Genomic DNA, 144,179 nt, shown 5'->3' on the forward strand with positions numbered 1-144,179 from the left:
TGAAGGCGGCGCTAAACCGCTGAGCCACCTAGGCTGCCCTGACTTCTGTTTTTTAAAATCTTTTCAGATTTGTTTTATTGTCCAGAATATAGTCTACCTTAGCAAAGGTTTCTTCTGCATTTGAAAAGAAAGTGTATTCCTCTGTTGTTGGATAAAATTTTTGATAAATATCAATTTACACTAGCTGTTTGATGATGTTGTTCTGCTCTATTATACCTTTACTGATTTTTTTTGTGCCATAATTTACTACTTATTATATCAATTGCTGATAAGAAGTGGTAAGTGTCCAACAATAACTATATATAAATTCATTTTTTTTCTCTTTAGTTCAATCAGTTTTTGTTTTACATATTTTGAAGCTCTGTTGTTAGGAGCATCAATATTTAGGGCAATATGTCACAGAGAATTTTATGCTTTCTCATTATATATTGTTTCTCCCTATACCTGATAATCTTTCTTGTTCTGAAGTTACCTTTGCCTGAAATTAAAATAGTTACCCAAGTGTCTTTTGGTTAATGTTTGCATAGTGATTGAATACACCTCTTTATTTTTAATGTACCTACTATATCTTTCTATTTAAAGCAGGTTTCTAATAGACAGCAAAGAGTTGGATCTTGCTTTTTCTCCAAAGTAACACTCTCCTTCTGTTAAATTATGTGTTTAAATCAGTTATATTTAATGAGATTCTTGATATGGTTGCATTTAAAGATACCATCTTGCTGTTTTCAATTTATCCACCTGTTCATTGTGTCTTTACCTCATTTCTCTTACACCTTTTGTGTTAACATTTGTGATTTCATTTAATCTCTTTTATTGACTTACTCTTTATTCACTTTTTTTTTTGCATTTTCTAGTGGTTTCCCTAAAGATGTATAATATACATCTTTATTATTCAAAGTCTACCTTCATATGATAGTATTCCACTTTATGTGTAGTATAAAGTTCTCAAAATCACATATTTCTCCTCCCCCCTCCCATCTTTTGTGCTATTTTTCTTATACTTTGTATTTTAATTATACTATAAACACCAACAAATTGCTACTATTTTTCCTTTACACAATTAGGTATGCTTTAGAACAACCAAAATGAGGAAAAGTAAATTTAATTTTAACTGCATTTATTTTATTTTCAGTGCTTTTTTCATTTTCTTGTGTAGACCCATGCTTTCAGCCTCATAATTTTTATCTCCAAATAATATTTCTTTAAAAGTTCTTACAGAAAAATTTTGTTTGTTTTGTTTGTTTTCTAGCAATGAACTGCTTCAGTTCATTAGTCTGTGAGTCTTTCTTGTTTCTTCATTTTTGAAAGAATTTTTCTGGGTATAGAGTTCTGAGTTCACCATTTTTTTAGCACTTTAAATTTGTCAATCTATTGTCTTCTGGTTTCCATGGTCTCTAAAGAGAAGACTATTGTGTTGTTGTTGTTGTTGTTGTTTGTTTGTTTGTTTGTTTTCTGTATGTAATGCTTTCCCCCATTCCTCTACTGGTAGCCTTCAATTTTTTTCTGTTTGTCATTTGTATCCAGCAATTTGAATATGTCACATTGAAAGCTGGTTACATCTTTGAGCTTACCAGATAGGTAGTCTTTGGATTTCATTGATCTGTGGTTTTATGCCTGTCACTTAATTTATAAAATTCTAGGTCATTATTTCTTCATATATTTCTTATCCCTTGTCCCCTCTTTTTTCTTCTTCTGGGATCAATTGCCCATAGACTAGAATACTTGATTTTGTCGCACAGATCATGAATGTGCTATCCTGATGTTCTTTTTTTATCCTTACTCTTTTTTATCTTTATTTTTCAGTTTGAATAATATATATTGATCCATCTTGAAAATCACTGATTCTTAACTTGGCTATTTTGGGATGCTTTGATTATATTTATTGCTTACGGAAGACATTCCACATCTCTGTTACTGTGTTCTTCATATATAGCATTTCTATTGAATTTTGTCTTAGAGTTTTTAATCCCATCTTATTTCTCATATGCCCGACTTTCTCTCAGTTTTTTTAAGTATTTGTCATGGTTTATTTTAAATAAATTTGGTAATATCTTATGACTGATGTAATATGGGAAGGCAAGGAGATGACTATTCAGAAACATAGTATGTAAATTTTAAATATTAAATTTATAAAACTGCCTAAGTAAAGTAGTGTCCATTGGTTTTTAACCTAATTTAAGAATCAATATATGTCCCCCAAATATTACAATCAATAAAAAGAGAGAAGAAATGAAAAGATTAAAATAAGTTATATAATAGAATGGTGTTCAAAAAAGAAAATATGAACATTTACTTGTACTCTAATTTGGCTGGCTGAGTAGTAAATGTAATTAGAGTTTAATCCTGACTATGTCACTAATTCCTTATGGGTTTCTAATGCTTTGAAATATACAATAAATTTCAGAGCTATATGAGGCAGATTGGACACAGCATACTTTATATTCAACCTGTCTAATACTTCATGGAGTGGTTCCAGGCACTGGCAATCCTAAAATTAATTTCCTTATCTCCTACTATTTCCTCAAATATACATTACATTTCCCTCCATATCATTAATTTATTGATAGAGTAGTCTACATTCAGTCCTTCATTGCTATGAAACTTCTTTAACTTTCAAAAGTACCTGTTTAGCACGTAGAATACACACACACACACACACATATTTTCTATACATGTTTGTAGATACTATATTGATGACAAAACAGTGTAATAAAATCAAGATACTATATTGATAACAAAACAGAATCAAATTGTGTCATCATTTCTCATCTGGAAATAGACTAAAACAAATCAACAAAATTTAGGCTATGGATAAGGGTCACAATAGCTGTAGCTAACAAGTATGTATGTCTCTTCCCTCATTATTGAGCTTGACTCAACCCAGTGAGCAAAAACATTTTTTAGTAGGTCATCAAGAATTTCTTTCTAGAAACCCAAATATTCTTAGCTTTTTATTACCCTGAATTCACTATTGCACTCAAAATGCTCAGTGATTTTCATCATCTTTTTCCTTGTATTTATAAGGTTTTTATTTGCATGCTGTGCAGAACTCGTCACTCTATTTTTATTATTCTTTTTTCTCATTTTGTTTCTTTTAGTCATTACATTAATTAATTTTGCTATTGCGTTAATATTGGCAAAGAAGAAAGTTTAGGAGGTATAACTCTTTCACAACTGCTTTAGTGCTAAGAAATGCCTTCAGGGACATATTGTATGGAAAGGCTTTTAAAAACCTTCTTAACCCACAACTATATGGTCAATTAATCTTTGAAAAAGCAGGAATGAATATCCAATGGGAAAAAGAGAGTCCCTTCAACAAATGGTGTTGGAAAAACTAGACAACGATGTGCAAAAGATGAAACTGGACCATTTTCTTACACCAAACACAAAATAAATTCAAAATGGATTAAAGACCTAAATGTGAGACCTGAAACCATAAAAGTCCTAGAGGAGAACACAGGCAGTAACTTCTTTGACATCGGCCTTAGCAACTTCTTTCTAGCTATGTCTCCTGAGGCAAGGAAAATAAAAGCAAAAATAAAGTGTTGGGACTTCATTAAAATAAAAAGCTTCTGCACAGGAAAGAAAACAATGAACAAAACTAAGAGTCAATCTATACAATGGGAGAAGTTATTTGCAAATAACTTATCTGATGAAGGGTTAGCATCCAAAATATATAAAGAACTTAGAAAACTCAACACCTCAAAAATGAATGATCCAAATTAAAAATGGTCAGAAGACAAGAATATACATTTTTCAGAAGAAGACATTCAGATGGCTAAAAGACACATGAAAAGATGTACAACATCACTCATCATTGGGAAACGCAAATCAAACCTACAAGATAACACCTCACACCTGTCAAAATGGTAAAAATCAACAACACAAGAAACAACAGGTGTAAGTGAGGATATGGAGAAAGGGGAACTCCTTTGCACTGTTGGTGGAAATAAAAACTAGGGCAGCCACTGTGGAAAACCGCATGGAGGTTCCTCAAAGATATAGCATAGAACTACCCTATGATCGAGCAGAGCAATTGCACTACTAGGTATTTACCCCAAAAATACAAAACCATAATTTAAACATGCCCCTGAATGTTTATAACAGAATTATCTACAATAGCCAAATCATGGAAACAGCCCAGGTGTCCATCAACTGATGAATGGATAAAGAAGATGTGCAAGTGTGTGTGTGTATGTGTGTATACACACACATATTCACATATATAAAAATATATAATATATACACATATTATATATACATGTTATATATACAAATGTGTGTAATATACACATACATATAAAATTATATAATATGTATATATTATATAATTTTATATAGAATTAATATAATACATAATATATAAGAAAATATTACTCAGCCATAAAGAAATGAAATCTTACCATCTGCCATGGATGGAGCTAGACAATACCATGCTTAGTGAAATAAGTCACTCAGAGAAAAACAAATACCATTTGATTTCACTCATGCGGAATTTAAGAAACAAAACAAACAAATGAACAAAGGAAAAAAAGAGAAGGAGAGAGGCAAACCAAGAACAGATTATTTTTTTTTTAAGATTTTATTTATTTATTCATGAGAGACACACAGCGAGAGGCAGAGACACAGGCAGAGGGAGAAGCAGGCTCCATGCTGGGAGCCCCATGTGGGACTCAGTTCTGGGACTCCAGGATCACGCCCTGGTCCAAGGGAGATGCTCAACCATTGAGACACCCAGGTGCCCCAAGAACAGACTCTTAACTATAAAGAACAAATTGATGGTTACTAGAGTGAGATAGGTGATAGGGATGAGTAAGTGCACTTGTAATGAGCACTGGGTGTTTTATGGAAGGGTTGAATCACCACATTATACACCTGAAACTAGTATTACACTGTATATTAACTAACTGGAGTTTAAATAAAGACTTTAATTTTTTAAATAAAATAAAAATAAAACATACAACCATGAAAAAAATTCCTATACACGAAACACTGTGTTTGTGTATATGTTTAAATGCTGCCCAATAGATCCTTCCTTAGGACTATGTATTAGATCTTTTCAGCACTGAAAGGTGGATCATAGAATTATCATTGTCATTGAACTGAGAGAAAGAAAGACTTGACTTGTGTAAAACAGTGTTTCTCAAAGATTTGTTTTGTCTGCCTGCTTGTTTTTTTGCATTACATTTCCCCTGAAGAGTCCTTCAAAATGTTTTTCCTAATCTCACATCCCATAAAATTTGAACATCACACAATACCTGGATATGTTTATGTAACATGGCCTTTTGGAGTGCTAGAAGCATTGCAATATCTAAAATTTTATGCCCCAAGATCCAATTATTGCCTGCTTAGGGGTGATATTGCCCATGTAGAATGCGTGGTCTCATCATGCATATCATCTCGTCATGGTGAATTTACTATATCTTTTGTCCTATTTCATTTCAAACAAGAAACCTTTGTATACAAATTAAAAAGTGTTTTAAATTCTAAATATCTGTATGCTAAATTTTGTTGTTATATCATTCTCTTTATATTTTCACAATGATCCACTATGATAAGTATTTTTTTAGTTGTATAGTCTCATGTCATAAATTCGTGGCCCTCGAATATAAAAAGAAAACAAAATGTGTATTTCACTTCTTCCCTTACACAGTAGGTTCATTGCAATGGCATGCATAATTTGTGAAGAAATCAGTTAGTTGACATGGAGATAGGTTATGCAAAAAAGGTAAGCTTCCCATGAATGGAGACAGAGGAGGTATTCAGTAAGTTCTTAAAAGTACAAAGAACAAAGGGAACAAGGTAACTTCGAGAATAGTTCTGTCATTGGCACTCACTATAAACTCATTTTGCTGAAATGAATACGGTGCATTTGGGAAAAGGTATATTCTCAATATAATCTTAAAATTGTAATCATATGATCAGTACATCTGGAAAATAACAGTCAAAATTAAACTGAACTTCGTCTGGATACTGCAATTCTTACATGGCTCTGTCAAATGTCAGGCTTCCCTCTCCCTCACCAATTTCAAAAATGTTTCACCATGATTTCAAACAGTGAATCATCCCATCCTGTGCCAACCATCTGTTTTGTCTGCCCCCTCATCGACTCAAATTAGATGATGGAGGGCAGGGCAGGTTCTCAAGAGCAGCCATTAACACTAGAGGAAGGAAGGTTCTGGCAGCAGATTTTCCATTGGAAATTGTGGACCATTAAAACTGGCAAAAAGAAACTTACAGACAGCACTGAAAAGTAAAATAAAACCATGAATAAGAAAAGTGTGGAAAGATATTAAAAGATAAAAAGGCCAGCTAATCAATACAAAAGTAAATTATACAAGAAAATTGAGAAATTGTCAGATAGCAAGAAAAAAAGAGGTAAAAATTGTGTCTGTGAAAATAACAATATTGTGAATCTATGTATGACAGAAAATTATATGTCCTTACAAAAAATATTGCTATCTTCCATATTTAAATGTGTTCTGTTGACTAGGATTCATATTTATGAAAAGAGGAGTAATAAAAATAATTTATCATCAATCCCTTTTGTATTACGTGCATGTTCAAAAAAAGGAGAAAACAATCCCATTGATTTATAGTCATGGGATAATGAATGTGGTTTGGGAAAATTCTTCTAGATACCATGAAAGGACAAAATTTAGCAGATTGTGGTAACATCAATTCATTTTCCTGGTAAAAAATCTACATCCATTTCGTCTGAAGAAATTAATGTTCTTAAATTCGAATAAACAGTGTGAAGCAACTAGAAAAATATAGTGCTCTTTGATTTTTTTCACATGCAATAATTGTTAATTTAGTTTATTAAAGATTTCTCAAAAGTAGACAAATTTAAATAATTTTAGCAATGCATTTCCCAAATAATATAAAATATCTATTTCAAAAGGAAAACATGTTATAGTAAAAAATAACCTATCTCATTGTATAAGCAGAATTTTACCATGAAAAATTAATCAAAACAGTAGAATTGCATTCTTTAACATTTTCATAGGTGATTTGTAAGATCATTTTATATTTATTTAATGTGTTACTACTTTGTTAATTTAGAAGAATCAGAACATAGCAGAATTTCAACGTTGCTGCCTTCTACTACCTTTAAAGAATCCTGGTAGAGATACTTGAAGGCCCTATAATCAATGTGTTGTCATGTTATGCAGTTTCCTTCTAAAAATGAATCCGGAATCCGACCACTTCTTAACCACCGCCATGATCATCCAAATCCTCATCAACAACCCTGGCCTGCTCAGCTGTCCCCTTAACTGATCCTCCCTCCATCCTCTCTTACTCCTCATAAGCTATTCATAACACGGATGCCAGTGTTATCTTTTAAAATTGTAAATTAATTCATGGTTCTCCAAGGATCACGACTCTCCAATGACCTCCCACCAAACTTATAAGAAAATCTAAAGCCTTTCCCAGGTCCTATAGGTCTATAGGATCTCTGTCTCCTTTCTACTGCTCCGGAACCTTCACTTCACTATAACCACACTGTCTTTCTGCCTTTCCTACCTCAAGAACGTTGTTTTTCTTCTTCCTTCTGCTTAGAAATATTTCCCGTGGATTTTTGCAGAACAAGCTCTATCACTTTTGTCAGACCCTGCCCACATGTTCTTTTTCAAATAAATAAATAAATAAATAAATAAATAAATAAATAAATACTTTCTTTGCATGTCAAAGATAAGCCAGTTCCTTTCCAACAAATTTCTTTCACAAAATTCATTAATACTGGAAACTACATTACATGCCTATTTTGCTGGATTAATTTTAGGTTCCCTTGACAGAATGCAAGTGCCTTAAAGTTGGGGACATTCCCTGTCTTGTTTATTATTGTATCCCCACATTTGAAATGGAGTAATTATTAAAAAATAAAAACAAACAACAACTTGTGAGATAAATGAATGAACAAAAATTCGGCTATTAGCCTAAATTCTCTAAGTTCATTTGCTCTAAACACAAATCTTCAAAATGTGTAGGTTATACTACTCTCATCTACCATTTCATCTTTTAAAACATTTTAATAACTTTTGCCTATGACCCCCTAATTTTATCCTCTTTGACTACCCTTTTCTCATGGGCTTGCTAAAGTATACATTTATTTAGCAAACTTCATTTATTAAATTCATAGCCCTCTTTTGAAAGCCTTTGGTAAGAGACAAGAGGGAACAAATAATGTTATAAAAAATGAACATTATTCTCCTTAAGAAGCTTGTAATCTAGCAGAATGACATATTATATAATTGTGAAAATATAACCACTTCTTAAAACAAGTATGTGATATTAGAGAAGTGAAGGTAGTTTCCAAATGTGATAATCCAGGACATTTTCTTTAGAAGGTAGCATTTGATATACACCTTAAAGAATTCTTTGGTTCAGGGTTAGGGGCAAGAGGACTGGGGTATTTCAAAAGAAAACACTGTGAGCAAAGCCATCAAGACTCAGGATGTTACTAGTGGATGGTAAGCACTTTAATATGGATCGGGCCAAGATTCATAAAAAGGATAAAGCTTGAGAGAGAGTGAACATCTATGTTTTGGAAGATGCTTTACACTGTGGTAAGGAATGTGAATTCTTCAATGATGAAAGATTGAAGCAGGAAAACAATATCAACACAGCACATTGGATTTTTATTCCTTAGAGCACTATGCAAAATAGATTAGAACCAGATGAGGCTACACTCAGGGAGATCTTTCAAGATAATTTTTTTTTTCAATGTAATACAGTGTAATGATAACCCAGGTGGTGATAACAGGAAAGATATGCAAGCCAGAGTTGTGATGTTTATGTTTTCATGTGCTCTAGGAAGGCTGACCCTGGACTTTGCCATTTTTACAGCTCCTTCTTCAAAACCATCCAAACAGCTCACTGTTAAGGGGGCCGCCTTAAGCACCCATGTGATGTAGAGGTAACCATGCTCTCTCCGACCAGAGCTGATTGGGCCCGGTAAGCATGTCACACAAGCAGACTCTCTCTAGATTTGGCAGTGATTGTGTGTGAGGTGTGGGGTGGCGTGACATGAAGGATCCGTACAAATAAGGGTGATGGTCATTAATTGGACTAATTACATTTTCTCTCAAGGAAATTTGAATCTAAGTTACATGTGAAAAGAACATGAAAGGATACAAAGGCCACAAGAGATCATGACCATTTAGAAAGTCAAAGCTATGAGTAAACAGACATAATGGGTAAGCAGAAGCTAAGGCAATAAGAAAAAAAACAAAACAAAACAGATAATTGGTGGTGGTAGAAGCAGAAGTGGAGACACATTGGTGATTTAAATTAATGGCAGAGAATCCAAATGCTCAAGGGAAATGAACTAATCCAATTCACATCCAAACCAATTTCTAGAAAACCATAAAAACTGCTCTGTAATTTTTATTCTCCTCATTAGACCCCTTCAGCATATTTTTTTAGGTTGTCCTGAGAACTGGTACATGATGAAATGAGTACTGGGAGTTATACTATATGTTGGCAAATTGAATTAAAATAAAATTTTTTGGGGGGAACTCCTGAGTGGGTCAACAGTGGGGCATCTGCCTTTGGCTCAAGGCATGATCCTGGAGTCACGGGATTGAGTCCCACATCGGGCTCCCTGCATGGAACCTGCTTCTCCTCTGCCTATGTCTCTGCCTCTCTCTGTGTGTCTCTCATGAATGAATGAATGAATATTTATTGTTTTAAAAAGAGAGAACTAGCTATATAAGTGAGATTCCTGTCTTTTTCTCCCTCCCTCCTACCCTTCCTTTTTTCTTCCTTCCTTTCCTTCTTTCAATGCCTTTTTCTCTTTTGTTCTGCTCTTTATTTCTTATACTTCCTTATGATAAATTATTTTTTAATATGTGGTAATATAATCAAAAGAACATAAAGCAACACATCAAAGTTTAAGATGTTTAAATACATATATATGTACATCTATATACATACACACATATATACATATATTACATATGTGCACACACTTATATATGAATATATATATGCACGCGCACATGTGCATGTTTATAAAGCACATAAATAACAAATAAATGCATAACACTAATACACTATAAATATTGATTGACTCTAATTGTGCTTTTAAGTTGTGTATGAGTCTGTACCTTGTGATTTATAAAGTGATATTCCCTCAATAAATATTTGTAAAACATTTAATGAGACCCTGGTAACTTGAAAAGTATCTTCTCAAGGTGATAAAATGGATGATATTTCTGGTATCGTTCCAGTTATCTATGCTATGTAATAAGCCTAGTAATGAAAGGAACAGTTCTCATTTACTGTTTCTATTTCTCACATTATTAGAAGTTAGCCATGCTCAGGTAGGCAGTTCTTGCTGAGACGTTGCATGTTTTCAGTCAGTGGTAGCTGAGCCAAAGTTATCTCAGAGGTTTGTAGGCTCCCTTGACCGGCACCTGGACTGAGGAGACCCAAAGACTTTGAAATGGAATAGATGGAATCTTAAGGCACCTCTATTTCTATGTAGCCTCTTCAGAATGGAAGCTTCAGGAGAGCCAGAGTTTTTACATGGTGTCTCGGGATTCCAAAGGCATGTGTCCCAAGACATAAAGTCAGGTAGAAGGGAAATGAATCGCCTCTTCTTTTCTAACCTCAGCATTCACGTAGCAAGGCACAATGCCAGACCATGTTCAAAAGAAGGGAGCTCAGACTCTGCCTCCTGATAGGAGAGATATCAAAGCATTTATAGGCATTTTTAAGATAATCACATTTTCAGGATCAAATTACATAATAGGCATCAAGCTTAGCATGGGTGACCAACCAGCTCAGGGTGCGGAGACCTCAGTATTTTTCTGGGATGAAGGGCTTTTCAGTACCAAAGCTGGTAAAGTCCCAGAGGAACTCAGAAGAGTTCATCCTCCACAAGTCTTTTACAGCACAGAAAATAGAAAAGTGAGGTACAGAACTATTAAATAAAATCTTCACTATGCAAAGTCCACATAAGATCTACCAAAGTACATCTTGTGGAAAAGTACAAAGAATAAAAGCTTTATGTAAGAGTGATTCCTGGTAAAAAAAAATATTGACCATCTTTAATACTTTCCCCTGCTTAGATAGAAACTTAGATCATTTATCCCAGCATCACACAAATATCTTGGATCACCAAATATTTCTTTTTCACATAAAATTTGTTAAATGGGTCACAATTGAAAACTGATGAACTAAATACATGCAGAGCGTGCCATAAAAATATCTGCTTTGCATAGATGCAAAGATACTAATATGGAGACATCAGTAAGGATCAGAAAATGTTGAGGTGAAGGAGCACAGTAATCTGTTCATTGAAAATGCATGCTTTGTGTGTGCCCTATCTTACTAACTTGTTCTTAGGTGTATGAAAATTACATTAGTCCAGGTAAAGATTGAAGTATATGGTTAAGTCATGGATTTCCAGAAACACAGCCAATTTTGTTTTAAATAAAATAAAGTAACAGACACCCAAGCTGAAATTATCTGGCTAAATGTCTGTGTGGGGAAATTCACACATCCTCCTCACTTTCTGCTTCACTCTAATCAGAACCATTAGTCTTCTCATTCTTTTGAATATCAAATTCACCTGCAGTGGAAAAATACAGGCACATTCAAGTCTGTATTGTAAAAACACAGAATAGGGTTTGAAAAGTTCATATTACAGCTATCTTCAAAGTCATTTTATTCATCAAATAAACACAAACAAAATCAGGTTTAATAATTCTCTAGACACATTTTTTGAAGCTAATTACATTTGCAAATGACTTTTTAAATCAAAATACGATACCAAATTTTGAGGGGAAGTGGCTAAACAAGTCTTCTGATTTTTCCTTTCCTTTTCAACGTGTGGGGTGGGAAGAGGGAAGCTCAGACTTAAGGTCCTTAAATGAACCAAAACATAGAAGGCTTTAGCCATTCTGAAATTGAACTGCAATAAGTTATCCTAAAAATCATTCAAGGGTGGAGAGTGAGACACCGGATTCTTAGGTCTAGTTCTACAGCAACTGTGCTATGTGACAAGAGGAAACATAAGTCTCTCACAACCTCAGATTTCTTATCTACAAGATAAAGGATGATTCCTTTCATGCCAACTGTTGAAGTTGCTGCATGGATAAAGTGAGATGGTATGTGTGAAAGAATATTTGAAAAAGAAAGTCTGATGTATGTTAGTGCAATGATCAGAGATCTATTTGTATTAAGAGAGAGTACCATTCCTCGAATAATAACTGTTACCAGGTATGAAGTACTTTCTCACTGGGAGGCATCCCTTTATTTAATTCCAAAAGCAATTCTTGGGAGGGATATGATTTTCATTTTACAGATGAGGAAACTGGGAATCAGAGGAAAAAGTCATTTCCCAAGATTAGGCATCTAAGTGGGGCAGAAGCAAATGAGCCTGTTCTCTTTCCAGTGTGTCACGTAGTGCCCCAGGCATCCTGGTAATCTGATTTTGCCCTTAGTCTTAAAAAGTTCTGGAAGTTCTAGTGTAATGGGATATAAAGATATCCTTATGTAATACTGGTAGCTATTTATATTAAATGATATGATATTTACTAAGAAAGGTTTTAAGATCTATTCATCAGACCTCATGTTGAACACTTTCAAACATAATTGCATTTGTTTCACTCAATAGTTCAGCCAAGGAAATACTCTCGTTTTATACATGAGGAGACTGAGATTCAGATTGGTTAAAAAAATTGCCTAAAGAGGTGGTAGGAATTTCATAACAGAACTAGAGATTAAACTTAGAATCGTCCACCTTCTAAACCTATGTTCTTGATTGTAAGAAGCACTACCTTCTACTTTCTACACAACATTTGAAGTACACATTTCAAATGAGTTATTGAAATTCTAAATAAAAGTGCTTTAAGTGCACTGAGCTAAAAAAAAAAAAAAAAGAAGAAGAAAAGAAATCATGGAATGAGCAAATACTGTGAATATAAAACCTTGGAAAACCACACATTCCTGTAGTGCTTTCTTAGCACTTCATGACAGGTTCATCAGATGCTATCAATCAATGAAGACCAATAAAATCAATAGAGATTAAAAAAAAAAAAAAAAGAGTCCATCCCCCATCCAAAAGAGCTATTTTAAATTTCTGCACCTAAACTTTATACTAGGATTCACTTTGTCTAATGATTGCTATTTTGCAACTTCTCTGTTGTCTTCTCTCAACATCAGTTCTACTAGGAGCAGAGAATCCCCTTAGTAACATGGATGAGGTACTAAGTTTTGTACGGCAGTATATCAGATTTCCCATTTTATTAGCCTTCAGAAAAGCCAATAAAATGGGGAAACCTCACTTTTCCTCCTTTACATTGCTCTTTTGGTACAGGTTGCTGGACTCATACATTTTACATAAAGATATGAATGAAATGAACTGAAAGGCTATTGATTAACCCATTTGCAGACTTTTTTTTTTTTTTTTTTTGAAAGTATAGGTTTGGTTACTATTAAAGTGAGTCAAAACTGGGAAAGATGTTCTCCAAAAGAAAAACAATAAGAAGAAAGAAAAGAAAGAAAGAAAAAAAAAAAAACTTGCCAATGAGAAACTCAATTCTGATGCCTTCAGTGATGCCCATTGTAATCATAACGTGACACCACTAATGAGTGTGCCTACTATCCCATTGTATCCCAGAAGGAAAACTATACAGCTTGCTTTGCATAACCAGAGGAGAGCCTTCAAATATATAACCCATGGAAGATAAGAAAGAAAGATCCACCAAAAGGAAATATAGTAGGAAGTAGCATGGAATTGAAGGTTACCTTCTTCTAGTTCATGATTATTTTATTTTATTTTATTTATTTTATTTTATTTTATTTTATTTTATTTTATTTTATTTTATTTTATATTTTAATTTTATTTCGAGTATAGTTAACATACAGTGTTATACTGGTTTCAAGTGTACAATATTGGGATTCAACAGTTCGATACATCACCCAGTGCTTATTGCAAGTTCCCTCCTTAATTCCCATCACCTATTTCACTCATCCCTCCACCCACCTCCCCTTTGGTAACCATCAGTTTGTACTTTATAGTTAAGAGTCTGTTTCTTGGCTTTTCTCTCTCCCTCTCTCTCAATCTATCCCTCTCTCTCTCTCATTTTCTTTGTTTCTTAAATTCTATATATGAGTGAAATCATACGGTATTTATCCTTGTTTGACAGACTGGTTCATACATTTTTGTTTCATTTTTTTCCTCCTACTCTAAAAATGGTAAGAAAGATAAGAAAAAATACAACTGTCCGTCAAAACCCTACTATATTCCAGGGAATTTTCTTTCTCAGTTAGTTTAATTACAGCAATTCTGTGAATTGGGCATTTTTATTTAATTGTACAAATTTTACTAAAGAAAATTTAAAGTTCAGAAAAATTAAGGAATCTTGCCAAGGTCCCAAACATCTCATAATATTAGTTCTGAGACTTGCAATTTTAACTGGAATTGATTTTTCTAATAAACCTTTCAAAAGGGAGTCAAACACTGTAAATTAAATTAACAACTGCTCTTAGAATGCCCTAACTGCATATATATGTGCAAATAGGAAATGTGTCTCTGTATGTATTTGGGGCATGTGTGTGTATATTTCCCATTAATTTTTTTTTGTATATATTAAGGACCAGAAGTATCCTGTGTTTTTCTTCTTGACATGATGGTTTCACAAAAGTGGTGAAGTATGTGCTGCACTTCACTGCCAAGCTTTTGGGAGACTTTGTAGATATGAAAATGGGCCCTGAATGAGGGTAATAAGCTTCTTGCTATTTTCTTATACTTATTAGAATTTCCAACAATTTGAACATGGATATCAATAAAATAATTCAAAAGATCAAATTTATATTACAAGCCCAGTTACTGAGAGATATCTGCATCTGTTCCTTGGTCAAAAGAAATTTAATAAAATGGTAAATTTCTGGAAATAATTGTCATATAGTACCAAAATAGAACCCATCCTATATCAGTGCCAATTGAGGCACACAGTTCCAGTTGATAGCAGAGCCCAAAGTATCCCTGCATATCCATTCTTGAAACTCTCTTGATTATAATCCCCACTGCCATTACCAAATGTAATCAATAAGTGTAAAGCACATGATTTCTGATACAATCAAGACATAACTATTGTTCATTTTGATTTCCCATTAGTCCTTTAAATATATACTTTGCCATCTTGCCATTCCTCTAGTTAAAAACTATATAGAGCATCATGTCATCTGTTAATGGTGAAAGTTGGACTTCTTCCTTGTCAATTAGGATGCCTTTGATTTCTTTTTTGTTGTCTAATTGCCAAGGCTAGGACTTCCAGTACTATGTGGAATAACTGATGAGAATGGACATCCCTGTCTTGGTCCTAACTATAGAGGAAAAGCTCAGTTTTTCCCATTGGGGATGATACTAGTTGTGGGTTTTTCATATATGGCCTTGTGATATTGAGGTATGTTCCCTCTAAACCTACTTTGCTGAGAGTTTTTATCATGAATGGATATTGTACTTTGTCAAATGCTTTTTCTGCATCTATTGAAATGCTCATATGGTTCCTATCCTTTCTTTTATTAATGTGGTATATCACATTGATTGATTTGTGAATATTGAACCCACCCTTGCAGCCCAGTAATAAATCCCAATTGATCTAAAACAGGTCCATTTTCTTGTTTTGGCTTGTTTTGTTATGTTCTCCATGACTGTCATCTAATAACATTCTTAAGTTCTCCTGAAATGAAACTATCATTAAACTTGATCTAGTTGAGCATGGAGGTGGGTGATGATTGGCTTTTTCTCTCCCTTCTTGCTTACTTCCTTCTGATTTCTAGCTGTTATTTTAGACACTGGAGTCTAAGCAGTTACCAGGAATAGAAATAAAAGGATAAACCAGGGAAAATTCTTATTTGGTTGATGATGGATACTATTGAAAACTAGCTTTATTATGTCAGAGTATAGAGAATCCGAGAGTGGATCCCTTTCCCTGATGAGTATATTCATGGCTTCTTCGAGATTGTCCTACTTCCCAGGCAAGAACTCTGTTCATCACTCCCATGATGCTTATTTCTCACAGGCTTTTTGCACTTGTAGTCCCATGACATTCTTTGGCTGAGCTTAAAATGACTGCAGCCAAGCAATCTCTTTGCATGGCACACCAGAAATACAAATACATCTCTTGCCCCAGTAAACTCTGGGATCCAAGCAAATCCCAAAGTACTCAAGTCTCTTCTGTTACACAAGGTTGCTTTTGCTATTTTAGGTCTAAGCCAGTACTCTTTGTCATCCTAAACCAAAGGGAACATTCCCAAGCTTCTGGGGGTTCCTACAAAGCTCCCTTCCCTAGGTTTGGAATAAGGTAAGATTCAACTACCCCTTTGGGAAAGAGTATAGAAACTCACAGAATGGCGAAGCCTCTCTGAAAAAAATGGTTTCTCATTTACATGCTCCTGTATGTTCTTCTTCAACAGAAGGGTACACTAATTCTGGACTCTGATTCTGTTTTTCTTTTTTTTCCTTTACAAATTTATACACCTTCACTTTTGTATTAATGTTAGTATATACATTGTGGGCACCATCCTTGAACCTAAGATTGCAATCATTCAATTTTATAATTTGCTACACAAGAAAATACTTCTCAGTGATCAATACAACTTTTAAAGTGTTTATGAAAATTTAGTTCACTTGAATTTTTCAAATAGATTCAAGTCAACTTGAATCTCATAGGCTTAATAGGTAAACTTTACAACTGTAAGATACCAACGTCATTCCCCAAACAATTTCATTTCCTAAAATATTAACACTGTTCATTTCTAAATCTATTTTTATAGATGAAAAACTCACCGGTTGAGAAATAAAAAGATTCATTTCCTGTCTATGAGCCAAATTAAAATATTCTGACATAGCATAGTAGTATGATTTCATATACTGGTCAGGAGTAGAGTCCTGGGTTCTAAACCTAAGTCTGCCATTTGCTGGAGCAGAGGACTAACATTGAAGATTTTCTATTGCCTTCTTTCATCCTCAATAAATTGCCCATTCACTATCCTTCTTCCACCACCAAGCATCTCCATACAACTTGGCCTTCTTACTTCATAGAGACGAAGACACAAGAATACAGGGAAATCTGTCAAATTCTTATTTTAAATTCTTTTGCAGACATCTGTTAATTTGTAACACAGGGAATAAAACCAATGCAAAATCACTTCAGCTTGCAAGAACTAAGATAAAGATGGGGGGGGTATTTTGAATTATAAAATTTTAGTTTTGCATTGAAAATTGGGAAATAGAGTTTAAACTACAAACTATGGAGGACAAGGAGAATACAAGAAGATATAAGAGAATATTTCTGGAGGCTGTGGAAGGAGATTAAAAAATCTGACCAGATGGCAGAGGGTATGCTGCTGGAGAGGGTATGAATAGGAATAAACAGAGACTGAGTATCTGAGAAGATGTGCGACTCTCATACTCTGGACCAAATCCCAAGGAGACATCCCAGGAACCCTGGGAGGTTTGGAAGATACTAGAGAAGTACAAGAGTTTGAACTGGCTTCCAGGTTAAATCTTAGGAAGCTTGGTGCCCCACAGAGGTGCAATGATCTCAGGGAGACCCCTGAGATTAGCCAGGCAAGATCCCATGTATAGCAAGCAATGTGGTGTGATGAAGCACAGCCTCTGGATTCCTGGGGAGTCAGGGAGGAGACCCAGAGCCCGATAGAATTTCTGCAATAATGCTCACAGTTCGGTCACAGAGGACTTGAAGGGACCTGCGAGGGTAGTGCTGACCCCTGAAGGGTACAGAGGAACCTCTGTGGACTCACCCACTGCAGCCAGGACAAGAGCTTATGCTGAGAGACTACAGGCCAGCCAGAGCATCAGTGGGGACTTTTCCTAGTGCCAGAGTGCCACCTCGGTCTTCCTGGAACTTAGATCACTCTGAGTAGAAAGGAAGAAACAACAGATGGGAAATAAGGGGAATCCTCAACTGAGTGGGCATTATTCAATTTTAAACTGGAAATGACTCAGTTCCAAGATGTAGTTTGTTGTTACTACTAGTTCTGAAGAATTAAGCTGACTGCCATATAGAATAATAAATAAATAAATGCAAGTGATTTACACCTGAATTTTGTAGACTGCTAAAAATAGGAAATAATTGTGCCATTGCACTGGCTATGACCATGTCTGCAAACTCTGGTATTTAGATGAGGATATAATTAGGTGACCGTAGGTGCCCACGTGATCATTTGTAACTTTGCCCTTCAATCTCCAAGGTGCCCTAGTTATGAGCATCTTCTAACAATAATAAAGCAACTCATGGAATTGTCTTGACCTATGACAATGCAGGTAAGCTCTTAGTACCATATCTGATGACTCCTAAACACTCAATACCTTATTATTGTTGTTTTAAGCAGCACCTTAAGCTAAATAAAAAGGTTTTTAAAATGTGTAGAATTTCCTCAACTATGGCAAAATCTTGATTCCTTCGATAAAATCTGAGCAGTATCGTTTCCCTCCTAAAAATGGTTCTGAACAAATTAGGGGTACATTTCTGCACTAACCTAAGACAATGTCAAATAACTAACACAAGACTCTAAATATCCCAACTTCAGTATTTGAGGACATTTTTCTATAGCTGAGTCATGACAGAAGAAATAAATTTATTCTTTACCAATCAATAAGATGAAATACAATAATTAATAGGTCCTTTAAGCTCAAAATATATTTGAATGGATTTGAGGTGTCATGTTAAAGACGCATCTCGGTTACATAGTAAGGAGTAAGGGGAAAACACCTCTATGATATTAGACCAGCTTCCACATCTGGATGCCCTTCCTAGTAGTAGAGCTTGTTCTTTACTGATAGATGACAATGGCTACAGAACAAAGACTCTTTCAATGAAATGTAAGCCCTTATGAATCAGGAAGCTATAGAAAGGAACTAATACTAACTGCCTAGTAGCCTATATCATTTTAAGAAACAATTATAGATTTTCTCCTCTCATACGGTTAGGTGGTGTAGGGATACTAGGCACATAGGTATCTAAGTGACTATTGAGGAGCACCTGTGCCAGAGCACCAGCCACACATAAAACCGAGGCTCAGTGTCCACCTCTATCCACTGCACAGAACAGAAAGGACTCTGTTGCATAGTCGGCACCGGCCTATATGTGAGGATTTCATCCTTGAAGTCCCTTCTTTATTCTAGCCCTTGGCAATCTCATCCAGTCCCCACTTCAATTATCACCTCTGTGGGAATGACTCCTGCTGCTACCCAATCATTGTTGCTTTGTATTTACTTAAAATCTTGAGTCGTTTTGAAGATGACCCCCTCCGGGCATGCCACTGTCTCCATCTTTTTGTCCTTGTCATCTACAGGCCTTCTGGTTCTCTTTGAGGACATTCTTAGGTCACAGTTTCTCTCTCTAGCCTGACTCCATATGATTCCATCTCTATGTGATCATCTGATGTGTCTTCATTGCTCAGGGTCACACCCTTTAATAACCTTCATTCAAAAGAATCCCACCATTTAAAATAATTCCAAATCCTTTTCTCAAACTATTACATTTGACATTATTGGAAGCAGTATCTATGTCTAAACCTGCAGAAGATTTACTGGAACTTTTTTTTTTTTTTAAGATTTTATATATTCATGAGAGACACAGAAAGAGAGAGAGACACAGACAGAGGGAAAAGCAGGCTCCATGCAGGGAGCCCAACGTGGGACTCGATCCCGGGTCTCCAGGATCATGCCCTGGGCTGAAGGCGGTGCTAAATCGCTGAGCCACCCGGGCTGTCCAGATTTACTGGAACTTAAGTTTACAATGAAAAACACCTCTTTCACCGTTAAACAGCACATTTTTTCTTTATATTTACCTTATGCATATTTTAATGCCCCTTTTTCTTATCTCTTGCCCTGGTGTCTTTCAAACTGATTTCTCAAATGTTCTACTCCATGCTTCTCATTAAAATCTCTGCTTCTATTTCACTTAAGTCTTACTTGTAGGACATTTATCAAATCTATACCCTTCGGTGTAGTTGTTTCTATATTATAAGAATTATAGAAAGATTCACCATTGCCACACACAGCTATATCAGAAAGGAATGTGACACCTGGTAAAAGCCCACTCTGCCCAGCACTGCTCTGTGCACATCCATTATGCCATTTAGTCCTTATAAAAATTTGCCTAGATTGATATTACCCTAATTTTAAAGAAGTGGAAACTGAAAAGGTAAGTGTTTTACCCATAAATACAGAATTAGTAAGTAGTAGAATTAGAATTTGAGTCATGCTGCCCTAAACAATTCTGCCCCCGAAGGCAAAGTGATGATATGGTGCCCTTCTGTGGAAACACAGCCTAGATATAAGCCCACCCAGTTATAATGGGTGCCTTCCATCCCTCTTAGGACACCATTTTTAGGGAATTGTAAATATACCTATTTCACATGTTAGGATACTAAGGCACAGAGAGATTTAGTAACCTGACCAAACCATGCAGGCAAATGTGTGCTTTGTACTCATTTATTCAAGTTAAGTCACTTAAATGAAACAGGTTAAATTGCATAACTGAGTAAAAAACGGCATGCAAAGGTGTGATTTTTGCTTCCTTGCACTTTTCCAAATATAATCTCACAGGTATACCAACCAGGCTTCTATGGACAATTGCCTATGGAGAGTGATTTATTCACTGACATTTCCCAATGGACTCACACAAAAACTCCAGGCTTCACGATGCCTCGGATTCACTTTAATATTATTTATTTAAGACATTCAGTGTTTTCTTTTCTCTTAGAGAGATCTGGTTTCAGATTGTAACACATGCATGGTCCTCCCTCTAGGCAGAGTTGGGAAATCTGTGCGATACTCTGTAAGGCACCGTGCACAGGGCACAAGATTTTAAGTGACCAGATCATCATCCAGTGGGCTTACCAAAGAAAACATCATAATCATCATAATTTCTTCAAAATTCTGCCCCAGGATAAATACCGTTGTTTCACCTATAAGTCAATTTTCAAAAGTAAAGTTACCTGAATAAGGTATGAAATCTAGATTATATTTGTGGTGTACAGTTTAAGAAAGTTGACAACACACAGGGATGATGTCTGCTTTAAATCAGATAGAGAATGAGGAGGCACAGAAGGGCTAATAGTACCAAAGATAGCATTTGCTCACTAGACAGTTTTTCTGAAAATAGGTCCAATTCCCAGATACTGAAAATAATCTTAGTCAATGACCTTTCCATCTAAATGGACTTAGATTGACACCCACTTGTTAAGGCCTAACAAACACTATGCAGAAAAATGCATAAATTATCCAATTATCCTTTAGGTCTTTACTATTAGCTTTCACTCCACCATGTTTATAAGGGGGTGTGTGTGTGTGTGTGTGTCCACGCGCCACGCCCGTGTGATGGGAGTAAGCTCACATAACATAGGATTCTGCTTTGAAGAACTTACTTTGACAACAGACAGGGAATTGAATGAAGGGCAGGCTTCAGAAGAGATATAAAATCATTGATAAAAGTAGAAAGACCCAATGCAATGTTTTGTGTCCTGATGACTCAAAGAAATCACAAACACATTTTTAAAAATCATTCTGAGTGTCGGGATGCCTGGATGGCTCAGTGGTTGAGCATCTGTCTTCTACTCGGGTCATGACCCCAAAGTCCCGGGATCGAGTCCCACATCGGCTCCCTGCATAGAGCCTGCTTCTCCCTCTGCCTGTGTCTCTGCCTCTCTCTGTGTGTCTCTCATGAATGGACAAATAAAATATTTTGAAAAAATGATTCTGAGTCTCTTACTGATAACAACGAATGAATGAGAAAGTAAGAAAAACACTGTACGTGCCTAGTAAAATACGAATTCCTAGTTGATTCCAGAAAACTTTCAAAACCGAACATATTCTCCACTTTGTTTAAACAGGAGGAAAAGGCTTGAGTATGTTTTACAACACCAAACACTTCAGGGAAATGGAAAATACCATACCGGGCAGGGGGGCACAGGTAATTGTTTCCTCGGGTGAGCTGTAGCCCTTGAAAGCTCGTTTATGTTATCACTAAGGTGAAACCGAGGTTTTAGAGAATTGTAAATATCTATGTATATATAACACACATCCAATCAGAAAAAAGACCCAGGCCATGTGTGTGAGATGAATTATACTGATGTCTGTTATAAATCCCTAACATAGCTCATGAGATCAATTAAGATGTTCAAGCAGCTACAAAAAGGATGATTGAGGCAAATGGTAACATCAGGATGACCATATGGTAAGGGGAAACTAGAACTGTTTGGACATAAAATGAGAGCCATCGGAATTCCAGTTACAATCATACACTACACAGCGAGGAGATAGCAGAATGAGGCAGCCAAGAAAAATACTAGATGAAGAACAGTTTGGGCAGTGATAAAGACAAACAAGCTTGGGCTTCCAAGTCAATAAACAGGTGGTAGGAATAGAGGGTGACATCATCTGTGTCTGCTCTTTTTCCCTTCCCTAGACCAGCAGCCTCCTGGTTTGCTGTAGGGTCAGGTATTTGTCAGAGAAGTAGCTCTTGGATTTTATAAGTGGTGAAAGACGCTTTTGGGGGGAGTGTTTAGCCAAGGGGAAAACTATTTCTTAAATGAGACCATCAAAGGTTGTCTTCCCCCCGCTTTTCCCTGGAATAAGCATGTTAATTATATTGCTCTACACATGATCTAAGACAATTTCTCTCAAGGCTGCCCGGTGGGCCGTTTAACTCCAAGCAGTCATCACCACAGGACACAATGGCCTTTGGAAAACTTAGCACACCTAGAAATGCATTATCAGGTGACGACAGCCTTGCCAGTTCATGTCACCCCCGTAGTAATGTCTGAAAGGCTTTCATTTTTCAGATTTTCCTCAAACTGCTAAACTGTGATAGGCTAACTTTTCTCAGCAGTCCTAAATCTATATTTACTAATGATTCCATCATGTGTTGAAAGGAAAATCTTCATCAATTAATGATATTGAAACATCAGAGCTTAACCCAGCCCTCTAGATGGAATATATCTTTTGGAAAATCCACTAATCTTTTTATTCACAAATAATGAAGCAACTCTGAATATATTTGAGCTGTCTGAAGTGAAATGGAAATCTCAGACTGCAGAACACTTCACGATCAACTAAGAAAAAGCAATCTTCAAAGCACACACAAGAAAACATTGTATTTAAAAATATGAGTTTTGAAGGAAGATCTGGAACTTACTCTATATGTGACATTAGGCAAATAACTTAACCTCTCCATACCTGGATTCCCACATCTTTTAAATAGATGTAATAATTGCATCTATCTCATAGGCAGATTGTGAGGAATGAATGGTATTAAACACATAATGTGCTTAATACGATATTTGGATACATGAAAGGTTCACTAAAGATTAGTTATTATTGACATTATTATGGAAATGATGTAAGTGGGAAGAAAAAGGAGAGTCTTGCTTAAGTCAAGTGGAAAAAAAAAAAAAGTAAGTGGTTCTCAAGTATTAGTATGCGTAAGGATCACCTAAGGAGATTATCAAGAATACTGATTTCTGGCCCTCAACTCCAGAGACTTTAAGTTGTTATTTTTTATATAACACCGTCTGGCAATTCTGATACAGATGGCCCACCAAGTAGAGTTTGAAAAACGCTGGTAAGACATGCCCTGTCAGATTGCTAACAAATCTAAATAACTATAATCGTGAATGCCTAGATGGGGGGATACCTGGAACTAGCTGATAGCACATAACACTTTTTTTTTCTGATGCTGGTAAATATAAGCAGCAGCCTAAGGTGACATCTGAGGTTGTAATTTTCTCCAGAGAAAAATCTGTGTGCAGTAGAAATTGCTTTATATCTCTTCTTAAAACTATTTTCTACAATGGTTCTATTCAATTATTTTGCATCATTTACCAAGCACTTCCTGCAGACACTGCCCTGGTCTCTGTGGTTACCCCGATGAAGGCATATTGTCCCTGTCCATAAGGAGCTCATAGTATAGTTAGAGAATTAATGAATAAATAGGAGAATTTAAATATAGTATTATAAGGACTACAACAATGTAAGCAAAGGAATGTGTAAAAAGAAATAGAGACACATGTAATCAAGGATCTCTATGGAGATGAAAAAGCTTGTAGAAAGTGAAGAAAACTGAAAATAGGGGACATAGCAAGCAGTTTGTGAAGGTTCACATTTTAATTGAACAAGCATTTGTTCAGTTCCTTTTTTTTCCTCCAAATTATTTTGCTAAGCAATAAGGGAAGTTAAAGAAGCTATGACTCAGTCCCTGTTCTAAATGTGCCTATATTTTAGTAAAAGACTTAAATGTGTCACACATAATTAAAGAAGACTATAACAAGTGTTATATAGTAAATGAATGTTTCTAAATCTCAGTACTATTGACATTTGATTGTGAGTAGCTGACCCACATTTAGCAGCATCCCAGACCTCTACTTACCAGTTGCCAGACATTCCTCCACTTCCCCCTGAGTCATGACAATTGAAAATGTCTCCAGACATTAACAGATTTCCTGTGGGGAGCAAAATCATCCCTGGCTTGAATTAATATATTACAGATGAAAAGTTAAACATGAAATTGGGGCAACATCAGCTTCAGTCAAGGTGTTTCACGAACAAGAAGAAGTTGAGCTGGGCATTTGAAAGGCTACAGGTGAAAGAAGATACTTCAAAGAGAAAAGCCAACCAGTGGAAATTGGTTGCATGAGAGAGATGCAGAAGTCGAGATGAAACATTTGGGATCGTGGGAATTCTTACATGCCAAGATGAGAATGTTAAACATCATTCTGAGGACATGATGAACCCTTGAATGTGTTGCAGCAAGAGTAATATGCTCTAACCTTAAAAGGTAACTCTGAGGGTAGGGTGAAGAGCGCATTGGGAGAGACAGTAATAGAAGCTAGAAAAACCAGTTTGGAGGTTGTTGTGGTAATACAGCTAAATTTGGATATTCATAACAGAAATGAATGAGAAAAGATGGATCAAAGAAACACTAGGGCAGACCCGGCAACTGTGATGAGAAACGAACAGAGGGATCTGTTTCTGGCTTGAAAGACTTGGTAAAAGGTGATGTGATTGTTGGTTCACAAACTTCTTGGGAGCTCCCCTGATCTAAGTCAAAGCCAGCCCCTTCCCTCCCACAATGGAACACATAGGGCAGGGAGAGATTGCAGAAAAGAAGGGCCACTCCAAGGTTGGTGGGTGGCAGTTTTAATAGGCAAGGGAACCCTTCATATGAGACAGCAAGACTAATAGATCACCACACTTGCCAGCCAAATCTTAAAAGTTTGTATACAGTCCTTAATTAGCTTCAGTCACGTATGCCATGTTGGTGTCCTCAGCACCACATCGCTATCCCAAACTATGTCCTTGGAGCAGCCTTCGGGAAGAGGAAAGGCAAGTGGAACACACATTCCAAAGACAAGGGAGGGGGTAAGGGGCCTCCAATCATCTGGGTCAAGCTGACTGTCAGCTGGCAGCCACGTCTTTTTGATGACATTCCCCAACAGCAATAAATGCAACATGAGATGCTCAAGGGAGAAGTGTTGTCAGTTTCATTTGGAAAGCTTCAAAACTCTTAGCATAGGGGCTGTTTACCCCAGTGCAAAGCCTTCTTCAAATTGGACTATAGGGATTCCAGTCTAAAAGCCGCTTATGGCTCACTCAACTCCAAGCAAAGCAAAGCCTGAGAATGATACTCCATTCCAGACATACTTCCCATGCATGAAAGATAATTAGCACGTAACTGATCTACTTTCAAAATAGCAGCCCCCCTCGAAAAAGAAAAGAAAATAGCACAGGAAACTCCCATGAACTACCCACCCCATTAATCTTAAATACAAACGCACAGCCAAAAATTTCCAGGTATACAGAAATATCCAGCAAAATGGAAAAGAATACCAAGATAAATAAGCAGAAAAACTGAATTTTTAAGAATAATAGTTAATTCTGGAAACAGAAAGAAGTCAAGAGGTTAAAAAAAAAAAAACTTCTATGACTATATTAAGAGGTTTTAAGAGTTTTGCCTAATATCCATTGGCAAAAAGAGCACTATAGGAGAAATACCCATTGAATAGAAGGAGCTTTTTCCAAGAGGTAAGGACACGTGTCCAGTTTGGAAAGGTGCACAACATGCCCACTAAAATGTAAAAGAAAATGTCCATACTTAGACTTCTTCTCTTATTGAAAAGAGAAACCTGTAACTTTTAGTAAAAAAATCAGAAAAACCAACTTTTTTTATCACATCTTTGGATTCTAAGAGATTATGAAGCAAATTCTATAAAATTATAAAGGAAAATGAACTTGAGCATAGTATTTGACCCAGAAGGACTACCATATTTTTGTAGGAGAGCAATCAGGACATGTAAAGGTTTTCCGTCTAAGCGATTTCAAAAGTTTGTGGAAGGAGTATTTTGCCGAAAAGGGAGATTATATGAAGATATAGGAAGATATGTGATCTAAGAAACAGTGGATTCCTACCATGTCAAGTGTGTAGACCTAGAGAAAAAAAAAATAGTACAGATTGAAACAAGTTGAAAAACTATTAGAAAATATTACAGATTAATAGCAAGTACACAAAATATAGAATAATTGAGAAGTTGGAAATTCACTAAAATAACATAACATTTAAGAACAAACATTACAATAAAAGTTATTATTGTTATCCCACTGGGGAAAATGGAAATTATAAAGGAAAAATATATTTAAATATAAATAGATTGTGGTTCAAATATAAAGCAAAATAATATATGGTATGATTTTGAGCCATCAATAATGTGTTAGGAAAAGGAATTCATTTGACTCAGTAATCCTTATACCATGTACATTCTCCTTGGAAGGGAAATGGATCTACAGAAATGGAAATATGTTTTTTGTTACTTTATTCAACAAGGAACAGCATAGATGGAGTAAACATAATCTAAGTACTATGTGGTGGTTTCAACTTTTTGATCAAACTTCACACAAAGCACACATGGTTATGTTCTGTGTATCTGAACTTAAATGCTAAAATCACAAAAGATGTGTCCAGTTGACCAAGAAAGTGACATACATGAAATATCTGGTCTAATCTTACTGAATATTTGGAAGCTTTGAAATAATTTATTATAATAGAAATAAAACTCTCATAGGAACAATACGTTCTTCTTTATATCAAAAGAAAAGTAAGCTAAATAAAATTATAAGTAAATAATGCTGGCTTCTAGATGTCTCAAAGGTATAAAGATCCAAAAAGTAGTTAATAAAAACAGTAAATGAAGCTTGGGAGCCTATTTGTTAACATGGTTATTGATAAATATCTATGCAAAGCTCGCATGTACTACTGTAGTAGATTCATAAGGATTGCATATCCTATAATGTATATATTAAAATGGTGGTGTTTAGATTTTTGTTTTTATCAGCACCCTTGCCACATTTTAATTTCCAATCTATCTATGTTACAATGCTGGGATAGAACCTATTTCACCTGTGAAAATATATGCTTTTCTATATATACACATGTAATTAAATTAATACACATTAAATATATATACATATTATATCTTACATATTTTATATGCTGTAGAGGAAAGCATGGGATGTAGCATAACTCATACAGGTTTGGGATGAGATAAAAACTCAGTTTGAATCCTATTTACTCTGCTATCTAGCTCTATGGATATAAGTAACTTACTTAGCTTTTTTCAGCTTTAATTTCATCATTTGTAAAATAAGAATAATAGTCCTAACTTGAAAAGTCAGTATAAGAATTAAAGAGAATGTACGCAAACTGTCTAACATGGAATAGTTGTTCTCTAAATGGTGTCTATGGTTACTTTTATTATGAACAATGCATATTTATGGTTTCTTTTTTTTTTAAGATTTTATTTCTTTTTCATGAGAGACAGAGAAAGAGAGAGAGAGAGAGAGAGGCAGAGACACAGGCAGAGGGAGGAGCAGGCTCCATGCAGGGAGCCTGACGTGGGACTTGATCCTGGGTCTCCAGGATCACGCCCTGGGCTGAAGGCGGCACTGGGTGAACCACTCAGGCCGCTCAAATTTACATATTCTATTGGCATCGTGAAAATATGGTGAAACGGATGATGTTCATGGTTTTATTTATTTTTTTATAAGTGATGATAATAAACTAATGTTACCTCCAGCTAACAACAAAATTTGGGGTCAAGTGAAACCCACAAATTGTTGTCAACACTAAACGATAGTTTCCTACAAGTATATTTTTATTGAAAGGTCAGACACCCTAAAGATGATCACGTTGATTTCTACTACTTCCTTACCCTAATTTCCCCAAATAAACAAACAAACAAAAACAAAATACCCCTTCAAATGCATTCTAATTTACAATACAAAGTGAGAAAAATGTAAATGAGTTATTGCTACCCAATTTTTTTATTAAAAAATTTCCAGGCACAGGATATTGGCAGAGTTAAATGGCCCCTACTTATCCAACAACATGAAGCTCCATTTTCCCACACCCTATTAGGGAAGACAACCTATGAATCACGCAAGTGGCAGTATCACTGGAGGCTCTCATGATAGGTAGATCTGAAAACTGTGAGTCATTAACGTTGTTGTAAATGTCAGTTGTCAGACTCTCAGTGTCATCTGAGGCTCTATTCCTGCTTTTTGCAAGATCTGCCATTGCCACAGGGGTTGTAAGCATTGCATTGTTTAAGTATTTATCATAGAGGTTGCAATTCTTTGATGGTACTGGAAAGAGAACATGCCCAAAGTATCTCAGTGCAGGCCGCTTGGTATGTAAACTGGGTGGTGCTGCAGGAACCAAATAGTCCAGGTATGTCGCACTGACTGGATAAAAATATAGCAATAACGCAATTTTTATATCCATTTGTTCTGCTTCATTTGACAGCTACCTTAATTATAGACATTGCTATTAAAATACATAGTCTATACATTAATATCATGTGCCAGAGATTGGAAAGAAATTGATTTTGTAGAAGCACCCACCTCTTCAGATGGGAAGTACTTTAGAACCCATCTTATAAACTACCTTCATTCATTCCTCTTCTTACTGGAAAGAATACTGGACTTTCACCAAAGAATACATGATAGATCTTAAGTAAATGATACTGAATGAATAACTAAGCTCCAAATATCTATGTATTTTTTAAGATTTTATTTATTCATGAGAAAGAGAGAGAATGACAGGCAGAGACACAGGCAGAGGGAGAAGCAGGCTCCATGCAGGGAGCCCGACGTGGGACTTGATTCTGGGTCTCCAGGAACACACCCTGGGCTGAAGGCAGGTTCTAAACCACTGAGCCACCCAGGGATCTCCCAAATATCTATTTATAGGCAATAGAAAACGTTTTATGTGTAAGACAATCACTATAGCTCTTAAGCCTTATTCATTATAATTTTGATCATGTTTAAGGTGGCACCCATTAAAACATTTGGACATAGACATAGAAGTGAATTTTGGAGGAATCATTGTCATCTATGCAGATGTATGTATATATGAGTCTATCTATCTCTCTCAGATTGTATATTTATATGTAATATATTATACATAACATATAACATACATTATGTAATTGTGTGTCAGGTAGTTATTTCAAAGTTTTACTGTGTGATGTCAATCTCAAAATACAGGGGATAGCAGTAATAGCAAAAATGTCTTAATTTTAGATAACTGAATGGAAATGTATAAACCCATAGAAACTTGAATATAAAAAAATCTGGTTGTTGAGTCATTTTCCCATTTCAATCTATCCTGCTTAACATAGTATTGGAATGATACTATGGAAATATACTAGTATTGGAAAATTCCAATATACTAGTATTGGAAAAACCAAGGTGGCTAAAGGAAGATGCAGACTGGAAGTTATCCAAATCCAAAAGGAAGCGGAGCTCATCATTCTAATGCATCTCTTTTTTCTGATGGCACTGTCACTCCTTCAGGTGATATCATGGAGAATGAATTTTCCTACTTTATATTCAGCTTTGCCCAATCCTGAAATTTTGGTTTGGATAAAAAATATAATAGGAACACTGAGACACAATTATATGCAAAAACGATGTTTTCTAATTCTAGACAATCTAGTGAAAGATCTCATTTCTTTCAGCACTGTAAACTGACCCATTTTTGAGTTGGTTTAAACAAAATAATTTTTAATATTCTCTGCCTTAAGCCTTGGTCAGTCTATTTCATAGGGTGAAATATCTGTCTCCCCCAGTAATTTCATACATGTAGACAGTCACCTTTCCCAGAACACATTCCTTGGTGACGTTCCTTTTGCACAATGAATCAGCAGATAAACTTTGGAGTCAGGACACCTAGCTCTGCTCTACTGAGGGAGGAGTAATCACAAACACTCCCTGAGACTCTATTTAGGGTTCTATGAAGTTATAAAGTAGTAAGGAGGTTTTAAGATATTTAAGATAAATGCCAAAAACTCAATGAATGGTAGCATGATAGCCCTAGTGGAGTGCTATCTATATTCCAGAGACATGGCAAGAATTTTGTCTCCCCAATAAACCCATGAGGTAGCAGGATTATACTAATTGTACAGATAAGAAGAGGGTCAAAAGTGTCGTACAATTGTCCCTAACTGGTTCCTTGTCGAGCCTGAGTTTAAAACACTACTTTTCTGATTTTATCTCTCCACTAAACTACTACTACCTCTAACCTATTCTAGAATTCATTCCCTAACCAAACTTCATATCAAAACACAGAATTGTGTTACCCTGTGACTTAATCTTTCTCTTTGGTATATAGTATTTGTCTATACATAATTAGTGTCTCAAAAACAACAAACAACATTAGAGAATGACTTTTCATTTGTTTAGCTATTCTGAAATCTAGCACTTACAGGTGGTTGAAAAAGAAACTCACTTATTGATTCCGGGCATCATTTAAATAATTTACTTTAACCCAAATATTACTCAGTTGGTATTCTGATAATTGTTAATATTCAATCAAACTTGAAGCCTAATAATCCAGTATTTCACCAAACGTTACTTTTTAAAATATAGTATGCTGTTGAGGCATAAGCACAGTAAGTTGCATATACACAGAGGGCACCACTTGATGAATTCTGACATCCAACCACAAAACCGTCACAACAATCAAAACAATGAGTATTTCTATCATTCCCAAACGCTTCCTCAAGCCCCTTAGCAATCCAGCTCTTCCTCCAACTCTGACCTGCTTTCTGTCACTATAGATTAACTTTCATGCTCTAAGACTCTACATAGATGGAAATACACCTTTGATAGCTTTTTTTCCTAGGGCGCCTGGGTGGCTCAGTGGTTGAGCATCTGCCTTTGGCTCAGGTCATGACCCTGGGGTTCTGGGATCGAGTCTCACATCAGGCTCCCTGCAGGGAGCCTTTAAACAGCCTCTCTGCCTTTAAACATTTTTTTTAAAGATTTTTTTTTCCCAATATGGCTTCTTAAGATGTAACAGTTATTTTGAAGGGGTGATGTGTATCAATAGATTGTGTTCTTTTTATTGCAAAGTAGTATTCCACTGGACAGATGCACCATAATTTCTTTATCCATTAACCAACTACAAGGTTGTTTCCAGCTTTGGGCTATTAGAAATAAGTTGCTATCGGGCAGGCCAGGTGGCTCAGTGGTTTAGCACTACCTTCAGCCCAGGGCCTGATCCTGGAGTCCCGGGATCGAGTCCATGTCAGGCTCCCTGCATGGAGCCTGCTTCTCCCTCTGCCTGTGTCTCTGCCTCTCTCTCTCTCTCTCTCTCTGTGTGTCTCTCATGAATAAATAAATAAAATCTTAGAAAAAAGAAAGCTGCTATGAACATCGAGGTACAAAATTTTGTGTGGACATATGTTCTTATCTTTGGTTCTCTGAGGCAATTACTGAGAAGCAGAAAGGCTGTGTGACATGGTAGATGTATGGTAAACTTTTCATGAAATTGCCAAAATGTTTTCCAAAGGTATTGTAACATGTTATACTCCCACCAGCAGTGTACAAAAATTCTGTTTGCCTCCTATCCTCACCAGTAATTAGCATAGTGAGAATATTTAACTTTAGCTATCTAGTATTTAGGGATAGTATCTTTGTAATTAATTTTTGCATTTCCTTGATGATTATTGATGCAGAACATCTTTTCATGTGCTTACTGCTTATTGATAAATTATTTTTCTTCAGAATTTAATTGTTGTTCTCATTTCCTCTTTCAATTGCTTGTTTTCTTAAAATTAGGTTGTAAGTATTCTTTATTCATATAGACACAGGCCCTTTCTTTGATAAAATGTGTTGCAAATATTTTCTGAGTCTATAACTTGTCCTTTTATTTTCTTAATAGGGTTTTTATAGGAGAAATTTTTAATTTTGATGAAATCAATGGCAAAAAATAAGAAAGATATAGTTGGGGCAGCCCGGGTGGCTCAGCGGTTTAGCGCTGCCTTAGGCCCAGGGCGTGATCCTGGAGTCCCAGGATGGAGTCCTGCGTCAGGCTCTCTGAGTGGAGCCTGCTTCTGTCTCTGCCTCTCTCTCTCTGTGTCTCTCATGAATAAATAAATATTTTTTTTTAAAAAAAGAAAGATATAGTTGGAACAAATTACCTGATTTTGGGCCTTTTAGTTTGTAGTTACTGAAATATGAGTTATAATGGCCACCCACAGATGTAGATAGACCACATCATCACTTTCCAACCAAAATTTGGTTTGGATGTGAAGACTGATGACACTGCACACACACTAAAAGGGTATAATTGGTTTAATAATTACATTCCTGAGGTCTCTTAAGGAGTCAGGATAGGTGTCCTCAACAAATCCAAGATGTTTTGAGAGACCAACAAAAGGAGAGTGGTTCTGTCTCTTGTGGACAGCATAGAGTCCTACAATTTCCTACAACCTGCTCATCTTTGTTTTACAATTGAAATATTTACACCATAACATTGAATATAATTAAGAAGATGTTTGAAATATGTTTACAATATATTTATGTTTTTTCCATCTGTTTTTGTTCCTCTGTCCTCTTCTTTTTTTTCTTTTGAATTATTTGAATTTTTAAAAAAATTGTTTAATTTAAACACTGAATTTTTGGTTGTGTCTCCTTATGGTGTATGTGAGTGTATATTTGTGCATGTGTGTGTGTGTGTGAGAGAGAGAGAGACAGAGACAGAAATAGACTGCTTCAAGGATTAAAATATGCATGTATACAACCGTTCATTGTTTTATAAAGTCAGTATTATAAAAACTCACATAAATTGTAGAAACTCTGAAATCTGGGAACCTCTACCTCCCTTCCCATTGATCTTCGTATTATTATTACCAAACATGTCATATATAAACAAACTGAAAATCTCACCAAGAAATGTTCTTATTTTTTATTTAAATAGTCATACATATGTTATAATTTTTCCTTTAAATAGTCCTGCGTGTATTAAAAGAACTTAGGAGGTTAAAAATTAGTATTTTATATTTAGCCAATCTCCTTATCATTTCTGTTGTTCCTCTTGATTCTTGAGATTCAAGTTTTCATCTAGTATCATGTCCCCTTAATTCAAGGACATCCTTTGGGATCTCTTACTGAATAGGTCTAATGGCCACTTGTTTTTAATTTTCCAGTACCACAGAATGTTTTCATTTTGCTTTCATTCCTGAAGTATATTCTTAGTTGGAACGAATTATGGATTGACAATCCTTGTATTTACAATTTAAAGATTTTTTTCCTCCTGTCAATTTACCTCCATACTTTCTGATGGTAAATACAAGATTATTTAAATCATTGTTCTCCACTATGTAATATGCCTTTTTTTTCTAGTTTTTTTTTAAATATTTTTCCAAAAAAAAAAAGTAAACATTTTTCCATTGTCTTTAATTTTCAGTAGCTTGATTACATGCATGTAGTCATGGTTTTCTTTGATTTTATCTTGTTGGGAATTTTTTGAGATTTTTTCAATTTGTAAATTTATGCCTTTCACAAAATTCAGGACATTTTTATCCATTGTCTCCATATTTTCTTCCTTCTCAGTCTCCTTCAGGGACTCCACAATTATATGTGTTAGATATTTTGATATTGCCCCACAGGTGCTTGAGTCTAGGTTCTGTTTAAAATTTTCTTTCTCTGCTTTTCAGATAGGATCATTTTTACCAGTCTACCTTCAGCTTCCACATTTCCTTGTTATTCTGTATTGAGTACATCCTGTGAGTTTTTTATCTCTGATATTCTATTTTTCAGTTCCAAAATTTCCATTTGACTTATTTTTATAGTTTTTATTTTGGTTCTAAATATGCCTATCTTTTCACTCACTTTAAGGGTGTTTTTCCTTTACCTCATGAAGTATACTTATTTTAGCTACTGTAAAATCTCTATCTGATAATTCTAGCTTTTGAGTCATCTTTAGGTTTCTTTTTTTTCCTTTGGCATTTGGACACATTTTTTTTTTCTTGTTCTTTGCATGCCAGGTAGTATAGGAATGCATTCTGGACATTGCAAGACTCTTAAGTCTTGTTTTAATCCTCCGGATGTTGTAGATATTTTATTTTAGCCACTAATCAATCTATGTTCAGACTGTAATTTCTGTCCCTTCTCCTCTAAACTTTATCAATTCAAATCTCAATTCCATCCTCTAAGTCTTCACTATGCCAATTTGGACCTGTCCATGCACTCCTAGTTCAGGGTCATTCTGAGTCCTTCAGATCACAATTCCTTTTTCACATTTTTATGACACAGGCTTAGGACTGCCCCACACATGCATAGTTCATGGGTTAAGTTGTGTGCTTATTTCGGATTTAGCATATCCCCTTCTCTGGATCTCAGACCTCAGGGATTCTTCTCTACTTTCTGGTTCACAGGGTTCTGAGTCGCCTTTCCTTCTTTTGTCTAAAAAGACATGATTTCTTTGGAGTTTTCATCACGGGTGAAAGGAAAAATAGAAGGAAACTCAACCTCACGCTGGTTGCTCCTCCAAATTTTGTCTTCTATTCAAAAGCCTCATGTTTTTTGTTTAGTTGTTGCTATCCTCAGGTAATTGTTTGTTTTTTAAACAGTTTGCCTAGAGATTTCTGTTATTGATGGAATGGGTTGTGTGGACTTACTCCATCAAGCCAAAAATGGGTCTTTCTTATGTTACTTTTCATATAAATAATTAGTAGCTATAATATTTGCCCCTGATTATACATGCTATTTTGTGATTTTGAAATATGTATCTTTGTAAATATTAGAGAATAAAAGAATTATATTCATCATCTCATTTAGCTGATCTTCAAAACATCCATTCTATCCAAGTTGTTTCTTCTGAATGGTTATCTTGTTTCATTTTAGTTTTCTCTTTTAATAACAAAAGGGCCATTCTAGGCAAAAGGAAATGAGGAAGGTCTCAAAGTGTCAAACTTTCACTGTAAATTAGTAACAGTGAGTTTATTCTATATATTTATTTCAGTGAGTGCATATTCTTGTAAAAGTCTAAACGTGACCTTCTTTCTTACTTTCACTTAGAGATAGGCTCTACCTAGATACACCAAATGGCAATTCAATCCTAAATGTCCAGGTTTACAGAGACATTCAGTTGAAACACAGCAAAACAAAACATACACATGGGATGGCTATTCTGAGATACCAATAGAGTAATGATTCTGACTAACCTTAAATAGATATCAAATTTCTTTCATTTAAAAAAAATGTTTGTTTTACATATGTGCACATAACTAACTGTGATGCTTGAGGCCATCAAAATCTCAGCTTCTTGTTTGAAGGTTAATTTTAATAAGGCCCTGTGGGTACCTGGCCCCATGTCAATTTGCATGGCTGACTAAATCTTCCTATACACATCTCTTGATAAATAATTTCAAGGTTTCTCAGCCTGTACAGCCACAATAATTAACCTAAATTTTTTGTTGTCACATAACTCCATATTAGCTAAGGGGACAGGGAAACATCTGGACCCCATCATCTATAAAATAACTCTTCATATGATGGAATTTCTATTGTTTTCCCTAAACCATTTCTTCTTCAAATTAAGAAATGCCAGTTTCTTTCTTCATGCTCCCAATTTTGCCAATACTTTTCTCATGTTCATTTTTTCCACCACTGAATCCCTCTTATTGATTGTTGAAGCACCCTATTATTCTGGAGTTGTGTAATTCTGACGCAAATTTAATCCTTTAAATCGGCCCTGGCTGATGCTTCACATATTCTGAACTTTGCATCTCTCTAGTTTTCATAGGCTATGTTCTTGTTTATATATCTACTAAAATGTTCCCTCCCCTCTTCTTTTTCTCAACAGAACTACACTGCTATTTAAAATATTATTATGGCATCCAAATCAACGTGCGGCCACTAAAGAAAGAGAGGAAGGGAATAGTCATAATAGAAAATAATGACCCACAGTAATTTGGTTAAATGTATGCCAAGCTGACTGAAATGCATGACTTAAGAATCTATGCTTGGAATTTCCTTCTCTCTCTGCTAAGGAAACTCTTGAATTTAGCAAGAGTTCTTTACATAGAGATCTACTACTATAGAGAAATGAGCTGTTTATAAATAGTTATTGAATAGATGCAGCTTCAGAACAGCTATTCACAGTAAATAGGAAAAAAAAAAAAAAACCCACGATCTGAAGCCTACCCATTCTGGCTTGTGGCAGTGCAGAAACATAAGCAGGGTGAGGCGGAAAGGAGTCTGTTAGCTCTACAATGTAGGCCAAAAGAATACTTTATGCCAGAGACATATACATAATTGTGGAAAAGAGTTTCATACAAATATCTGGCTTATGATTCTCTTCTACTTTAATTCGAGGGCGCAGCCTGAAATGAGAATCAGTGTCAACGGGGTTATTATATCCATGGAAGTTCAATATTAATATTTGAATCATTACAGCCTCCAGGATGCCATAATCAGGAAAATATAAATGCTTCAACAAACTAAGATTCTTTAAACCTACAAAAATCTGAGCTGACACTGCCATCTTAATTGACCTCCTCCAAGAATTGAGAGAGAAAGAAAACAGCCTAAGTATGAGTCAAGTCAGAATGTCAGCCCAGACTTAGTTTTAACCGTAAATTGTTAATTTTAATTATACAGAGACAATTTCATTACTTCATCTTGTCCATGTTATTTTCCCTCACAATTATATTTTGTATCTTCATTGACCAAATCAATGCAATGTGATACACGATGAAAAAAATCTGTTCCAAATGATAGTAACTTGAGAATAGTGCCACAATTGGAAAAGTTTTGTGTTTCTTGTTTTCAGAAATAGAAACTGCTGGAGATGATTTTATAGGTTTTCAATTTATTAATTTATCACAACAATGACTTGAGGCTATTAATTATTCAACTACGATAATTTTATATTATTATTTAGATTCAAAATTTGAAATAAGCATGTGTAAAAAATAACTGAGTCCTTATTGATTAGAATCAGTCAGTGAGATCTTTGAGGGCAAGGGCTATACTTTTTTCACTTCTGCATTTCCAGTATTCACTATGTGCCTGGGACAATGTACAAGAGGCCACCTAAGTGACTACTAAGTAAATGTGTAATGATGACATTTTCTTCTGTAAAAAGTAATGACACCTTGACTTTAGTTAGATCTAAAAGCAGTACCTATGCATAGAAAAAAAAAACTATGTATATATTCAAAGCCCCTTACAAAATAATTTCTTAGTGTAATGCCTAGTTATTTTTATAGTCCAGGTTGAACTCTGCCTGATGACTGTAGCTCTCATTGTTTTAACCCATTGTAATTAATTTCTAACGTAGCATAACTCTGACATAAATGTACTGAGGATAAATGACAGTAAGGACCCAAAGAATCCAACTGAATGGAGAAGTTATTCCCATGAGACGCACTTTCTTTCAGTTCCTCTTCATTTCCTTCCTCACTCCTGACTCTGTACTTCCTTAGAGGCTACCTTTAATGTATTTGACAAACTCAAACTGTTCAGGCAAAAAATCATTTGCTCCAACTATTTTGCCTCTCAAGAAGCACCATAAAAAGCCCACTAGAAAAGACTTCTGCACTAGTTGTACTGGGCAATGGACAGAGTAAGGGAAATCGTAGGCAGTAAGGAGTTACAAAATTGAAAACTAACATTCTTCTTTCTTTAGGAGAATTCATACTTACAGGAGAACATCAGTGACACCTTCACACAGTAGGCTCCTGGTGCAACAGAAGACACTGGGAAATGCAAAAATCTTCTAGTTGGTGTTTATGTTCCATTATTAATGTGAAACACAAAAATCAGTTTTCATTAGGTCTCTTTCCTGATGGAGAGAACCAAAGATTTGTTGATAGTTATAAAATATAGGTACCACTCTGACTGGTCATGTGCTGGAGACAGAGGATTGTACAGAGATTGTTCCTGAATACACAGAGATTTAGCTTCAAGGAAGCTCATGGAGGGAAAAGAGAAGCAAGAATTGTTGTGAGTCTAGTACTCTTTAGAGACAGGAAAGAAAAGACGATGTGTCAACCAAGAAGAGTCAGCCTAACATGAGTCTCTCTCACAGCTCTCTCCTCTGCTATCTTAAGATTTCTGCTTTACTAACCTGAGAACTAACCTCAGAGTCATGTCGGTTATTGACAGGATAATGTGAGGATTTTCACATTACGGAAGAGATATAATAAAGCTTCCTATGAGCCTACCTTTCCCTGTCACTTATTTGGAAAGTCTCTTCATTGCTGAGTTAGTCAATATTTACTTTTTCTTCTAAGCTATTTCTGTAGTTGTGATGAAGTTCTCTTCAATTATACTTTACTGTGTATACTATTGATAAAATAATTGATAACTCTTTAATCTGGCTGAGAATTCCAAATATCATTTTTGGAGACTCAGCCATGTCTTTAGCTGGTGCCTTCTTCCAAAAAGAGAATCAGATGAAACTCCAGAGTATTATTTGTCTACATCCAAGCTTAACCATAGATTTCTAATTTCCCCCAAGAACATGAATAAATGATGGTGGCATGAGATGGTTTGAATCAGACTTTCTAGCCGGGGATCAGGATTTTAGGAAGGCATGCCTCCTTACCATATAACTTCTCTCCCTATCCAGCAAGTCATGCAACCTGGAAGTCTACAAGTAATGTTCTAAAACTACCGTGAGTTGACACTATGGAATGTTTGCTATATTCCAGACTCTTTGCTAAAAACGTTATATGAACATTCTCATTTAATCACAGTGAACACTTACTGCAGTTTAACAAAGTATACATTAGCATTATCCTCATTTTACTCATGAAGACACTGAGGCTGAGAGAGGGTAATTGATATTATTTGTGATCACAGGCCTGGTATTTATCAGAGCCTGTCTCAAACACAGGCCTGTATGATTCCAGAGCACAAATTTCCAGATACTGCACCTACTGTCTTCCTCTTCTCCCTTCACCTCTCAATTTCTTTTTTTTTTTTAAAAGATTTTATTTAATTATTCAAGACAGACACAGAAAGAGAGAGAGGCAGAGACACAGGTAGAGGGAGAAGCAGGCTCCATGCAGGGAGCCCGACGTGGGACTCCATCCTGGGTCTCCAGGATCATAACCCGGCTGAAGGCGGCACCAAACCGCTGGGCCATCGGGGCTACCCACCTCACAATTTCATTCAGACCTCTGAACTTCATTTTTTCTTAATTGTTGCAATTGTCTCTCAAACTTATTGCTCTTTTCTCATTATATTTACTCCTTTATAGACCCGAACCATCCTCCCTATTGCATGATCTTCCTAAAACACAAGCACAGTCAATTCACTCTCTTTTTTAAAATCTCTTTATGAATCCTCATCACCCATAGAATAAATCTCAAATCCTTAGCTTCTAATTCATTCAGTCATTTCCTGAATCCATCATTGGCCAGTATTTCTGAGAAATCTTGTTGCTTATGGTCCCTGAACCATGGACTCTCACAATTGTGCTTTGTGTAATAAACACCGTTATCTACTGACAGGCCCACGTCTTGAGCAGTAGCTGGCCCAAGATCTCTGCTCAGTCTTGGGTCTGTTGCTCCTCCATCAAGGAGGCACTTGAGGTTGCAAACAGAGTCCTAACTAATCCCAGTTCCTTTTTGTCTCCTGATGAGCTTTAACAAGAGAGGGATATTGACAAGTGAGCAGCATCAAAGCCCAAAAACCTATAGAGAAGGAATTTAGAAGAAGCCAAGATATGCAGGAGTATACCACGAATAAAGGGAAGCTAGAGGCAGGAAGGAGAATACAGTCAAAAGTTGCTTGCTACGAGGCAAATGAGAAGGTGAATCCTAAGATATTAGTGGTTATTAAAGTTCACTCTCATATCTTGAATGTTGCTGACTTCTAGTGAGTCCTGGTGTGCATCTAATAGAGATGGTTTCCCACACTCTGTGACTTCCTTTTGTGTCCATTTTTATTCCTTAATGTATACTTAACCCCAATTGCCTAATACTTTCGTTTTGATATTCTCGTTTATTCTTACAAATTGAACCTATGCCTACCTGTCCAGACACAACTAATGCTGCTACTCTTCTCAGTCATCAAGCTCCACTCATACCTTGAGAATTCTCCTGGACACAGTGGACTCTCCTTTGATGTCACTTTTGTTGGGCTGCCCATTTTATCACCTCTCTTCAAACATTCCCTTCTCCTCTTGTCATCTCCTGATACACTCAGGTGTTCTTGGTATTGTGCTTCAGAGATACTCTTGACATTACCTTTAGATTGTGAACACTTTGAATCCCAGAAGCATGTCTTCTTCATATGCATGTTTTTTAAAAAATCAACACAATCCTTATACAATAGACGTTTAATCAATATTGAAGGAAGGAAGGAAAGGAGAAAGGAAATGCTACAGTTACTCATTCAAAATTTTTGAAAAACAAAGATGTCTGCATCTTGGTTTTCCTCTCCCTTTTTTATAGAGCTGAAGTGAATGAAGTAGAGCCTTGAATATGCTCGACTCTATGAAAATAAATTGAGTGTGTCATAAAAGTCAAGTAAACTACTCAAAGAAAAGAGAAATTGATAGAATTAGAAGTCAGGTGAATGTCATTACATGATCTGAGTCTGCTGATTCCAGTGATTTAAGTTTAATCTCTGGGCTCCTACACAAAAATTTCGGTCAAGTATCCTCTTACACTTTTCTTAGGTCAGAGGATATAGACTTGAAGTAAAGATGCTTTTTACTTAAACAGACATATTTTATTAGGTCAGACCAGGCTCACATAAACAAATTTTGTAGCATTTTTAGGCATGGCTGAAAAAGTCACCCTGCTGGTTTTAAGCTTTGTCCACTGATTTTTAGGGCTAACCCTGTCTCTTTCCTGGAATCCTAGAAGATGTGTGATGTCCACACTATAATATGTGCAAGGGAATCATAGGTATTGCTCACAACTGGCTAAAGAAATAAACAGTTCTCATTCCTTTTGATTTTACTACAGGTCAGAAGGCAAATCATAGACTCCCTTTTGGTGCTGAGAATGTAGAAGTAGCCATTTTCTCATGTGCAGACAATATGGTGATACTGTGATCTTCCAACAAACTAGGAGTGTTCTGGTCAAATTAGAACATTGATTGCGATTTGTCTTCAAACACAAGAGCTGCGATTGACCATTCTAAAATTAAAACTATATTTTTGTAAACGTCCAGTGATGAGCAGGATTTTGGCCCAGTGACCATCGCCCCCTGGTGTTTCACCTGTGGATATGTTACATTAAAAGGCAAAATAAACTATGCACACGGAATTAAATTTATAGAAATTAAGGTAAGGAGATTTGCCTGTATTAGCTGGGTGAGAATCCCATAAACATTTAAAAGCAGAGAGCAGTTTATTCAATACACTTCTCTCTCCTTAAAAAAATAAAATAAAATAAAAATAAAGCAGAAAAAAATGTTCCCCATTGAGCTAAAAAGAGGCAAAAAAAGATGTTAGAGAAGAGATAGGAGAGATTTGAAGCACCTTAAGAGATTCAAGTGATCCCTGCTGACTTTAAAATTACTGAGGATACAGCCCAAGGAATCTAGATGGACTATAGAAACTGGGAAGAAACCCTGGATGCCCAGCAGGGAAACAGGGACCTACCTTAGACATACAACAGCATACAAATGAGTTCTGCTGATAACCTGAAAGAGCCTCGAGAACCTCCAGAAAGGAACGAAATATTGCTGACACCTTGATTTTGGATTTTTGAGACTGGAAGCAGAGTCTAGAAGAGTTGAATGAAGTTCCAAAAATAATTAAGTTCTGTTTTAATGTATTAAGTTTATAGTAATTTCATACAGCTTCAATAGAAAATGCATACATGACCATACGTATCCTGGTGACTTATAGTCAATGATCCTTTACCACGAGTGAACTACCAAATGCCTGGGTGCATCTCTTCCAATCACTGTAACTTGGTGGTTAAATGGTTTATGTGCATTTGCGGAAGTTTTGCCTTTAAAATTTTGTTACTGTTGTGTGTTGTTAGATGTCTACGGCAGGCATTTGGTTATGTGTGTTTTAAAATTTTCCAAGTTAAAATCACGACACTCACTCTCTGTGACTTGAAGTTTAGTGACATAAAAGCTCATTCTAGTCTTTTTACTTCTTTGAAAGAGGATCCTATCCCTGTGCTCCAAACTTCCTTGGCACATCTCCAAGTAGAAATCACGGAGTCTTCCATTAAGGCATATGTCATCCTTAGGTTCCTCACATTCCCACACTGATGCCACATCAGCTTCTAGTACGGATTGTTGATGAAGCACATGGATCTGTCCTTGATATGTAGCTTAATGTAAAATCTACGCTACAAGTAATTCTTCAGGGACTATGACCTGGCGATCCATAGTTATTAAAAAAAAAAAATAGAGAAACACTATCCATCAAAGGATATGCAAACCATCCATTCTTCTAGAAAATCAAAAAATCTATTTCTTGTTTTATTCACTAATTTACCGAAATTTATTTTCTATTGAGAATATACAAATGAGACCAAACACTGCTCTAGGCATTAAGATCTGTCAGTGAATAAAACACACAAAAACTGACTCCATAGAGCATACAACCTAGAAAATAAACAAATATGCTAAAAAGCCATATCAGTTCATGCTAAGCCTTCTGAAAAACAATAAAGCAGAGTAAGAGAAGAGAGTGTGGTAGCAAAAAGAATTGAGTTCTCAAGCAAGGCCTGTCTGAAAATGTAGCTTTTAATTAGAGACCTGATTGAAGGCCATAGAGGTTACCAGGTGAAGAACGAAGAACATATCAAGTAGAACAGCAAGTGCAAAGGTCCTGAGGCGGGACAGTGCTTGGCCAGTTCAAGAAACATAAAGGTGTCAGTAGGGCTGAGGTGAAGTGAGCCTGGGGACATGGTTAAGGAGAGTAACAGAAATTTTGTCACGTAGGGCTATAGTCCCCAGGAAGAAACCTGAGTTCTATTTAAAACTTGAAGAAAACCGGGGCACTTGGGTGGCTCGGTCTGTTGAGCATCTGGCTCTTGATTAAGTGGTTCAATTCAAGACATCACCTAGGAAGGTATAATAAAAATCTTCAGCGTGCCATATGAAAGGAAGAGAGGAATAAGGGATAACTCTGAGATTCTTGGCCTTAACAACTGAAATAATGGAGTCCTTTTCCCTGAGTAGGTGATCTTAGAGAAGAACAGATATTGGGGGTAAAACCTTTATTTTTTTTTTCTTTATCGGCATGTTAAATTTGAGATGTTTAATGAGCATGAGACGTTGAGTCAGGAGCTCAAGACAGAAACCTGTGATAGATACCTTCTAGGATAGTCCTTATACAGATGATATTTGAAGCCATCAGGTCAGATGAGATCACCAAAAGAGTGACACCAGACAGAGAAAAGGAAAGTGTTAGGCAACAAGTCCTTTGAGGAGGATCTAACAAAGCAGTCAGACGAAGAGTGGCTACATCGGAAGGGTGTCGATGTTATGTGGTGGCCTCTCTGTGAGTTGAGCTATTGAATTATGTTATCAGTGGCCCTGGGTTGAATTTCCTGTGCTCTCTATAAGGCCCCGCAGAAGAAAGTTCTTTCTGGTCCTAGAATCATGCATAGTTGTGTTTCTCCTCAGAAACTCTCTCTCAAAGAAAAAAAAAAAAAAAAAGGAAAAGGAAAGAAAAGAAACTCTCTCAACGTATTATGGACACCACACTATAAAAGAGTTTGAAACTCCCCTTTGACATTTGCTTCCAAAAAGTTGCCTTTAGTAGGCACCCCCAGCAATTGCAAAGCACCTTAACACGTTTTGCGTACCAACCTCACTTCTGACTTTATCTCATCTTTCCTTCTGTTCTTTTACCTCTGTTCCTTTCCCTAAACCCTATACACTTCATTTTAATTTTATAGCATTGCAGCTTTACACATTTACATAAGTCACATTACTTCCTTTCTGGAATGAATAAAAACAATGATAGAGTCATGGATAGTAGAGGCTAGGTAGGTGGTGATGGGTAGATACATTTAAACACGGAGAGGGCCCCGTATTCCGGTGACATTTTGCAGCAGCTCTGCTATCGGACACTGCCTTGCAAGAGGATGCCAACAGGTCTGGATCTGTGACTGATGGAGAAACTCCTCTCAGGCCGGTAGGTCCCTTGTATGCATCGTAGCAAGACGAATGCAAGTAACAGGCCCTCTTTCCAGGACGATTATCCACTTGCCTCTGTTTTCTCTACACATACTGAAATCTGGAATCTAGGCTGAAGTAAACATCAGGGAAGTTTCTATAGTGAGTTTAGCTTCCCCTGAGCCATGTGCAAATGAGCTTATTTTACACACATATATTTATATAAAATCCGCTGTCATAATAGACATTGGTCAAAATGCTTTTGTCTGTGTCAAAAAAAAAAAAATCATATGTGCGCTCCACCAAAAAGTTCTAACAGCTATTTTTCACCGTATGTTCAAACAAACAAAGGAGACAAAAAGAGAAACTAAAGATTATTTTTAATGATAACAGGCCAAAACCTCACCTCAGAAGTATGCGTGCACACTGAATTGTGTACATACAATCCTACGTCTGGCCTCTTCTATATTACGGTGAAGTAGGGCTGGGGAGTTAAGATCTTTACAAATCTATCTTTGGTTTCCACTAAGTTTCTTGCCTCACCCACTCCAATAATGCCTCAACCACGCATCACCCTTAAACCTGGCCAATAAGAAGGCCCACACTTCTCCCAAAGGGTAAGATGGGAGAAGGGGCGGGCGTAAGGATGTATCCGACTCCTCCCTGTGGGCCAGCTCCCGAATGCCACTGAACCATGAGCATTCAAATGTACCTACTGATGGAATCAGGTCCCCCCCACACGGAGAAGAACTCAGAGTGTCATAAACCTAAGAGTAATCTTCTCAGAACAAATTGAGGATGAGCATTTTTAATTTCTTGACCAGGTAGTTCGGGTCATCATTATATTAGGATGATTTAGGCCGCGTCCCTCTTTCGACAGAAGTAGTTTATCCTTGAAAGCATCTGCCACCCTGCACAAGTCCTTGCTGTAAACAAGCAGCCTGGGGGAAGTTATTTCCTGAGGTCTGACATGGACGAGGCACCCCTTTGATGATACATTTTTTTTGGCAGAGAGAACCAGCCCCAACAAACCAACTTCTTGCCAAGAGTACTGAGCACACACCTACCACCTCGAGCCTCATTTCCACGCCCGATGATGATGATAATAATTTTAAGAACTGGGAATTATAAAGCTTGCTTGGCAGCCTTCGCATATTGTGAGTGATAAATCAAACTCGGGGTGCTTGCCAGCAAAAAGTTCTTTCTTATCTGAGTAAATATACGAGGGTGGATATGACACAGGCAAAGCAATTTGGTTCGAATGTCGTGATGGGTGCAATGGGCGGGCTTTTGTATTGCTTTATTGCCTTCCTCCTTTGGGGATTTTGGCTCTCGGTGGTCTGTCCACAAATAGCATCAGTTGGCTTCTCCCTTTTGTAGCAGATCTCCTTACTTCTATTGATTTATTATTTTTTTTCTTCTCTTCTGCTAACCCCTGACCAATAAAAGTAAGATAAGCATTTTCTAAGCGTTATCTCCCATCAGCCATTCCTCTGGACCCCGTAGAGGCTCACGGACACGAAGCAGTGTTTTTCAGGCCTGTTTCACAAGTAGGAAAATCCCCGCATCTCTTCCCCTTTACATCGAGCTCTCATTTGGGTGTCCATAGTTTGCATTCTTAAATGCCACCTGTTGAAAATAAAAGTCTCATGACTTTTGCAAATTTTGGTTCACCCTGGTTTAGTCTTACACAGCAGTCTCGTTTCATGGGTGCTTAGCAATTACTTTTATTACTTGCTCCACCCAGCAGCCCTGCGGCGTCGGGAACTGCATCTTCTTCCTCTGTCTTGATCTGTCCCTCTCATCCTTTTTCTTTCTCTTGCTCTCTGGTTTTAACCCACGGAACCACGCAGGCACCCATCCGTTACCACGTGGATGAATTCAGTGAGCCTCTATATGTGCCCCACAGTGTTCCACTCGGAATAACAAGGATTTGAAAAGACCAATTCTCTGGGCCGATGGGAGCAGCTAAGGCACAGAGCAAGCAACCTCTTGCCCCAACGAGAGAGATTTATTGTTTGAGCATCGAAAGTCAGGATGCGCACAGTCCTAGCTGGGGGGCTGTGAGCAGCAACTAGTTTCTCTGCCAGCCTCAGTTCCCTCTTGGTTGAAATGAGGCACGTGGATGAGTTCCACGGGGTTTCCCATGCAGGTGGTTGCATACTTATGGTTTCTAGAGGCCCACGGGAGGTGAGTGAGGGGTTTGTTTGGGGACTCGACTGGCCAGTCCTCAGACACCCTGTGCGTCTTGTAGATCACAGGCCCTCTGACAGCAGAGAGTGGGGGGCGTGGGGAGGAGAAGGACAGGTCTGGATGCTTCCCCGAAACCTGCTTTGCGTACCTAAGACACATAGTGTACTGGAAAGTTAACTTGGTCAAAAAAAAAATTTAGGTTCTTGAAGACTGATTTTTTTTTTCCCCTGTTATTGCTGAAGATCTGCTTTCTGCGGTCATTTGGTAAATAAATAGCTTTTCAAAGGGAAACAAACAGCAGCTTTTTTGTTGCTCTGCTGCAGAAATCTCCGTGTTCGATTTCAGCCCCATCCCTAAGACCAAAGGCTTAGTGCTTCGAAGGGTGCTGGGGCCCCCAGAATTCTGGAAAGGGGCAGGGCAGGATGTCCTTGGCTGTGGCTCCCTGAGTCACAGGAGGCAGATGCCTCTGCAGGAGTTCGGTGGTTGTGATTTCAGTCAAGTTCCCGTGGCTCCCCGCCACTTCTGCAAACCCCAGGGAAGAAGCAGCCACGGGGCCTGTGTGACTTAGGAGGCAATGCGTGCAGATCATGTGCCCAGGGTGGCATTCGCCGTGAACTCAGGAGCTCCCCGGGGTCGCTGGAACCATCTACGGGGCACAGCAGGCCCTAAGAGCCGGCACAGAGGCCCCCAAACCCACACACCCCCTGTCCCAGCCCAGGTCTCAGCAGAACGTGCTTGGATTTCACTAGGATCTTCCTCCTGTGAGCACCCCTGGCCCCCCCCGGACGGGGGGCACCTCTGCATCTTTGGAGACGCAGGCCTTCCAGGGAGCCCGCTCCCTTCCCCATCCCCAGCGCTGGGACGGGACCCTGTTCCAGTTCCAAAGGGTTAATCCCAGAGTGAATTCTTCGCATGTGTAATTTAATACTTCATAACTGCTGAAAATTGGAGTCCACATAATTTATTTTCTTTGGTCGGGCACATTTGCCTCATGCTTGGCCGGGGCTGACTTCAGAGAGACACACCTAAAGCTCTCAAGTGTCCCGAGTGGCCCATGTCAGTTGTGCAGAAGGATTGTGGTCCTTGGCCAGAGCCCAAGGATTAGGTGTTCCTGAGAAGGTTTTTTTGGCTCTACAAAGCCCTGGGATGTCATGGGAATAGGCCGCACTCCTTTCTCCCCCTTGAAGGCCACATATCAACCGGGTATCTGACCCCTCGGAGACAGGCTTTCCACAAAGGTATACATTAAAATAAATAGAACATGCGACCAGAAAGAGCCGAAGGAGAGGGGAGGAATTGCTAAGTGGAGACAGGAAACAATTGCTTCATTGTGGAGGCCGAGCTCCTCGAACTGCAGAGTGCAGCTCCACCTACAGGCCTGTGCGCAGCTCGCTGCGGCCTGGGCTGCACCCAGCTCCCCCAAATCCTACTGTTCACCGAAAACTAATTGTCCCCCTCTGATGAGAGGCCTTGGAGAGCGCCGCAGAGGTAGCAAGCAAGAGGGGAAAAGCCGTTCAAGGGGGCTTTCATCTGGCTCCTCTCTCTTCCTCGGGCAGTAAATATTCTTCTCATCCTTGCAATACTCATTTCATCGCTTTCTTTCCTTTTCAACAACTTCCTCTCATTTGGCTTCCTCTCATTATTCCTCGGGTGGGGGGGGGGGGCTGTGGATTTCCCCCATTCAGACCAAACAGAAGGCCGTGTTTGTTTGAACACCATTCTTGTACTTCCTGGCAAAGCTTTTCACTTTAAAGAAGGCTCAGGTTTTGAGGTTGAAAGTTGCTGAGCAACTTCAGAGTGATAATTAAAGCCAACTCTGTATGTGCACATTCCCCTCTTTGTGTCCCCTCCTCTGTTTCAAAACCTCTGCCTGCCAAGGCGGTGGCCGCCGTCGGATGCTATTTCCACAGGAGACCTGGGTTTCAGGACAAGATCCAGGCCATAGGGGAGACTTGATGGCTCGGGGAATTAGTAATGGGATTTGGAGCCCTTCATTTCTAGGTCACTGGTTTGAACAGAGCCCAGGTCGGTAATGACTGTAAGCTGCCCCCCAGCCAACCCCCCCCCACGCCTGCCCGGCCCGCGCTGGTCTAGATTGCCTGCCGCCCCGGCCCCGAGTGCCTGTGGCACGTCTGTGCTAATGGCATTCGTTGACAACTCGGCTGTTAGACGTTAGGCCTAGATGTGAGCAGAAACAGGGTCCACACTAGGGCTGGGCCGCCCCTTCAGGGGACGGTACAGAGGGGGTGGGTGGGGGGACAGTTAGCTGTCTGGCTTTCTGTGGTTCTGGGACCTGGCTCCTCTCTCCCTGCGCACCCCAGTCTCCTAGGCCTTGCACTCTCATCCACTCAAAGGTCAAGTCCACAGAGAGGGGCTAACAGGCCACTGAGGCCCAAGTAGTTAAATACTCCAAATGTGTGTGTTCTTTAAAAAGAGCTGACCAGGGAGTTGCTTTTTTTTTTTTTTTTTTTTTTTTTGCTTTTTTCTTTCCTTCTTTCTTCAATTTCTAGTGCCACAGAATCACGGCCCTTTTATAAGAACGCTCGCAGGATCCCAAATCTGTGCTTACTGAAGTCTAGGGAAAAGGGGAGTATTTGCTGGGCTTATATTAGTAGAGGGTGTGAAAAAGTAATTACGGCCTTATTTCTTTTCTGTTTTATAAGAGGAGAAGGGCTTGCTGCAAGAGAATCGAGAGAGGAGTGGAGATTAGAAGTCCAGGGACGGGGGAGGCCGGTTGGCGGTCAGGGCCCGTCGGGCACGGCCCCTCTCCACGTTGGGGGGGATTTGCGGGTGCAGCCCCCGCGGTGGGAGAGAGGGCAGGAGGTGGCCTGCCTGAGGGCCGGGGCTGCGGTGCAGAGAACTGCCTCCCCCAGCCTGTGTCCACCCCGGGCCTCGACCCAGGCCCGGATGCAGCGCACTCGGACGCCCTCTCCATCTGTCCCAGGCCCCGGCTTCCCTGCCCTAGGGTCAAGCGAGGCCCAGCCCCAGGAACGAGTCCCATATTTCTGACCGATGCAAACATTCCCATTGCATCACCATCCATTTCTATAAGGTTTCTCATTAGGTTTCCTTTCCAGACAGGCAGGTTTTAATCGCGACGATTTTTACCAATAAACCCATTACAGGTGCTTACCACGTTGCAAAGACACCGGATGAGAGGTTCTAACCCAAAGAGTTCTGAAAACACAGGATGCTGTTCCCATTCCTTTCTGATTTACTACTTCCCTCTCTGCTTTTATTCCTCCCGGACAGCAATTGGGTTTTGTTTGCTTGCTTTTCATTTTTATGTGTTTGTTTTTCATTTCGCTTCCAAGACTCAATGCCTGCTTTTACTCTTTCATTTTTGTTTTCCTTAGGAAACATGGTCTTTTTTTACATTTTTGCTGGGAAGACGGAAGAGCCCTGTGGCCCATGTAAGGACTTTATTTTAGTTATGTATTCTTCTAACCATGATCCTTCAGGCCACCGAGCTCCACTCCTGCTTTGGGGGCAGCCGGGCAGTATCAGTGATTTCCCAAAGGGTCCCCATCCTTGGCATGGTCCCTACCCCTCACATCACCTGCAGGACGTGACCCCGTAGTTTTTTGTGTGCTGCGCATTTTTCTGCCTTTCCTTTGAGGAATCCCAGTAGTAACTGATTCTGCTACTCCGAGAATCACAGCACCCTGGAGTTGGATGGAAACCATAAAGGTCAGCCTCTTCACCAATTTCTCTCAAGATGGAGGTGTGAGTTCTGCTTGAACAGCCCTTGACCTAGATCGCCTCCTCTTCCAGGCAGCCTCTTCCTTATTTATTGAACATCACACTCGAGTCAGGAAAACAGGGTTTCATCAGTGAACAAAATTGCCTTGATAGAGTTTGGAATCAAGTGAGGAGTGAATGAAGACGCAGCCCCAAAGTATGGCACTCATAGGCCCTTGAAAAGCAAATCCAGGGAGAGGCTGCCTCTGAACTTCCCTCTCTGCTAAAGACAACTCCTCCCAAGGAATTCAGTTGTCCTAAGTACCCCCCCCCCCCCATGAGTTTCCACCACCGGGGAAGACTGGCATTGTCACAGGAGAGGAGACTAGACGTCCACACCACCCTCTGATGGGCTTCCTTACAAACTATCATATCTTTCATCTGTTCCTCTCGGGTCCATTCATTTTTCCTAAAAATCATTTGTTTCATCTAAGAGTCCTATATCTCCCCTTCCTTTTCCCTGTTAAATTGGAATTTAAGCCTGAGTTCTAAACTACTTTCCCTAGGTGTCCCCCATGTATACAGGAGGTATACATGTTAATAAACTTGTGTGTTTTTCTCTTGTAGATCTGTCTCTTTTTTTTAAGATTTTATTTATTTATTCATAAAAGACACAGAGAGAGAGAGAGAGGCAGAGACCCAGGCAGAGGGAGAAGCAGGCTCCATGCACCGGGAGCCCGATGTGGGATTCGATCCTGGGTCTCCAGGATCGCGCCCTGGGCCAAAGGCAGGTGCCAAGCCGCTGAGCCACCCAGGGATCCCCCGATCTGTCTCTTCTTAAAGGGGTCTGAGCCAAGAACTAAGGGTAGAGGGAAAGTTTTCATTCTTCCCCAACACAACGAAAGAAGAATCAACAAATAATTGCAAAGGTGCCAAATGTTGATCAGCTTTGACCGTTACCGTCGAAGTCTGCATGTCATTAGTACCCACTCCTGTCCTCAGCCGACTGCTGAAATTTCACCTACTATTCTGTTTTTACATGATGGCTCTTGGGGACACTCAGTGATTTATTGCACACTCCAGGGATCCTACTTCTCTAACTTTTATGGTCCTGAGACCTTGTTGGCTTCTCCACAAATGCCTGGATCCATCAGGAATGTCCATTTCATTCACGGTGGCGGGCCCGTGGAAAACACGGAGTACCTGAAGTTGCAGTGAGTACTGGCACCCACAGGATCACCCCCACGGTCTGAAGAGTAAAAGAGTTCAACTTTGCAAGATTTCAAGGAAGAAAAAATGGTAAGGGATACCTGTAGCTATGGCTCAGATTTCCTCTGCCCATGTTTCTTTTCCTCTGTATGTTTAAAATGGTGTGAAATCCCTGATTTTGTAATTTTTCCTTATGGAAAAATTTGGTAAGAAACTTGGGAATTTAAAAATTGTAATGGCTACGGTGAAACAGTTTTACATAATAATTTTAGTAATACTGGAAAGGTACAATAACCTCATAAAAGTGATCAGGGGATGATCTATAGGGGACGGAGGAGCCATGGATGGAAAAAAGGACTTCTTAATGTGTACATTTTATGCTCATTTGATCTGAACCATGGGATGTATTAACTATTCAGAAATGACATTACCTTTAAAAATGATTTTAAGACATTACCACCATTTTAATAATGATAAAAACTTAAAAAATAACAAGGTAAAAGTATTTTTCCCCTCAGCCTTGAGTTTTAAAAGGGTATAATGATATCCTCTGAAGAGTTTCGCCAAAGTTTCAAATCTTGCTTATTGTATTCAACCCAAACTGTTCCCTGGGCAAATAAAATGAGTTATACAATTTATTATACAGTTTTAAGTCAAAACCGTGAAGAAAAGAAATAATAATGGGAAAAAAAATAATACAACTTCTGATCTGCAAGGTGGGATTCCAAGCTCCTGCATACTCAGACCGACTTTCTTTTTTTTTTTTTTTTTTCAGACCAACTTTCTTAAACTTAGGATGTAGTCCTGAAGGAAGAACAAGTTCAAGGAGAAAAACGTCCTTGTACCTACCTTCCCACTCATGCTCTCTTTTGACTTGCTATGAGATTGAAGATATAGAATTATAATTCTGCAAACCTTTCATGAGATGTTTTCATAATGTTATAATGTATTCATAATGTCAAATGTTGAGGGGTGAGTGAGAAATGAAATTTTCATTTATATTGTATAAATGTTGTATATTTTTATTTATTTATTATTTATTTTTTATATTTAACATATATCGCATTATATCGTATATATATTTTAGCGGCTAATGACATGACGCTGGTGTCACACTGTCCTGAGTTCTACTCCTGCTTTGTCACTTACAAAGCAAGTTGCTTAAAATCGTAAAGCCTTACTTTTTTCGTTTATAAAATGAAGTTGATGATAGTATCCATACGTCAGGGTTGTTAAGTAAATGAAATGATATATTCCAGGCTCTTGACAAAATGGTTGTCACAAACTAATTGCTCTATAAATGGTAGCTATTATTTTTATGTTACTGCTCAGAATTATAATAATAATAGTTATTATTATCATATTATCATATATTATTATAATAGTTTTACCGTCTCAAGTTATAATTCTCCTGTGAAGCCCTAAACAGCCGGCTGTGTTCTATTGCCTGCCCACCTCCATCCTCTGGCTTTAGAGAGTAGCATTACCACTCAACCATTCTCCAGCTCTGTGTTTCTGTGGCGCTGATCCCAACACCCAGCTCCAGACGTGCACTCAGAATCAGCACTGGCTCATCTGTATAGTCCAATCTTTTGTCAACAATGATCGAATCAAGTATGAATGAGCACGAGACCCAGTGTCACCAAAAGGATTCAATTCTGGGGTGTTTTAAGATTTCTGGTTTTTTTCATTATCTTTTCCCTGGACTTTATATTCAACAGTTGTAAGTCTGAAGTCGGTGGGTGCCACTAGGTCCTATTCATACATGTGGGCGACTGGGGCTCCCAAGCAGAGGCCGCTGCTCTTGCTCTCCTGTTGTGGCCTTCCTGGAAAAGCCAAGAGGTGTGCCTCCGAAGCCTACCTCTTGCCTTCTACAATATGCTTTTGGCACCAAAACCTTGGAATTTTCTGCCAAGTAGCATTCTGTCAACATCCGGGGCCTCTAATGAACTCTTCTCCAGGTTCTATCTTTGGGGAAAGAGGAAAGGACTTCAGGCAAGAGGCCCCCATTTTACATGTATATGCAGACCCTGCAAGTGTTTAGGGACAGTATTTGTGAAGGTGTTTTTTTTTTTTTTTTTTAACGATTTTATTTACTTATTCATGAGAGACACAGAGAGAGAGGTAGAGACCTAGGTGGAGGGAGAAGCAGGCTTCTTGGGGGGAGCCTGATGAAGGTGTTCTTGACAGTGAAACCAAAGCTGAGTCAGGGAACAAAGAGTTCTGATGAGCTACTTTAGGTCCTGGATTCAGTTGTATGTGAAACAAAACTGACCCTCGGACTTTTATGTTTCCAAATCAATAAGTTAATTTGGCTGTACTTTCTGTAACTCAGATAGTTCCTTCCCGAGCCACTATTCCATCCTTTGTTGACATTCCTTTATCTGCAATCATATATCACTTATGATATTCAGAACTTTATTATATTCTCTATTACTGAATGTAGGGGAGTTTGTCTTCCTCAACTTAGTTTCTAAGAACATTAGCAAGCCACAAGAAAAGGATGGACTCTGGGTTCACTTTGATATAATTTAACTGACTGTGTGACCATGGAAAAGGCAATTAACCTCTCTGATTTGCTTCTTCCATTGTGAAATAGAAAAAAAAAAAGGTGATTTTAAGTGTTAGGATCACAAAAGAGATTACGTAAGACTAGGCAGTCAATAAATTCCTTTATCATTTTTTTAAAGATTTTATTTATTTATTCATGAGAGACATAGAGAGAGAGAGAGAGAGAGAGAGGCAGAGACACAGGCAGAGGGAGAAGCAGGCTCCCTGTGGGGAGCCCAATGCAGGACTCGATCCCGGGACTCTGGAATCACAACCTGAGCTGAAGGCAGACGCTCAACCACTGAGCTACCCAGGCATCCCTCCTTTATCATTTATTTGAGCAGAGTGGACATAGGAGTTAAGACCTAACTACTGTTAACAAACTAACAGAAATGCAATTTACCTAATTTAAACAGTACAGTTTCTTTATAGTTTTAGGAGCTTTGGAGTCTCTGGTGGAGAGGGATATAGTAGGACTGGGTAGGCTGGTTGTGGGGACTCACAAACCTCCTCTCTATACTTTGCTGGTCTCTACTCCTTATGTGACTCTTTCTTCTTGCTGCAGCCTGGCCGTTTTTTTTTTTTTTTTTTTTTCCTAGGTTCCTTTGTTTGTTTGTTTTAGTAATCTGTATACCCAACATGGGGGTCAAACCTAGGACCCCAAGATCAAGAGTTGCATGCTACTCTCACTGAGTCAGCCAGATACCTGAGGCTTTTTCTCATCCTCAAGTCTCCAGTGAGGTATAAGGCCATCAATAGGCCCAACGTCTGCATTTTTCTGTTCAAGATAGCATCCAACACTGAGCTGGGATTTCATATTTTTATCTCAAATTCCTAGGAAACATTATGATTTCTTTAAGTTGGACCAATCAAATGTGGCTAAGCAAGAGGTAAAAAATTATATTATAATTATTATATATAATTATATTATATTAATTATATTATTATATTATAAAATTATATTAACTTGGTACCTTGCACAGTAGCACAAGGTTGAAATGAGGGGAAGGAGAACTCTCAAAAGATAAGGGAGCAGAATTCCATTGAAGAAGATAGCAAAGCAAGTAACATTAAGCTACAGGGATAGATTTTTTTGCTTTGTTTTGTTATTTTTCTGTTTTGTTTTCTTTCTTTATTTATTTGAAAGAGAGAGAGAGAGAGAGCACAAGTGGAAGGATAGAAGGAAGACGTGGAGAGAATCTCAAGCAGACTCTGTGATGAGCAAGGAGCCCAACTCAGGGCTCCATCTCAAGGCTGCGAGATCATGACCTGAGCCTCAGTCACTTAACCAGCTGTGCCACCCAGCACCCTGTTACAGAGATAGTTTTTTAAAAGCTATTCTGAATTTTCTCCCTTTGAACAAAATATTGAATGCATGTTAGTATTCCTACCACAAAATGTACCACCAATTATTTCCTCTGCTGACTTCTGGGGTGGAACTATAAACAGAGGGGTTGAGTGGTTTTCTATTATTACACAGCAGAGTTAAAAAAAAAAAATCAATGATAAGACATGACCTCTTAGCTACTTCACATGATCCCAAGAATCTTTAACTCAAATATTTATCAAGGCTACTTCTTTAAAAATGACCATGTCGATATTTAGTATATGGCTGTTATAATGTTGATATGGACACATTATGTATGAAAAATGGTTAGCTCAACATTTGCTGTGTCTGATTTTCACGCATTAATAATCTGACCATTTAATTAAAATATAATGCCAGAGGGTCCCAATCCACAACAGAGAATGACCTAGAGGATGTCCTGTCATTGAGAGGAAGGGAGGGAATGAGGAAGAGATAGCTCAGGGACAGGTCAGTTCCTTTTATATCTGTGTGTGCCTTAATATAACTAAAAACGAAGTGTATCCAAACCCAGGGCTCCCACCTGGTGGGATTTTCTAGCTTTGCATATGGTGTTTATTTTGTATGTGTTCCTTTGAATTCCGCAGGCTGTGAGTATGGTGCAATGGGTTAGAAATGTGCAAACTTCAGGTGGAAGTAATTGGCACTTCTTCACCTCCTGAAAACACACTATCATCATAATGCCCCAGACAGACCCGCACTCTGAAGGCTGATTTCTAGGCCAGTGAAACCCAGAGATTCTTCTTCACAGGAGGGACATGCCAGCTCAGAAACTTAAAATGAAAAGTTTTCATGTTCAGCTCCCTTCTTACTTTGCAGAGACCCTTATCACAAAAGCATTCTAAATTGGAATTAGCGAGTGACCCAGGTCTCTAAAGCCCAGGGACCGGAAGAGAAGATTTCCTAATTACACCAGCAGGGCCTTGGTTTCTATTCTTAGTGCAGCTGGGTAATGTGGTTATGTTTGAAATGTGTCCTGTTTCTGCATCAGCAGGGCCAGGCTTCCATTTACTGTGGGATAGAGGTGGCAAGCGGAGGATCCCTCAAACTTAGTCCTCCTAAATGAATTAATGCAGCCTTTTCATAAACAACATACCTGGGTAAATCTGAATTGTGCTATGGTGTAGGCCGGTCTGACTGAAGTATATTTAAAACATGGAATTATTAAAAGAAAGGATAACTTGAGAGTAATTTGAATTTCTCTTTATTTCCTAGTCATTGAGTCTTATTAGGAACCCTTCGTTGAAAGTAATTCAGGTTGGAGCTTTCAGACTACCCTGGGGAAGAAGCCAGAGTCACTTGTCAGAATGTCCATACTGCAGAGAAGGTTTCTGGCCACAGTCCATCTCTGAAAATGGGAAATCTCAACGTGCTCCCCTTTGGCAATGTGAGCACCAACCATGCAGTTATTTTTCAGAGAGGAAGGGCTAAGTGGCAAGAGGCCACTCTTTCTCTGCCTAAAGTTGAGTTACTTGTTCTGAACTACTGTAAATTCTTTTTTTTTCTGTAAATTCTTATATAAGCCCACGTCTTTGTGATATTGCTTGATTTATGGCGACCTCCGATGTTTTAAAAAGTACAACAAAACATGGTTTAGTGAGAAAATACAGATTTCCTTTTAATAGAAATCGTTGGTGAGTTAAAAAAAAAAAAAAGTACCCAAGTCCTTTAACATATTGAACATTCAGTTTAAAAGTATTGACATGACCTACAATGGGGCAAAAATAACTTAGCATCACAAAGTTGATGAACACCATTCAAAAAAATTGGTTTTAATCCCAAACCTTTTATTTCCAATCATTAAAATATCTAACTCATGTGGCAATATTCTGTAGAAAAAAAGAAAAAAAAAAAACCCATCTAGATTCTTACCCACTTTCTGATCATCCTACTAAGGAAGAAGAAGCCATAAATCCTGTAACACAGAAAAAATAAAATAAAACAAAACAAAATCTTGTCTTTTGGGTAATCCTGATGAATTTTGTCAAAGGGAGATTAAGGCAAGAAGCTTGTTTCTTGGCAAGAGAATTCTGGAAGGAAAGGGAGGCTGAAACTTTGCATCGTTGTATTCATATCTGGTCAAGCTGCCTTATCACAATTCAAACTTTCATGCTGGGAAACTGCTCTTTCTTTGGTACCTTTTCTGCCAGAATTCAACTCTAACAACAAAAGTTTATAAACAATGAAAATTCCAGCTGGTTGACATCAGCGTCACAAAGCTTTCTCTTCACACTGATACAAATATTTACCCTGAGCTCTGGCAAAGCTTTCCTTGCCCATGTCACCCTTAATCATACATTTTTCCTTGATTGAGTTATGCTTTCCAGTACGTGATTTGCTCTGGTTTACTTTTTAACACATCCCAGAGGCTTCATCAAAATCAACTCTGGGCAGGCCATGTCATTTGGTAGCTGCCAAACATGTTATTGAGAAGGAACTTGGCAAATATCAAAACGGTCTTTTCTAACTGCTCTAATAAATGTGTTTGTTCTTTTTGACCACCATTTACTTTTTAGGTCCCTCATATCCATAAAGAGATGAGCCAAGAAAGTAAGCAGGGATGCACTTCATCCCCTTTAATCCATTCCCTGGAGATAACGTGCGGCTGTCTCTTCCAGGCACCTTATTGCAAAGAAGTTGAAAACTTAAAAGGTTTCATCAATGACTCTTTATTTCCTTCGAGAAGACACAGGGTTATTTTCTAAAGGTTAAAACAACAGATTGATGTACTCTGTAACTGTAGTAAAGTCTGCTTGAACAAATATTTGCCACACCAAAGTGACTTGTGGAGGGATTAGCACAAAATATTGCAAATATTTCTATAAAGCTTCCCTTGCCAGAATAAAATGTTTGGGTTCTCTGCACTGAATGCTTGCAAAATCCTCGTAAAGTGCGTTAACAGGGAAGAATTCAGAAGCATTTTTTCTCAAAACAGGTGATGCTGTTACCTGAAAGAAACATAAATGATTATTTTGATTGCATCAGTTTACACTTACACCGCATACGGGTTTCAGAAAAATCTGGTCATTATACAAAAGCTTTATATGTGCCGGTGGGTACCACACTACTTCCTTTGGAAATAACACGAAGTAAGCTGTGCAGGCTAAGCACTCCTTTCTGGGCCCAGTTGAAAAAAAAAAAAAAATCTCAAAAAATGAGATGGAATTCCCACCTAGGGGCAATCGCAGTCATTATTTCTGTTATTGTTGCTTTTCCGGTACACCTCAGGGGATATGCTTGCAGACACACACACACACACACACACACATTCACTTAAACACACAATGGTCTATGCTTTACCTAGAGAGCTCTACCCTGGCCCTTTGCCAGCCTTCAGGCTCACCTGACTCGCTGGAGGTGCGCATTTGCTTGAATATATTGAAAATGCAGTGATTTGTAACAAAAAAATCTACCCCCTGTGATCATCAGTACATAAGCATAGTTCAAGACCATGGTAATTAGTTATTATACACTAAGGTGTGACCATCATATTTGGGAACTTGGAATTTAATAAGATGTTCTCCTCGGTTCCATGGTAAAAGTCGTAGCAATTCCTTGCTCGCAGAAGCCCACCATTAATTTTTTGTGCCACAAGGAGTCCACTCTGTGTAGAGAAATGAGTAGGCCCGAAGGAGTTAGAGCCATTTCCCAAATTGCTACCCTGACCTGTGCACCAAAATGCAGGAAGAGCAACAGTGTGGATCAGTCCCATCGCTAAAGACCAATCTCTAGCAGAGTGGAGGGTAGAAATTACCCCCACTTCACAGGCCGAGATCAGAAGACGGCTGGAAGTTCTACTCACTTGCTCAAGGTCATTTAACTAGCAAATGGAGATTAAAGGTTCAAACCCAGTTGGGTTTGACAAAGAGGCCGTGTTGTTTGTTTACCTCAGCTCCTGCACTCCACCACAGTGACCACAGATTCAGCCACATGTGCACTGCTCTGTAACTGGCCTAAGCCACTGGGGAGATGTAACTCGGGTAACCAGTTAGGGATTAGCCTCACGTATCTACTGGAATCCATTATGATCAGTGTGTTCCCTTTTACTTAATTTAAAAGTTAAATTCTAGCAAATAAATGCATTTTAAATTTATAAATTTAATTAATAATGAATACATACATGCATACATTTATTAAATAAATTTAGAATAAATTTTTAAATGTTTTTGCTTTCCACCTGTGCTCTGTGGAACTCCAGGTTACTGAGGAGGCTGTTAGGAGCTCCTAGTGTAGACGATAATGCAATTGCTGAAGAGGGGACTCTGGAGCCCTACACCTGCCCTTCCCCAAACTCTTCCAATCTTTTTGGATATCTTAGGCATTTGCATAAGATTTTGTGTAAGCAAAGGTTTATTTTATTAAAGAATCATATTTTAAACCCAAGAATTCTTAGGAGTTAGATCTTTGAGCATGTGATTCTTTTTGATTGAGACTGACTTTCAGAAAGTTGTAGTTTCTGCATGTCATGTAGGGGTTCTTAGAGTCTAGTTAGTGGTAAAATTAGGACTCCATATAAACCCGGTGTATGTTTAACTTTCCAAATAGTAAGAAAGTATAAATTACTGATTATGTTTATATCTATATCTCTATCTATCTATCTATCAAGTATGCTTTGGTTAACACAATACATGTATCCCCAAAATAATGTGTAAAAATTTGTTTTCACATACACCAGTGACATTACCTGTTTAAGGGGCCATATTAATAATTTGAAGGATAGTTTTCTATATCTTTGTATTTTTTACAGATTTTATGCAGATATAGCCAGCAAGACAGTGGTTCTTCCTTCCTTCCTACCTAACAAAGCCTATTGTGGAGAAGGAAATACTATTTTCCTTTTCAAAACTGTTCAGGGCAATGTTTACATCATGAGGATATATCTGGTGAGACCTATTGAACCAGAACTTCCAGGAGCGGGGAGCAGACATCTGTACTGTAAAATCATGCCCAGGAGGTCTTGAGTAATCAATCAGATTTAAAATCACTGATTTGGCCAATTACCTTTTCAGACGTGAAATGCTGGCCCCCTCCCAAGGAGTCTATTTCATCTTTGCATAAAGCTTTCTAATTCTTTTAGACACACCTTATGCCAACTGAGTCAAACCCTTTTTTGCAGGCACAAAAAGACGTAGTGGGCTGGGAAGAGGAAAGCAGTATGGTCATACTGTTGCCATTTCCGTAATAATCTAGATGAGTGTCACATCAGGCATGGAGTCTTCCCTTACTCATCTCTGGGTGCAGATGTCTCAGTCGCCTTCAGGTCCTGAGCCCTCTTATCTGGCACATTTCAGGTGCTCAGCATTTGTGTTGCTTTCAAAAAATAATAAGGGTGTGATCCAAGTTCAGTGGTAAGGAACTCTCATGAGCCATCCAGTTTTTGTCTTCTTCTTATATTTAACCCAACTGCGTCTCAATTTTTAGACATTGATTTATCTCCTTTTTCTTTAGGTTCCTTGGTAGCATTTTGCTTTCTTCTCCTAACTCTACTTTAGATCTCTCTCCACGGTCCCCATTTCTTAACGATTCCCTTCTTGATCTTCCTTCACAGGCACAGCCAATCGATCCTTCATCCTCTCCTCAACTTCCCAGAAGACTGCAAGTCCTTAGAGTATAGAAGCTCTCCTGATGCTGCTCCCAGACCGTGACCCATGCTGGCAAAGCTTCTGCTCCCATGTGGCCGCATGTTTCACGAGGAGAGCTACTAAAATGCAGGCAAGCACAAAGTCTTAATTGCTTGCTAGTGGGCATTCAGCCAACATGCTGTTAGCAGAATGAAACCCAATCTTAAAGAAAAAGTGCTGAACCCCTGCTCTGGATCACCCAGCCCCATATGGAATGCACGTGTTTTTTGAGGAGATTTAGGCATGAAGATCTTTTTTTCCACTCTTTTGCATGGGGATGTCAATCTATGGTTTGCTAAAACATTTTATTCTTACTGTAATAATCCTGTCTGCAGACAACTTTAAGAGACAACTCTATACTTCCTCTCCCAACTTATGACATGGACAATTAATATATTCTCAATTTCTTGTTCCACTCTGAGAACATTACTTTCAGTCTTCTTTGCAACAGTTTTTCCTTTTAAGAATTTCCACATTGACATTTTAAGACTGTCACAGCCTGGTTCTGAGGGTTTGCTAAACATTTAGTCTTTGCTAATTAATTTCCGTAAAACTCAGTTTACTTATCTTTATAATGGGAAAAATAATAACACCTTCCCGATATGGTGGCTGGGAGGGGAGATTAAAATTCTTGCCATGAAATTAAGACTCTCGCCAGTGTCTGGCACGAAGAAAATGTCCGATAAATGTTGGCTGTTAATACTGTTGGTAAAACTAATAGCCTAATAGTTTTCTCATTGTAAAAGCATCTCAATATATAATATAAAATATTAACACGTGCATTTTGGTGTTTGGGGGTTTCAGCCTTTTTTAAAAAATCTCTCATGTCCAGGATTACATTTTGATACATTTCTACCGCATCCTTTTTTCTAAAGAGATTAAAAACCTTTCTTCCATTACAAGTAACAAAAAACAGACAAGCAAGATAAAGAGAAATAATGGTCCCTAGACTTTTCCTTTAAATTTTAATATCACAGTGCTATTGTCCAAAACTTTAGCTCTGCTTTCCTCTCTGAATCCTAGAATACTGCAAACTTCCCATCACTGTTAAATGGTTAAGATAAGCTGAGTAGGAACTTTATTAGGTCCTGCAATACTTCAGAGAATGGGACATTCAAATTAGTCACTAAAGTTTAGAGTGTAAAGGTAAGTTTGCATTTTACTTTGAATAACATCCCATCCCTAAAGCTTGTAATAATTGTTTTGTCACACATGGATCTGGAAAGGACTGTTCCCAATGACCCAGAGCTGTACTACCAGGATCAAAATCCTCATTTGCATCTTTCCTAGTTTTTTATTTTATTTTATTTTATTTTATTTTATTTTATTTTATTTTATTTTATTTATTTTATTTATTTTATATTTCATGAGAGACATGGAGAGAAGGCAGTGACATAGACAGAGGGAGAAGCAGACTGCCTGCAGGGAGCCCCGTGTGGGACTGGATCCCAGGACCCCAGGATCATGACCTGAGCCAAAGGCAGAGGCTCAATTGCTGAGCCACCCAGGCCTCCCTCCTAGGAGGGCATTTTAGAATGCCTTAATGCAAAGAGGATACCTGGTGGCCCACCTTTATATGTGTCCCAGAATTCCCCTAGTAGCATTAAGATTATACTCTTCCTAGGATATGTTTTCCATTTGCTGTAAAAATAAATTAAAACTCCAGAGAAGCAATGCCAGTGGTTTCTGTTGTCAGTTTCTTTAATATGAATCTATTTATTGATTAATCAGTTTTAGCACAGAAAGACCTCATCCCAGAACTCTCATTAATATCAGCAATTTATACATATAAGTACTACATCCAACATTAAAAATTACCTTTGTCATTTTCGTGGTAAACATTAAGAGCCAGATTTGATGAGAAAGACATCATCCGTATGGTAATTTGATATCTTTGAAAATCAGGGTAGGCCATTTAAATTGCTAAGTTCAATAAAATGCCATTAAAGATATCTTATTCCCTTTCTCCCCAACCAATTCTGAACCCAGGAAAGGGTTACCAAGAAACCTTGAATAGTGTCTTGTTTAACTTTGAATCAGATATGGCTCCATTTATTTCTTCAAAAATGGTAAGAATTAATTAATGTTAATCTATAATCACATTGATGGAAAAATTAATGGAAATTTTAATAAAAATATAACCTTAACAGGATTTGAAGTTGTCCTTTAGAATATAAAGCCAATACATTATCCACTAAGCAACTGGTCCTCTGCTACCAGCTGATGAAATTGTAAAAATTAACTACAGAATGCTTCATATTTTTTTCTCTATGCGTAAAAGAAATGTTTTTGAGAACCACAAAGCAAACAGCATTAAAAATTAAAGTAAATATAGAAATTGACCAAGCTTATTTGATATAGAATATATATTTATTCAGGGAATTAAGGTGCTTGCTCATCCAAACAGATCTTATTCTCTCTCCTAACCTATCAAGGGTTTGCTTTATATTTTTTACACTTTAGCTTCTGAGAAGACTTGATAATCCTGAATAAGTAGGTCAAATTATTTTGGATTACTGAAGTCTGGAGAAATATAAAATGACAGGTCAGTATTTGGCACATTAAATAATTTTGTTTAAGGAAAAATTGCATGTATCCTGAAAATTAATGCAATATTAAAGCTATAATGTTAAACATATATTTCCTGAAATATAATCACATTAATTTTCTCTATTGAAAATTATGCTTTCTTATTGTGCTTTATTAATGAGCAAACTAGCCCAGACATAGTGATCACTTACTAGGAACTTGTGATTATGAGTGAAACTTTTATCTTTTTCACTATTTATTGAATTTTTATAACATTAGATACCGTGCATTAAAAATAATACAATGGTATGTATAATATAGACTATTATTTTTTGCCATTGTATTTATTTAGCGCTTACCAATATTTCAATGCCAATACTGAGTGTTAAGAGCTATTTTTTTTTCTGGCATTATATCATGCAGAGATATATATCAGAAGGCACGTCTTCATAGCTACAGAATAATGACTTAGCTTTATAGTGATAACCCTAAAGCAAACAAAATATCCTGAAAGCCTTTTTAAATTATCAAAGAAAAAACTAATATGAGAAAAATGTAGTAATAAGTACACTCTTATTATGTTCTAGTAATTTTAAAATTGATAATTCGTGAATATATGGTTACTCGCTGCAAAGCACAACTCTTGATTAACTAAAACAATGAATCCCTGACTACGCCTAATGACAGAATTGACAGTTCCAGCATGATAATTAGACCCACTGGTGGACATTCAAAATGAAGCAGAAGCAAAGAGTCTGACTTCTTTTCTTTATTTTTACAATTCTAGTCATGTTTATAATCAGTGATGTGGTAAATAATCTTGTCTCATTCTTCTTTCCAACTACCCGAGTTCTGGGAAACAGTGTCTTTATTCCAAAAGCATAAGGAGATGAGAAATGTAACTGAAAATTCCACTGATTTTATGAGGGAGCCACTTTTGTCATGAAGTATTCCTTAGTTTAAGTATTTTTCTTAACACTGGGCAAGAATTAGCCTAGAGCTGCAGGTCTCCTGGAGCCTGTGACCCAACGGGGACTTGTAGGAGCCAATTCTCCTCCTCAATAAACACTGAGGCCTTTCTCTTAAATATGTCCCCATGTATTATTTGACTCGGTATTTTCCATTTTATTTTCTTGCTGTCAATATAAAATGTGTGAAATAATATTGCAGATGCAAAATGCTTATATACTCTAACCATGACTGAAGGGAAAACAAATGAATACACATGAATGAAGTATACTTTGAGAAAAAAACGTACATCTTACATCTAGAGACTTATAAAACTCTGATATTGACAAAGCCAACCCTTGTAATTTAATATGTTCAAAGAGTATGTGTATGTTCAAGAGTTCATTCTTCGCAAAGAGACACTGTTGGTTGTCACAACTCCCTGGGGTTTGGTTACTGGCTTCTAGTCAATAGAGGTCAACGATACTGTTAAACATCCTACAATGCACAGCACAGTTCCCACAAAAGGATGACCCAACACAAAAGGATCAATACTACTGAGGTTGGAAACTTGCCTTTTACCCAGTGAAATTTGGCTAAATCCCATATACTGTAAGCCATCTTCAATTTTCCATGTCATTTTTTTCCTCTACTAGATTCAAAAGAAGAAAGGAATATATTATACAATATATTTCTTCAAAATGAAAGAACTGATGCACTGCTTATTTTAAATGTAATATTGCTGTGCCTAAGAGTACACAAAAATACCAGAAAGAGTTGTTCAGCGTTCGCCACTGTCAGCACTCCACCACACATACCCCATCTGGTGCAGTCTGATATGGATAATAATGGTGGAGTGTTCTTGCTGTCTTGACTGTAGTCATTACTGTGATGTTATTTTAGGACTAAGTAGTGTTTGCCCATTGGACCATAAAAGTGTGTCATGTAAATACAGGTTTTAGAACACACAATAGTCTGTCCATGTGTAGAAATATGCAGGGAAAAAACCTCATAAAATGCTTTTTAATAGTATTTGTTGGGCATGTGAAGTAATTCCTTTTCAAAGTTAAATCACTTGGAAAAAAGGGGGCTTCTCTTTTCAAAGACCCCGTAAGTAATTATGCTGCATTATACATCATTCATATGTCAATGCAAATTTTGTTTTTAAATGGAAGGAGTTTTGAATGACACGGTACCAAGCAAATGTCCAACATTAACCAAACCTTTTATTTATTTATTTACTCTCACCTGAATTGCTCTTTGAAATTGAATTGGGGGTAGGGGGTTAGTATTTATGTAGCCAGCAACCTCATATTTGACACTTCATCCTAGAATTAAATTCTGAACACTGAAATATCTCATAGAAAAGAAATTACAAATGACAATAACCTTCAAAAAATCCTTAACAACAGTTGAGACCCTTTTCTCAGTAGATACTAAATTTATATTGACAGCAAAAAATAAAATGGGAAATATAAAAGACCAAAATAGTATTTAGAAATTTTATACTTTGAATCACACGTAGAATTGTATACTTAGAAGTGTGTGATTATACTGTTGGAAGCTTGAAATATATGCTGTGTTGAGCTTTTTTCCCCCATCCCTTAACAATGATGAACATTTTCTTATTGAGATCAATTTATAATAATGACAGTTAGAGAGCAAAATTTATAGTTATATAAAATGAAACTGTCCAGATTGGACACAGTGACTTGATGATACACAGAACAATCAGAGTTATTAAAATGGTGGGTGGCCTTAAGACCCTCAGATGCTTCTCAAAACCAATCATCTTGACAGGAAGAAAATCTTACAAAATGAAGTTTATATGCCTTCTGCTCTTTACAGACATTTTAAACTTGAGAAACAACTCTAGAGAATTACTGGAATTTTATTCTTCAAAAATATTTGCAAGTATTCATTACAATCAGACTTCATTTAATTTCAGTATTTTAAGAAATGTGTGTGGAAGATATATAGACATGATAGATATTTATATAGATAGATAGATGATGATAGATAGATAGATAGATGATAGATAGATAATTTTTCTTTCTTCCTCTGCCAAATTTCCCATCATTTAGAAGACAGTTAGACCTATTCTAGCAAGTCAGTTTTACATCTGCTTAGATCAAACTAGCAACTGCTTCAAATTCATTTCTCAGTTCTATCATATAGGTGTTTAAATTGAAAAACAAAAGTGATAAAAATATCCCTTTATCTCTGCAGTGACATATTCCTGGTTATAAGAACTACTGACCAGTTTTGCCCATTTCTTTTTTTTTTTTTAATTTTTATTTATTTATGATAGTCACAGAGAGAGAGAGAGAGGCAGAGACACAGGCAGAGGGAGAAGCAGGCTCCATGCACTGGGAGCCCGACGTGGGATTCGATCCCAGGTCTCCAGGATCGCGCCCTGGGCCAAAGGCAGGCGCCAAACCACTGCGCCACCCAGGGATCCCTGCCCATTTCTATAAGATGCAAAAGTTTCCAATTCTTTGACATTGCCACCCAAGAAAATATCACTGATAACAATTTGACCTGAGACCTACTCAATAATATGATAGTTTACTTGCCCCTAAATGGATCTTCTTCCATTAAGGGAAAATACCAATCAGTGAGAGCTGAGAAGGCAAATTCTAAAGCAAGACCGTTGCACTTGCTTTGGCAGCACATAGTCTAAAATTGAAATGATACAGAGAAGATTAGCATGGCGCCTGCATAAGAATGACACGCTAAAGCAAGACCATCACATTGATTTCCAGGCTACAGTGTGCTGCCTGGGCATCCTTAGACAGGTTAAGTAACTACTTATGTTTGAGTTGCCTCATCTCTAAACCCTGATAATAAGAGTCCCTGCGTCAGGATTTTTACAAGGAGTAAATGACTTAATATATATGAAGATTTTAAGACAGTGCCTAGCATATAGTAGCACTGAATAAGAATGAGCTCTTTTTGAAAATAGTTTTTCTTCATTTGAAGAATAAATGTATTATCCTTGAATAGAGCTATAATTTGTTCATTGTGTGTTTGTTATGGGTACCACAGTAAGTAACCACAGGCAACCTGAGGTTCAGATATGAACATCTTCCATTAAACTAGCAAAAGCACTAGCTTTTGCAAAAAGACTAGGATAACTGAATTTAGTGTTAAAGTCCTAGTGAAAATGTCCAGTATAAGCTTTAAATAATATTTAGGGTTTTACTTCTCAGTATTTCTATATAATAGGTTTGTTTTTCATATGTAGTAAGTCATAAAGAGTAAGGGTACCTAAAGGGAAAACCAAAAATAATTTGCAATTAAAAATAAAAAACAAAAAAATAATTTGCAATTGATGAAGCTCTAGTTAAAGAATAAAGACATACAGAAATATTAGACCCATACATTTTTGTTTTCCACGTGATTTGTCAAATATACTCTCTCTTTTCCATCAATGCCCTTATCAAGTAGTGTTTTACTACAAAAATAGATGAGTCAATTTGTACAATTGTAAAATAATTTGAAAAATGTTGAGTATCCCAATTTTATCTGATGTGCATGGGACAAGATCTCAGAGTGGAGTTTGTATGACAATGGTGGGCATTTTAAGATTTGCATTAAAGTTGCTTTAGGACTAGGTGGAAAATAGCATCCCAGTAGTCTGGACCTAACAGTCATGACCTAATTAATAATCTGGTTTTCTGTCAACCTCAGCAACCTAACCTCATGCAATGTCTTCCTTTGCTCACTCATCTTCAGCCACACTGGCCAATTTTTACTTTCTCAAATGAACTAATGTCTTTATTCCACAGAGATTTAAGATAAATACTGTTTCAATTGCCTGGAATAGTCTTCCTCCATTTTTTCACCGGTTCAACATGTATCTATTGGGATATAATATGAGCTGTCACTTCTCTCAACCTCTAAAATGCATTGTCTTCTCATTATATTATACTTTCTTGTACTTTTATTGTGTAGGATTAATTTAACATTGTAGTTTATTGTTTTTTTCATAACTTCTTCCCCAGTAGACCAAAAACTTCTTGAGGATTTGAACTTTGTTATATGTTGTTCATTTTTGTTCTCTGTTGAAATGACATTGATGCCTTCACCTCAACAAAATGTATACAGATTTATATCCTGCTCTTCTGAATTTTGACTAATTTAAAAATGGTCTGCTTGAGAGTTCCACTCAATATGGTCCAGACAGGGGCACCTGGGTGGCTTAGTTGGCTAAGCGACTGCCTTCAGCTCAGGTCATGATCTCAGGGTCCTGGGATTGAGCCCTGCATCAGGCTCCTAGATCAGCAGGGAGTCTGCTGTCCCTCTCCTTGCTCATGTTCTCTCTCTCTCTCTCTCTCTCTGTTTCTGTCTCTCTCTCTCTCTCTCTCAAATACATAAATAGAATCTTCAAAAAGTTTTGGTTCAGGCAGAAGCCTTGACCTGCTGCCATTCCCCTTAAATTCTCCACTAAAGATGAGAATCTTCATCTCTTATAAAGAGTATTTCCATTTACCCACTGGTCAAGCCAGCAACCTGAAAGTCATCCCTGATATCTCCCTTTTACACACCACCCCATTTCTAAATCACCACTAAATCCTGTCTTCCGTATTTCTCAAATGTATGTAAATATGTCTATGTCTTCTCCACAATTGCCAAATGTAACATTCAGGGTCCTTTCCTAAAACAGTAACCCACTTAAAATGGGTAATATGAAGGAAATGTTTAATGTAAATATGTTTAAAAGATAGGGTAAGTAATATTTGTGGAAATCAACCAGAAATACTTTAAGACCCCACAGCTCGGCACAAGCAACAAGACGCTGTTGATAACGAAGGCTGAAAGGACAAAGGGAAGGAAGAGTTACTGGAAACCAGAAAGGCTAGGTCCGTGGTGAGAGATGTCTGAGATAAACCGTGTCCTCTGACAGAAGAGCAGAAGTCAAAGCACAGAAGGAGCTGGGGAATCAAAATCAAACTTCATTCTGTTGCCAACCTCAAGTCTCAGGCTGGTATTTCCCGTTAGCTAAACCATTAAAGTGGAATTTAAAAGACTAAGAAACCCCTTGATGTCACTCATAATCATTAATATTTGGGGGGCCACAGGCCTGGATAGAACAAACAAAGTATCCTGAACACCATTTTTCTCCTAGCCTTTGTCATTTCTTACCGGAACTATTGCAATGATCCGCTAACTGGTTTACCTGCTTTCTCTGTCACAAACACCTATACTCAATCCATCCTCTTACAGCAGTAAGAATTCTGTCCTTGGAATGAAACCTATGACAAGTTTTTCTGCTCAAAATATTTCTATCAGTGTTTATCTTTTACTCTCAAACTCCTTGTTTTAAAATCGTATGACTTTTATTATAAAGATTAATTTTCTTAATTTTTTCCCCACCTATCCTAGACTGAGTTCTGTGAAGGCAAGCATTACGTATTTTCATCTTTGCGTCCTCCATCACTGTGACTAGAACACATTAAGTGCTAAATAAATATTGGATGAATTAATAAATTTTAGAAGACAGATTTGTATTTTTAAAAGCTACCCAGGAGGGGCACCTGGATGGCTCAGTCCGTTAAGTGTCTGTCTGCCTTGGACTCAGGTCCTGATCTCAGGGTTCTGGGATGGAGCTCGCCTTCAGGCTTCCTGCTCAGCAGGGAGTGTGCTTCTCCCTTTCCCTCTGCCTATCCCCGCCCCACCCCCACTTATGCACACACTCTCTCTCTCTCTCTCTCCCTCTCTCAAATAAATAAATAAATAAATAAATAAATAAATAAATAAATAAATCTATAAAAGCTTCCCAGGTGATTCTAGATTTTAAAAATGACTATTGGAATAACTAATCTTCTAATGCTCTAGATTGTAAAAAGAATAATTAGTAAAATTAATCCTTACCCATTTGATTCAGTTATTATATGTTAATAGAAACTCACAATGTGTTCCTGAAATGTGTTTCTTTGCTCAGGCTTAGCTAAGTTTTTTTTTTTTTTTTCTGGATCTTTTTTTCCTTTCAGATATCACATTTAACCTTGATTAGGAAAACCAAGTATTTCTCCCTTTTAAGAGCTCATACATGAGCACTCTCACAGTGAACCAGTTCACATTTAATCTTGCATTTGAAAACAGGAAATACTTCCCAAGGAAGTGCTTTAATGCCTTCTCATTTATCAGATGGTATAGAAGAAACAATTCTTTTCTACAATTTAACCATTTAACATTTATATTTAAGAACTACTGTAGGACTGAGGTCATTTCATTGAGTATTTTAATGTTATTATTTTTTTTTTTTTCTTTTCCTTTGGATCAGAGGCCCTGGAGGTTTTACATACCTGGCTCTGACCTCTTGCCGTTTCATTTCTGATAAACTTTTTAAGTAAATTGTTTCCATTTCATTTGATATAAGGCCAATATCTTCTTATCTGTGTCCAGATGTTTATATACTTTTGATATGCATCTCCTTGCTGTAGTATCGAAGCAATTCCATCTCTGTGACACAGTCTTTAATACCACCTTTGCCAAAGAACATTCATATTTCAAAATCTACTATTTTGTTAGATAAATATATAATAATAAATTAGATAACTACTACAGCATATGGGACCTGAATAGCTTGTGTGATCTCTTAAGTATTTTTAATAAAACTATTTCAATAAACTTATGTAGAGATAAGGAATGTGTGTGTATACATATATCTATGCTATGTATGTATACACATACATTCATACAGATACACACATTACTTATTTATGTATGCAAGTAAAAATACTTATGTTTAAGCATAGAGATGAATAATGGCTATATATTTTATCTCATTCCTCCACTTAAAAATGAAATGTAAGTAGAATCCCTAATTTAGTGAAAATAATTGTGTAAACAGCAATTTATTAGAGAAATTCTCTTATCTTATGCATTTAATTTTGAAAAGGGCACTAGCTCTAACACCTAATCTTCAGCATTTCCATTAGCAAACTGCCCTCCTCTGTGTCTGTATGTATTAACATCCATCCTAGGTTGTAATCAAATGTTTGTGTAATTATTCTTGGCAAAGTTAGAGGTTGCAAAGCACAAGATACATATAAAACTGTAGTGGCATGTTTTCATTAGTGAATTTATAAAACCTGGGGTATTTCTTTATTAGAGTCCCCAATAGGTGAGTTCTATGCTTAAGTTAATACCACTAAGATTTGCAGAAAAATTATTAGCCCAAATTTTGATTCCAAATTATTCATTTCTACCTCCTCATAAATGAAGTTATTACTGATGTTGCTGTTTCTGTTCCTGTTTATTCTAGTACACATTTAAGAGTTAGATCATTTGGTTTATTCCACAGTTTCCTAGTTGAAATGAAGCATATCCATCTAATCTTTCCAATATGATTGTATTTTCCACAAAGACAAGGCGATGTCTTACCTCCCTTGCATCTCTCATGATTTCTAGCACAGTTCTGGATATGAATAAACATTCAATGATTATATATTATTCACTCTATATATTTATGCAATTCTAACCAATTGTTAAGACACATTATACCATTTATTTAACAATGGCGGAGGTGATCAAGTAAAATCAAATGTCTGGCATTTACTTAAGGAAAAAGGAATCATTTACTTACAGAATCTGTTTTGTCAGGTATTTACTTGGTGTTGGACGTGATCAATATATCCTGACTGCTAATGGCACTAATAAGATTACTATCATTATCAAACCCAAGGCTTCAAAAATGAAAGGAAGTAGTCTTGAAGCAGGTGCTGAAGGTCACGGAGGTAGAGGGAGTAGGAGACAGGCCCTCCCTCTTGCCCTGTTCACCTGTGTAGCACAGGTAATCATGAGAAGGGCAGCAGCCTCCAGACAAAACATCGCAACTCCAAAATGTGAGGGCTGGGACTTTTATTTTTACTTGTGTTATCCTAGACTTGATTATAATTTTAAAATAATAAATAAATATTTATTGAGTATTGTTAAATTAATACACTGTGTTCAAATCTTACGGGGTATTATATTATTTTTCTCCATTTTAGATCTTTTGACCCTCTAGATACTTGATGGAGCAAAAGCTTTTAATCCTTAACCTGTACTGGATAATGACTGAGTAGTAAAAATTGATGTTCTAAAGACATATCTACCTACATTAACTTTTATTACAAAATCTACATTCCAGGCTTAGGTAATCTGCTCTGTTTTAAAATGAATCTAAATATTAGGTCCTGGGGAAGAACAACATTTAGGGGGAAAAATGCTAAAATATAGCAGCTGATATTAATACTTACTAATACTTGCTTATCTACAAGTATTAAAAGGGAAAGGTTTTCCAACCATTATAACATGTTACAGTGTTAATCTACATTTCAATAAGATATTTAAAGGCAATTCTAGAACTGTCAAGGACCTGCTCTTAAGCTTGAGAAAAACCTACAAAGGAAAGCTGACAGTTTCATTTTTGTGACATGAAAGCATTATTTTATCAAGAAAATGTTAGTTCCTCAGACATTTGAGCACTTTAACACTGCAGATTCTCAGAAAGTTCCAGAGATACTCTATGGGGCATGGTGCTAAAATATTACCTACGTAAAATATCCTGAGATATAAAATTAAAGGAGTGGTCTGAATAAGCAAGGGTTCCCCAGTTTCACTTGGTCCTATCTCAGGATTATAGCAAACTCAGAAGCTTTGAATAAAGCACTCATGTTTGAAAATCCCAAACTTTGAAGGAGAGATTTAAAAGTATGTGCTAAATTATGTTTAAATGTTTGTTAAAGACTTACAAACCAAGAGAATCACATCGTAAGCAAGCAATCTTTGGATTTTACAATATAGGATTGATAGAAGCACCACATTTCTGATTCTGATATGATCCTAAAAATAAGAAAAAAAGCATTTTGTTTTGTTTCCTGGGACAGCAAAGAGTTCTTGACCCAGATAGCTCAGAGTTCTACAGATTTGGGCACAAATGATAACCTCTAACTTCAAATTATTTTGCATCCTTTCTCTTTTCCTATTCTATCCCTTGTTACACTGCTTCTCAAAGTATAGCAAGCTTATCACTGATGGTTGACAGGATTAATTGAAGCAATGCATGAACAGATTTATTGTTTAAAAATTGAGATAGCTGCACATTTACTTTAACATGCATTATATAAAGGATAATGAATACATTAAAAATACCTTAGGTATTATTGTTTGGGAATATAGGCAATATTTAGGTGATACAAATATTCAAGTTTTTGAAAAGAAGTTGATTTAAAGAAAGATATTAAATAAGTACTAGTGTAGGTGGCACATAGCTATGGCAAAAAAGTGAAGGTGGGGGCAGAAAGGTCTAATCTAGAAGAGATACTGTCCATGGTACTCCTAGTTCTCATTCTTCTAAAGACATGTTATCTCATTCTGAATCCAAGCAAGCCTTTTATCCTTTGCAAAGGTTCTCACACTTCCATAAAGATATCTTCAGCCATCTCCAATGACACCGTATTCTAAAGCAAGCCTTTTACTAAATTATTAAGTCCGATGTCAACAGCTATGTGATAATAGAAAATAACACCAGTAAAATATTTTGTCTTTCATCTTTTCCATCATTGAAAAGCCATTAATTTTCCTGTCTAAGGCATGTTCCTCTACATATGCTGTGTAACTTTTCCTTTCCACGTTGGTCTTGCAATTTTATATTTAATCATTAACTAATCAAAAGTACAAAGAAGAGGGATTTTATTTATTTATTAAGCGAACTTGCATCCCTGACTCATTTACATATCCTTCCATAACTTTCCATGATGTATTCTGACTCATATCAATGGCTTCCATACAGATTAACCTTTTAAAAACACTCTTAACTGAAGCTTATGAAATATTTTAACTGATTAGTGGACACTACTTGCTGTATCCCAGGCTCTAAGTTAAATACACAGACTATCTCATTTATGTCTTCTCCTTATACCACGTCTGCTAAATACAGATGAGAACAACGAGACATTAAAACATCAAAAGTCTTGTGGTCACTCTGGGAATCACACTGAATTCAGTACCCTTAACTTTTTGCCACTGTATTACATTATTTTGATATCAAAATTTACAGTGACTCTTCTTTCAAATTTCTCTTCAGCATATGGCCTCAATCACTCTTTCAATTTTGAATGCCTGTTTTGCTTGATCTTGTGATACTCACCCTTATTGATTTCCTTTTCACTTTTCTTGAGAAGTTCATTCTCATAGAGAGAACTAAGATCATTCTTTCAATGGCAGTGGTGTTACTGGTAGTCCAGGTGCTACTCAGGCCAAATGGCACTTCCATATGTGCTACCGAAATTAAGATTTAAATTAATATTAATATTAGTTTATGCCCAAAAGTTCAGATATTCTTACATAAATATAAACACTAAGCAAACACTCAAGGCTTTCTGCCTCACTTAATATGAACAACCATATTCTGCTTTTGAGCTCAGGTAACCACTCTGGATCTCAACTTCTCATGTGACTATTTCTTCTCTATTGATTTAATGTGCTTTCAAGGACAGCAGAATGTAATGAAGAATGTTATAATTGATGAATAAAGAAGTTTAAGGAGCATTGGTTCTCAAAAAGAACTGGCTTAGGGTTTTTGCATTGCCTCTTAAGAGGCTCAGGGACCACTATACAAATATAACAACTTACTTCTAAATAACACAGAGGATTGGTAGAGGCAAGCCATACTCCTCTGAGGTAATGGGATCCATCCAAATATTGAGGAAAGAATCAAAGAATATCTATTTCACTATGCTGGACTGTATTTGCTTAGTATCTCTTGACATTGTCTCTTGAAGATAAAAAATAGTCTCTTTTTACTGGGTAGCCTATTAGAATTTGTACATTAAGTAAGAAGTGCTTGTATAAGTAGAGGAAAAGATGTTATTTCAACTTCTTGCCCCAGAGATTTTTCTCTAGTGAAATAACAAACTTTGATTAGGAAACACTTCATTTGGAAAAAAAAAAAAGTAAACACTTCATAGATTATCACTATCATGAACCAGGCAAAGAAGTAATAGATAAAATGCTTAGTTTGAGAAGTTACAATGAATCAGAGGATGAAGGAGGAGAGAGTAAATGAAGAGAGAGCTTTTGAAAGAGGACAAGCCATGGAACTTTTTGGAAGACTAGGGTATGGAACTTGCTGGAAGACTAGGGTCTGTGGGGGAAATATTGCTCAAAGTTGAAAGTTTCTAGTCATAGAAGGATCTGAGTACTTTTAAGAAATGAGATGTCTAGGGGTGGCTGGGTGGCTCCGTTGGTTAAGTGTCTGGCTTTTGGTTTTGTTTCAGGTCATGATATTGAGCACTGAGTTCTGTGTCAGGATTTGCACTCAGTGGGGAATCTGCTTGAGATTCTTTCCTCTCTCTGCCCCTCCCTCCTTCCCTCTCTAAAATAAATAAATAAATAAATAAATAAATAAATAATATTTTTAAAAGACTCTTCCTCTATCTCTGCCATGCTTTCCCCCTCCCTCAAATAAATAACTAAATCTTGAAAGAAAGAAAAAAATAAAGGAAGGAAGGCAGGAAGGAAGGAAGGAAGAAAAGAAAGAAAGAAAGAAAGATTTATTAAAGTCTCCTAACCCAGCATCTTGTGCCAGGAAAATTTGGAGAAATGACTTAATTTTGATTCCCCCCAAAAGCAAAGCCTACATGGACAAATACTTGTGTCCAAGTAATTTATGGTTTAAAGGAGAACAAGTGAATAAGGAGAATGAGAAAAGGAAGGAGAAAAACATAGAGTAGTAGCACATCATCAAGATCCTTATTATAGGTCTTCATTCCTTCATGGTCTGGGAGAAATGTGCAGGTTATCTCTGAAACATAGGAGTCTGGAGTCCTCTGATCACTGGTTCCTGTTTCCCATTGGTTGTCATCTCCAGAAGTGTTAACTCTCCATTCATGGATTACACTTGTGTCTGGGTTAGTGAGCCCCAAATCATCAAAGATACTCTTGCCACAGAAAGCAGAAAAACCCACAGAAAAGTGGATGCCTTGGATAGGAAAATGGCAGCTTCTAGGAAGGTAGGTAGAACGGTCCACCTTTCAGTGGCTGTACTCTGTCTTGGGCTATAGAGGTAAGCTAGAATGAGTAAAGTTACTGTGTGATATGACATGGAGTAAGAGACTAAACATCAGGACATGAAAGGAATTAATTCAGTAAAAGCAAAAATTCAGAACCTGATGTGTCTAGAGGAAATGTCAAGGTCACTATTATCTTCAAAGGTCTACAGAGAATTTATTGAAGTCCCTGCGTCTTCCCACCTCATCCAGCATGGTGGGCCATCATGAGCAGCTCCACTAGATGACATTCAAGGTATTATGTTGAGTTCAGAGGTAGTCTCTTTCTTCAGACAAATCTTTAGAACAGTAATCCTCTCTATCCAAAATAGATGAAGGAGTGATTTGGGGCAATGATGCTCCTAAATTTGTTACATATTTAAAGTATTGTATTATGAACATAATTATAATTATTATATATTACTAATAAATATATGTCCTAAGAATTTTTTTGTCCCCTTATAGAATTACCTCTTCATTTCTCACCAAGGCACAGTATAACCATTTTTTTAACTAACAGTTATTGTTTTTCTGATATAATAATAGCAATTATTGAGCAGTTCTTAAGCATTGCCAAATTTAATTCTCCCAACGATCCTCTGAGGTAGATGCTATTATTATCCCCATGCTTCGGATATGAAAATTAAGGCACGATGACATTAGGTAATATGTGTGGCTTTTTTTTTTTTTTAAGGAAAGAATGGCTTTACTTTTTTTTTTTAAAGGTTTTATTTATTTATTCATGAAAGAGAGGGAGAGAGAGAGACAGAGACAGAGAGAGAGAGAGAGACACAGGCAGAGGGAGAAGCAGGCTCCATGCAGGGAGCACAATGTGGGACTCGATCCCTTGACCCCGGGTCGCACCTTGAGCCAAAGGCAGACGCTCAACCATTGAGCCACCCAGGTGCCCTGAGATAAAGTAATTTGAATAAATTCATCAACTAATAAGTGATAAAACTGAAATTTAGGCCTGAGAGTCAGAGTGCAATCCAACCTTTAAAGCACTGAATATTATGCCTTTTGGGACAAAACACAAAGTTCTTAGAAATGAAGATCCAAAGTTCTGTCTATGGTATAAGTTGATTATATCCAAACATTTTTTTAAAAGGTACCTACATAATTTTTATTCATAATCATAGTATTAACTTTTAAAATGATCTGATATGTCTCATCAGATATACATGCAAAACACTCTTTTCTTTAGATTGTATTCATTTTTTAAAAAATTTAACAATACAAAATAGGTCAAGCACCTTTGTTAATTAACTCTATTTCATTAAAACTATGACCTCTAGTTTAAAATGCCTTCACTCTTGTGTGTTAAATTTATGTGGATGATCCATAAACAGTCCCTAATTAGTCACATGTGTATTCAGATGTGGGGTTGTGTGTTATAAACTAACACTGAAGTGTATAAGGAGCTGTCAGTCAGATCAAAAGTCAACTGAAAATCATCCCGTTTGCAAAGCTGAGAGCCTGTCACAGTTAGTTAGTCATAAATGTTTAAAACAGCAACCAAACTTTTATTCTAATTGAGCATGAGTTGAAAGGCTACCCACTTTGATGTCTTTGCTTTTATCATTTGTATATAGCTAAAAAACTACTATTATGCTTTTTTTTTTAATCCCCCCTTGGAGTGGTAGACATTACTTAGTTCTGAAAATATACAGGTAGATCAATCCATAATTGCAAGGCCTTTGTACAGTTTCCAGTTATGCCTGTAATCTTCCACGTGCAAAAGTTCAAAAGTAAAATTCTTCCCTCTTTTTTCTCTATTTGATCTCTTTCTCCACGTATTTGTGATTCAAGACATAAGGAACACATCTTTGGAATAATATTTAGAGAGCCATCAGTTAAAGTGTGATAGTCCTCTTATCCCATTTTTCAGCCTTCAGTAGACACAAATCAAATAATATAATTTTTTATTAATATCACACATTTTATCAGTAAAATTTAGTGGCATTAATGGCCTCATTCTAGAGATTTACACATTGAGACTCAGAGGTGGAATGACTATCAAAGTCCTAGAGCAATCCATCTGGCAGTATGACAAAAATTTCAAAATCCCAGGCCTACACCCATTTTTATTCTTTTTTTTTAGAATTTGAACACAAGTCCTGCACTCAGGGTGATTATCCTATAATTTTATAGCCAACAACATTATCAGTTAAATAGCCAATGCTGGAAACACTCTAGATGACCCAGAGGACCGTAACTGTTGCCATGTATTTCACATTTTATGCTCTAAGCTCCTCAATACATTATTATTTTTGTTCAAATGGTCAAATACCCCTTAGAAATATTTAAACATAAGAAAAATATGTATAGTTACACATGTAATTGCCATTCTCTATTCTCTTTATTCTTTTATGTAAATCTTGATTTTTATCCACCATCATTTTCCTTCTGTCTAAAAGACTTACAGTATCTTGTAGATCAAGTCTGCTGGTTGTGAATTTCCTCAGGTTTTATATGTCTGAAAATGTCTTCATTTTGCCTTCAATTTTGGAATATATATATATATATATATATATATATATATATATATATATGCCAACTATGAAATTTTAAATTGGCAATATTTGGTTTTCAGTACTGTAAAGATGTGGTTCCATGGTCTTCTCACTTGCTGTGTCCAGACCAAAAAAAAAAAAAAAAAAAAAAAAAAAATCAAATGTCATTTTAAAAATTTTCGTTCTTCTGTATCTAACATGTCTTTTTTCCTTGTATATTTTTAAGAATTTCTCTTCATACAGATTTTGAAGAATTGCATTATGCTAAGCCTCATATAGTTGTGTTTTTTTTTTTTTTCCATATTTCTCATGTTTGGAGTTCTTTGAGCTTCTTGGATTTGTGAATTTATAGTTTTCATCAAGTTTGGAAAATTTGGGGCCATTATCTCTTTCAATATATTTTCTTTCTCTTCTCTCTTTCTCCTCCTTCTAGGACAACAATTATCTCTATATTAGGCCACTTGAAGTTGTTTCATTGCTCACTAACAACCTCTTCATTTCTTTAGGTCCTTTTTCTCCCTTTGTTTTACTGTGAATACTTTTTATTGCTATTATTTTCTCCTGCAATTTCCAAGCTGTAGTTAATCTCACTCAGTGTATTTTTTTATCTCAGACATTATAGTTTTTACAATTGAGATTTAATTCTGAATTTTTTTTGTATTTACCATGTCTCAACATAACTCTTTAAAGATATGAAATAGAGTAATAACAACTGCTTGTTTTATGATAACTGTTGTAATATTGTTTTTATTAATGATTGGTATCTATATTCATTGTGTGTCATTTCAATTGACTGATTATTTTCCTCATTATGGGTCATATTTTCTTGCTTCATTTTGCCTGTTGATCTTTGATTAACTGCCCAACATTGTGAATTTTACCTTGTTGGATATCGGATTTTTTTCATTCCTAAAAATCTTCTTGTGTTTTGTTCTGGGATTCAATTTAGTTACTTGGAACAGTTCTGATTTGTTCAATTATTACTTCTATGATTTGTTATTCAGATCCAGAGGAGTGTTCAGATGGGAATAATTATTCCATAATAGTGAGGCATGTCCATCGTGAGTATTCTCTCTAATGCTCTGTGAAGTTTTTCAGCCCATTTTGTGGAAACAAGCACTGCCCCTGGCCCTGTGTGCATGCTGGGCACTGTTCCCTCCAATCCTTTTAGATGATCATTCTTCAGTGTTGGGTGGTTTTCTCACCTGCATGTAGTGCTCAACACTGCTCATCCTGAAGGAGAACCCTCTGCACATGCCCAGGGGGCTTCTTTATTCCATTTTCTTCTTCAAATACTTTGCCCTGTGAACTCCAACCACCTCGGTTTCCCTGGATTTTCAGGTACCTTTTCTCAGCTGACCAATTCCTCTGGGCCCTGCCTCAGTTTCCCATTCCTCTGCTGTGGCCGGGAAATTACTAAGACAGTAAACTGGGGCAAACTTCGGTATCCTTGAATGGTTTCCATCTCTCAGGATTTCCTAATTTTCATCATCTGATAGCCAGCTTCTTAAAAATAATGTTTTGTTTATTTTGTGTGACTTTGTTGTTGTATGATTCAGATGGAAGGGTAATTCCAGTCCCTGTTACTCCATCTTAGCCAGAATGATTACTGTTTGAGGATGAAAAACATAAGAACTTAATAAGCCATAGACACTAATCTAAATGTTTTACATATACTAACTCATTGAATTCATATGGTAACCCAGGAGGTAAGCATTATTATTATCTCCCAGTGATAGATATTGTTGGTTGCTGTACAATATTATAATACTTTCTTTTATATTGATAACAGAGGTCCAGATTATTTCGCAGGACATCATTCTGTCTCTGATGTATAAATCCACCAGAAATTATCATCTACTTTTGATGAAATGTGTACCTTTTCTCATCTCCTAAATTCATTCAGTAGTTCATTTATTTATTTATTCATTCATTCTATTTCAGAATCTTGGTAAAGGGAGCAGGATTCTTCTTAAGACTTTTTTTTTTTAAGATAGAATACATTTCTCAGGAGGTAAAGTCCAGGAACCAGAATGATTGATAAAGTGCAGTACTCAAAAGCCATTTTAATTATATTTCCTAATTATATGTGGATGACACATGCAAATCCCTTCCCTATTTCCTGATGCACATTTTCAGCTATTACCTTGTTTTCTTTTTCATTTTAAGAAAATTTTAACAAAATAACACTTTTTATCAAAAAATTATAGTGAGGAATTATAAAATATTCAAAGGGATAAGTAAGCTCCAAGGATGTCCTACTTTAATAATATAAAATCTATTCTCAGCTAATCCCACACTCAGTTAATATATAACACATAACTATATAAACTCTAAAAGAATAGAAAGTTATATATTGAAACTTGCACTATCCTGATACCTATTAAATAACAAAGTACAGAAATGGAGGCAGAAAATATGAAAAAATACATCTGTTAATGGTTGAGGGTATTTTTCTGATTTTTCCTTCTAGAAAACATCCATGAAGAGGAAATACAGGATAGATGCAGAATATCTCAAGAGAAAAAAATTACTGTGAACCAGTAAAAGAATAATTTGCCATGACAAACATATGGACAAAGATTCAACAAAAAACATAAGGTTGAAAATGTTAAATAATAATTTAGAAACATTGCCCACCAAGGTTTTCGTGTGATGGAAGACCCTAGCATGAAATTATTTGTTGAAAGCTTTCATATTAAGCCTATATAGGTTGTATTTAAGTAAAGCACAAAGAAAAAAATGATATATGATTCCTGAAACAAACTGGTAGCTGCAGTTAAAATGGTGCCCAAACTGTACTTTTAGGAATTAAACAGTAAGCAGATACAACCATCTTGTATTTGGAATTAAACTGAGAAGAATATTAAACTGTGGAGTTTTAAAAGCAAAAATGAGAAAAACAGAGATAAAATTAATATGAAATTCGTTATTATAAGGCTATGATATTTATAAATGTCAACCTTTGGTCGGTCCTCTAATCTAGGAAATTGATACACCATGACCTTAGGTTGGGTGGAAGTGATCATATTACCCCTTTCTGGCAACTATTAAAGGTGGTTGCATAACCTAAGCCAGATATATCAATTCCTTTCCTAGAATGTTCAATTTTAATGAAACTGGTGGGAAAAAGTTCTCTTCCATCTTTTATCACTAAAATAAGGATATATGTAGAAATACTAGTATGTTTTTCTGCACAAGTTGGTAAAAAAAGGATGAAGAAATGAAGTGACAAAAATGAAGAAAACAGGAACATAGATTAAGAAAGAGAAAAATATTGGGTCACCTGGGAGGGTCAATCGGTTAAGCAGCCTACTCTTGACCTCTGCTCAGGTGTTGATATCAGGATTGTGAGTTCAAGTCCCATGTTGGGCTTCACACAGGGCATGTAGCCTACTTAGAGGGAAGTATTAAGAAAAAAGTAATTTTAGGGGTACCTGGGTGGTTCAGTCAGTTAAGTGTCCAACTCTTGGTTTCGGCTTAAGTTATGATCTCACAGTCCTGGAATGGAGCCCTGCATCAGGCTCCACGTTCAGTGGGGAACCTGCTAAAGGATTCTCTCTCTCTTCCCCTCTGTCCCTCCTCCTGATTGCTCTCTAAATAAACAAACAAGCAAACAAATAAATAAAGCTTTTAAAAAAGGTAGTTTTAGCAGTATTGAATCTCTGGTTCCTGTTTCTGAGGTTCTTGTGGTATTCTCTGGTTCTCCCAGCTTTTCATTTGATCAAGTGAGCTGCCCCTATATTACCACAAGAAACCTCTATTCATCTTAAAAGGCTTTAGTAAGAGTTAAACCTCTGTTGCTTAAACTGAAAGAATTTGGGACCAAGAGAAAAAATGAGCTAAGCTGATCATTTTGTGACTAAACAGCATGAAACTTCCTAGTAGTTTACATTCAGGGGTTAGAGTTTAACAGTAAACTCTGCATGGAATTACATGATAGACCAAGCCAATTCCAAGTGCCTAAATTCTAGTCTACTGATTTTAGTTCACTTATTCCACTGAAATCTACATATTTAGTAAAATGTAAAATATTTGAAAAATTGTAGACTAGAAATATCAACTAGAAACACAATTTGAGGTGTCCTTATATTCCTAACTTTATTAAAGTGTTTACTCACATACCATATAAATAGAAGTATAACCTTTAAAATGAAGTGATTTTATAGTAAACAATTATTCAAAAGTGTTATGTTCTATGAGTAGTTAATCTAGAGATTGAATATAATGGTTAAGACAAAACTAAGGGCATGTTTTAGGTTTTACTTTTTTCTTCTTTTTTTTTTTCTTTCTTTATTTCTAGATTTTATTTATTTATTCATGAGAGACACACAGAGAGAGAGGCAGAGACATAGGCAGAGGGAGAAGCAGGCTCCCTGTGGGGATCCCAATGCAAGACTTGATCCCAGGACATGGGGATCACACCTTATGCCAAAGGCAGATGCTCAGCCCCTAAGCCACCCAGGTGTCCCTTTATTTTCTTTCTCTATGTTTAATTTTCTTATATATAAGAGGGGTTCTATAAAAATTAGATATGGTAACATATGACTATTGATGCATCATAATATCCCATTGAATGTTATTTCCTCATTTTTATAATACTTGATATGAGAATAGTCCCTATTGGAATATGGTAGTTGGTAGTGAGCCAGAAGAGGTTGATGAAGTAGAGAAGATATTTTCGAAATCGGATTCTAAAGGTTTTATAAACTGAAATTTTTTTCATGGTAATTTGTTAATTAAAAAGTATTCCACTACTAAAATTATGTTTGAGAATCTGTGGTTCCTCCCCAACTGGGCTTCATCTTTGAGACTCCAGTTTCACTTAAACTATCAGTCATGACAGAGAGATTCTCTTAATCTCCCACTAGAGCCACATTCTTCCCATCAACTAAAGTGCAGTTTAGATCTCAACCGTAAGTGCCCTTCCTTGATCTTTCAACTGGCATATATAATATAGAGGGGAAAAAAATAACTCTCAAGAGGCACCCAAGTGTGTTCAAAAAACAATGGATCAGTGTTAGAGGAGAGGGGAAATTTTGAATCCTGTATGGATTTGGGTATTGGTCACTCAGATTGTCCTCTGGCTCTGTTGGCCTCCTGCCTGGCTCCCAGGGAAAGGGGGGAAGTTTGCAAAGATTGACAAAAAAGCTGAAAGAACTCTTTCATTAGAATCTCTGAAAGATTTTGGAAGCCCAAGGCAATAATACTTTGCAACCTCTGTCCTAGTGGGATCAAAGGGGGTAGGGGTGAGTAGAAGAGTGTGGGGTGCTTTTCCATATTCAAGGTTTCTATTGAGCATGAAAATGTCACAGCATCTGAGCAGTAGATCAGCTGACAACTGGAATGCAGCAGAATTGAAATGGTATTTCACTGTGATGGGTCTTGGAGTTTTTGTTGCAGCGTTGATAATTTGGGATAAGATCAAGAGCATAGTAGGCAGTTGGAATCAGTAGGATGTTTACGGTGGCCTTGATATCACTGAGAGAACTAGAGCAGAAGAGAATGGTAGAAGAATGCAGTTACTGAGTTACTGAGGACTGCTTCTCCTGCGCAGTAAGGCAATCTGGGACGTATTTTGGAACGTTATATTGTAAAGGGTCTGAGATCCACTAAAATTCACAACAAGTTGAATTACATGCTGTAAGAAAAAGAATGAGATATCATGAATATTCAAAATCAAAAGATTTAGTAGGAATTTTCAGAGATCAGAGTTGGAGGAATTCTGGATCCTTGGTAACTGGAAAGACCTCACTTCAAGTATCTTCACTGAAAAGCCTCTCAATATGAGTAATTGTCTATGTTCTGAAGACTTTCTTATTTCTAACCAACCACCAAGTAGTTTCCTCTGATATAGAATGTTATAATGGGGCAAGAGCTCAGTCTTCTCATTAAACACATTAGGGTTTGAATCCTATGTCTCTCACATGCTTTTGACCTTGGGCTAATCACTTCATTTCTGTGAGTTTCTACTTCTTTATCTCTATAGATGGAATAATAATTTTACCTACTTCATAAGATTTTGTGAGGATTAAATAAGGCAAAGTACATAGTAAGTACTCAATAAATATCAATGAAGAGTAATTTTTATCCTACTTATAACTATAACCATGGTTAGCATGTGCTTTACTGGATTCTTTCTTACCTTTTCGATCTCATGATATTTCAATGTCTCTTTCACTAATAAATGTCATTATGCTGTCATGTTTTAGAGCCTTAAAAGAGGCTGTAATTGTCCTGAGTCATCTCTTCAAGATTCATAAGTAACTTATTTCTGAATCAATTGGGTCAGTTTCTTAAATCCATGTAATTACATAGAGTGCGAAATCATGTCTAACCTTGGTGGTCAGAAAGCCAGCCAGGTAACACATTTATTAAGTACCTACTTTTTATCAAGCAGAGTATCAAGTTCAAGGAATATAGCTTTGAGCATAAAATGCAGGATTTCATCCTCCTGGACCCCCAGAACTTTTTGGAAAAAAATTTCACATGGACTAAAGCTCCAAAGGTCAAGTGGGGATATGTGTTTGAAAGTACACTTAACTATGTTTTTTTGGCTCTTATAACCCTGTAGGCACTCTTGGCCTGAGGAAACATGGATTTCACCTTTCTGGTTGAGGGGATAGAAAATTCAGAAGAAAGAAAGCCTTGTGTTTGGAAGATCAAAGTGGGAACACAGAAGAACCTGGTTATACCTTTTGCACTGAATGTACCAAATGAAGCATGTGACTTCTGACTTTAGAGAACAAGTGATGAAATTGAGGATTGTGATGGATGAAACTACAGAATATTGTTGATGCTTGAGTGCGTCTCTAAAACAGTGTAATGTCTAAGGACAAGGAAAAAGCATGTATTTTATTATTATTTATTATAAAACTATTATTAAAATAAAAATATATTAACCTAGTTATTTTTTGGAATATACTAGATTGAAAAACCGCTTCACCCAATTGATTAGATGCATGAATTTTGCATAAAAATACTAAGCTAAGTTCTGTTAGGATCATAATTTTCAAAAGATAAAAAGATTAAAAAACATCTTAGTAACTTTAATAGTATTATAAGAATGATGACTAGAATTTCTTGTGGTGAAGTTAGGGAAAAAATAAGTATATCAAGAAATCAAAGAACTTAAAAAACTCTAGATATAATATACTTAAATTTGAGGATCTGGTTTATTTTATTCTATGAAATGTATATCTGTCATGCATAAGAAAATTTAATTTAAAAATTGAAAAGTGACTAAAAGCACAAAACCAACAAAATATCAGGATAACTTAAATGCCAAACATTTGATATCGTCTGGAGCAGTGCTTCTCAAAAATTTATGTGCACATCGATTGCCAAAAGATTTTATAAATATGCAATTTCTGATTCAGTAGATTTGGGATATGGCCTGAGATTCTGCATTACAAGCATACTATCTGCTGATGCTGATTTTGCTGGCCCGTTAATCATAATTTCATTTTATTAAAGTTTTGAATTTTAGATTCATACGCAGCTATAAGAAATAGTACAAAGAAACTCCATGTACCATTAATTCAAGCTGTCCCAATGGTAATATCTTGCAACTTTGCAAAAAATCAGTTGGGGATATTACTGTGGGTCTATTTCTGGGTTCTCTATTATTTTCCATTAATCTGTGCATCTATCCCTTCACCAGTACCACATAGTCTTGCTTGCTATAGCTATGTATTAAATCTTCAAATGGGGCTGATTTCTCCTTATTTTATCTTGTTTTTCAAAATTTTCTTAGACTATTTTATTTTCTTTGCCTTTCTATGTACATTTTAGTATGTGGCATCCAGTCTGTGGAAGTAGGGAGAAGACGTAGGAAACTTGCTTTGTAAAAGCCTTGGCCAGGAAACGTCATGCATGACTTCTAAACATATTCCTTCCGCTGATACTCGGTTACTTGATCATATATATCTACAGAGGAAACTAAGAAATATTTTTAACTGTGTGTCCAAGAGGAGGCAGACAGATTTTGGTAAGAAGTATTTGGTAAGATGTCTTTGCCATGAAAAAATAAAGTCATACAACTGTCTGGAAAATGTACATTTATAAAACACTAAAGAGTTACTGTTTTAGCACATATATTACCTTCCTGTCACTGCTGTAACAAATCACCACAGACATGGTGGCTTAGGAAAACACAAATTTATTACCTTACAGTTCTGGTGTTTAGATGTTAAAGATGGATCTCACTGGGCTCAAATCAAGGAATCGGCAGAGCTTTATTATTATTATTTTTTGGAGGCCCTGGAGAGAATGTTTCCTTACTTTTCCCCTTGTAGAGGCCACCCACATTCTTTGGCTCATAGCCTCCTTCCATCCTCAAATCCAGCAACAGTTGGTCAAGTCTTTCTCATGATATTATCTCTGTGGTTCTGATTTTTCTGCCTTTCTCTTACATATTAAATGACTCATGTGATTATGTCAAGCCCATTAAGATAATCTAGAATAGTATCCTTATTTTAAGATGAAATCACTAATAACCTTAATTCCATCTAAAACTTCACCCCCCCTTGCCATGTAGCATATAGTATAGTCATAGGCACTGGGGATAAGGACATGGGGTAGAAGGGGATCATTATTCTAATACTATAGTAGTAGCAGTTTGTAGACAAAAATGAAGGATAGCATCATTTTATTATCTCTCCTATTATATTAAGAAATTCAGCCATGTGCAAAAAAGAGTTAAGTAGCTCTGTATTCAAATTTCAGCCCTGTCACTGAGTAACTGTGTGAGCTTATAAGTTCAGTATAACTACATAACATCTGTAGGTCTATTTTCTAACATGTAAAAATGGAAGTAAATAATGTCTTTACCATAGTACCTGTTGTTGGGCTTTAAAAAGACATGATATGGTATGTTTAAAATATTCTTTGAAACACTGTTCATTAAAAATAAGCTGGTTGAAGGATAGTCTCTTCAGCAAATGGTGTCGGGAAAACTAGACAGCTACATGCAAAAGAAGAAACTGGACCGCTTTCTTACACCATACAAAAAAATGAACTCTAAAAGTATTGGAGACCTAAATATGAGATTTGAAACCATAACGCTCTTAAAAGAAAATAAAAGCATAGATCTCTTAGGCATCAACCTTAGGAACATATTTATGGGTATGTTTTCTAAAGCGGGGTTAACAAAAGCAAAAATAAACTATTGAGACTACCTCTGAGATAAAAAGCTTTTGCACTGCAAAGGAAACCATCAAAAATCCAAAAAGACCACCTATTGAATGGAAGAAGACATTTGCAAATAATATATCTGATAAGGGGTTAATATTCAGAATATATAAGGAACTTATATAACACAACAGCAAAAAACCAAAACATTCTGATTGAAAAATGGGCAGAAGATCTGAATAGACTTTTTTTTTCCCAAAGAAGACATACAGAAGGCCAACAAACATATGAAAAGATGCTCAACATCACTAATCATCGGGGAAATGCCAAAGCCACAATGAGATATCACCTCATAGCAGTCAGAATGGCTAGTATCAAAAAGAAAATAAATAACTAGTATTGGTGAGGATGTGGAGATAAGGGAAACCCTGGGCACTATTGGGGGGAATGTAATTTGGAGCAGGCACTATGGAAAACAGTATGGAGGTTCTTCAAAAAATTAAAAGTAGAAATACCACTACCATATGATCCAGTAATTCCAGTACTAGCTATTTACCTAAAGGAAAATACTAATTTGAAAAGATATTTGCATACTTCTGTTTATTGCAGCATTATTTACAATGGTCAAGATACAGAAGTAACCCAAGTGTCCCTCCACAGTTGAATGGATAAAGAAAATGGACTGTGCACGTGCATGTGTGTGTGTGTGTGTGTGTGTGTGTGTGTGTGTGTGTGATGGAATATTACCCTGCCATAAAAAAGAATGAGATCTTGCCATTTGTGACAACATGGATGCACCTAGAGGGTATTATGTTAAATGAAATAGATGTAGAAAGAAAAACACCATATGATTTCATTCATATGGTGTTTGGAATCTAAAAAACAAGCAAACAAAATACAAATAAACACACAAATTATTAAAAAAAAAAAAGACTCTTAGATGCAGAGAAAAAACTGATGGTTGCCAGAAGGGAGATGAGTGTGTGTGTGTGGGGGGGGGGCGGAGAATGGGGAAAATGGATAAAAGGGATTAAGAGATACAAACTTCCAGTTTGAAAAATAAATAAGTCATAGAAATGAAAAGTACAACATAGAGAATATAGTCAATAACATTGTATTAGTGTATGTTGATAGATGGTGACTACATGCATCATGGTGAATATTAAGCAATGTATAGAATTGCTGAATGACTATGCTGTACACCTAAAACTAATATAGCATTGTATGTCAGCTGTAATTCAATAATAAAAAGAAAAAGAATAAATAACTTGGCTTATTTCAATGCACTTATTTTATCTGCAGGGTTGGAGAAGATCGGTATGGCCTTGGATAAAGGCACTGGTTTTTCAACCTTGAGTATCAAAGCTGGCTGTTTTTGAATCTGTAGTTAAATGATGATTGTAAAAGTCAGTATTTGTCAGGAGAGGGGAAAGCATCTGAATTCCAAAAATACCTTTTACCTCTTAAAAGCATGGGGTCCTAAATGCAGACTTTGAGAAACTCAGAAAGGAAAGTTCTGCCTAATGGGAAGGGAGTTACAGTATGGTTAGAGCCCAGGGTGGGGTAGGGAAAGTGTGTCCTATGGGAAGAAAGGTTTGGATTAGTAGAGAGTCAGGTGGTAATGCTACAGGTAATAATGCTACTGGAACCCTTCAGAAATTGGCCTCAATAGAAAAAAACTAAACAAACAAAAAAAGAAAAAGGAACGTTCTAGGAGAAGTAGGAAAGAGTTCTCTACTGAATCCATTTGGAACTCTGACACGGAATCTGGGAGGACATTCTTATATGTGTACAGGTGCAAAGAGGAAGAATAACAGTGAAATGAGTTATGAAAAATAATATCCTGATTCTCCTTCCTTCTTGGATGTAGACACTGAGCAACTCTTGGGTACCCCTAAAAGGGGCATTGGAGATAATTTTGAGATTCACCAGTGTTCCATGATGAGGAATAAATAAACAGACTAATGCCAAGGAATAGCTGGAAGACTCATTACTACTGAGAGTGAGGGAGGAAGCAGCAAGGTGGGGCTCAGCTTTCCAATCGTGCTAAGAAAACAGAACTCTAGTCAGTGCATCAGTGAAAATTTAAGCAACGAATGCAACAAGAACAAGGCCAACACCAGAGGCCAGGGAAGTGCAGTCACATCTAAAGCAGAGGTCGTGGAAGCCATCAGAGAATGACTTGTTAGCGTTGAAATCATTGTCCTTATACAAAGATAAAATGCACACATGTCAAATGTTTTCTTTAATTAGTTGCAAATGTTTAAAAGAAGAAATCAAAGAGCGCTTACTTACTGATATAATCAGAATGCTGAAATAAATGTCTAATAAATGCCAAACTCTAATATCAGGGTAATACTCAGTTGCATCCCACCAGACAAAATTCACTCACAGGTCTATGGAGAAGAACCATTCACATTGCTAATAACTTTTCTACAATTTCCATAGCTGTCAATGCAAAAGCAATGGGTCGATGGGTAGGTAGAGGAGTTACAGAATCCTGGAAGCCAGAGGGTGTGCTAGATGGGACACACAGTATTTTTGCCCATTTCAAAGTCTTTACTTTCACAGTCTTGCCTATTCACCCACAAGCAAGCTACTGTCATATTTGGTCAGGTTTTTTTTCAGCACCTATGTGTGTTCCTCATCTTAAAAACGAACATGAAAGTAAGGAATCCAAGTCTGAACAAACCAAGTTTCCCATGATGGTACTCTTCTAGATTAAAAAAAAATATATAGCATTCACTCACTAATGAGTGAATGTAAAGTTTTTGTTTCCATCACTGAAAATTTAGTCCAGTTATAGAGAAATAATGGAATTTATAGATTTCCCACATTTGGATGGAGACATCTTTAGACCTGATAAATATGCCAAAGGATTAGTTTCCATAACAAAATAAAGTCCTTAATCAAGAGTATGAATTATATGCATTCAGGAAAGGCTGGCTTTGCTCTTTTATGGTAAGTATGTAGAATAGAATGAGTAGCACTCTGCTTGAAAAAGTAATGAAAGCTATTTTATTTTCTTAAAGAATCAGATCTCTTCTTACCAAGTCAAAGTCATGGTACTTTATATCATAATGCAGCATAATTAAATTTTCTCTACTGTCCATCAGGAAGTGGGGCCACGATTCTTAACAATCTAGGAGAAGCCATGATTAGGTGAAATTTGAAAGCGCTTGAAGGATTTTTCTTCTCCTTCTTTGATATCCTCTTTTCTTCTCTGGCTACAGCCTTTCCTGCCTCGGGTATTAACTACCTATACAGCTTTTGGATTGCCAGATTTAGCCAGTGGTATTAATCATCCAGATCTGCCAGTTACTCATGCTTTTAATTTCTCTCCTCCTCCACTTCCCTCTACAGTATGACCCACAACAGGGCACACTAATTACCTTTCAGTTTGCAAATAATGTGTAAAATTAATCCATTAAAAATGATGAATAACCAAGTTTAAAGGATTGTTCTAAACTGGGACTAGATTTAGGGAGAAGAAAATACTTTATTCCAAAGAAATGGAGTCTTGATGGTGTATGTTTCAGAGGACAGAGGATGGGATAGTGTTTGAGAGATATCTGTAGTGTTACACAGACTCTACAGGTGGCACTTGAATCACAAGTAGGTCCCACTCATTCTCCAGTGTGTGAGAATGATTCTTGATCCATGTATTTATTTAAGTATCACACAATACACAGGAAGATCACCCATTCATTGGACCATGCATCCTATGTGGGGAAGCTACAGCTACACTCCCCTAAAGAACAAAATTCAGGAGCAAAGTTTGTATGTACTCTAAAAGTATTTGCCAGATAATTAGAAAGTGTTCCACTGCTTCAAAGACCTCCCATATAATACACAGTTAAATGATTATTTTAGAGCTTATTTTGGAGTATTATTACCTTTGAGAAAGCATTGTTATTGGGCACTTTTTTCTAGGAGACATTAATGCGTATAATTAAAAACATACAATTCAACCTCACTGCAGGACATCTATGAAACCATTTATGGCTTGTTTTTTCTTGTCCTTCTAGGTGTCGCTGACTGTGGGTTCAAAGTAATGAGAAGAAAGTTATTTTTAGTTTGGCATAAGTGTTTCAGTTGCTCTAAACTAAAAAGCCTTATTTAGAGTTTGCATACACTACTACGGTACATTGTGTTTTATACAAAGCTAATTGCTTTCCTTAGTTCTGCCATTATCCATTTTTTTTTTCTAATAAGCCTTTTCCCACTAAAGAAATGAAAATGGAGTAGATTTGTATTGCTGGATGGGAAAAAAATAAAATGTACAAAGTAAAACAATATATTAAAAACTTTCCCCTGCCACTACTACCCCAGTTTAGAAAAAGTTCACTTTTCATCTATTTCGAAAATAAAATACAAGGGAAAATACATGGTTCCCTATGTGCTCATATGACTGGATGACACAACATTATCATTTTCTCCCCTTGTATTTGCAACAATCATGGGTGAGGGAAATTTTTGTGTAACTCTTCTGCTCACAGATATCCCAATGTTTATAATCATCATTGTATACTTTTATAAGCACTTACTTTTGCCCTCATCTTTGTCGCTTGCAGAACAAGGCAATGTAATTCCTCATGGACCTTGAACTTAAGAGCCTACTATCGAAAAGAGTAAAATGAGAGACCATTGCTTAAATAGTTGCTTAAAGTCTCACCATTGAGTTTTAAGCCCAATTTATTCTGACAGATGAATACTATGTTGGATATAAAATCCAAACCACTGTCACCAGATCATTGAACATTTGATAATATGTGGAGATATGGTTCTAAATAGATAACTCAAGATGTGATTGCACTAGCCACTCAAATATGAAAATGATTGTGATTCATTTGAACATGAAGTTTTCCTATGCCCAGCCATAGGCAGAAGAGAACTATGTCAGCCAGAAGACGGACATGTAAATTTTTACCAGACTGAGTCTGAGCACTTGCGGGTGGGTCAAGGACCCAAGTGCAGACAAAAGAATGCGCCTCAGTGGCTTAAAATGGAGAACACAACATGACAAGGAATGGAAGTGACCTTTACAAGTGAGAGAAGTTCCTGACTGGCAGCCAGTCAGGAGACAAGGACCCAGCTTCTAACCATGATAAACCAAGCTCTACTGATAAGCACATCTCCACGCCCCCAACTCAATGGCCTCCAGACAAAGGCCCAGGCCAGCTAACACCTCCTCTTCAGCCTTGTGAACCCAAAGCAGAGGAATCAATCAAGCCTATCCAGACTTCTGATCTACAGAACCATGAGAAAATAAATCTATATTAAGTTCCGAAATTTGTGTTATTTGCTATGTCATTGATAGGAGAGTAATGATACACAAGGAACAAATCATCTTCTCCAGAAAATACCACACACACACACACACACACACACACACACACACAATGATGACTGTGGAGGTTATACCAATCTGCTGTTTAAATTTTATTGGCAAAGTAGGCACAACAAGATAGAATAGGGGAAAGCCCTTACAAACTCATCTCACCTCTAATTTAAGTAGAGAGCATAATGGTAGAAAAAATTCTCATCATTAAAATGGGGTGATAAATTTACTTTTAAGCATTTTTTGAGAATTAAATGTGACTACAAAAATAAAGTACGTAGCACATCCCTTAGCACACTTTCAGTACTTTATACATGATACTCTCCCTTTCTCCTCCTCCTCCTGTCCAAATGAGGCTGTCATTTTAGTATTATAGTACCTATAACCAGAGTTTCATACCTTGAAAATATGCCAATGCCACAAAATGAACTGGGCACTGCCAAACCCAGCAATGCATTGGTATCTCTGCAATGCTTGTCAGCTATGGATTCCCATGGCCCAAACGTGACTTACCTACTATGAGTCTCCAGAGCGGGGCTGTTGGGAATGTGAATTTCCGACATGTTCCCAATGTGGAACCTATGCAGTTGCAGGGCATACACTCAAGAATCCTGCAGCTTGGGTATTGTCAGACATGATTAGAACAGAGTATCGACCGCTGAGCTATGGGAATATGCCAGATAAGTGATGTGGTCCCACAACAGGGCCAATGGCCGAATCATTGCTTCCTCTGGCAGTGAAGTGGTCTGCTCCATCTGCTCCTCACAGATTTTATAAGTCAGCTAAGGAAAGACAAAGAAGCTATGTTCTTCCTACCTCTTAATTGCAGAAGGTTAGGTGGGGGAGGAGGGCACTGCAATAGAAGAAGAAGGAAGAAGAAGAAGACGGAAACGGAGACGGGGACGGAGAAGGAGAAGAAGGAGAAGGAGAAAGAAAGAAAAGAAAAGAAAGAAAAAAAAAGAAAAGAAAGGAAAAGAAAAGAAAAGAAAAGAAAAGAAAAGAAAAGAAAAGAAAAGAAAGGAAAAGAAAAGAAAAAAGAAAGAAAAGAAAAGAAAAGAAAAGAAAAGAAAAGAAAAGACAAAAAAAAAAAAAAGCCATAATGTGACTACATATAATCATACTCAGAGCGCTGAGGCTGTAGCTGCCCTGTAAGTCAGCTATGGTTGAAGTTAGAAAACCTGCCAGGTTTGTGGGAACTGGTCTCTAGTAGCAACTGCGAACGTTATTTTTCTCTTTCACGGTGTTTCCTTTTAAACTATGTTTGCAATCTTTGTTGTCGGCATATACCCTGGGGCACCAGCCTAGTGTGTGGAGACTTCAATGAGATACAGCACATAAAAAGACGGAGTATAAGTGTGACGAATCACAATGACAAGGCTGAGTTGGAGGTAACCTGTGCATGGTAAAGTGAATTGAAGACTCCCTTCCTGTGACAGTGCCAAAGGGAGATGAGGGACAACCTGAAGAGATGGACTGCAATCTTCTCCCCAGAAAGTGTGTCCACACATGCTCTGTACCACTCGGCCCTGATCACACATCCAAGGACTGCTCTCACTGCGTCCAAAATAAATATCATCTGCCATCAAGTGCACACATTATTAGCAACAGGCCACATGAGTTAATCATTCATGAAGGTGGGGAATTTGGCATTGATCCAAAGTTAAGCGATGTGTGAGCAAGATGAAAGAGCCTTGCTAGGTATTCGGAAGAAAGACCAATGCAAACACAGCCATGCCATCAACAAAGCATTGCAGTTATTAAAGCCCTCCTGTGGTGAATAAATAAAAACTCACCAATAAGAGCTCAAAAAAAAAAAAAAAAAAAAGCAAAAAACAACTTTCCCCTGTAGTGCCCTCTTTATACCCCTTCCTTTTTTTGGCTTAAGAAGCAAACTTTAAGTTTATAAAAATTAAAGGATAAAATCATATCATGTGACAAAAATTTAGCAAAACTAATTCACATAATACATTGAGTTTCACTTTGCTTATGCTTAATATTAAGAAATGATCATGGCTGGGGTTTTTTGCATCTTCCCAACTGGACTCGCTGACAGGACTTGCCAGGATGCTGTTGGGTAGGAAAAGAGTTACAAAATGAAGGGAATTTGGAGAAAAAGAATTACAACTGCAGTGCAAATAGATTGAAATTTTCTAAGATGTGCTTTGTGGCCACTCAGCTGCGTCACTTGTCTGGAGCATCTCCTGAGATCAGACGAGATCGGGCGCGTTCAGGGTGGTATGGCCGTAGACTGTCTGGAGCATCTCTTATGAGTCAGGTACCAAGAATATGGAGTAACTGTATAAATGATATGGTGAGTTCTTTTGTTTTATAGTTGGGAATACATCTTTACATTCCTGTCCTTATCGTGTACAAAATTAACTTGATTAGCAACTTTCTGTTGCACAGATGAAAAGGGAAATGCCCTTCTAGACTTGTAATATAATATTTTTGAATTATGCAAAAAAATAAGATGTTAATATATGAAATTCTGTTAGAAGCACAATGCTCATTGCACAGCAAGGAGCAGCGCAATGTCCCATGATGCTCTGAGAACAACAGTGAACAAAGCCCTGAATCTCACATAGCCATGAGAGCCTATGTGGGAATCCTCCAGACAATGGAAGTTTCCAGCCATCTTTCACTGTTATCCCTACTACATGGTGCTCTCCAGTTTCCACCACTTTCTCAGTTGGGTTCCTTGGACATCTTCTCAATAGCTAATGGGGTTTCTGTTTGTTTTTAGTCAAGCAAGGTATTTCAGACTATTTCTGACTACCTGCTCAGGAAGTATCTCTGATACTTCTGCACCAGGCCATTCCTTCTGTTTTGTTTTGTTTTTGTTTTTGTTTTTGTTTTTGTTTTTGTTTTTGTTTTTTTAGGTCTAGTACTATTAGAATTCAGAAAAAAATTTCTCACCAAATGTGTTGATCCTTTCTGTTTCTATTTCCATTTCTGATATTGGCATCTATATTAATATCAGTCAGAATTTTCCAGAGAAACAAGGATATATATATATATATATATATATAATATATTATATTACTATGTGTACTATTGTTACTATATAATATATATATATATTATATTTTAGTCAAGTTGACACATAAAACTAACCATTACAGTCCCCATTTAAGGAGAAAACAGCTATTCTCCACAGCATTTTGAAGAAATCTGTTTGTATTCTTAAAAAAATCTACTTTCCAATCTCTCAGAAATATGGCTACAACTTTGAAAGAATTTCTCTGTTTAGCTGTCTTCTTGAGAATCAAGAGAAGATTCTTGATTGAGAGCAGTGACTTTTTAACTTCATTTTTTTCATGGCTCCTCCTTTGAGAATTGTTGAAATCTTTGGGCACTCCCCTTTTGGAAAAAATGAAGTCCACACGTACAGTTATCATATTTCACAAAACCCTCAGATGTTTCCTTTAATGGACTTTATGCTGCAGTTTGTAAACCTTTGCTCTAGATAAAGACTTGAGAAATGGGGCATTCTCCAGTTTATTTTCGGGAAGTTTTCTGTTTTTAGCACGTGAGTTAAATAGGAATTGATTTAAAAATAGACAAGGTTGGTTGAAGCAACAAGCAAGGCTTATTCTGTATCACTAGATAATTTAAGATGAAAAGTCAATTAATTTCAGAGAAAACACATCCTCAAAAAGTTGTTTTTACTTTTAGAGCCCAAAGAAAACTTTCCATAATCATTGTCACCTCTACAAAGGAGAAGCTTATTTAATGTATTGTTAGGCACACATGATTTTTAAAAGGGCTCCTTTTAAAATCTAGAATCTCAACTATACCTGAACTATGAAATCACAAGGTATTTCAATTGACTGCCAAGCTCTAGCTTAAGAGGGTAGACATATGCTTTCAGCTGGATTATTGCTAATTGTTTGCATCAATGTTATTATTACTGCACAGATAAAATGAGTCTTCGTGTGATAACTAATATGTTATCTATTTATAATCAACTAAATATTTAATCTTAAATATTTATCAGAGAATTTTCCAAAAAAGTGATTCTATGCCAAATATTGTTTCAATAATTTTAGTATCATTCAGTATAAGAAGTTTTATGAAAAAAAATGTGTTTTTAAAAAGTCAGGTTTGTTGGGACGCATGGGTGACTCAGTCAGTGGTTGAGCGTCTGCCTTTGGCTCAGGGCATGACCCTGGAGTCCTGGGATAGAGTCCTGCATTCAGCTTCCTGCATGGAGCCTGCTTCTCCCTCTGCCTGTGTCTCTGCGTCTCTCATGAATAAATAAATAAAATCTTAAAAAAAATTTTTAAGACAAAATAAAAAGTCAGATTTGTATAGATACTATCTAAATAAAATATTGTACTTAATAGCTATACTCTTATATAAGAAACACAGGGAATTTAAATGAGAGGTCCATAGGGCGCCTCGGTAGCTTAGACAGTTAAGAGTCCGACTCTTGGTTTCAAGCTCAAGTCAAGTTCTCACAGTTATGATCCTGAGTTCTTGAGGTTGAGCCCCATGTGGGCTCCCCACTAAATGGGGAGTCTACTTTCCCTCTCCCTCTTCCTCTGCCTCTCCCCTAGCTTGCTCTCTCCCGTCTCTTTCTCTTTCCAATAAGTAAGTCTTGATCAATCAATCAATCAATCAATAAGACCTCCGTAATGGTCTGTATTTTTTAGTATTCAGTTTGAGGTACTAAGGTTAAGAAAGTCACTGACAAAGAAACAAATGCCTAAAGACGGCAATTGAGGCAATGAGAAATATGAATAGATAGATGATATATAGAGAACCATAGATAGATATGCAACATAGATAGATAGATATTAGAGAAACTGAGAGTATTTGTTGCTTAGAAAAGTAAGTATGCCAATAAAACAGGAACCTTGAAATATTGAAATAAGTTTCATGTTAAATTCTAGACTCAGGAGAGTATACACATGCTGCAACTTGTGTCAAACAAGAATATGTGCATGGGGATTCCCTTTGTATGTACACAGACTATCTTTAATGGGTTACACACACACACAAACATGGTAATAGCATTTGTTCACGGAAAACTTTATTTTTCACTGATTAGTTTTATAGAGTATGAATTTTTAACCAGTGTATATATTACCTAATCAAAAAATTATAATTAAAAGAAAATTGCTCTAATTTGGGTGAGGAATACCAATTACAGATATTGGTTGTAGGATTTACTCCCACAGGAGTAATGAGGAGGAAATAAACATGTATTAATTATGTTCTATGTGTCAGAAATTTAATGCATTATCTCATATGTTCTTGGAACATAGGATCTCCTATTCTCCTTTAAAATAGTTATGTTGAGACCCAGCAAACTTAAGAACCTGTTCAATGTCACTCTTATAATGTAAAATGGAGGTAGAAATTGATTTCAGGTCTGTTTGACTTTGAGCCTCCTTCTTAAAGCTCCCATCTGGTGGAAAGTTTTAGCAGATGATCCCTAGGGTCTATTCCAGTCCTATTGCACCATGACTTCTGAAAGACGAGCTGAGAAACGAGTGCTTTCCAGTCTTTTTAGTTATTATTATAAAGTCAAAAAGACCATCTGGTAAATAAGCAAGTAGTTCCTTGCTTTTGAAATTTGAATGTTGAAATGTTAAGGTCAATAGGAGGGGAGTCAGAAAGGGGCTCAATAAAGGGGTTATAAAGAATAGTACAGGCATCCTAGGATCTTTTGGCAAATAGCCTATATTGGCATTTAGAGTAAAGACAAAAGTATAGAGTTACTTGAAAGACAGAGGGCCAGTGAAGATACTCAGAGAACAGGATGAAATCATTACAGCTGGGAAATAGAGAGATGACCTCAGGCTCTTGTTTTGGACATCAGAAAAGAAGGGGAGCTGAGAAAAGCAACAATTTCTGTGGCTCACATGACCAGTCCCCACGCTCTTCCCAAGCCTTTCCCCATTTCATTCACATTCTCACGATTTCTTCCAACCACTTGGCTGATTTCAGAAGAAATGACACATATTTCATTGAACTCCCAGAACACTCTTATTAAAGATATTCCCTCAACAAGAACTGCCTTAGTTTTTGTTGGAAAAATTACAGCTACACAAGCTAGCCAATTACTCTATCTGATAATAGACATGACCGAAAAGTGGGTAACATGCTGAACCACAACAGAATTAACATTTTGCCTCATATTTCTTTGTTGTACAAATTGTAACATGGTTTGCAAGTCTTTGTTTAGACTAAGAGTTACTAATAAGAGTTGGGTGATAGAGGCCTAAAAACGTTGTAAACTCATCTGAACCTCTGATTAATACAATGTTTATTAGGTTTGCACAATAAAATTTATTAACTTAGACCATATCAATTTGGAGTTTGAGATAAATCACCCAGAGTCTGGGCTAAGTGGGCTTTGCATGTATTAGGAAGAAGTACATTTGCGGAGTCAATTAATAAAGTAAACCTTATATGCAGGAGCATTAAAATATTTAATGTGAAAGGAAAGTTATTTCCAAGCATGTTCTAAACCAATGGTTCTCAATCAGGAATGATTTTGTACCCCAGAAAACATTTGGCAATGCTGGAGGCAGTGTTGGTGTTTACAATGAGTCTGGGGGATGCTACTGGTATCTAGTGACTAGAGGCTAGGGATGCTGCTGACCATCCTAGAGTGTTTATCATGCACAGGACAGACAGTCTGCCACAACAAAGAATTATCCAGCCCTAAATGTCAATAGTGGTGAGGTTCAGAAACCTCTAAAAGCCTCCATTTATATCTCATGTCAGTATGCTCACTGCAAACCACGCTTATCCAACCAGCCCAAGTAGGCCCCCTAAAACTTCCACTAGGAAATCTTTTGTTGGTCCAGGTTAGTTAAAAAAACATTTAATGTGTCAGTTACTCACTTCATGGATTAGAACTCTAATGGGGAAAAAAAAAAAAAAAGAACTCTAATGGGAGACTCTGGTGTGAGCTTATGGTAGTGTCTAGTAGCTGTTACTATAATATCAGTTTTAATATGACACCAAAGACACTAGAAGATGTTCAAAGTGAATCCCTTTGCAGAAATCTGTATTGTGACACAACTCACAAATGTAGACCTGTCTTTCCCTCCCTAGACTACATATAATCCAAGAGAAAACTCAATTCAGCTTTTATATCTTTATATAAATATTTTGTCTTGAATTTGAATCAGTGGATTTATTTAAGAAAACAATGCTTAATGAAAATGACTATTCTACTAGTTGGGTTGAAACTAACTATATATTGTCCTGAATGATAGAACCACAGCTATTGTGATTATTTTTTACTATTATTATTTATTATTTAGTAACCTGACTTACATTGTCTAAACTAATTGTGCGCATTTGTGTACAAACACAAAATGTACTTTGTGTTAAGTTACAAAATTAAAATTGAAGAAAGAAATCAACGTGCTTAGACAAAGGAGAAAAGAGTCTCTTAAGTAGTTTTGCTGGGGCCTCCACAAGCTACTAGACCCTGGGGCAGCTTTGTATTAATTAATATAGCTTTGCTTTAATGATATACATTTGTAATTATGCACCCTTAAGTATCGAAAGAACTTAATGTGTTTTAGATGAAAAAATATTCAAACCTAACAAAACCCTTTATAAAGTGAAATTCAATTCATTTGTTATAAGGAAATGAGAAAAATAAGCAAAGGTACCAGATAGAGAAACTTTTCCTCTGTTTTCCAAAATTCTTTTGAATTTCTCCTAGAAAGAAATAATTATTTGTAACTACTCAAGCATGTTAAGAAAAAAATAATAATAATAAAAATCCCTATAGAGTAGACCCAGGGACCAGAAGGCACAATAGAACCACAGCTAGGTTATCTAATCACAAAATCAACAGGCATGAGGCAGAGGACTCCAAAAATCTCCTCCTCCCTCAATCCTGGAGTATTCAGAAAGTTTTGTTTTGCTTGGTTCTTTTGGTAAAATAAATTTAAATAAAAGACTTGAGATTGTGAACTAGTTCTAAAAAGCATAAAAACACCTAGACATTAATCAATCTATTTGTGGTCTACAAAGACACTGGAGAAGGGGCAGGATGACGTAAAGGTAAACAAAACAATACAAATGATCAGTTTAAGACCTCGTCCTTAACCCTTGAAACTTTTTCTTCTAGGTACTCTTGCTTCAGTAATAATAATAAAACCTTGGACTTTTGACCCAATTCTGCTACTGGCTTTCTGAGTAAATGTAGAAGATCACTTAAGTACTTTTTGCCAGTTTCCTGTGTGCAGTGATAGCATCTGTATCGTACGTCTTCTTTCTTCAAAGTGGAACATTATTCATCAGCCAAAGAAAGACTAAGCAAACAGTGCGCCCCATGGTCGCCTAGTGTGTGATACTGCATGTGATTTTCTTTGAGCACCGGTCTGCATTCCCTGTAGTTCTGACGAGCATAGTTATTTTCTACTGTAGTCAGAATGATCCTCTCATGCAATGCCAGGCAGGTTTTGTAGCACAAGCAATTTGTTGATTTTTATGAAGCATGTTTTAGGGGTAAATACACATATAAAATGGATGTCTCACTCAAGAATTTTTCAAATTGTAGCTTTTCAAATAAATTTAATAGCAGAGCTCCTGCAATTCTTTGAACTCGACATCCTCCTTATAAAAACGCAATCCGCAGCTCTTTTGGTTTGTGACAATTCTACACAGGTACCTATCTTCTCACAGCACAGAACCTTACCAGCTTGCAGGGCATGAACAATACAAACTGGAGGACTGTGAGTGATCTCTCACTGGAAATCAGGATGTGCTCAGGAAGATGACTAGAAGTATGAATAATAGTAAAGGCCTCAGGTTGCTAATCAGAGTGGCATGACTAACATCCTTGGCTTTATGTCCATATTCAGAGATGATATTTGGTTTGGCAAGCCTCCTCTTATTATGCCACTGTTCAAACAAAGAAGGAAGTACCCTGAAAAATGAACAACTTCCATCTCTTAAGTATTATCTGGTTTGCCTGAGTCTCCCCACAAAGTGATGACAAATGTGATCCAATATCTGTCTAAATCCGATGGCTCTGGCTTCCGTGCTCCTTGAATACTAGGAGACAGTCCCACCAAACATCTCCACCCACATCTAAGAGAGATGTGCTGTATAACAAAGGATTTCACTTTTGCTATGGGTTCCTGCCATGGAACTTGTAGAATTCTTGGGATTTCCTGAGTGATAGAAATGTCTGTTACTCAAGAGCTTTGTTGTTCAGGTTCATATTTGAGTTTATGCTAGTAAGACGAGTTTTGGTTATATAGACCCAAAGGTAGCTTCAGACCAGGGTTTGCTCGTGAGAAAGACCAATCACTAATCACAGGGTTGGGATTTTGAACCAGCCCAAACTTTGGGAAGAAGAGAGGGGCCGGAGATTGAATTCAATCATTTGACCATTGATTCCATCAATCTTGCCTATGTAATCAAACCCCAATAAAAACTTTGGATGCTGGCATTCAGTGTAGTTTCCTGATTGGTGAACACATTGATATGCTGGGAGGATGGTATGCCCAAGGAGAAAGCATGGAAGTTCTAAGATCAGGACCTTCCCAGACCTCATCCTCTGTGCTTTCATTTGGCTATTCCTGAATTGCATCCTTTATAATAGAACTGTCATGATAAGTATAGTACCCTGCTGAGTTCCCTGAGTTATTCCAGTGAATCATCCAACTTGAGGGTGTTATGGGAACTCCTGAACTTATAGGAAGTTGATCAGAAGTATGAGTGGCATGGGGACACCCTGAAATTGTGCAGACATTTTCAGTGGAGTAAGTCTTGTGGAGGATTGAGCCCCTAACTGGTGGGGTTGATGCTAAGTCTATTTGGTTGATTCCGGGCTTGAACTGCAGGATACTGCAATGGGGGTTAAAACAGAATCAGCAATCCTGTGGCTGTCATGTGAACACTGGGAATAAATTAATGTTGTGGCACATCTCCTTTACTTCCTCACCCTTTCCCTGATTCTTGGCTAAATCTTCCAGAGAAAACTTTCTCCTGGGAGATGCTGAATTATACTACCTGTCTAGGTTTAAGAGATGACCCCTTATTCTCCCCTTAGTCAGTTCCAAGTATGGAAGTCATCTTCTTTAACAAGGTAGACTTTTCTAAATGCCTAAAACAAATGGAAAGAAGTGCAACACAGGTACTTTAGATTAATCCTATTTCCTAGCCCATCAATCTAATTGCAAGGTCAATGGAAATGCCCTTAAATAGGTTTGTTCTTCCCGCTGATCAAGCCCTAACCCTATGAGGTTCCAGAAAGAGGAAAAGTACCTCATAACTCCAGTCTGAGGTCTGCCTCTCCTTCTTTCTTATCCTTAGGTAGACTTTTTGCAAAAATGACTGGAAATGTGACTATTCAGTTGTTTGATGCAGAATGGTAAGGTTACACAGCCCCAGAAATATTTTAAAACTTAGCAGAGCTAAGTTCATCAATCTTGAACTCCACACACAGAGCACCCAGAGCCCAGCCAGTGCCAAACTGGATGGATCTTATCCCAGATCTTTCTCTCCCAAACCCTTCTTTCAGTTTGTGGTAAAGTTCAAACCCTCAGGTTTTGAGTAAGGATGCAACAAAATCAAGCAATACCATCGAGGCTTAGGAAAATCTCAATCCATACAGGGTACAGAGACATTTTTCTTAAAGTTACAAAGCCTCCAGAACTCTCTTAAACCTATACCCAATTTTCGTTACCAAATAGAACAGTTAGCTTCTCCAGTTGAACATCTGCATTCAGTTCAGTGGTCACAACAAAGTTTTCCTCAAGAACACAATGTGCCCATGCTTTCTTTATAGATGTTGCTAAAGAACCTACTCAAGTGCCTTTCTCAGAACAAAGTAATTCTGTCCCAAACCGAACTAAAATCTTCACCTTTTAGGAAGCTACAACTGCTTTCAATATTTTTTTTTATTTATTTTTTAAAGATTTATTTATTTATTTATTTATTTATTTATTTATTTATTTATTATTTATTTATTTATGAGAAAGAAAGAGAGAGAGAGAGAAAGAAAGAGCTTGAGCAGCAGGAGGGGCAGAGGGAGAAGGAGAGAGAGAGAGAGACTTCCCAAAGAGATTTCCCATGAACACAGAGACAGGCATGGAGCTCCATCCCACGACCTTGAGAACATGATCTAAGGCAAAACCAAGAATCGGCTGCTTAATGCACTGAGCCACCCCCAGGCACTCCTGCTTTCAATATTTTTAAATGATTTTTTGGCTTATTATGTATATATATAAAATATATATTTATATAAATTTATATTATTATTATTAATATATATAAATACTAGACATATATATGTATAAGAGATAGACAAATATATGTAAAATCTCACATACTGTGGTCTAAGAAACATAAGAGTCATCAACCTAATTATTGAGTATGTCATCAGAAGACACTGTGATCACATTTTATAAACCTGGTTTATTTTACCCAATTTAGAAGGGTCATGGCAAACTATGAGGACCACTTGCTTCTTAGATATTCTGAACTCCATGCAGAAAAGTCATTCTCATGCTCTGGGCTGAAAAAGAATACCACCATCTGGATTTAAGACCATTAGTGCAGAAATGAGCATTTGTTTTAAAATTCATCTTGTTTCATAATTTTGAAGGGAATAAGCCTCAGAATATGCTCAATTACTCTTTATCTGTAGGTAATGATGGACAACATCTTTACCTTTTCAACTTTCATATGTTTTCATTAGTTGTTTATTTAACAAAGTGCAGCAGCACTTCAATAACTTGCATCTAAAATTTTACTGTTCATTTGCTTGCAACTGCAGCCCCTGGAGGTTTCACATACCTGGCCCTGATCTTTTTCCACTCCATTTCTGATAAATAATTCTTGCCTATCTTTGCCTCCATCTCATTTGAAGCAAGGCCAATATTTTCTTATCTGCTTGTAGATGTTTGTGTACGTTTGATACACATCTGCCTGTCCCAAGCATTAAAGCAATCAAATCTCTCCAGCATATCCTTTGCTTGACAATAATCTCATCAAATAACATTAATACACACATTCTGATGTGCAGATACTACTAATAAAAAAAAATAACTGGATAGTTCCTTAGTTCTTATTTGGTTAGGAAACCATGACATTTCCTGTGCCGTAAGCCACATGTACGTTTAATGACTCTAATTTCAAAAAAAATATGGCTTTATTCCTTAATAATAATAATAATAATAATAATAATGATAATAAATAGCAGCAATGCCCTTTCCTATCTGAGAGGGAGCTAGAAACATAGTCTTCAAGATCTGATGGAAAAAATCTTGCTTCCTTTCCACCCACTTCCAAGTCCTCTTGTTCTCATGGCCAGTGAGCCTGGCTCTCAATCTAAGGGTGGTGACATGGCTGACAGGAAAGGAATAGTTTTGTGATTCAGCAATGGCTTAAACAATGCTGCTTCTGTGGTAGCACTCGGATCCCGGAGGGAATAGAATGACTGCTCAGACTGGGCCAGCTCTGCCCCAGGACCCCTTAGCTGCCCCTCCCTTCAGGGAAAGTCTCCCCTTGGGTGAGCTTCAGAGGTGCTGCCCTTGGACACAACACGAGAGTCTTTCCCACTGCTCTGAGCCAACCAGGGAGGGCAAACAGATGATGCTGCCACATGGCAAAAGCCTGCTGTCCCTTAGGCCACCCTGCCTGCTTTTTGTCCCCAATATAGGGAGCCCACCAGGCTAACTGCTCATCCCTTACTGAAAATACCTACAGAGCCAAATGGAGATGGACCCCTTTTTATCATTTGTCTTCTTGCTTGTTTGTTAAACATGTTCTGTTAGTTACTGTCTTTTGGTCTTCCTGGTAGACACCAGAAAAGGGAAAAAAAAAAAAAAAAAGATGTTACAAAAGAACATAGACTGTTTTTTGCCCTTGTTATTTAAGCAAAATTGTAAAAATCTCTAAGTTCCTCAAGAAAAACATTTCTCTCCTCTAAGAGATTCAACTGTTTCAAAAAGAATCTGCACTCACGTTACTTTCTGAACAAAATAGTTCGTTCTGTTGAATTCTATCAATTTATATATCTACGAAAGTATGTGTGTATTTATATGTCCTTTATATGTATGTATGTACATATTCTTTATATGTGTTATTTATATATAATATATATTATGTGTGTACATGTTATATATTTTTATAATACTCTTTCTCAAATTATATAAGACTCTATCTTCATTTACATCCTTAATCTTGAATAAATAAATGAATATATGCTACATACTAAATAATGATTGCCCTTTCATTTGTAGCCTGTGAGATAATCACTAGCTATTTTTCTCTGGGTGATTGAAATTGTGCTTTCCCCTTTAAAGGAATCTGTCAAAAATTTCATAAATATATGTGGTGGATGTGCTTCAGAATCATGATTTGCCATGAGACAGGAAAGAAGAGCGGGCCCTCCCTTTTTCACTTTGCCAAAATGATGAAAAGCATTGCTTTGAGTTTTTCCTTGTGTCTGTCTGTGAATTTTTGCAACTTCTCTAATCATTTTTCATAAGGGTTTTCACAACTTCAGTGAGTTTGGGGGGAAAATAACAATCCTGAAAACTGTGCACATTATTAGCCTCCCTTTGAAGCCCTTGCTGCAAATGTCTCAGTCCGGCTAGTGGACCATGGGGAGTATGAGGACGGAGGCAGCTTCTTATCAGAGAAATGAGTGGGAGAACATTTCCTTGTAGTGACTGTAACAGCCGTGGTAATTCTGGGTGAAAAGGCCATAATGATAACATCTACAAAATGGTACACTGTTCTCTGAAATGCAACACGAATATTCCCAAGAATGGAAGATAACTAGCTGCACACAGGACAGACAAAACATACTAATTCACAAAACCGTGGAGATGTTTTTTATCATCTCCTCCATACCCCCTCACCCCCCACCCCATTGCTTAAAAGAACAACGTCAGAAAGAGGAGGAAAGAGTTCAAATTACATTTCTCTTTCTTTTCTAACAATTCTATGAGAAAACAAGAGGAAGGACAACTAATGCCGAAGCCCAGGTTTGGGAAGAGAGAAGAGGAGGAGCAGATAAATTAGCAGACCCGATTCTAACAGTTGAAGATCATATAGAAGAACAATTGAAAATGGGGGAAAAAATTGGGATCTGGCTAATAGAGGGCTATGAAAACGAGTGCCGGGTACAGACATGCAACCATTTTCAGAGAGTGAGTGGAAGGAGAGAGAAACAGTGGTTTGCAACAAACAGGAGGCTGCATCGGAAGGCTGTGAGGCTATGTGTCTATCTAAGGAAGGACCAAGGAAGACACAAGAGAGTTCCTTGCAGTTGACTGATTCCAAATAAGCCACTCACACATGAGGCATTGCGCTCAGGTCTGCTTCCTACGTCTAGGTCAGCCATGACCAGAGGAGAACCATCAATCACTCCCACTCACAAAACGGAGTGAGAGTGATTGATTGTTCAAGACTGAATTAGCCCTGCCTGATTCATGGGAAATCTTAATGGAATCTGGGAGCCCTGAACTGGAAACTGGGGTTTTGGCCTGGAAATGGACCCCAAACCTTAGGGCTAAGTCCAGGTGTGCCCTAGTCAATCCAAATCCACAGCTTCGGGAGGAAACATTTGGATCCTGAGTTCCACACATTGCTTATTTTGTTTTACCATTTTCAGATTTTCTCCCTGAAAGGCAAGATAAAAATAATACAGCTATTTTCTTGGTGTTTTAGGAGTAGATTCCATCAGGGTTTTCATTAAGAACGTGCTGACTTCCCCTACCCCAAGCTTAATAATGACACTATTGTAAATATCTATTTTCAGATAGTAGTTTCATACACAGGGATATGACATAGAGAACAATATATCTCAAAAAATACACATTCAACTACAGAGTCCAGTGCTCAAGAACACCAACATGGCACAAGAGAACGGTCTCCTCAAGAGACTTCTTTGCCTCTCAAATTATCCCACACCTTTCTTGTTATTATTTTAAACTCAAAAGCAAATTGAAATTTTGCTGAAATTCTAAGTTATGTGAACATAAGTTTTGTTCCTAGGACTCTTTCGGTTGGGAAGAGGAAATGCCTGACATTTCTTAAACAAACCAATGATGACGAGCTATATATGGCTCGGACGTGACAATCACTCCTCTCCCCTCGAACCTCTGCCCCTCGAGATTTACAGACCAGCTTGAGCTTCGATCTGAACCCTTGCAAGACCTAGTGAGGGACATTTATTTTCAGTGGAGAGCCCCCCTCATTCTTGAAATTCCTCCTTTCTTCAAATCTCACAGAATCTAAGTTTAAACCTCCGGGTAAATTATAAGGAAATCTTTTAGAGCAGCCTTTTAGTCGCTTGTGGGTTGTACTATATTTATTAGCAGTGCAGGCCTCTTCTTGTTCATTCTTTCTACTTAGTTATAACATCACATCCATTTTAGTACACACCTTAAACAGAAAAGTGATAAGGGAAAATACTCCAAGTGATTTATCTAATTCAGATTACAATCTCTAGAGATGGCAAGCCGAAATCAAACTCGAGACCATTTGAGGCTAGCCCAAATTTAACGTCTCTCTAATGAGGCCATCTTAGATTCTCCCTGAAGAGTCAAGTCTGGGATTGAAGTGGTGTGAAAATTTTTCCCTATCAAGCACACATGCTTTGACATAGCCAAAACACATTAAGAAGCCCCCTTTGCTTCTAAATATATTCAGCGTTCTTTTTGATATTTCACAGAACATTGCATTTAATAAAAATGAGTTTGGGAACAAAACTACTGAGCATATATTGATGAGACAGGTAACTTGTTTAAGAGGAGATGATGTGGTGTATGTAAGTCTGTATTAGTTGGAAGGAAAAGCCCAGCATCCAGATGGAGTAGCCAGCTACATGGGTGCAAGACGGAGGTGTCCTGAGAATCAAATCACTCCCATCACTGCTTCTTTTTTCCACCTGAAATTCTTGTTATTTCTTAACTTAAAACATCTTTAAATAGTTTACAATATGGAATTCTGAGTGAAGAAAACACACACATTTTATTTATCCAATATCTCAATGATTTTAAATAACACTAACCAGCCAACAGAGTTGAGGGTGAGGTACTGCAATACAGATATGGATGTCAAGTTCATGTTGATAGAAGAGAGGGTACAAGAGTCCCAGAACACGGCTTCTAATGGGGATCACAGGTAGGAGGTCATCTCAGGAGAACCTCTGCCCTAGAAGAGAACTACTTAAATGTGAAATGAAAGTAAGCAGCAGGGTACTTTTTCTAGAATCAATAAAATACTAAATTTTAGAAATGTACACACAATATATAAAAATTCAAGCAAGTCTTTTTTCTTTGGGCTGTGATACAGCCATTTCCATTTTGTTCCTCTGATTATCTTGGGGTGCATTCTGTTTTTCCAATGATCACTTGGTCCAATCATCATCTTGGTCCAATTATTGTGTTTCTCATTAGACCTCTAATTGCACGTCCGAAATTCCTTTTCTTTTTTTTTTACACGTCCGAGATTCCTGACAAATGTCTAATCCATTTACTTACCACATATCACCTCAACAAATCTACCAGGGTTTTGCCTCAATTCCTGTCCTAAAGATGATATTTACTGCACATCTTTCACCCACATCCTCCAGCATGGCTGTGCTGTCAGTCCAATACACAATCTAGAATGTAGTTAGCAATCATTTTATAAAGACTAGAGATAGTGGAAGTGTAGTGCCAACTAGAAGACCCAGGGGCTGGGAAATGGTGATTTGGGGGCCATCCTCCTCTATCTCTTATTTCCAGTGTCAGAGATTTCATCCACCAAGTAAGTCTACTGAAATGAGACTGTGGACTGACAACAGAGATACAACTAGGAGAACAGCACCTTTGAACCAGTTTAATCTTAAAAGACAGGGAGGATCATCCAAATGGCATTTGAGATGTTCAATGAACTAGCAATAGAACATTCATGATGAAAGACTCTATTACAAGGCGAAATAAAATTGCAAAACTACATTTTTGTTTTCTGTACTTTTGAGAACACAAGTCCATATTTAAGAGTGGCTTCTACTTGGCAATGGTACATCTGGGGATCATTAGTTTAAAACTGGATTGGGAATCCATGATTCCTAGGGAATATGAGTTGCACACTCAGTAGGGAAAATGTTCCCTCTGAACTGCCCTTAAAAGCATAGAGTGGGAAATGGTTCTGTTTGTATTACGAATCCAGGTCAGAGAAGGAGAAGTCTTCTCCACAATATAAACAACTTCAACCATCTTTTGCTACATCAAATGCCAAAGTTGATAACCTAAGGGAGTATACTGAGTATATTTTATTGGATCTAATGGTGAGTGTTTTCCCACCAATAGGAGAGACAAAGAGAGGATAGGAGAGAGGAAGCAAGGGAAGAAAAGGAAAGGAAGGGAAGGGAAGGGAAGGCAAGGCAAGGCAAGGCAAGGCAAGGCAAGGCAAGGCAAGGCAAGGCAAGGCGAGCACGGGAAGAGAAAAGAAGAGAGATGGGAAGGAGAAGGGAAGGGAAGAGAAAAATAGTCTCTTTTAATTAAGAGATTATATTTTCTGTGCCCTTGAGTCATCACTCAAGAGCATTTCATGACCATTTTAAAAGAATTACTGATTTTAATGAGGCAGATACAACACAGCTATGTATGCTGCATGCACAGGACAGTATTGTGTCATGACAGTGACAAAAATAGTGACTGGTTTTGTGACTCATTCACATTATGAAATGAATAAATCCCTTGGTGTATTAATACCCTAGAGGCTATTTCACATTTTTTTTTTAATTTTTATTAAACAAGGCCTTTATTTGTAGGGTGCAGCAGCACTCTTTGTGGTTACAGCACCATAGACATAATGACACTCTTAAAATATTGTGCTTTCAATTGATTCTATAAATACAGTCATGGGTTGGAGTGTATACAGTATCTATAAACACATATGTGATAATATTTATTATCAGCCATGTCTTATTTTCACCATTTGACTTTAGTTTGATGACAATGATGGATATGAATTCCAAAATGTTAGTTTCGCTATTTTTTTCCCTTCGTTTAAAATAAATATCTTTTAAGTACTTTCCTCCTTGGGCAATGTGTTTCTCATTTGCTATGGCACTAAGTGTATAGGTATGGCTGACCGCTAACCTGACATGTGCCTGTCACCAGGGACTGCTGGTTCTTTCATCTTCTTAATGGACATTTCTCTACAGATGTCTGTGGCCTACCTGACTATAATCCTTTAAATTTTAATTCACTTTACATTTAGCCTGGTCATAAATACCATTTAGGTACCAATACTCTACTTTATGCAATCCCTAAGGTGGTGCTTTTATTTTAATGAGGCCATTTGCAACTTAAGAGCAAAAAAATTCCATCTTTGATTGAATATATTTGTCAGTTTTATTCCCGATTGGCATTTTCATGGGAAAACTTGGATAAAACTAAAGGATGGCCGCTTACCAAGTGGGATAAAAGTTTCAGTATGTTTCTACTCTCAAAATCTACTGAATAAATGGTCTTTGAAATTCATTTTGAAAACATCAAAGTAAAACCAGACTGTAATCAAAAGTAAAATCCAGAATTAAGTTATGTTACAAATGAAATTTCCACTAGCATTTTTTTTTTCTATTTGAAAGGGAAAAAAAAAAAAGACTCCAGTTAAACTATTGAAATGATGGACTGGCATGATAACACATGGAAGTGAATGTAGAAGAATATATGCAAATAGTGGCTAAACGTCAATTTTGCAATTGCGTTCTCCTATGTTTATTCCATTGTTAATCTCTTTGTAAGTAACACCATTGTCTTCCCTCCACCACCACCCTAGCATTTGGGAGCAGGTAAATTGCCACTGACTTTTTAACTTATTTAAAATTTGCTACGAAATGAAATTGTTAAAAATATACCTCTAAGAACCATATGCACAGTTTCATGATCGTGAGGCCTAATTCTCTACTCTAGTCTACATGCTTTCCTGAACACTCTTAGAGAGGCCCTTTGTATTCATATAATCTAACTTTTATGCATAAGAGATGAAAAATTAAACTGGATGTTTGCTCTGCATTTGTCAATGGTGATTTTATACAGTTTTATATGAGGGGAGGAGGGACAGGGAGAGTTTAATTTGAGAAACAACAATATTGAAACATTTTTTTGGCAAGAAATGAGAATTTGACTATTTAAAATGTATAACAAATACATTAGTTAACATGAATATTAATTTAATTGTCAAGTTTACTTTTCCAACTTTGGTTTACAATATTCCTTTAATGGGAATAATGCTAGTCATTTCTTTACATAAGAATGAATGATAGTACAACATCCGATACAACAGACTAACTCTTCCTACAAGGTGCTTCACTCTCTCTTCTTTTTCCATTTAATCCTTTTGCCCAATTTCAAGATGTTATAATGTTTTGGCAAATATGAAAACCAAATCTCAGAGAGGTTAAATTATTTTCAAATGTCACATGGCAAGTCATGAAGTTGGAATTCAAACCCACATCATTTAGAATCCTTTCATTGTTGTAATTCAACCCTCTACGCTGCCTCTCTGCTGTGTGCTGAGTACAATTTTTGTTTGTTTGATTAATATATTAAAGATAAGCTAGTATTCTAATACAACTAAGCCAAGCCAAGTCTTGAGGTTGATATTCTGACATTTCTTTAGTAATCTTTTTATCAAGGGCACTCTATCTTTCAGAGAATACCCTGGGCCATATAAGTTGGGAAATGGGACTGCACATTTCAGTAACTGCCTGTGTAATTTATATTCACATTTGCATGTTTTTGTCCTTAAAATTCCTCTGAATAAGTGAACCTCAACACAAATAACGTGCATTATGAGCCTAAACAATATTTCATACCAAAACAGGGTGTTCATAAATGAAAATAATACCACTGCTATCTTCTAATAAAAGGCAACACAAATATTTAGATATTCTATGACAGGTGTCAATATATTTTTCTGTTTTGTCAAATAATTAAACCACCGAGGAATCTCTGCTTGTGTCAAGAAATAAGTCAGTCTATTTGTCGTGATTTATCACCCAGGATAACAATTGCAAAGTGATAAATGACAAGTTTGTGAGAGAGGAGAGACAGAGAAGGAAATTCTTTAAAAATAAAAGTATACTGGGTGGCTCAGTTGGTTAAGGGCCTGACTCTTGGTTTCTGCTCAGTTCATGATCTCAGGGTTGTGAGATCGATCCTGGTGTCAGTCTCAATGCTGAGTGTGGAGCCTGATTGGGACTCTGTGTCTCCCTCTCCGTCTGCCCCTCCCCACTCTCTAAATGTATATGTTATAAAGAATAGCTTTTCTTTATTCTTTAGAAAATCAGAAACCCATATCCTATTCACAGCAACCTTCTTGCCTTGATTCCTCTCTCCCTTCCTTCTTCTTTTCTTTCCTAAATTCCCTGGCCTAGCACTCAGCAATAATATATCCACCTTTACTGCTTAAAATAAATATGAAAACAAATAAACACAAGTGTTGTCAAATCTATTTGGAGGGATTGCATTTTTAACATTTGAAAATACAGCAAGCAAATGTTTTTGAATAATCCAGGAGTCCTTGTCTGCTTGGAAGCTGAATAAACCCTTAGATCATAATTTTTGTAGAGCCAAACCTAATATATCGCAGACTACATATTCCTGGAAATCTTTTAAAATGAGTATTATTTTTCATAAATTAAAGGCAATACGTTTGAAGTGTACTTACTTTTCTTGATAACTGATAAGAGCAACATCAAATATTTATTTAACATTTACTATTTGGGAGGCATTGTGTGCAGTGCTTTTTGTTCATTATATCCTTTATTCTGATAGCTATCATGGTCAGCACTATTATTTCTATTTTACAATTGAGAATATTAAGGTAAACAGATCTTAAATGATAATATATGCCTGCTTATCTATTAAATTGTAGAACCAAGATCGTGTCTCATGTATGTTTGTCCTATTTCAAAAGTCTCAAGGTGGTGCTTAACCATAACTCTATGAATTTCAGTAAGTAAAAGGAAATTCTGGATTCTATTCTCCCCATTGCCACATCTGCCGATTGCTATCTGCTGTGTACTGAGAGGGAACCAGTGTATTTCTTGTATTTCTCTCTCTGTTCCTCTCCCTGTTCTCTTTCTCTCTCTCTAAAATAAATAAATCAATCCTTAAAAAAAAAAAAAAAAGCTGTACCTCTCATAGTCTTTTCCACCTCCATTGCTGACAACAAAACTCACACCCTTAGCTTCTCTCACACTACATATCCCGTCCATGAGTAGATCTTGTTATCGATACTTTCTAAATCCATCTAGAACTCAACTGCTTCTTATCAGTCAGACCACACCCTGTCTGGGCCAAGACACCATCTTGTCCCATACCAATTACCATGATCACTGCCTCATCATTCTTGTTGCCTCTTGTCACCTTTGAGTCTATCCATGCAGGTGCCAGAGAGATGATTTTAAAACCTAAGACATACATATGTCTTCTCTTTTCAAAATCTTTCCATGACTTCCCATTTCCCACATAATAAAACCTCGCATACTTACTTTGATCCATAAGACCTTACAAATTTGACCACATCTCCTGTTCTATGTCTGCTCACTCCAGCCCGGTGCACAAACAACACTGGCCTATTTGTTGACATTTGCACGCACAAAGCAAGCTCCTATCTCAGTGCCTTTACACTTCCTGTTTCCCCTCTTTGGAAAGCTTTTCCCTCATTACTCACATGAGTAGCTCCATTAGTTTATAAGGTTATGTCAGAACACAGCCACTCCCACTTGTTTACATATTGTCCAGAACTGCTTTTGGGCTACGAGGGCAGAGCTGAGTAGTTGTGACAGGAACCATCTGGCCCATAAAGCCTGAAATATTTATTATCTGTCCCTTTACAGAAAAAAATTTGCCCACCCTGTTTTTTTCTCAGTGTTCATCACTATGTTGCATGCAAAACATTTTATATATTTGTTTCATTTTTGTCTGTCTCTTTTTCCATAATATAAGCTCCATGAGGGCAGCAGTTTTCAGCATTTTGTTTGTTGCTGTAGTTGCTGGTGCTAGAATAGCACTGGCACGTAGCACGTTCAATAACTATTTGCAGATGTGCAAAGAAATTTTCTGGGTGGCATATTCTGACTCTATGCTCTCAACTCATGTTTCTTGGAAATGCTAACATTCTTTATAAGTAACTCTCTGACTTACCTTATTCTCCCAAAGAAAACTTTATTTTGTTAATAATGGTAACGTTCATGGTGATGGTGATTGGTGGTCCATCAGCTTTGGATTAAGTCTAGATAAAAGTAATTTTTCTCTACAAGAATTTGAATTTTTTCAATTTATAGTCATGAATGAATTTGGTAAGAAAAGGTGCTATGTGCAACACTCAAAAGCAGAGTTGGGAGAGAGCAGGTAGGAAACGTTCTTGCTCTATTCATTATTAAAGCAAATATTTAGGAAAAGGTCATAAAGTCTTTCAAAATTCCTAGGCAAAATACATACTCCAGGTGTTATAGTTTTTTAAAGAAGTCCAGAACATGAAATAAGAAGGAGTAGGCTAGAGTCCTGGCTCTATTATATACCAACTGTATGAATCTGAGATGGGGATTACTAAAATATCCATATCACAGGGTTATTTTGAGCATTAGATGAAATGAATGTGATTTAACCTATTTTATCATAAATATTCAAGAGATGTAAGCTTAATCTGGAAAATCTGAGCTAATTTTACTAAAATCTAACAAATGTTACAACTTTATGGGCAACTCTGGGAAAATATTCTGGTAGACGTAAAGTTGATTTGGTGTCTTTCCAACCACTAGTACAGTGTTTCTTTCTTCCCACAGATCTTGATATGGTTTCATAGAAATTTGAAGTAAACTGACCTGGATTAACTCAGTTTATCCACTGACCAGCTCTGTTGTCTTCAGCAAGTTATTTAACATCTTTGAGACTCAATTTCTCCTTATGTAAAATGATGAAGACAATAATATCTACTTAACAATGTTCTGATGAGAATTAAGGGATTATATATAAAATACTAAACAGAGCATCTAGCATATTTCAAATTCTAAAATTTTAGTTCACCAAGGTCCTTCTCCCTTTCCCTATAATTCTTACTTCCTAGGGTTAATCATACAGCAGGTACATGCTACATGGTTTTAACACTCCTTAGCAACTTATCCTAGGCTTATAAAACAAGCCTATTAAAGAATCAGGTATAATATGTTCACACCCTATGTCCTGGACATTTTTATCTTGTTGGAATTTTGAAATTTCCACACATGCACGCATACACACACACATACACGAAAGCACAAATAAATTATTCTTTGATGATAAATTTTAGAACCCCGAGAAAAAATAATCCAAGAAAGAAAATATTTTCTTAATCTTTCAAATGATGTTATGTAGATATCACATAATTCTAGTATTGGGAACAGCTATTCCCTTGATACACATTTTTAGTAACATCCTGTGTTGCCCCCGCATTAGTTCAGTTTATAGTTTTTTTTTTGTTTTTTGTTTTTTTTCCTTGAGAGAGAGGAGAGAATTTCTAGGTTACTTTTGTTTTACTCTCTGAGTTAAAAAGGAAGTTGTGTTACTGTAAAATCTAAGTGCAGCTCCAAGAGACAATGAGACTATCCCCATGCCTCTACTCAGAGCTCTGAAATTCAGTGAGTTGGCCTATTTTAGAATTGAAACACAGAATCTGTGTTTTGTTTTCTTTGTTGCTGCTGTGTATGGACAGGACTGAGTCCAGTCCTTCGCTCAATGTGTCTGAGAACTCTTTCCTAGTGGAGCAGCCTCACCTAGCCACTTAAAAAAACATTTCTCTTTTTATTGGTGTTTCCAGTACTCATTATTTTACCTTTATCTACATTCTTCTGCATTTCATCTTTGTCTTTGATCAACCTGTACTTTGACCTCTTCCTAGTTTGAAAAAGTTTTATTCATAGACTTTTCCCACCTTTCCTAACCTTTCTCCGAGTCAGTTATTTTTCCAAAGGGTCAACAGCTATGGAATTCAGTATGCTAACTTCAAATAGTGACCTCTTTAAATAAACATTGCTAAAAGGAGTTGTTCAAAGGCAATTGTACGGTCTAAATAAAGCTGGGCTTAGTCAACCTTGGGAAGCAGTTAGAGTTTATCTTTCTCTTCCTCCTCTTCTATCAAAACATGGCTATCCTATGATCCATTTCCTTAGGGCTCTGCTTTTGCTGGTTGACACTAATGCTTAAATGTGCATTAATGTTATCCTAGCTTGCATTCTCAATTCTCTCTCATTATCAGAATTCGTTTACCATATTCCAAGGATATGAATATATTTTTAAAATGTGATTTAACACCTTTGTAATTGGGATAAATCTCACTAAGACTATCATGGTTAAATTGACAGTTTTTCCCCCCTCTTTTTAGTTGTATCTCAAACAATGCTGTTCTTCATCATTAATGACATTGTGAAAGAAGACAAAATTAGGGATTCCTAGGAAGTACAAGACATTTATTTGTTGAATTTTAGGCACAATAGGATCTTAATGTGAGTGTTAATTCTGGCCAGGAAGTAATATCCTTACTTCCTTCAAGCTCCACCTGTCATGTACACAACTGATGACTCCAGCTATAAAACGACCTGCCCAAAGTCCAAAAGGAGGATCTCAAAATTTAGTGGATGCTTGCACCTTGTATTGCAGGGCTTGGAAGGGCTGATATTACTTCCATAGGATACATTTCTATTATTCATAAAGATTCCAATGTAAGTAAAGAGAAGAAGCGGGTAGAGAGTGTGCTTCAGGGGAACTCTGACTATCCAGTTCTGCAGGAGGTAAGCAGAACTTCTAAAAGTATTTAAAAAAAAATTAAATAAAAAAAAGTATTAAATTAAAAAAAAATCTTTTCCATTCTTGATCCTTATTCTTAGCATTCGTTCATTTTTTGTTATGGCCATTTCATGTAATTTCTCTCTATAATAGTATTGGTATGACACTTTGTCAATGTGAAGGGGGCAGAATGAAAAGAAAATGAAACAATCTATTCAGTTTCCTCTCTTTTAATGACTTAATTTAACCATGTAGCATGTCCTCTACTCTTTTCCCAGCTATTACTTCATGACTCATAAATCTGGGAGGAATATTACCATCTGTACAATGTTGCCTGATACGGTCAAAATCACACTGCCACATCTTGTGTCTCTGATGGATCTACCTGGCCATGAAATCTGGAGACGACACCCTTCTTGGGGTGTAGGGACTGTGTGCTTGCAATGGGAAAAATTTGCCACTAGATGGCGATCTTGCAAATTAGCAACAGAACAGAAGCTCACTTCTCTTCAATTTAATTTTATGAGAAATAATAATAATAATTGTATAGTGAGATGCCAGAAATGTTTATTTTTCCCTAACATTTTAAACATTGTTTGTACCAAAATATAATTATCTTACATCATTAAATCTTAATTATTTAAGACTATAATTGAAATTAGAGAAATGGATTATAGGTTGAACTGTAGGTAGTCATCTTAAATTCTGGTTAAGACATCACACTGAGGGTTACTTTCTAGGCCATCACAAAATATATACTAAATCCTCTCTCAGATACAGGCCAAAATTTTCTGAATTTAATATTTTTCAGATATTTCTGGTGAGGTTAATCCATGGACCACATTTTGGTATGATTAGACTTGATCTTTATGGTTCCTCTGAATTTTAAGGGTAAATGTTTTCTAATCATTTGAATTTAAATACTGTCTCTAAATACATTCTCTCACACTCCCTCTAAGTTTTTATATAATGTACTAAAAACCTCTTGGCTAAATTAGAAATATTCTAGTACATCTGATTACCTTCACGAGTTTTGAAAATCTAGTTCGGCCTTATATGTAAGTTTGAGTGGCCAACAGACTTTCCAGGAACCAACAACTTTAGCTCTGTCTATGAAAATAGTTATGGCACTTCATGCTGAAGGAGAGAGGAGTGTCAGACCAATGTTGTAAAACCCACATTAAATGTATTATTCTCTTTATGTGTTTCTCTCTTAAACTAGACTCAGGAAACAAAACCCCAAGTTGCTGTTGAAATCATCTCCCTTTAAAAACAAACAAACATAATATTTTGCAATAGCTTTTTAAAATATAAATAACATAGTATTTCTACACATGTAGTCTGAACATTAGGTTGACTGAGCAACACATTTAAGGAATGCTTATCTGATCCATAATTGTTTACAGGGACCTGAGCCTAGGAAAATTTTACCCATTTTTCTTTTGATTTTGACTAAAAATCACCAAATATGTTTTTAGGTACTCAAGAATTACATTTCCTCCCCAGATACATCAAGCGTCCAATGTTGGCTAAATCCTAGTGTCTAGGGCCAATAGGAAAATTTGAGTTACACATAAGAAAGAAAAGTAGTCCCCAAGTCATTATAATCACCATTTATGTCATGTCTTATTTGTTTCTGCCTTCTCTGTGTAGTACTGCTTCTACCCAACCATTGGTTACTTTAATCTCTTGCCATCTCACCCTACCACGGTCTTCACACTCATATATATATATATATTTTTTTTTTTTCTTTTTTTTTCCCCACACTCATAGTTTGTCCTTCTCTTAGATTCCCCTTGATTTGGTCACACAGAAAACCAACATTTGTCACGGGAATCAAAAGATCCAGTTAGACCCTACGCAGCTACCATATTTAAAAAGTTGAAACTCATGTCATTTCCTTTTGGTTTCAGTTACAACTTCTGTAGTAATTTCTAGATATTTTCAAATTTTTCAGAAGAGATCTTACCCAACCATCAGTGAATAACATAAATCATAAGTGACATTTTTAAATTTAAATTAAAATGTTTTTTTCCGAAATTATAGTCTAGGTGATTTAAATATATAGCATCATAAAGAGAAAATTTTAAATTTAAGTGTTACCTTTGTGGCACTTATCGATTCACTCATTACATTACATCATTACTTGCTGTAGTGGAGTTCTCATTTTCATTTGTATTAAGTCACAAATTTCACAATAAATAAATAGAATTGTTGATTTCTAAATAAAATGGAACCTTTGGGCACAATGTGTAGTTCTTTAAAAAATATTTTTGTCTCTAGACTTGTTGAGATCTTGTTTCTGCTGCAGGATGTGGAAAGATAGGAGTACTGCTCCTATACTGAAAGAAATAAAAAAGCTGGACAAATAGCCGATTTGCAGGTTTTTATGAACCTAGGAGAAAACTGAGATTGCAAGACAAATAACTAACCAGAAAACTGGAGAGAGACAGTTGACTATAGGGGGAGACAAGATACAAGCATTTGCTTACCTATGGCAGATAGCACTGGACACCACTGGAAATGAACTAGAATAACTGTTAAATTGGAGGGGCAGAGTGCAGAATGATGGGAGGAGGTGAAGTTTTGGTGGGGGGGTAGAGCACAAATACAGGGAGGGGCATTCACACTCTAGCAGCCTTTTACTCCATGAAACACATCCGGCGCTAACACAGAAAAATGAGGAAGGGTCTGGAGACAGCTTCCCTCATACAGGTTGAGAAGGAAAGCAGACAGTGAAAATGGGGCAGGAAACAATTCCCTACTTCCACCCTTCCCCCCATCTCCTTTATGGAACAAAAGCCTTCATCTCCAGAAGGAAGAGCAACAAAATTTGTTGTTCTTAGGACACTGATTAAAATCTGTTTTACCTGGCAAAGGGAACAGCAACAAAAATCCTCTAACTGTAAAGAATGGACAGGGGTATATTTCTAACAAGAACTATGGCTGGAGGAGGAGCAGGAACATTTTGGAAACCTGATCTGGGAGACATAAGGACTCCTTCCTTTACTTCCTGTCTCCAAGCTAAAAGACAAGTCAAATTGATAATGAAATACTGCTGGAAAAGCTGCAAGGGATAGGCCTTCTCTGTGGTATAGCACAAAAGGGAAGCTTGAAAGTAAAGGCAGAGTAGAAATTGAGGAAAAACTTTAAGAAGCTGGCCTCCATTTTAAACCCAAGTTATTGCTAGAGAAATATGAAAATTGTGGTCCACTAAAGGCAAACATAGCAACACAATTTCAGAACTGCCTAACTCTTGGCTAAAAGAACACAAACCTCCACACTAAAAACCTAGCAGACAGAGAAGTATGCCTGTTGACAAGCACAGAAACTTTTGACTTGAGTCTCTACTTTCCTACACAGATATTTGGCTTTCTATGAAAAATTGCAAAGGATATGAAAAGGCAGCACAGACACACACACATACTCCAAGAGACAACACAGGCAATAGAACCTTCAGACTCCGATATGGCACAGATGTGGAACTATCTGACAAAGACTTTGAAATAACTATGATTAATGTGTTACCTACTCTGAAACGGAAAAAGTAGACAACATGCAAGATTAGATGGCTAGTTTCATCAGAGAGAAAGAAATCGTAAAGAGGAATCAAGTGGAAATGTTAGAAATGAACAGCATAATAATAGATACAGGTCACCTTTGACTGGCTAAAGTAGTAAGCTCAACACAGTGTAGAAATCAGGAAACTTGAGAATCGCTCAACAGAAATTACCCAAATTGAACCACAAAGAGAAAAAATAAAAAAGAGAAAACAAAGAAACAAAACCACAGAACAAAGCATCTGATAGCTGTGAGATGATATCAAAAAAATCCAATTATCTAACTGGAATCCTAGACGGAGAGAATGAAACAGAAGAAATGTTTAAAAAAACAATAATGGCCAAGGGTTTTCTGCAATTAATCACAGACACCAAATCAGAGATCCAGGAAGCTCAAAAACACAGAACAGGCTAAGTAATCCACTTCAGGATTGGCTTGGCTGGGGGTAAGGCGGCGAGGCAGCGAGGTGTGTGGTGAACACACCTAGGCATATCATATTAAAAAAATGCTAAAAGCAAAAGACAGAGAAAATGTGTAAAGCAGCCACATGACAATCAGAGAAACAAATGTCCTATAACTGATTTCTCATGAGAAACCACAAATTAAAAAATGCATACAAACTGGCCTTCCATCATTCTCTACCTAGGAAAAAATAGTTTTCTAGAAAGAAGTAGAAATGAGAGCTTTCCAAGACAAACAAAACAAGAGAATCCATTGCAGGCAGACCTATACTGCAAGAAATGTTAAAGGAAGTTCTTCAGGTAGAAGGAATAAGATATCAAACTGAAATCTGATCCTTTACCACGAAACAAAGAGAACTAGGAATGGGATAAATGAAAGTAAAATCATTTTTTAAATTGCTCTAAAAGATAACTGAATGTCAAAAGGAAAAATAGCAGCAATGTATTGTGTGTTTATAGCAGGTATAAAATAAAATATATGACAGCAATAGCACAAAGGACTGGAGAGAGGAATTGAAATACACGGTCATAAGGTCCTTCCACTACTTATGAAACAGTGTATAATACTGTAGGAAATAAGAAACTGATTAACCACAGATATACTAAATATAGATCGACCACCAAAACATGAAAAGATGTAAATAGTATGTCAACAATGGAGGTAAAAATGGATTAATACAAAATGTTTAATGACCAAGGCAAAGCAGAAAAAGAGGGGGAAACTAGCAAATAATAAATACAGTGAATAAAACACCATGTAGCAAGATGGTAGACTTTAACCCCCTAGTCATTGGTCTTTTTATTTCTTCTAAAATTGCTCTGATAAACCTTAACCCACATGCATAACTAGAATCATTTAGAGACAATCTTACCTGGAGGCAAGGTGCATGTCTATAGCTTATGATTTTCTCTATCCAAAACAAACACCTGAATTTATCCATCCACTCATCAAGTGTTCATTGAGGAAAAGCATCCTTTGTGCCAAGGACTGTGTTTAGGACTATGGACACAGTGCTGAAAACAGACAAAGATCCAATTCTCTTTTCCCAATGCTTGCTAGCTTTATATGTTCTAAGGGTCAATTGAAAGTTCCCTAAAGTGTCTTCACTCATTTCTCATTTAAACAGTTATTTTTTGACGCAACAAAGAAATTGCTCTTTTTAGAAGATTTTATTTTGATGTTTGTTACACTGCTGAGAATAAAATCTTTGAAAATGGTGTGAAATAAATAAATTTTATATATATATATACATATATATAATTGATCATTTAATCTGCAATCTGCAATTATATATATATATAATGGACAATGTTGGCCTCCTACATAGCACTCATTTGCTTACCTCATTTCTTACCTTTTGATATTTCCAATCTTTCTCCATTCATTTCCAGTTTTGGATATTAATCCTGATCAATCTAAACTAATCACCTAATCCTATTTCCATACCCAAGCCAGTGACAGGTTCAGGGACTGAGACTTAATTTAATCAATGTGTAGAATTCCAACAATGGTTATTTTTATTTCAGCTGTTGACCCTTGACATAATGCAAACCAAACCCTGGAAGAGAAGAGTTTTATTCCACAAATGAAAGAGTGGGTTTTCCCTATTTTGCTGCAAAAACAAGGGGACATGCTATCCTAGAGGCTATCAATAATCATGCTTTGGCCACAAGAAAGGCCAGCTTGAGAACGGAGTGACCCATGTACAGGAATTGACCTGAGGGAATCCTAGAGGACCAAGTTGAAGTCACAGTTTTCATTTTCTGTGATTGTGCCCAACCTGAGACTTTCGTTATGTGAGATTCACTTGGTCATTCAATAAATATTTGTCGAGCATGTACTGTGTGAGAGTCATTCTTACACTAAGGATATAGAATGAGCAAAAGAGGCAAAAGGCCCCACCTTCACAGCATGTATCTCAAGGGCAGAAAATAAATAAGAAAAGAAATAAACATAGAATAGGTCAGATGGTGATCAATGTTATATTTTTACTTTTGATTGATGCTTCTTTTTACTTCTTATGGTTCTGACTTTCCTTCTAAAGCCATGTTTCTCTAGCCTTTTTTTTTTTTCAGTTTGTTTTTTTAGAAACCCAGGCCCCAAATGGCCCCACTTCACTCAGCAACCTTGAACTCTGCTCTCTCTCCCTTACCTTAGCGTCTTCTCTCTCTGTGAAGGTAGTAAAATGTCTCTAAGCAGAGATCTGGGGTGATCTTGGAGCTCTCTGTATATTTCTCTTCTCTTTAGGATCACATTCTGTCTACTGTCCCATGTTTAAAAACAGCAGCCTTGTATATTTTTGGTTGGAGGGCAAGTCTCGTACCAATCTCCATCAAAAGTGGAAAAAATGAGAAAAAAACTTGACCTTCACATGGGAGAATAGGATTAGGAAACATGGACATTCCAAGCATAAAAAATAGTGTGTATGTGGATATAGAGGAATGAAACATTGCATTTTTGGTGTAATATTTGAGTATGGTTAGAAAAGGAAAACAGCTTATTTATAAAAATCATGAGTGAGCACAGAAGTGACTACAGGGGAAAGCAAGAAATGCAGCAGGAAGGGACTTGTACCTAAATAAATGTGTATTGACGCATATCCCCATTCCCATTTTCCTCCTATTATTTTTGCAGTGTATATAGCTTTTTGAAATGCTTTTCCTATATATTTCCACTATGAGGTTGAAGAGAGTGCAGCCACAACTGGTTGTTCACTGTTACATTTCCAATTACTATTTCATAGTAGACACTCAAATATATTTGTTGAGTTTATGTACATATATGCCCGTGTGTATATCAAATGTGTTTATATACACATGGGTTTTCTTCATGCATTAAATTATTTAAAACTTCTGCTGATTATCTAAAAACAAAAGTTATTACCTACAATTAAGTGAGTTATTTTCGGAAACATATTTATTCTTCCAGGAAAATATTATGTTACTAACAAAATTTCTTTATTTCATTAAAAGTTTCAGATTTGAGCCTTCACATTAAAACTACCTCAGAGCAAAAGTTCAAAGGAATTATAATTAAGTAAAATAAATAAAGCATAAATGTCCAACATATGTTAAATCAATGAAATGTCCATTTTTAAAAAAAATTAGTACAACTCTCTTGGTAGGTCAATAGCCAGAGTGTCATAAATCCTTTAATGAAGAAAGTCCATTTTGACCACAAATGGTTATGGTGCTAAGAGAGAGAGGCTTCCTTTGAGAAGTAACTTTGTGAATTTTGTCTGCCATTGAAAAATTACTGCTATCTCCCTGGCCATAACGTGTTTTCTAATGCAATATGAACGTAGCAGAGATGTTTCCAAAGAGCCACCTGGAACCCAGCTTTGTAAATGACCAATATGGAAACCCAAAACTCCAATGGAAAAATAAATAAATAAATATTTTAGTTCTCCTCAAATTTGAATTTAGACGTATTTGCTTGAGTTTTTAAGCACAAAAATAAATAACCGAACTTCCGAGCTGCCTCATCTGACTTGAATCGGGATGTGTGGTGCACATAGTTCAATTCTACTTGGTGTCTCCAAAGTGAGGCTTCTAGGTTCCACGTTTACTTTTTTATGTAGCAGTACTTGACATACCAAAATTCGGTCACCCCCCATCAACTGCATGTGGAATAATCCATTGTGGATTAAGTAGAGCGCATTTTAAATTTCATAAAATTTCATCTTCCACAGATATTTATGACATGTTCTACAGATTGCAGGTCCTTCATCTGCAGAGACTACCGAGCAAATGTTTCTCTCATCTCTTCTGTTGGGACAAGCATCCCTTTTTATTTTAGCATGAGAAAATCATTTGCTAAAGTTTTATCATGCAGATTTGAGATGAATTTGTCAAGATCATATGAGCAAAACAATTTTATATAATAGAGAAATGGATGAGATTCTTCCCTGACTCTTAAAGGAGCATTTCACAGTCCGTAGAGGAAGAAGGCAGATGCCCAGGCTAAAGTAATTTAGAAAGACACGCTGGCGTCATAATTCACTGAATGCAAATAAAATATAACAACGTAAGCTAAATAAAGCAAAGAAGTTAAAGAAAATGTAGGTGAGGCATTATTTGTAAGAATAATGTAACTTTTGTATTCAAAAGATAATAATCTTGAATTCCAAGGATTTTTACATTTCAAGTTTCACTAGAGCGACTAGAGCTAGGTCATAAACACATAAATACCTGTGTACAAGCAGGTTGCCCTAGAACAGTGTCAGACCTGGGGGGGGGGGGAAGGGGCTCTCTGTCATTTCTTCTCTGTCTTCTGTCTATTTCTCTCCTCTGTTTCTCTCTTTCTCTCTCTCTCACTTTCTTTCTCTGCAGATTTGGTTTCCTTTGCTTTTCAGTATTGTTAAAATACATCACACTGCCATCTCAAGTTTTTATATCTCCTCTTTTTAGGAAACCCAGGCAGGCCTAAACTGGAATCTCTTAGTCCTGGTTTATAAATTCTGGCAAAAAAGAACCTGATTGGCTCAGCTTGGGGTAGTTTTCATCTTCATTTTAACTTCTAATAGAATTATTAATTTTGAAGTGCTCTCTTGTGTCATTTGTTTGTCTCATATAATGACTCTATAGGATAGTTCAAGTAACCATTTTATTTACAATTATACTGTAGTTCGCTGTATTTGTGTCACTTGTGAGATAACATAGCATTGTACACCGTGAATAACTTAAAATATTCAAGAAACCAGTAATAAATTTATAACAGCAGAGCCATTAAAACATAGAACATTGAGAAAGAAAGCTTTGACTCATCCTATCAAGCAAAAAAGCCTCCGTTATCCCAAACTCAGGCTGAGGACATAGGTAACATGAATTTGGTAAGACGAAGAAGAAAGTTACAAATGTTAGCTCTAGCATGATGACTGAAATAATCATGCATGTTCTTTTTCTTTGTCCCTCTATTAAATTTTTCCTATTTTTTTAAAAATAAGAAATGCTAATGAAAGTTAACATTGCAGCTTAGTTCTTAGAACATATAACCAGATAGGACTGTGACGGAACAAGAAAAGTGACTAAGGGCAATCTGTGAAGATATGATAAATAAGGGAACTTTTTATCACCCATTTTGGGAAAAGATGAGAACATTTTCTTTCAGATAACAGACGTAGCTTATTGAGCAGAACCAAACCACCATCACTATTTTAGAGTATAATGGCAAATTACACAAGGAGTGTGAAGTGGACTCTTAGAAGCAAATACTTTTCTTGTAATGAATGTGTTGCTTGAAGAATGTGAAAGCACAATGTTTTTCCAGAATTTTGCTCTCACTTAATGGAGTAAACACTAGTGTTTTGCCTAATTAGTAGTTATTCAACCTTCTTTACTCATAATACAAAGGTTTAGAGAGTAGGGGTGGGGGTGCATCTCATGACCATAATGAAACAAACCTGAAGCAAAGTGAATATATTGAAAATGATAGTTCCAAGGAATGGAGATTCCTGCTCTTTGATGGAAAACTTATGCCATTAGATCAACCTTGGGGTAACATACTTCCAGACCTCCTATAGGAGATAATAAAAATCCCATTTTTTAGGGCATATGGGGTTGAGTGTTCTGATTCTTGTAGCCAAACATACTCCAGTTTACCCAAGTAAAATTTCCTCATTCAAGTTAGTCTCCATGTTAGGAACATTTATTCTCTTCTAATTTATTATCATATTATCATTGAGACTTTCCTGATGACTAAGTATAAATAGAAAACTTGCCTGGCTCTTACCATAGCAGTTTTATTTATAACACCCCAAAACTAAACTATATATATATATATATATATATATATATATATATATATATGAAATTTTTTTAATTACCCAAGTTCCCTCTTCTGAAATCATTAACACTCTAATTACAAATGAGAAAAGAGTAAATTCACAGTGCAAAGACCCAGAGAGCAGTCCCTTAACCAAGTGGCCAAGTGTTAGAACAAGTGGACATCACAGGCTTTCTGGGAAGGGCACATTCTCACTCCTCTGGTGATCCTGCAAAAAAGTCAAGATCTGAATTTAATCATGTAAAACATCAAATGAATGCAGATTGAATTACAAAATAACTGTCCAATACTTCTCAAAAAATATCAAGGTCAAGATAGAGACTGAGTAAAAGAAGCTAAAGAGATTTGGCAACTAATTGCACCAAGTGATTCCCGAATAGATCTTGGACAGGGGGTAAAACCAATACAGCAGACTATTAGGACAATTGAAAAATTCTGAATATAGATCATGGATTAGATGGTAGTACTGTATCATTGTCTCAGTGTTAAATTTCCTGACTTTGACCATCACAGTGATGTTATATACGAGATGTTCCTGTTTTTAGGAAATATACACAAAGATAATGATGCAAAGATGCATGCCATCTTCAATTGACTGCCAGATGATTCAGAATAACCTTTCTTGAAATTATACAAAAACAGAAGTTAAAAAAAAAGAAAACATGCACAAGTGAAAGCCTCATCTAGAACACAGTTTGCCTAGTTTTCTTGATGGCCAAGTCTAATGTAGATGCTAGGTCTCTCACAGGAAATACCACTATACATACCACCACTGAAGCATCTTTCACACTGTATGATAATCACTGATTTCCTTTTTTTTTTTTTCTCCCCTCAAGGGAAGTCAAAATTATTCAAGGGCAAAAACAGTATTATATTTGGTTTTGAATCCTAGATTATAGCAAAGACAGAGCATGCTATAACTAGGTACCTAATCAACAGTTACTGAGTAAGCACATAGAGATGTACAAGTTAAAAAAATATACACTTCGCATGGAAAATAAAAATTAGTCGCTATCAATGCAATGATTTTTAAATCTGTGGTCTTATGCATTTTTAAAAATCATCCATCTGACTGCAATTTAAAGGTACACTCTGATTAATTTTAGACAACCCAATAGTCTAAACTGAAACACATTTAATATTTAGACTTTTACAACCACTAATTTGCATACCAGTGACCCCTCTGAAATATTTGAGAAAAGAATAAATGTGATGAAAACAAACAAAACAAACAAAAAGCATGGTGTATCAATCCTGGGAAACACATACCACTTAACGCCATTGTTGTAATATTAATGCATTTCTGGTGGGAAGAAAGGAAAACCCCCATTACCCTTCTGTCTGCATGGAAGTTCTCATTTCATTGCATCTCTGTCTCTTCTTCTCTTGTCAAGCGATAGGCACATTTACATAATTACTTGTCCACTTAACAAATTTCTGTGAGCTCTGTCTTGCAGGAAGAGTACACTGTGCTTTTTTTTTTTCTTTTTTAATGTTTATTTTAACTTATTTTTAGAAATTGTGTAATAGTGTGTTAGGAGGAAGTTAGTATTCCCTATTCCTGCCTATCCCTTCCACAAAGAGGAAGAAGACTTTCTCTCACCTCTTCACTGGCTCCATCCCAGACAGAGTTCCTTCACTTGAGGTATAAAGCAGGCATCCTCAGGACTGCTCCACTCCTTTCTTCCCACAAAGAGAACACAGTTCCTTTACTGCTCCAGTGGCTGCCTTTTCACCACCTGTCCAGTCCAATCTGCTAGGGCCCAGGTGGGTCATTCAAGTCATTCAACCTAAATTCAAAGCTTCAGTTGGTGGGTCCAAGTGGCTGTCATTCTAATCAAGGGACTCCCATCTGGTCAGTAAATAAAGTGATCATTGGGTTTCATCTGTTGCTCTGTTATTTGTGAAATTTTCTGAAAATTAATTATTTTCAGAACTATGATAAGGAAGAGAGGTGATATTTATTAGATAGATACTCTCTTTGATCCCAACACAGTAGGATTTGACTGATTCTGCATATTTTTAAGTCTAATCAAGTTTTGTGACAGAACCATCCTGGCTGATGTCCTACAGCTACCTTAAATACTATATTCTGCGTTCTTTGTTGAGAAGAAACCCTCTTACAAAAAAGGAAGCTAACAAAATATCAGGTGAAGACACTGCCAAACACTAGTGAAGATCCAATGCAGATCTCCTCAGCTTCCACCTGAAACTAGCTTTATTTTATAATGTCAGATAGTATCATTATTGGGGTTTGTATGCTGATAAATGTTCCTTTTTATCTTGATGCAAATGAGGTAGAAATTCCTGACGAAAAGCTACACTGCTGAGTATTCTTCAGGACCACTAGAACTGTATTATCCCCAAAACAGAGTTTTCCATTATATATTCCCAGAAAGTTTAACATGGGTCACAATGAAAAAAATTAGGGGATTGAGAAACCGTGGTTTTTACAATGCTCGTCAGACGCACCTTTTATAATCCATTATTATATAAAATACATTGTGGATCTCCAAAAGTGAAGTCTTCTTCCTAAGAGTTTTTTCTAAGAGTTTTTCTAATTTGTAATTACCAGTAAAGAGTAAGGCTGTCTGAATTGCTGTTTCCGGCAGAAACCCATGGCATATAAATAATATTTGCTGGAGTTACTTCAGACCCAGGGTGTGGGCCTTGGCTTTGCCTAGTCAGGAACGCTATTTTATCAGTTTTCCCAGGGATGGTCAGACTCTAGAGGACTCATTAATGGTAAATAAGCTTACAGGAAACAGATTTATAAACCAGAATGCCAATTTATTCACTTACACGGAACAACACACTGCTCTGTGTAACAGAATACTTGCATCAGCTGGAAAGTACATGCTCCTTCCCAGTAAAAAAGTCTTCTTGGGAAATCACAGTAAGATCAGATAGTTTTTGTAGTAAATCAAGAGGTGAAACAAAGGCAATTGGAAGCTATTGGGGGAATGCTGTGTTCAATTAGTGGTAGACTGATGAATCCTTCTGCATTTCGGATTTATACCTGCCAAGAAGCTAAGAAAAAAACCAAACCAACCACCCTCTTTCTGAGTCATTGCTGAGTAAGCACTGACCAATTTCAGTATTTACTGTTTTAGAGAACAAAACAAAACAAAATAAAATCCCTTATCATTTAATAAAAGACTCTGTGATAACCTATCTTTATGTTAAGTATTTCACACAATTAGTTACTTTCCAGTTTGTTTTTCATTACGTACATTCCTGATTGCTGTGTTCCTTGTTGGGTTCAGGGAAAGTTCCATAAGGCTCTTTGCTGAATTTTAGGAAATCCATTTATCTTATCATCAAGACATGTAAAATAGCCTCTTCGGAAAGATTACTGCTACAAATGGCTAATCTCATTTGTTTTATGTTGAGTGATGTCAGCTTCACGAGGTGACATTTATGACCATATTCATACACTTTGGGGCACTTTGTATTTTAGAAGCATAATATGAAAGTACAGACTACATAACACTTTCTGTTGCTGCTTGGTGTGGAGATATTACGCACACACACACACACACGGTCTAAGAAGAGAAAAAGGACACACGAAGGGGTATATGACTACAAATACAGCTTATTTCAAAAAATGATCAGACTCAGTGATTCAGTAGAGGACACGTTTATAAGGTCTGCACCTTAAGCCCAGGCTTTGCAAGTGACTTTGGGACATAAAGACAAAGAAGATTCAGAATGCCATTCCAAGTGTTCTGGGATATATTGAATATGAATGAGAACTTCTCAAGTTGAGAAAAAAAAAATCTATTACTTATTCATTTCAGAGGGTACCCAAAATGAGTTGGTTTTCCTTGAAAAATTCTCCCCTGGTGCCAGCTGATTCTTTCTATCCCATCAATGTCTTATCATTTTACAATAACAATTTCATTTTGTTGAATGCAAATCTCCCTCAAAGAATCCACTCTGCCATCAACCACGTATAGGAAAGATCCCTAATGGGACAGGACAGTGACTAGACAAGCTCTGCATGACTCTATCACTATTCTAGCTCTTTGCTATGTCACCTTGGATGAGTCATTATCTTGTATGGGTCTCATTTTCCTTATCAGGATGGCTGTGAGGTCAGATGGCTGTGATGTCATATAACTAGATGATTGAACTGGGCTGAGGAGGTGAAAAGGCGAAAAAGTTGTGGGAGATTGTGGCATTAATGGGGCAAAAATCAACCTTGATGCCTCATGACTTTGTGTCTAGTGGACTTCACTGAAGCTGTTCACTCAGGGTCATACCAAGTAACATTTTCTAAACTCTTGGGAATAGATTGGTATATTAGATATAATTTCCACAAAGAATGATGGATACTCTGTATGATTTAGTGCTTCGTCCAATGTCACCAGGTAAAATTTGATAGGGCTAGGAAGGGACTGGAGAATAAAGAGCCATACAACTTTAGATCTCAGGATGTTTTAGAGATCAGAAATTGTTTTGTCTTATTTTACAGGAAGGCAAACTAAGTCCTGGAGCAAATAAATGCTCAATTTAGGTCTCTCAGCTTGTTAATAGTCATGCAAAGATCAATATCTCAGACTCCTGTTAGATCTCTTTTTCTAACACCCTGTTTTTTGGTTTTTGTTTGTTTGTTTGTTTTTGTTGTTGTTGTTTTTTATAGCACAGAGATATTGAGAATGGTAGAGAATCTGAATGATTGTCTTGTTCTGACTCTTCATTTTTTTGGGTGAGAAAACCTACACTTCAAGGGATCAGAGTTGCCAACCACAGCAAAGCTCCAGCTACAACCCAATTCTCCTAACAGGCAACAGGTAGGTATTCATATTTCCACACAGTTGATGGGTTCTTTTTTATTTTATGACAATGAGTATGCAAGAAAAGCAATACTCATGAAATCTAAAATGCCTACACAACTATAATTTAAATAATATAGTGATATAAATGTGATATAATTGAAAAATTATAGTGACACAGTGATATAAAAATTAGTGGTATAATATAAACTCTCAGCCATGAAATATTGTGGTGATTATTTCTAAACATCCAAGACAACATAAGGATTTAAAATTAAGCATTTTTTTCTATTCAAATTCTAATCCTATCATTAAGACATGTTCTTGAGAAAAGAGGATGTTTGTGCTATTACATGATTTCATCTCATGATAAACACGTTTATTTCTCTTTTTCTATACGTGAGCACACTACATGAGGCATACACTCTGCTTTTCTTTGTCGGTTGAATATAAAATAAAATTCTCCTAAGTGCACTGGTTTTCAAAGACAACATCAATCCTGGTATCACATGTAAACCATTGCTAGGCCAGGCTTCTTTCCCTGGTGACTATACTCTTGACAAATGCACAATTTGATCATTGTAAGTGGTGCTAAAATTGTTTCATAAAATGTTGGCTAGAAACACGTATGTCAGAATAGGAGACAATAAGCTTTTGTTTGTCATCATGAAAAGCTTCTGTTATCATGACAGTACTATCAATATTCACAATATTTGTCACAGGATCATTTACTTAGGAGAAGCTACCCGCATTTTTTCCACAAGGATGTACCCGGTGAGGACAGAATAGGAAAGGACAGTGCTGTGCTACCAGTGAGTACTTGTTAAAAGTAATGTGGAGTCCAGGAGGCCATCCACCTGTCAACATAAACCAGCTAACCAGCCGAACTTCTGAGGCGTGCAACGCATTCACTTACCTTTAGCCCCTCAGAGCCTATCTCAGAATGTAACATTTGCCTTCACTCATGTATTTTCAGCCTTGATCCAGAGGTTAAATTGTTAATGCTTTACTTTCACTTCCTTAAATTTTTTTTAATCAAACTTTGCTTTTTCTCTCCCTGGGGAACAACAAATGGACAGCTTTCCTCTCTTGTACTCCTCCTTCCATTACCATCACAGCAGAATGCATCTGAGACTGTAATAATTCAGTGATGAAATACAAAATGTCGCAATGCCATCTCTCTTAAAGTGAACTGAGATTTTGTTATGCCATTTTAGGTGCACTAATAGCAACTCAAGTCCCATGGAGTATCCTAATGTGAATTTAATGAGCTGATAGCATATAAATGACAGTACTGTGAGGGTGAAGGTGACATAACCTTTTTCTTTCTATTTGATGTTTGTCATTGAAAAACTACAGATCTGTTCAAAATGTACTACATTATTACTAAGTGGTGCATCACTCACCAAAGGAGCTACCATTGTTTTAGCATTTGCGAATACTTCTCTGTTTTACTGGAACAAGTAGCAAGAGCAATTTTTTTATCATTAGGATAATAAAAATCTGAATAGTCTTTCTCTGAACAGACACAAATTATGTAGCGCTCTGGTGTCTATTTTGCCATCGGCTGACCGTCTCCACTGACAAATATTTACTTATAGGCCCTCTATCCTTTGAATGTCACAGTCAGTGATACAACATCACTCAAACAAATGTTAAAGATAGTGAAACTATTCATCCTTATTTGATGTATCATTTGGGAATGCAATTTAGTTGCTTTATAAAGATAGCGTTTATAGAAGATTCGCCAATTGCAGTCAATCAATTCCACAGTTTAGTTCAGTTTTCCAGAACAGCCCACTGTTTGTAAAAATCCAGGTAACCAAATTAAATTGGAGTCACATGGCTTATCCCTGGCTCATATTGGAAATGTAAGAAGGGAAGGGGGATTTTAAAAAAGAAGAAAAGAAAAATAAGTCAGTATCTTTGATGGTGCACAGCAATAGTGAATATAAAACACTTCTTAAAAGCTTATGACTCTTCTAATGCATTTTTAGCCAGATTTATATCCTAGAAATAGTAGGTATACATTGGAGCATGCTGGAGGGTTTGAGGATGGAATATAGGGGTCAAGAATTGACTCAATAAGAATATGGGGCACCTGTGTGGCACAATTGAGCAACCACCTCTTGGTTTCTGTTCAGGTCATAAAATCAGGGTAGTAGGATGGAGCCCCAAGTGGAGCCCTGCATGGAGCCCTGCCCTTGGGCAGAGTCTGCTTAAGACTCTCTCTGTCTCTGCCCCACCCCTTGTTCTCTCTCTCTCTCTCTCTCTCTCAAATAAATAAATCTTTAAAAACAAAAGAAGATTTGGCTGTATAAGAATAAAAGACCTATGTGCTCATGTGTCACTAGACTGAAAATCTTCTACATTTCCTCCCACTTGAAAAAGGGAATATATATTCAGGACTCTGAACTTTTTCAGTGAGCCTTCTTAATTTACGAATGAAGAAACTGGGACCAGAGATATTCCATGATTTTCTGAAGTCTCAAAGCTACTTTAAATAACAGATCTGAGCAAGATTGAGATACTCATCCTCTGATTCCCTTCTCTCCCGATTAAATCAAGTCATAATAAAGACCTGAAATCTGTGAGATTTCTAAGATTCATCAACCATCCGTGTAGGTCTGAATAACTCGCATGGACTCTGATCTGAATCGAAGTTGTCATGCCTAACAATAAAGTTAAACAACCTAAGTTAAACAAAATCTATCAAAACTCAAGAAGTCAAGCAGCTTTCCAAACAAAAATATACCTTGGGTTACATTCTATGAATATAAAAATTAAGCAGCTTAAGAGTCTCAAAAGTTTGGATTTTGGCAAAGTTCAAAAATCTTTTGGTTGCCAGGTGACAAAGCAAAACACATCACATATGCTTAACAACCAACATGTACATATTTTGTCTTTCCAAGGTTTCTAGGGCTGGTCAGGCATAATGATGCATTACTGCTAAAGGAGATTCCAGCAGGGACAAATGTTTATCTGTATCCAAAAGCATTTTCTTAATCCATAACAAAAACAGTCCAATATTTCTCATTGTTTAATGATTGAGTAAAGGTTAATGCTATCCAGTAGAGAATGTATTCCTCTTTATATTTATATTGTCTCGGAGACAGTATTTGTCAAGTGAGAATCACTAGTTATGTTGTGGCTAAAGAGTATTAAATAGACGAAAGGTATTTTTTCTCTGTGGAGTATAAAAGCATTATCATCTCTGGCATATTTATTTTCATTAAAATATCAAATTATTTTTGTAAGGTATGGAATTATATGGAAGTCAGGATACTGTGTTGCATTTTACATGTATTTAAATATGTTTTGAGGCTTATAAAAATCCCTTTGAGCCAAAGACCAGTCAAAACATATTTTATTATATTTAATGTCTGGCTGAAAAAAAAAAAGTAGAATGATGTGTTACTCACAAATTCTAGAGAGGATATTAATTGCACAATGAATCTATGCCTACCAAAGAACAACAATAACCTCTGCCCACTTAACAGTCAACAACTGATTTCTCAGCTACTGGTGGCAATGTAATTTTAGGAAGGGTGAAATAAAAATATTTGATTTTTTTAAAAGGACAGATATGTTTTAAATTCTATTTTTTCTTACTATTTAGAGTAAAATGTGATTAAAGTATGCTGAATCCCAAAAGAGAGTAACCATCCTAAAAGATTTGAAAATCGGTTACATTGGCCTTTCCATGGGTTCTTTCTTTGTTAATAATTATTTTAATCATTTTTCTGGGACATAGGAGTTAATCTTAGGCTACAGTGCATTTCTAGGTTCACTTCACACCCAGTAGGAGAAATAATCTTTCATGATTTTATCAGAAGAGATCGTCAATAATTTTATAAGAAGAGAGTTTAACTATACCATATTGATTTTTAAAGAAAGGTATTGTTAAAATTATAAATAGTAATTGTTCTGTTGAATTTTTAATAGTATTGTTCAGTATCTTGCAGGGATTAATGCCCTGAAAAGTATGAGTTAAATTACTAATATTCACCAAATACACATAAAGTTAGTTTTCAAGTAAATTTCTCTTATAATTAGTACTGATTTGAACATTAGCAGTACTTTGTTAGATAGATGTTATTTAAATTCTTTGAACAAATACATTTTCAGAGTAAAACAAGTAACATAAACATGTGCCAAAGTCAAGCAACAGAGGAATATATTCTAGAATTCAGTATCTTCAATAATTCTACCTCATGAGAAGATTGTATTTCAAAAGGCTTCTGCATATTCCTTTATTTTTTCTTTTTTTATAGATATTAATAATTTCCAGATTTTTATATAAAAGATCATACAATCCATGTTATTCTTAAACATACTTTCTTCACATATCAATACATTGAATTTCTTTAGTTCTTAAACTTAAGATATCCATATATTCTCATATCATAATCAGGTACCAATATGCATACGTAATGAATTATTTTAATCCTCTCCATTAGTAAACTCCTGAGTTCTTCCAAGATTTATATTATTACACATAATATTATAATGAATTTTTATATGTGTTTGTATTTTGGGGTGTTTTTATGATAAATTCCCAGAAGCAGAAATCCTGAGTCAAAGGACAATTCAATTGTAAAATTTATTGTTAATTAAAGGTGATCAAAACTACAACAACTCTAGATATTTTCAAACTTTACAGCATTGTAACTTGATAGTTAAATAGGAGTTTTTAAAACAGTCAATTTATTTTATTACAAAACTGGATTCTCTTAATAATATGTATTGACTATTTGTAACATTTTTCAACTAATTGCCTATTGATATTGTGTTAATTTTAAAATATTTTTTCTTGTCAATCTGTAGAAACTCTTTATAAGGAAGATTATGACTCTAAGTTATATGTGTAGCAAATGTTTTAATCCAGTATAGCATTTGTTTTGTCATTTTTCATATTAGTGAAAAACTCCCCAAATGTAGTCAATTTAGTATCAATTGTTTCTCTTATCGTATTTAGAGTTTGCTTATTATCTTAGACACATCTGCACAATTTCAGAGCAATGGAGGTTTCAGCAAAAATCAAATGAAAACTGTGATAGGTCAGGACCAAACTTTCAAGTGGCCAAGATGACTATGTGGAATAACTAACATTTCTTTATATTTTAGGGTGGACCTCTGCTAATTTTATTCTTCTCTTATCTTTATTGTAAAAGTAATAATCTTTTTTTACAATAATCTTTATTGAAAAAATAAAATAAACATCTGTTTCTGAGAGCCTGGTGGCAACTTACTCAACAAGCCCTGCTGAAATCAGTGATCACAGGAAAGATTTTTATGAGGAATAAAGGGAGTCACCTGTATTCTTAATTCTACGGATATTCTGGGTATTTTATTTTTTGAGGGGGGTCTATTTTTATGTAAGTGGAAATCCTAGTTATAATTTCACCAGTTAGTCTGTGAATGATCCTCTGTTACCTGATGTAACTCAGAAGACCATATACTTAATTTGTAGATTTTATTTATTTATTCATGAGAGACATAGAGAGAGAGAGAGGCAGAGACACAGGCAGAGGAAAAAGCAGGCTCTCCCTGTGGGGAATCCGATGTGAGACTCTATCCTGGCATCTCGGGATCATGACCCGAGGCAAAGGCAGACGCTCAACCGCTGAGCCACCCAGGCGACCCTCAAGGAATTTCTTTTTTTATAGACATAAGCACATGGGCCAAGAACCAAAAGCAAGAGGTAATATAAAAAGAGGCCAGATAAAGAGTTATGAGATTTTCTAGGAAGAACAGCTTGTTCAATGGAAGAAGGAACTATTTCACCGAGTCTTGAAGATTAAGAGATATTTAGGCATGGCAATATATAACAAACAATATGCCAAGGAGAGAAATGGTTTAAGTAAAACAAAATATAGGACATGCTCAGAGCTAAATTCCTCCTTTGACTTCAGATAAAGCTATAGCAATAGTTAAAAGCCCTTTGCCATCAGAGTAGACCCAATATCATACAAACATATATATATATATATATATATATAATTTTTTCAATAAAGATTGTTGTAAAAAAGATTATTACTTTTACAATAAAGAGAAGAATAAAATTAGCAGAGGTCCACCTTAAAATATAAAGAAATATTAGTCATCATACACACACACACACACACACACACACACATATACATATTCACATACACATTCTTTCAACTCTTGGATACAACCAACCACAAGCACAAATTGTTTTGGTAAGTTTCTTAAATAGGAACTAAAGATAAACTAGTTGACTTTTATCTGTGATGCTGATAAATAGTTTGAAATTTTTCCTGGGTTAATGGATAGTCATAATACAAATAAGAGGTCTGATAAAAGGCAGGCTAAAAGACTTGATATTTTTCATATATACTTTTCTCATATATGTATTTTATTTCAGAGGAGTTCCAATTCTTTTCCAATTCAAATGTTTGAAGAAGGGCTGGATTCATACATTGAGGAAGAAGAGATTCCAAGGCCTTTGATTTTCTGTCATAGCTCTAGATGAAAATGCTGAAAATCAGCATCCTTTTGTTTCTGTGTCCGAATAGGTTGGAGATAGCAGAATCCTCACTGATATAGCCTAAAATATAGGGAAAAAATCACATATTTCACCATATGTACTAAAAAGTACTGTGTGGGAAGGACTGTCATTTCATCTGGTAGCTGCAAGTAGAGGCCCTTGCAAGGACTGTGACCTGGAGCATAAAAACAATATACAAAGCTGACACTTCTGAGCTACCCAGTTATGTGCAACATCAGTTTAACATTCACAGAGTGTACAGATTGTCTCTGGGAAAATGTGCATATCAGAAAATGTGAACACTTGTCAGCCTAAGTCCCCCATGTATAATATGGGTCAAAGTGACAGGAGCAAGGAAGTTTGCTTCCAACCCAGGCCTGTCATTCTATATGGTCCAATGTCTCTGACCATAATTTAGGTGCTATGAATAAGTAAATAGGAACATCCTGTTAAAATGATTGGTTCACATGAAACTAGATTGTTTCAGTGAAGTAAATAGAAGAACAGCTTTGAGAAGCTCGCTTCTCTGTTCAAGAGTACATGTGTGTGAAGGTAGGAATATGACTTAGATGACCTTCCAAAGAATCTTTAAGTCTGCTTACCCTTTCTTTCTTTCTTTCTTTCTTTCTTTCTTTCTTTCTTTCTTTCTTTCTTTCTTTCTTTCTTTCTTCTTTCTTTCTTTCTTTCTTTCTTTCTTCTTTCTTTTTCTTTCAATTGTATTTATTTATTCATGAGAAGCACAGAGAGAGAGAGAGGGGCAGAGACACGGGCAGAGGGAGAAGCAGGCTCCCCGCAGGTAGCCCAACGCTGGACTTGATCATGGGACTCAAGGATCAGGCCCTGAGGCAAAGGCAGATGCTCAACCTCTGAGCCATCCAGGCGTCCCTATCCTGTCTTTCAAGTATATAGAGATCATTATTCCATAAGAGTTATATGGAAAGAAATTGCGTGCCTTAGAATCAGACTATGCTAAATTTCATTGGCATTAACATGAATTAAAATCCATTTTACCTTAAAAGGAGAAAGACTAAGAGGAATGCAAGTGGTTTAGATTAAAAGGACACATCTCATGAGTTTGCTCAAGAGGGAGACGGATTGGGAAACCCTCAAGGAAACAAAGCTTGAGCCATAGAAGCAAATGGTCATTGCGGCAAAGTCCAATAAATTCAAGCTTTGTGTATACAAGTGGATTGAGTAGCTTTGGAAAACACACCTCTGTCAGTTTATACTCATGGATCTGGTCCTGCTGTTACCAGTCAGATTTTAAGCTTTGATTTATGTAGCTTTTGGTGTTTGAGGTTTTGTTTGGTTTTAGAACTAGCCCCTCCTCAACCTCCCCCCACACTTTCTTTCTTTCTTCTTTCTTTCTTTCTTTCTTTCTTTCTTTCTTTCTTTCTTTCTTTCTTTCTTTCTTTCTTTCTTTAATTGAGACAACACCATTTGTCCAAAAACACACACCACGATGTTTAATTATATGTACGTATAATGTTATTTCATAGAACATACATATTTAACATAATCTGAATGCTTTAAATCAATGTTGAGTAGAGCTTCTGCAACTGAAATAATATGGAAATTTGTGTAACCTGCAGTTATAAACAGCACAGTTACAGGAAAGAAATGTTTTCCAGTCTCTTCTGGGAACCCTCCATAACTTGTTTATTCACCCTACATTTGATTTATAACAAATGAAATGAATTGCCATCAAACTCCTCAAAATGAAATTATTTCCATAGGTCACAGAGTGAAAATTATGCCGTAAGAAGTTCAAGTTAGAAGGGACTAAGCCCTTCAGTGTTGTACAAGCCCCTTAGTGGACAGACGAAAAAATTGTCAGAAAAGCTGGTTAATTCATGCAAGTGATTTGTGCAAGATATACAAATTGTTAACTCAAGAGTATTGCATACTGACCCTAGGCCCTGGCTCCTAATCCAGATTTCTTTTCTCTACAACATATGTGATGCAGAAGAGCCTTAAAGCCTTCAATATAACATTTTCCTTACCTTGGGAATGAGAAATTTGAATATCAAGATGCCCAGAGTAACTAATAGGCTGAATTTCTGTTGGACAGAATAGCTTCTATTGATCCCATGTCCCCCTTTATCAGGCCTCCTTACGATAGTCATCCATCCTAAGCACTAACCACAACAACAACAACAACAAAAAAAAAACAAACAAGGACTGTAGTAGAGAGAGAAGGAGAGAAAAAAATTAGCTTTCTAATAAACCAGATGCTTTAAAAGAGTAGAGTGAAAAGAGTCCCTCTTCCTGTGACATTACAGAGAAAGGACAATGACTGATCCAGAATTTGGGACTGACTTAATGATTATTACCATTAAGAAGTTTTTAATATTTATTTTTATTTTCTTTCAAATTTCATAACACTGCATCAGCTAAATAGGAGAGGTTTTCTGTTTAGGTACTAGTTCCATAGCTGCTACCTTTGAAAATCAAAACCTATTCATGAGTGTATGGTCAAAAGCTGAGGTCGTTGAATATTAATGCATTTTTTTTCCTGGATAATGTAGGAAATCCTTTAACATATTTAAGTCAGTACATGAAATAAAGATTGATTTAGAAATAAAGGAATGATATGCATGAATACATTCTGCTTTTCAAAGCAAATACATAACAACTAACTATATATTTACAAGACTAACATTTATTAACTTCCATCTTCCACATTATAAGATGTTGGTAAAGCCTTTAAACTCTGAGAGAATGGGCAAAATCTCAGACTAGTGGCCTTCAACACTGCCTGTTTATTGGGATTACCTTGTGTGCTTTCAAAAGTACTGACACTTGGACCTCACTCTCACAGATTATGAACTAATTAATTAGTCTGGGGTGCCGCTTGGGTATTAGATTTAAAAAAAAAAAACCAAAAAAAACCCTTCTCTATGTGATAGTAATCACAGCCAAGGTTGGAAACTACTTCATAAATATTTTCAGGGTCATGACTTTGGTGTTATTGTCAGTCCCTGTCTGCTCCTGCCCAATTGACCTGGAGCTACAGAAGCCCCCGTGATAAGGTTCTGCTGGCTACGGTCTTGGCCTGGAGAGAATCTGATGAACAGTTTATTGAAAAGATGAGTGGGATCTGTAAAGAGAGGGCTGGGACATTTCCCTTTTCTGCATACTCCCAGAAATAGCTGGAAAACAGCAAAAGCATCCTCTCCACAGATGTCTAACAGAATTACAATGGAAGAAAATACCACATAACCATCCTTAAAGTATGATGATTGCATACAAACACTAAAGCTTCCTAGGTTAAAATGCATAATCCACTGACATCCCTTGCAACCCCTTAAGCTTTATTTATTTTCTCCAATGGACATGCGAGGCCTTGGAGTTCTATTTGCTTTTGTTCAGCCTCCCAGCACTCTGAAGGACTCCATCACATATGATAAAAGTCAGCCTCACCGCAGGCTATTGGATATCTCTCTTCCACAGAGGCATCAGCTCTATTTCTTTGGGCTCCACATCATGGTGATCCTCTTACTTCCACCTTTAAGAAGTCACTGACACCAGTATGGAGGGGAGGGGATTAATGTCTTTCACTACTCATCAGCAACTCACTTTATCTCTCTCCCTCTTTCCTCTCTTAGCCAAGGAGATATTTTCCATTGGAAACCTTAAATGTCTGTTCTGTTTGCTCTGACCCTGTAAGGTACATCCCTGTATGGCTCCGTCACTAGCCTAGAGTCATCTTACTTATTCTTTCTCTTTGCAATCACATACTTATGCATTGCCTTGCCCTGTAGAGTTGAAAACATATTTCCGACAATTCAGAAAAATAACTTCTTTTATTCACTGGATGGTATCCTTGATGCATTGTCTATGACGAGGTGTTTGCTTGCTTGCTCTCAGCACACTGGGGTGAGATGTTCACTCTCTGAGAGGCAGCACGGCCTGTTGCTGTGATTGACAGAGATCATTGATTAGAAGACTCACCTGAAAAGCTTATTAAAAGTACAGAATCCTGTACTCCTTTTGGTACTCGGAACCCAGACGGTCCAGAGTCAGGTGGGCAGTGGCCCAGGGAGCAGGACTTGGCCTTTCGAGCCATGTAGTTCAAATGCCACCTAACGATCTGAGCCTCGATTTCTTCATCTCAAAACTGAGATTAATTCACAGTGATTTGTGAAGAAAAAATGAAATTATCCTCATAAAGAACACGATCCAAAGTAAGAGCTCAGCAATGACTTGCCTTCTCCCTCCCTCAGAGCTCGCGATGGATCAGTGTACTTGTAGAGAATTTCCAGGAAAAACAGTCCTGTTCGCAAGTACGTAATTTTTTCCTATTATCTATTCATTCTTTCTCTTCCAGAATGTGTCCCCTTGGCCCAAAGGTGCATGACAAAGAAGCCATCATTGAACTGATACTAGGATGGCTGTTCACACCCAACTTGAAGCTATCCAGCTTAGTGCACAACCCCGTTCATCGTTTTCTGCTTTGCCTTTCCCTTTCTTGGCCTGGAGAGGGCTGACTCTCGCCCACCCATTTTGATGAAACTGACCCAAGGGAGAGTCCTTTGCCTTTGCTTTTGTCATTAAAACCTCAGTCGGTTGCTTCTTTGCTCTCAGCAGAGGCGCTACCAAGACTTTGCTTTTACTAGGGTCAGCTGGGTTTACATTCGGATTGCATTTCAAACGTGTGGATAGCAACGCAGATAAGGGAGAAACAGTTATTAGGCCCTTTTGAATGCAAATTTCCAAGAAGGAAAATAAGGAAAAATATTTCTGGGT

At 36.7% G+C, this 144,179-nt stretch overlaps 2 long non-coding RNA genes and 1 other non-coding gene across 3 annotated transcripts; 2 read left to right on the forward strand and 1 right to left on the reverse strand.

Moving 5' to 3' along the window:
- The first annotated feature begins 51,117 nt into the window (after nucleotides 1-51,117).
- LOC119864401 lies at nucleotides 51,118-52,532 on the forward strand. The gene is made up of 2 exons (XR_005373828.1): nucleotides 51,118-51,616; nucleotides 52,302-52,532. It is a non-coding gene; the product is annotated as an uncharacterized LOC119864401 (long non-coding RNA).
- A 5,563-nt stretch (nucleotides 52,533-58,095) lies between these two features.
- Nucleotides 58,096-115,199, reverse strand: LOC111091077. The gene is made up of 4 exons (XR_005373830.1): nucleotides 115,061-115,199; nucleotides 109,580-109,733; nucleotides 74,682-74,812; nucleotides 58,096-58,390 (listed from the first exon to the last, which is right to left on the reverse strand). It is a non-coding gene; the product is annotated as an uncharacterized LOC111091077 (long non-coding RNA).
- Nucleotides 67,200-67,302, forward strand: LOC119864541. The gene has a single exon (XR_005374368.1). It is a non-coding gene; the product is annotated as a U6 spliceosomal RNA (small nuclear RNA).
- Nucleotides 115,200-144,179: the final 28,980 nt, after the last annotated feature.

This window comes from Canis lupus, chromosome 19 (genome assembly GCF_011100685.1).
Source record: "Canis lupus familiaris isolate Mischka breed German Shepherd chromosome 19, alternate assembly UU_Cfam_GSD_1.0, whole genome shotgun sequence".
Taxonomy (NCBI): domain Eukaryota; kingdom Metazoa; phylum Chordata; class Mammalia; order Carnivora; family Canidae; genus Canis; species Canis lupus.